This window comes from Periplaneta americana, chromosome 6 (genome assembly GCF_040183065.1).
Source record: "Periplaneta americana isolate PAMFEO1 chromosome 6, P.americana_PAMFEO1_priV1, whole genome shotgun sequence".
NCBI lineage: Eukaryota > Metazoa > Arthropoda > Insecta > Blattodea > Blattidae > Periplaneta > Periplaneta americana.
The window spans coordinates 112,084,816-112,228,994 of NC_091122.1; positions in this window are offsets into that span (position 1 = coordinate 112,084,816).

The following is a 144,179-nucleotide window of genomic DNA, read 5'->3' on the forward strand; positions in this document are numbered from 1 at the left end:
ATCTAAAACGTCTGGATTTAATGTTCCTAATTATGTCAGGTGAAGAATATAATGCTTGCAGTTCTGCGTTGTGTAACTTTCTCCATTCTTCTGTAACTTCATCCCTCTTAACCCCAAATGCTTTCCTAAGAATCTTATTCTCAAACACCCTCAATCTCTGTTCCTCTCTCAAAGTGAGAGTCCAAGTTTTACAACCATAAAGAACAACCGGTAATATAACTGTTTTATAAATTCTGACTTTCAGATTTTTTGACAGCAGACTGGATGACAAACGCTTCAGAACCAAATAATAACAGGCATGTCCCGTATTTATTCTATTATTTATATTTGTTACTGTTGCTCCAATATATTTGAATTTTTCCACCACTTCGAAGAATAAATCTCCAAATCTTTTGTTTCCATTTCGTACAATATTCTAGTCACGAGACATAATAATATGCTTAGTATTTTCGGGATTTACTTCCAAATCTATCGCCTTACTTGCTTCAAGTAAATTTCCCGTGTTTTCCCTAATCGTTTGTGGATTATTTCCTAACATATTCACGTCATCCGCATAAACAAGAAGCTGATGTAACCCGTAAAGTTCCAAACCATGTTTGTTATCCTGAACTTTCCTAATGGCATATTCTAGAGCAAAGTTAAAAAGTAAAGGAGATAGTGCATCTCCTTGCTTTAGCCCGCAGTAAATTGAAAAAGCATGAGATAGAGCAGGCCTATGCGAACACTGCTGTAAGTTTCACTGAGAATTATACGGTATTGTATATTTAAACATATTTAAGAAGGATTTCAGCTTTACAGTGACAGAAATTGTAACTATAAAATATATAAATAATTTAATTGTATGGTTCCTTATATGCATCAAGTTTAAAATATACTTAATTATAAAATATCCAGTGAGCATAATTGAAACAAGTTTGTAAGTGTACCATATTAAAAATACTTGTAAATTCCTCGGATGATATTGGAGTAACAAATAGACCTTTTACTCTATTTGCTTAAATCCTAAATATTATTTTTTTTTGTTTATCAACTGGTGTGATCATCTAGCGTCTGACTATGATAGGCTGATATTGTCAGGGAAATGAGTTCACGCTCAAGCGCCGAAAATTATCCAGTATTTTCCCTTAATGGTTGAAGGAAAACCCCGGAAAACCTCAACCAGGTAACTTGTCCCAACTGGGAAATATGAAATTATGTTTAGAGATTTATGATTGGTGTTGCTCTTCGTAACCAGTTGTCATAGAAACGTGTACCAACCACAGAGCTTCTACATTATACTAGGCAAAGTCCATAAAAGCAACCTTTTTTTCTTAATGTGGAATCCTCTATATTTTGCGAGTCACAGGAAAGTACAGTGACCTTTCATTGGGCTTTTATTCCGTAAGGACTCCTATTGGTGTTAGATTTGAGAGATTTTATAATGTAGCCAATATAAATTGAATAGAATTAATTCGAAATTTACTAAGCTTTACCCTTCAGTACCAGGAATTCAGAATAGTGCATACAGAAATTGTCTCACGTTGTACGAATGGTCTTCCATAGACTTGCAACTACCATAATTTATTTGGCTGAAACATGGCCGAGAGAGATAGAATTTAAATGACAAAATTCCTAGCATGGCTTTCTCCGGAGAGAAGAAAAGCTGCGAGATTTGAGTAATACATTTTCTGTGATTAAAAGAACGCTGATCCTGGCTTCAGTTAAAATTTCATGCTCAAGTTCAATTTAGACCTGCAGTTCATAGCGTTAAATAACATACTACTACCAATAACGAATTCAGGGAGCGATCCGGGGGAGAATATTTTTTCCCACCAGAATCCAGGATGTTCGTCCCGGAGAATTCGGATTTTTTAATTAAAAATAAAATTATATAACAATATATTCCAATTTGATGCAACTTTTCACTATCGGTAACTAAACTCAGATTTCCAAGTAGTTCATTCCTTGGAGGTTCGTGGTCTGAGGTCAGTCTTCTTGGTCCAGATTTGAGCCATCTGAGTTTTTAGTCTTCATTGGAGAAGTAATTCCATCGATGTTACCTTCATCTCCTGTTAGTGGTGAGTCAGTGAATGAAATGGTTGCACCCGAAATCAAATATAAAAAACGATGAGAAATTAAATATGATTTTTGTATTTAAATCGTACTGTGATTGTGACATTTTCTACAACTGCGTGAAATGCATTTAAAAATTACTCGAAGCTCTTAAAAAACCCTTTATAGAATTTAGAAACGTTACTGGACCAAGAATTCATGTAATCGGTGGTTAATTACTACTTGTAGGCCTAATAAATTATTTAGAAGGTTTACGTAAAAGGACACTTAACGCCGGCTTTATGGATCAATTTTATACAGAAGCATAGTTCATATTCACTATGTTCTACCCAACAATATTTTCACATAACAATTACACTAGTCAACAAGGGTTTTGTCACAAGGGTGAAAATTGTCATTTTAGATCAATTTTTGTGTGCTGATACTAGATCTAAACTTGAAAATTTTCCATCACGCACCATTTAAGAGGAAAATTGGAAATTGTGAAAAAATAAGAATGAGTTTACCAAAGAACTCGGGTATCGAACTATGGACTTTATTTAAACGGTTACATATTATATTCATACGTTTTATAACTTATTTTTGCTCAGGATATACTAAAAGTGTATTTTAAGGAATAGGTTCTTTCAAATCCATGAGTCTGCATTAATAAGGTGCGTAGTGGATGATATATACCGGTATTATTTTATTGCTTTATGACGCTAGACCGACAGAAAGCACTGAGAGGGTGGACTTTTCGAGTGAAATAGATTGCATTTTAGGATTAGTTGAATACTATTTGAGCTTGTGACAAGTTGTATCGCTGGTTTTAAGCGTTTATCTTCGCGTTCATTTACTCTTTCTCAGAATGAAAAAATCTCGTCGTGCGTTTGTAAATTCGCCGGACAGCTTTTGTTACGTATGTGGAGAATTTACGGCAAAATCGCAGCGTCGGCCGTTATCAGATAAGTTAAAACAAGCATATTATTGCTATTTTGAATGTAATGTGTATGATGAGGACAAATCATGGGCTCCCCATGTGTGCTGCACAACATGTTACTCAAAACTGATAAACTGGATGAACGGAGAGAAGACTCGAAGTATGTCGTTTGCAGTTCCAATGATCTGGCGTGAACCGAAAAGCCATGCAGAAGACTGTTATTTCTGTTTAACAAAGATTACGGGATTTTCAAAGAAAACAAGATCTAAAATTGAATATCCTAATGTTCCATCTGCAATAAGACCTGTACCACCTGGACCAAAACTCCCTGTTCCTAATCCTCCTTCGCAATTGGAGGAATTGGTTCTTCCAATAGAACAAACAGATGATTTAGCTCAACCATCAACATTCTCTGATCCGTCCTATAGCCCAGAACATCATAAAGAACCCCATTTAATTCAACGACTTAATAAGAGATCTTAATCTCACTAAACAACAAGCTGAGATTTTAGGGTCTAGACTGCAACAATGGAATCTGCTAGTACCAGATACTAAAATTTCTTTGTACAGGAAGAGACATGAACGGTTTTCAGAGTATTTTATAATGAAGAATTCTATGTGAATGTGTGTAAATATAGACGGCGTAATGGAAGAACTAGGATTTCAACACATCCCAGAGGAATGGAGATTATTAATAGATTCTTCCAAAATAAGTTCAAAAGCAGTGTTATTGCACAATGGAAACACTAAACCATCAGTTCCAGTGGCGTATTCAGTAGATATGAAGGAAACTTATATAAATTTGTCAATGTTACTAAATGCAGTCCAATATAAAATATACTGCTGGCAACTCTGCAGAGATTTGAAAATTGTCGCCTTATTGCTCGGACTTCAGGATGGATTCACAAAATACTGTTGCTTTCTCTGTTTGTGGGGTAGTAGAGAGACTGAAAAACACTACATAGTGAAGACTGGCTTCCCAGAGAAAGCTATGTCCCAGGAGAACATAATATCAAGTATGTCCCTTTAGTAAAACCGGAAAAATTACTGCTTCCTTCTTTACATATTGAGCTTAGTTTAATGAAGAGTTTTGTTAAAGCTATGGATAAAAATGGAGAAGGTTTTGCATATGTAAGGAATATGTTTCCGAAACTCAGTGAGACTAAAGTGAAAGAGGGAATTTTTGTTGGCCCTCAAATTAGGAAACTTTTGAAAGATGAGAGCTTTGAAAAAAAATTAAGTGTTGAGGAACAAGAAGCTTGGAATGCCTTTGTAAGTGTTGTTAGTGGGTTTTTAGGTAACAATAAAGCTGACAATTACCAACAGTTTGTACAAGAACTCCTGCATAGTTAGCAGAAGCTTGGTTGTCGAATGTCATTGAAAATACATTTCCTCCATTCCAATCTGGATTTTTTCCTAGAGAACTTAGGAGCTGTAAGCGATGAAAAAGGGGAAAGATTCCATCAATATATACACAGGATGGAACAACGATATCAAGGAAGGTGGGATTCTAGTATGATGGGGGACTACTGTTGATTTTTGTTCAGAGAAGGTGACTCAAACTACAAGAGGAAAAAATAACTCTAAGTAACTAAATACTTTTTTTTTATCTAGCTTGAAGTCTGTATATGGTTGTTTACTTCAATGTAGGGCTCCTAAATTATTTGATTTGAGATTTTAATCAATTTAATTTATAAACCTTAAAAAATTATAGTTACATTGATCCAGTTTTAAATTAATAAAGTAAAAGCCTATTTTGAAGGGAAAAAAGGAACATAATGCCATTTTTTTCTTATTGTAATTATTATTTATGCGGCGTTATTATTTTTCTGTGAAACGTCAGTGTATTTTGTGTATAAATTTTGCATCTTAGGAATTTATTTATTTTCACTGTTGTAATTACGTATTTTGAAATGCGCGAAAACGTTTTTTTTAATCAAAATATTTCCCCTTCCGTCACACAAAAATGTTACGTGTTACAGATTTTTCGCTGCCATTTTCGTAATCAGCAGGGTCGATTTAGTAAAAATCAGCTGATTTCAGGTCTGTGACAGACAAAAAGTTAAAATTTGTTGACTAGTGTTATTTTTAAGTTGGTACCTACATTAGAATAAATTATTATTAGTATTTAAAGCAAAATAATACAAACTAATGAAAGCTCTATTTCTTTAATTGACCTCATTTTCTATGTTCCCTTTCACATGGACTGTCTTTTTGTTATTTGGTAAGTTCTGAATTATTGTTTCTTTTCCTGTCGGTAATAAAGGTAATAGTACTCAATGTTGAATTTAAAATATATCAGGGGGAATTGGAACCGACAGGAAAAGAAACAATAATTCAGAACTTACCAAATAACAAAAAGACAGTCCATGTAAAAGGGAACATAAAACATTGATAACTTTGCTCTAGAGTATGCCATTAGGAAAGTTCAGGATAACAGAGAGGGTTTGGAATTGAATGGGTTACATCAGCTTCTTGTCTATGCGGATAACGTGAATATGTTGGGAGAAAATCCACAAACGATTAGGGAAAATACGGGAATTTTACTGGAAGCAAGTAAAGAGGTAGGTTTGGAAGTAAATCCCGAAAAGACAAAGTATATGATTATGTCTCGTGACCAAAATATTGTACGAAATGGAAATATAAGAATTGGAAATTTATCTTTTGAAAAGGTGGAGAAGTTAAAATATCTTGGAGCAACAGTAACAAATATAAATGATACTCGGGAGGAAATTAAACACAGAATAAATATGGGAAATGCCTGTTATTATTCGGTTGAAAAGCTTTTATCATCCAGTCTGCTGTCAAAAAAATCTGAAAGTTAGAATTTATAAAACAGTTATATTACCGGTTGTTCTTTATGGTTGTGAAACTTGGACTCTCACTGTGAGAGAGGAACATAGGTTAAGAGTGTTTGAGAATAAGGTGCTTAGGAAAATTATTGGGGCTAAGAGGGATGAAGTTACAGGAGAATGGAGAAAGTTACACAACACAGAACTGCACGCATTGTATTTTTCACCTGACATAATTAGGAACATTAAATCCAGACGTTTGAGATGGGCAGGGCATGTAGCACGTATGGGCTAATCCAGAAATGCATATAGAGTGTTAGTTGGGAGGCCGGAGGGAAAAAGACCTTTAGGGAAGCCGAGACGTAGATGGGAAGATAATATTAAAATGGATTTGAGGGAGGTGGGATATGATGATAGAGAATGGATTAATCTTGCTCAGGATAGGGACCAATGTCGGGCTTATGTGAGGGCGGCAATGAACCTCCGGGTTCCTTAAAAGCCAGTAAGTAATTATTATTATTATTATTATTATTATTATTATTATTATTATTATTATTATTATGATTATTATTATTATTTTATTGGATTATTTTACGATGCTTTATCAACTGGTTTAGTTATCTACCGTCTGAATGATATAAAGCTGATAATGCCGGCGAAAGGAGTCCAGGGTCCACCGCCGAAGGTTACCGAGCAGTTACGGGGATGATTTTACTTCTCTCGTGTGGATATCCGCCTACGCTGATATTCATTGTGATCCTCAGCCCCACAGTTGTCGACCACGCTAAGGTCTGTTGTGTATCCTGGATCTCATCCAAGTAAATCCATGTCCCGTAAATCTGCATCTTCTGACGAAGTGCTGATAAAGGGAGATAATGGTATGGAGAAATATTGCCCAATCAGGGAAACGGGAGAATCGTAACTCTGACCTTGTCTGTTACAAGTGTCACTTGATTTTTTAAAGAAAAATCCCAGGCCAGACCAGGACTCGAACCCGGACTTTGACTCAAATCCATAGAGCCTGCACTGCTCGACGGACTAGCTATAGACCTCGTAACCACTGCAGAGAAGTAAAGCAAACTTTAGTATTACATGACTATGATAACAAGAGCTATGGCGTGTGCGTAGATATTGTAGGATGCTGTATAGCCGGCTGATGACCTGCTACGAAAGAAACTTGATGCTTCACTCGTAATTGCGTTACTGTAAACATTAGTTTGAACAATGTCAAAGTACTCCCATTATTAAATGTCGAGCGGCCCCGTAACTTGGAAGTGAAGTGGGGGAGGAACAGCAGTCACCTACAATACAACCGCCCCACCCCACCCTTGTGCAATTCTGTTACAACTTTTCCGCTCAACTCCCGGAATCAAATTAACTTGCTTCTGATTCCCAGCCTCGCGAAAGTTTCAAATTTAAATATAATCTCATTTCGCGGAGAAGGAAATAAGGTGGGATATGTTGGCGGCACTGTTTCTATGGGGGATTTTCTAATTTCGTTGATAATTAGTCTTATATTACCACCTTTTGTACAGGGTGTGTACTGGATGTCGAGATAATATAGATGGATAACAGAGTCACAAAGATAATAGTAATAAGAGCGGTATCACACATTAACTGCTGTTATTATTTTTCCTAGTAGGCCTACTCGTGTTCATATCTTATAACAAAACGAAGTAGAGTTTCTATCATACTGCACTAGGTGATAAAGGCGTGTAGGTCTGCAGGTTCGGATTTTACACTATGTATGTACAGATGTACTTAATGATCTTGTTTTAATGTAGAAATTCAGGAGTATTCCACATATTTCTTCCTAATTCATTCTACGACAGCGGTGTCGTAAACGTACTGCAAAACTAGGCCAACACTTCGGCTTTATAATATAAAATGGTAGTGCTTTCAACTCTAATACCTTAAATAGGGGAGACTGTTGTACCTTTAAACACTTTTCACATTTTATTTATTTACTAGCCGTACCCGTGCGCTCCGCTGCACCCGTTAGAAATAAGTATAAAGTAATTACATAATTAAAATAGGACATTTGATCCAGGGAACATTCGTGTTTTATAAAAGGATAAATCGTTTAATATGTTAGGTACTTAATTTAAATTGCACCCAAATAATTAAAATGCGATCATTTTGGTCCAGAGACAATCATTTGGTGCAATGACAATTCCTTTAACATGTTTCTTAATTTTTATTACATGCAACCATAGTTTAATGAAGATTGACATCATTTAGATTTAATGTGTATATTTTATTTTATTTGTTATAGGTTTCCATTGAATTATGGTAATAACTTAATTTTAACCCTTGTTTTCTACGTATTCAGTAAATGGCGCTTGGCCCACTATGGTTCAAATAAATTATATTATATAATATTACATAGTGTATTATATTATATTATATTATATTATATTATATTATATTATATTATATTATATTATATTATATATTATATTATATTATATTATATTATATTATATTATATATTATATTATATTATATTATATTATATTATATTATATTATATTATATTATATTATATTATATTATATTATATTATATTATATTATATTATATTATAAGTTACTGTATTAACATTATAGCATTATATCCATCTAGAGAAACTACACTTTCCAATGGTGAAATAATAATTAATTATACAAATCGGTTAATTTAGCTTCCGATATTACTTCATACAAACACAGAAACATTCTCTGTAGGCTATCTTTCATAGCTTTCGATTGTTGCTGTCCAAGGCCCCTTATAGACTAAGTCATTTGTTTTTTTAATTCATTACACGTCCTTAGATGGCAGTTATTTTAATTTCAAAACTCATTTATCTCATTAAATATCAGTCCTATCAAAATTTTTGAAGGAATTCAACTTATCGCAAATTATGTTTGAAGAAACTTTTGTTATATAATATTTTTCACAAAAATCAATAATAAGCGAGATATTTCGATTTATTTAATTCATGCACCCTTATAACCCCCCTTTCAAATAATGTATTTTGAATGCCATATAGCCTAAAATCTAAGTTACATCGAACTTAATTTATATTCCAATTTTCATCGAAATCCGTTCAGCCATTATCGCGTGAAAAGGTAACAAACATACAGACAGACAGACATACAAACAAAAATGTCAAAAAAGCGATTTTCGGTTTCAGGGTGGTTAATTATATATGTAAGGATCAATTATTTTTGGAAAATCGAAAATTACCAGAAAAATTTCGGCTACAGATTTATTATTAGTATAGATTTATTTATTTATTTATTTATTTATTTATTTATTTATTTATTTATTTATTTATTTATTTATTTATTTATTTGTTTATTTATTTGTTTGTTTGTTTGTTTGTTTGTTTATTTATTTATGGAAGTGAAATTATTGAATGAAAAAATGCTTCAAATAATTATTGAAGATTCCTTTACAACTTCTTGTATGTATTTTCCTGTTTTACATCTATTAGGGATGGAAAAAGTGTAATAAAGGGATATGTTATATGTTGAAAGGTACAACAGGTTCATGTACCTTGGAACATCTTGTAAGTTGGAACATATGAAATATAGGTGGGAATATGAGCTGTAAAAACTGACATCTTATTTAAAATATATTTGCAATCATAAATCAAAACAGGCCTCTTTGATTGAGACTTTATTTCCTGGAGGAGCAAAAACTGCTTCAACAGCTTTCTTCAAGGCATCCGGATCAATTGGGGGCCTCATAACTCCAGACTTGCTTTGTGACATGATCTTAAAATAAAAGAAAAACAAAAACCGATAGTATCGCGTACCTTGGAAAATGTTCCATGGTACAAGATGTTTTGTATTCAAAGGTACAAGAGGGTGCACGTTTCAACAAATATGGCTCCCAAAACTAGAGATTCGGATAAATCATGGAATTTAAAATATGTTATTACTCACCAGATGATAGGGAACACACCGTACTTGAAAGATATTAACAAATACAATCCGGTTTTGTGTTAGAAAACATATATCAATGAACGAAATGTTTACTGTTGATGCTAAAAAATTTCGTTTGCCCTGAGAACTCACAATTTGCAGTAAATCAAAGTGAAACTATGACCAAAGCTAATTAGCGGCTTTCTCTATAATCTACTTCTGTTTGAGTCCTCTAGGTAGCAGCAAAAATAATTTAAAAAAGAACAAAAATGTTCAAAGGTACACTATGCTAAAGGTACAACGGTCTCCCCTACTTATTAATAAATAAATAAATAAATAAATATAATACGTTATTAATTTTCCAGTGTAATGTAACCTATCGTGGGTGTTTATTTCATTAGCATTTTAAAGTAAAGTGTTTAATAATACATAATCTGGTTCTAACGTTTTTCATTAATAAACAAAAAATGCAGGGTTGCCTATTTTGAATTAAGAAATTACCCTTCACACAATCCTGAGTTGAAATCTCCTAGAGAAAGGTACCGAAATTTCGTGAGCATGATTTGTAAATATAGGGTTGCATAAAACTTTGTAATAGCGGCAAGTGAATCACTGTGTTTATCCTAAACCTTGTCTTCATCTAGTGTAGACCCATCGGAATCCAGAGAACCTGGAACTAAATGCTACTATCGAAAAGTTTTATATGACTAGTGACCTCTACCAAAAGAGGATCAGTTTTTTAAATACAAAACAGCGAGTTTGAATGATACAATATTTGTTCAGTAAGACAGTACATTTTTCTATTGCTGTCCTCTCCATGTCACAGCTCCACTTCTCTGAGGCATGGATAGAAGGGATAGAGTGTAGTTACAAGTAGGCTATTATTGATAGAGAAAGTATCCAAAAAAGAAGAAAGGTTATCAGAGTAAGTTTTATTCATTTCCCCATTCCATTAACATGTCCATCAACATTTCATTTGTCCATTAGCTTATAATATACATTGCCACAGAACTTAACAGTAGGCCTATAGCGAAGCGAAATTTGGAAAATTTAAAAACAATGGATCTACAGTTTCCATTTTTTTTTTTGCACACACATTATTTGGCATATAAATAGTATACATACAGATTCTCAGCTCTATGGTAAATATTTTGTACATTTTTAAAAGTATTTAAAAAATTTAATTTTAATTTTTTTCGTGTCATATAAAACTATTTTGTAAGTTGAAATTTTACTGTTATATTCAAAATTCTGCCTTTATTAATAATTGACATGGAAATTTTAAGTGTGATGATTAATTTTGTTTTAAAAATATGGTTTACATTACTGTAGCTCAAATATGAAAAAAAAGTTTTCACGACTGTACACGTTATTTTTTTAATCCCTTTGAAGTCCTACTGAGATACCCATGCGAACTTTCATGCAGTTTAGATTTAGCCAAGCATGAGAAAAATGGAGTTAAATAGCGAAGACTGCAGGGGAATTAGAGCGTGCATAGTTTTTAAAATGACTGCCAAAATAAGTGTTTTAAAGGACGCAAGTGTTTGAAACTTTGCGAGGAGACTCTGTAAGCATCGAGATATTTTTTAAGAATAAAATAAAAAATTGATATGCTTCGTGAAAAATGTCATTATTTCACTTCAGTGTACTCTGGATAACTTCATTTCCCTTGCCTGGATTCGTTTATAATCTTTTTTATTGGCGTCCAGATTTCACGTCTACGATCACCACTTCAATGAAACTTTAATAGGACGTAATTTCGTGTTTTGCTTTAAAGTGTTCTAATAACTTTGCTATATATGAAGGGTTCAGAGCCATATTGGGCCAAGCGCCATTTATTAAAAATGGAGAAAATAAGGGTTAAAATTAAGCGATTACCATAATTTAACGAAACAAATAGCAAGTACTATGAAGTATGCACATTGGAACTAAATGATAAGTCAATCTTCATTAAACTATGGTATTTACTAAACTTTAACCCTTGCTTTCTCTGGTTTTAATAAATGGCGCTTGGCCCACTATGGCTCTGAACCCTTAATATATTTTGGAACATGGAAATTTTATTTTCTAAATTGTGGTTGAAATTGTAGGCCTAAGTTAAACTGCAGTAATAATATTTTTAAATATTAATTTTCTATAATATTTTGTTATTTAAAACTATAATCCTTACTGGTTGTTTTTCTCAACAAATATATAGGCCTATTAGTTTTTTTTTTTCCACTGTAGATAGATTAAATTATAGCCGTTAACCATTTTGACAAGATTAAATAATCCTTTTTATGACATGTCTTCCGGTCATGACAATATTTTTGTACCTAGACATTGGTCTAGATCATGGATGTCCAAACGCCTATAGAACTACGAGATATTGCACGTCAAGCATGTTCTGCTAAAGTCAATAACTGTCCACATAAAATAGGAAAGACGACCTTAAAGAATATGCGCTACGGGTTGCTTACGTCAGGGGTTACCTCGTACGAGTTACAATTGGACATCTATGGTGTAGAGTTCTCTCGAGACTGCTGTATTCCTGATTAACCAGGAAGGATAAAATGATTCATTTCCATTACAATTCATATATAGGACTACTAACTACTTTCTATATGTTCTATCTTAATTCTTGTGAGTAAATAACTTCTTGCAAGTTATTTTTCAGTAAACTAATATGTATTCTGTTTGTTGCTTAATTTGTAATACCCACTGAAACTGAATGGTTCCCGTAATCGGTGAGCTGAAGCGCGCTGGACGAGACAAAAGCCGGCAGGCTCAGTCCACTCAACCGTTCATCCTGCACATTTAGGCTTCATTATATAAACGTAATATTACGGTACCAAAGACCTGAAGGATCCACCACTTTGTTGGGTACAATATGCCTGCATAGACGAAACAGCTGACCCCCTTATTATTAGTCTCCATGTGAAGGAAGCACATCCCAAATTGATTTGTTTGAACTAGCCTGGAATAGCGGGTCCAACAGATGAAAAATTCACTCTTTTTCTTCCACCATGTTACTAATGTAATAACTCGTGTTCATAGAAATGTTGTCCACTCGGGAACAACTACGAGAGCCATCGAGAAAGTAAGTTTCCCTGGAGCCATTTACATAAAGAAAACACAATTTCATGTAAAAAATTTATTGGAACAGATACAGCAATTTCTGAACTATTTTTTAACATATTCCCCATCGGAATTGAGACATTTGTCATACCATGAGATCAACTTTGTATCCCTGTGTTGTAGAAATCTTCAGCCTGGGATCGGAACCAGTGTGTGACGTCGTCTGCACCCCTCTTTTGATCTCACGGTATGACAAATGTCTCAATTCCGGTGCGGAATATGTTGAAAAATACCTCAGTAATTGCTGTATGTGTTTCAATAAATTTCTCCATGAAATAATGTTTCTTTTTTTCTGTATACGGCCCCAGGGAAACTTACTTTCTCGACGGAACTAGCGCTCGAGTAGCCAAAATTTGTATAATCACTTTTTTAACATTATTGACGTGGTGGGAAAAAATCTTTTTATCTGCCTCCTTGAGAATGTTTGTTTGTAAGTTATCCTTCTGATATTGGGCAATATTATCTCAATGATGAACTCGCAAGTAATTAGATAGTGGTTAGCACATAGTCTGAGCTTACGGTGGAAAATCCAGATTTATTCTTTATAAAAATTAGTATTGATGGATTTAGAGCATTTCATGCACAGGACAACATCATAGGAGCAGATAATCGCCACACATATTGAAACTCATGTTTGGAAGAATTTTAATACAACACATAAAAATTAAACTAACATAATAGAACTACCGAATATTAATTCTCTATCCCAATTATTATAATAATTATAAAGTGGGAAACGCATACTATTAGACATGATTCTCAGCACATGTATGTTGTCAATAGAGAGTTTCCTGTATTGTAGGCCTACTACTAGCTATTTGCAGGAAACTGTTAGCGCTACTTGTCCCCTGATGGCATTTTTAGTTACTGCTTTCTAGTTGAGCATGGTAGAAGAAATAATTTGCACGTTTACGACTGCAAACATTAAAAAGAAGAATCCGTAGAAAACTGTACACATCGAAGTAATATTTTTGGAATTTTTCGTAAGGATTTTATGGCTAAAATATAATTTTGTGAGTATAGGTATGTATTTTATCGATTTTAGTGTTAATTAGATAAAGTAATGCTGCCACGTGTTTTTCGCGTGCTTGTATAGATGATGTGAAAAGTTTGGTTATATGGAAAATGGCGTAGTTGCCTATGTTGTACCACCAATAGGTTGCCTAACTTGTACCAGTACAATATAGGAATCTGTCGCTAATAATATATTTATTTAATTCAGTATTATAGATGACTGAAAAGAAGACTTACGGAAAGTGGAGTCCAAATGACCTGGAGAGAGCTATGACATCTTTCAGAAATGGAGATTGCAGACTTAACAACTGCAGCAGCGACACCTCCTTTCAAAAAATACTTACGTAAACGAGAATGTTAAAGTGATGGGCATAGGTTAAGTTTTTACAAAATACATGGAAAATGATTTAGAAAACTATTTACTGTAGTTAGAAGAAATGTTCCTTGGCCTAACCATCAATGATGTTAAGCGTCTCGAATTTGATTTCGATGAGAAGAACCGGTTGAATCATAACTTCTATGTGACCAGTAAAATGACAAGGAAAAATAGTTTTGCAGCTTTATGAAACACCATTCAAAATTATCTGTATGACAACCGGAAGCTACATCACTAGGTCGAGCAAAAGGCTTCTGTAAGGGAAATTTATTCAAATTTTTCTATTTATACGAAAGAATTGTAGATGACAACCAACCAGAGGGGACAAGAATCTACAATATGGACGAGTCGGGCTTCACGGCAATACAAAAAGGCATGAAGAAAATTGTTGGACAGAAAGGTAAAAAGCAGATTGGTGGCTTAAAAAGTGCGGAAAGAGGAGTGAGCAGGTTGCTCCATTCATCACAGCCCAAGAAATTTATCCCATTACTGCTAAGAAAACCTCAACAGACAGTTGAATTGACTTCCTCGCCTTACAAAAATGAACTTGCAGCTAAAAAGTAAACAAGACACTGAAATACAAAGAGCCACTGTTTTCACCAGAACCCTCAACAAATACTTCATCACTTTTAACATAGTATAACAGGTACATTTGCATTGAACGTACTGGGGACCATGTTGAAAAGTGATGAAGTGTTTGTAGTCTTATTGTACATATTAAATTAATAAAACAATTATTAAGGTTACTTTTTAACTCTCCCTCGTAAATAACATTCATAATATCTGTGAAATGTCCCGCTCCGTGACGTCGTGGTCTAAGGCATCCTGCCTAGGACTCGCGTTACGGAATGCGCGCTGGTTCGAATCCGCATGGGGGAAGAAATTTTCTCATGAAATTTTGGCCAGTGTATGGGACCGGTGCCTACCCAGCATCGTGATGCACTTGGGGAGCTACGATAGGTAGCAAAATCCGGTTTCAAATGCCAGCTATAACGGCTGGGGGGATCATCGTGCTAACCACACGATACCTCTATTCTGGTTGGATGATCGTCCACCTCTGCTTCGGCATGTGGGCGTGAGGCCAGCAACCGGCTCGTCGGTCTAGGCCCTTCACGGGCTGTAGCGCCACGGATTATTATTATATCTGTGAAGTACGTACTAGTAATTATTACATCAATATCATATTAATGTTTGATTTCTAAAAGTCTATACAATATTCTAACTTCCTAACATAATTTTGTCTCTCACATAATGTGTACTAAATGCGAACTTAATAATATTGTTTCCGTTGTAAGTAATGCTGTATAAAGAGAAAGTTATGTAGTACTTAAAACTTATGTCTCATGTCTTAAAATATTTCTCAGTGATCAGTCAAAACGTCGTAAAAATTACATCGAATTATGGCCGCAACTTTTTATGTATTTGCAAGATAAATATTACCAAATTGATAACGATTTTTTAATGTGATGACATATAGGTATCTTTATTTCGTTCTTTTACTCATTTTATTCACTCTTTTCATGTTTTCTGTTCTTGGTTCACTTCCTTTTTGTTGGTCTCTTATTTGGTATTATTACTTTTTATTTCTTAATCTTCTTTCATATCTCAATTTTTTCGTTTCTATGTCCTTACGTTCATTTTCAGTTTTAATCTTTACTCTAATTTTGTATGTCTGCATTCTTTCTGCCTTCTTTCTACATTGTTATCCTTAATCCCCTTTTTTCCTACTATTATTCACAATTTTTATGTTTCTCTTTTCGTTTCTTTTTACTTTACTTTTCTCTTAGTCCTTTTTCCCCTATTTCCTGTTTTCTTTTTCTCATGTTTTCCATTCTATTTCTCTCTTTTCCCTTTGCTCCTCTGATCTCTGCATCACGCTGTATACACAGGCACGCGTATGTCTTGGTGTGTCAGTCCCGAGATTTCCTTGCTGTAACTTTGTTGATGGAATTACTGTCTTTACTGCTAAACAATACACAGAGAGCTGCTAATTTGAATTCTGTGGCGAAAGACAACTTTATCATCTTATGACTGGGATTTCGTAACATGGGACAAAGTAAGATCGGTATGACGCCTCACTTTCTTGCCGACACATAGAAACTTAGTTCAAACAAGCAATCTTTGTCAAAGTTCGTGCCTTCAAGTTCCCCTAGAAGCCTATGCACATGTCAATATGTATAGGTGACAAGGAGGTAGCCTACAGTTCAAGAAATTCCGGCACAGTAAGGTTACTTATTTAATAACATTATATATTACGAAGGTTATTCACTTTTACTAATAAGACTAGATGTGTGATGGAATAGTAGACTCAGTTTATGGGAAAACCTGCTCCACGTTTTACTTATTACAAAATACTTACGAAACCTAATAGGCTTAGAAACCAAGAAGAAGTTTGAAAAGTGAATTTATCAAGTAACACTTTTCTTAGCAGTGATGTAGTTCTTCTGGTTTCGGTAATAAAATATCGCGAATTAATTTACCGGCTAACCTTAAACCATTTTATGAAACTGTCGAATATCCTCTCTAAATGAAGATAAATATCATAAATCCTTCAATAACTGTCTATTTTTAATCTAATGCGTAGTACAATAAATTACATTAGGTTATACACATAAAACATATGACTAGCGCTTTCGCCAATAAGGTGGCATCTTAAGGTCTAGTTAGCATATTACGAAGCTTCAGACATAAAGACATAGATGAAATGCAACATAATAAATGTGATAAAATACATGACATGAGAAAAAATTACAATATTAAAATAACTGCGCAAACAGAAGGCAAAGTGAAATAATGACTTGAAAACAGGTGAGATGGTTGTAGTAATTCAACCTCTATAAAGTATAGATATTAAATTACAGAATCTATGCCTTGAATAAAAGTCTGCAAGACATGTGTGCAGCTTATGAAATATAAACGAGACGATTAAAAGAGTAAAAATTTGCAACAGTCATCACGACGCATATAATGGCAGCGTGTAGTGAATCTGTAAGAATCAATAAGAGATGTTTTAATAAAGGAACCTATGCGGATCAAAAGAAATTATGTAGCGATAAAAAATCCTCTCTAAAGTATATTTCACCTTTTTTGTAATATTGCTGGACACACGCTGAATTTTCCCTCTAAAGAAAGAATTGAACCCTAGAAGAATGATTCGCTTCATTTAATTTATGAACTGTTTCTGTCTTGAACTAGGTATAAGGCTTCAGTTTCAACAGCTTTGTCGCTTTCCAAGCTGTTTTCTTCGATACATTTGCCTGTTTGAAACAATTCTAGTAATGGTTTCGTGAGAGAGTATTCTAGCCTCCTCCTTTTACTTACAATGTGGTCTGTTTCTTTCACTTTTTCACTATATTCTGGCTTATTGAATCGTCGGTTGTTGAACAGTAGAATATTTCCATAGAAAAGGGCACGACACCTTCTGTACGATTTTTTCGTAATATATCCTCCGTTAAGATACTTTAATTTTCTTTTTTCATGAAAATGTCATTTTTCTTATTTTGAGAATGTAGACTTTATGTTTTACCAAAATTTCCGTCATACTTTTCCGCTGTTTAGTTATCAGTCAATATTACGCAACACGAAACCTACCCATTCTCGATCAAGGGGATATGTATACACTATTTTCTCGGATGTCGTGTTCGATCCGTAAGAGTAGAATGTCGAAGCCATTTACTGCAGCGAAACCTGTTTTCAGGCGAACGCTCTGTGTATATTATGTTATTCTGTGAGGATTATCGTGGACCAGTGGCTGTGAGATAGTTTATTCAAGTTTCTCAGCTTCTCGTTCCAATGCCATAAAGACACTCACATTATTTATTGACTTATTATTTATCTTCTGTACATAAATCTTTGTATTTTTTAGAATTATTAAATCAGGAATTAAAAATTTAGTAGTACTAATAATAATGATAATTATAATGCTAATAATTAATAGTAATAATAACAATATTATTATTATTATTATTATTATTATTATTATTATTATTATTATTACTACTACTACTACTACTACTACTACAATTTCTTTCGGGATTTGCATATTATATTTACGCTTACTCCTTTGGAAGAATTTTCTGCCATTTCTTCTGTGTCCTCTAAAAAGAGTTTTAAATTGACAATTTAATACAAAATATTGAAAGACTGTGCTTGAGGGATGCATTTCACTAGTTATGCATCAATTTAATTAGCAGGGCATGTTCACTTAGGTCCACATCTGTGGAGTAACGGTCAGCGCGCCTGGCAGCGAAACCAGGTGGTCCGGATTCGAATCCCGGTCGGGGCAAGTTACCTGGTTGAGGTTTTTTTCCGGGGTTTTCCCTCAACCCAATACGAGCAAATGCTGGGTAACTTTCGGTGCTGGACCCCGAACTCATTTCACCGGCATTATCACCATTTCATTCAGACGCTAAATAACCTAGATGTTGATACAGCGTCGTAAAATAACCCAATAAAATAAAAAAAAAATATTCACTTAGTAAAAATTCATAATAGCAAGTGCTATGTATGTATGTATTTATGTATGTATGTATATATGTATGTATAGTCGTCAGCCCGAAGACTGGTTAGAATCTCCCGACACCAATAAGGTGTCACTCCACAAAGGAGGCAATTAAGCCAGGAGATAATGAAGTGCGTAGCCAGTTTCTTTATTTCTTAAGTGCGTTATAAAATGATACAGAATGAGTAATTTTAAGTACTCTAAATCTGTCTAAACATGGACAGTTCGAATGAGAGAATCTTGAACAGAAATTAAAGACTTGTACCTACGTAGGATCTGTGAAGAAAGATTGCTGAAGAAAGGGAACAACATAACGTCTGTATAATTTCCTGAACTTAGTAATATTTATGATTATGAAATTGATGATGATAATACAAATAATTGTTGACAATAATAATAATAATAATAATAATAATAATAATAATAATAATAATCACTTGTAATGTTAATTATTGTTCCTGGTGTATGTTTTCTTCCAAACATTTTTCTTCATCCATTTGCTTCACTAACAGGGTATAATCATTTAAGTCTGTTTCAACGTAATTGGAAGCGACTATACAGAGTGGATGGTAACCTCTGCACCAAAATGAAACTGGTAATATATCATGAGAGGAGATTTGAAAAATCGAAATAAGTTTTTTCTCTAACAGTCACTGTTTTAGAGGAAATCATTATGTTTCTACAAAGCATTTGGCAACATCACGGCTGCTGCAATGACTCTAGCCTTCGCGGCCTGCACTGTTTACCTTTCCCTCCAGCTCGGCTGTACTCAGTAATTCGCGACGTGCGCTGCATTGCAAGATTTATTTAAACGATTTTCGCTATTATTCAATTTAAATTCATAGCTAAACGGTTTAATTAAAAAAAAAAAACAGATTCAAGACATTAAGTGTTCAGATAATTTTTATCTATCTGCTTGTATAGCAATCAGTCATTTCTCTCGGGCCATTACCGCAATAGAGCGCTGCAAACATTGGGCAAAGATTATTTTTTTCCTGCTTAACGGTGCTTCATCGAAGGAAAAGTGGTAATAAATGTTTTGTTATATTTAACATGTAGAATCACTTCTTAAATTTTTGTGCGGAGTTTATCACTCTGTATGTAAAGAACTGTCAGTTGCAAATTATTCAAATTCCTACTAATTAGAACAAGATCCAGCATAAGCAATCATATAAATAGATTGAAATTAATATTGTCATCGGCTGTTTAAACCTTATTATAACTTTGAAGTTTAATTTTGTAATGTTAGTCGCTGTAGATATTTTTATATCCTGAGTCGAATATTGAAGTGCTCTTGACTAGAGGTATACGCACTGTTGTATTTAGAAGGAATGAAATTCTGTATTGAATTAAAAGGTTTGTAAAGTCATACCACTTCGTTTGCTGAGCAGAATTAAATTACCTACAGGAGAAGATTCCATTCCCTGTTTGAAACAATCGCTTAATATTGTGGTAACACTGAAGCAGTGTTTCAATTCACCGCTGGGCCCTTGTCACATTCCTGTGGGATTATAGTTTTTATTGCAGGTAGCAACTTTGCTTTGTTAAAATTTGTAGCGATATAGCGATTAGTATTTTCATTACCTGGAAATTCAGATTTAAATTAAATTGTTTCCTAGCTCAAATTGGTTTTTAATTGCTCATTTAGAAATAGTTATTGAGATCCATGGAAATATCTCCCTTTTTCGTCGAAAACTTACCTACTTCACTTCAAGTATATTACTTCATTATTTTGTGTTTAGTTTCAAAATTAGCCACTGTTGATTTTTTATTATTATACTTAATGTTATTTTAAACTAATGGGATGGATGGATGGATGGATGGAAGGATGGACAGACGGACGAAAAGATGGATGGATGGACGGAAGGATGGATAGATGGATGGATGGATAGATGGATGGACGGATGAATGGATGAATGGATGGACGGACGGGCGGTCTGACTGATGAACGGATGAATGGACGGAAAGATGGATGGATGAATGGACGGACGGATGAAAAGATGGATGGATGGATGGATGGACGGACGGACTGATGAACGGATGAATGCACAGAAAGATGGATGGATGGATGAATGGACGGACGGATGGATGGACGGAAGGATGGTTGGATGGATGGATGGACGGACGAACTGATGAACGGATAGATGGATGGAGGGACGGATGGATGGAGGGACGGATGGATGGACGGACGGATGGATGGATGGACAGAAGGATGGATAGATGGACGGAAGGATGGATGGATGGATGGATGGATGGAGGGACGGATGGGTGGATGGATGGATGCATTAATGGCTGGATGGACAGATGAACGGACGAATGGATGGATGAACGGAATGATGGATGGATGGATGGATGGATGGACGGAAGGATGGATGGATGGATGAACGGAAGGATGGATGGACGGACGGACGGACTGATGAACGGATGAATGGACGAAAAGATGGATGGACGGACGGATGGATGGATGGGTGGATGGATGGACGGAGGATTGGATGAATGGATGGAAATGGAAGGAAAAGATACGAAATAAAGAAGGATGTAATACGATGGACGAAATAAATAAAACAATAAAGAAAGGAACAAAACATAGGAACAAATGGTGAGGTGGAAATGAGGATCACGGTACACAAGACCTTTATCTACAAGTAAGACAAGAATAGGGTTCACTGGCGTAGTTCAGATGGTAGACGCTTTTGCCTGCTGATCCGGGACTGCGCCTGGGCGTGGTTTCGATTCCCGCTTGGACTGATTACTTAGTTAGTAGTGTGGAAATTTTACGGATGCTGGTTTCAAGAGTTCACTCAAGGAGAAGGAGGAGAGGAGAAAAGACGGTAGAGTTGAGATTAAGAAAATGGTGCTTGGAGCATATAAATTAGTACTATGATAAAAATGAGTCCGCAGTTGTTGCACTCCGGTTAGCGTGTTCGTTTCTCAACGGGGTCCATAGGACTGGTGTTTGTTCCTTGTCATGTGTTGTTCTGTGTTGTCTCGGCGATGGCCTGCGCCATACTAACCACACGGCCAGGGATGCCTGCAATGTGTGTCTTTTAATTGTTCGTCCATTGCTCTGTAAGCTATAGCCTACCCTCCCTTGTACCGCATTCCTTTGTAAGCCTGTAGGAATGGAGGTGGGTATAGAAGGAAGAAAGAAAGAAGGAAAGAAAGAAAGAAAGAAAGAAAGAAAGAAAGGTACATAGGTAGATAGGTAAATGGATAGGTAGGTAGATGGAAACTGAAAATAAGGAATCTTTAGAAATAAAATATGCTAACATTGTCAGTAGGCTATTCTAAAATTCATGAAGTTGGATTAAGATTCTTGTATTTATTTATAATGGTAATAAAGTGTTTGATTATAAATAAAATCGATTAAATAAAGTTCTTTTAACAGCTAAAATTTCTTTGCAATTCTTATTTTAACTTGCTAAATAATTTAGTTGGAATACCTCAAAGCTTTGACCTTCGCGACAATTTCTCACTACAGTTGGCTCGTTATAATAATTATTTAATTACAACCTTGACTTTAATCTGCTTGTTTGATCAGAGTATTACCTGTTGCCGCCTTATCTATTGGTAACAGAATAACATATACCTGCTGTGAGTAATTTTTATCAGTAGCAGTATTTTAAAAATATTATCAGAATATTTTATTACCTTCGTAATGTTCTACAACAAAAAAAAAAAAACTACTTCGAATATCATAAAAATAAATAATTTTCTTGGTGCGGTTCATATTTCAGAGGGATTTTTTTTTTCGGAAAGTCGAATAACATATTTGTTTCTTTTCCTTATTTCAACACTGTAAATAAATATACACAACGCGTTGCACGTTTTATATACACAAGGGTCATTTCATAAGTTATAGCAAATATTATATCACCCAATAAAGCTGCACGAATAGAAATTCACTATATACAACTGAAGTTCACTGGAATGTGCTTCGCAATGCTGGTATCAAATTGATTTCGGGTACAGGAGGCAATGGGCAAGGAAATTGAGAGCTTCGTAAATAAAAATCATTATGCACAAAAGGGAAAACAGTACATTACTCACAGCTAACACCCTTCAAAATAATCCCCCAAGGCTTTCACATAATTTTGCCAACGATAATGCAGGCGTTGAATACTATCGGCTGTGTGCGATTAGTCTATGTTTACCACCTCTCGTCGAAATCCTCTTAAGATATCCTCCCTGTTCACAAACCGCTTCCCATGAAGCGGCTCCTTCAATTACGGAATGAGATCAAAGTAGCATGAACTGAGATCAGGCGAGTAGGGAGGATGTTCCAACGCACTATTCTAATGCTTCTCGTAGCTCATAATAACACTGACGAGCATTTCTGCAACGAAAAACAAATTCTCACGTATGACCGCTGTTCAACTTTACTTATATTCATCTTGGAGCACAGCCTCTAGCATACTAACTTTTGCGTCTGCTGTCAACTAGTCACCAATACACACAGGCGCAATCTGGCGGTGGCATCCCGTACAGTGTACAACTGAACTAACCACATTTTCGGTTATTCGAAAAATATGACATATTTACCATGACTTATGAAATTACTTTCATAAGTGAACAGATACATGGTTGTAATATTTATGACAATTTGACTACAAGAAACCAGACAGAATAAGAAAGAATCTCCACCAGCCGCCACTGTAGTGAGTGATTTGCAAAGGCATTGAAGCACTTAGCAGGGGCAGAGTGCCACTGCATTACGGAGTTTCCCTCCCCTCCCCTTACCCCACCCAAACACTTTGCCGCAGGCGAAATTGCTCATTTAATTAACAATTACGGATTCCGTTAAGTGTTGCAGTGTTTTTCAGTTTCACCCCGGATGTTTTTAAACAAAACGTCCTACAAACTTCCCAGTGATGACAACGGAATACTGAGAGAACCTACCTTGCTACTAAGCATCTCTTCTCCGCTTTCAGAAATCACTGGGTGCTTGAGAGAGTGTTTCCCTTACAAATAATATTACCATATCTGCAAGAAAGACCTAATTCCATTTACGGCAAGTAAAATCGACACGATCTGCAAGCTTTTGCTTTAGTATTGCATATCAAATTATTTTGAAACATGACATTACTGTAGACGTAGAGGAAGTGTTACAAATATGAAATAGGAGTATAAATATGAAATAGTGTGATATACGACCTGTGACGTGTTGTATTCTAACTGAAGTCTTCCAAATTACCACGCACTGATACTCTCTTTCGCGGGAATGTGTTAGTTTGCAGTTAGAAGCTGAACTGTTGAAATCGTTATTGCGTTCTCGAGGAAAGTAAATATTTTTGCGGCAAGTTCTTTTCTTGAATTACATCGTTATTCCTCAGTGTTAGAAATATTAATTATATACAAAGTGATTCATGAGGATTTACCGTCCTTTACGAAGCTCATTTCTGAAGACATTTTGAGCAAAAAATTGTCATATAAACATAGTTCCTATTCTCAATATTTTTAGAGTTACACTAATTTAAAGTTGTTTGTAAAATAAGTTTCTTCTTTAGTTTGAAGGCAAAAGAATATTACAAATAGAGAATGAACCATTCAGAAGTATCATTAATTTCTTTAATTGGCAAGTATTATGAAGCAAAAAATGTGCTGTGAACTCCTTAGTTGCTTCGTACAGACATTTTCTATTTTTAACTAGAAAATTACATTATTCTTACGCACTTATCACAACAATTTTACAAATCACACCACTTCCACCGACTTAATTATTTGCAGTTCAGTTTTGCATCCTAATTTACAGTCTTGGAGAGTTTACAACATACTTTACAAGCCGTCCGCTTCAGTACACTTCGCCGCACGCTTGTGAACGGCACTCGTCGCGCTATGTAACTGCATACGGCTATCTTTGATTTCCGTAGCGCTCGCGCTGGCTGCTGACTGCACGCTGACCAAGATCACGCGTTCACAGCAATGCGTTCCAATAACAAAACGTAACTCTGTAAATATTGAGAATAGGATCCAGGTTTATATGACATTTTTTGCTCAGAAGTCTTCGGAAGTAAGCTCCGTAAAAGACGGTAAATCTTCGTGAATCACTCTGTATATTCATAAAGAGAAATAAACTACGTTTATAGCAATGGATGTAATTGACTTCGTTTTTAAATTATACCGGTAATATGTTTTGAGGTTATGACTTACAACATGAGTGTGTCACAAATATGAAATACTAGTGTTATTAGTATTCCATCTTTAAACCCCGGTTCTCTGTTTCGTTACTAGTGTTGACACCTGTAGAAGGAGGGATAACTTCTCCTTCCAACAAACTTAGAAAATAGTGGAATGGAAAGGTAATGCAGTAATCCATAAAAGAAGTTCGAGAAAAGACGAGAGACGATTCATCTGGATTCAGTATTACAGTTGGGAACACACCTTCTAATGAAGATGTTGAATGCTTGTTGTGTGCTTTCCTTAATAAAGGTCATTTTGACGTTGTAATTTTGTTAATCTTGGAACTCGTTAACAGTATTCCATATTTGTACCTCCATTTTTATGAAGGGAATATGTTAGATTTTGAGGAAAATATTTTTCCTTCAAACATTTTATGACGTGTTACGAACTTCAAAGTTCGGTGTACCATTCACAAGGACATTCGGCAATAAAAATTCACACATCACACGTGAACACATTCGAGAGATGGTTTGTATGCAACCATTTTAATTTGAGTTTAAATAATAAATAATAAAAATAAAAAAACAGTATCTTATCACAAAATGTTTTCATAATAAACACGACACGAATATATCTCTTCTGTTTAGGTACAATGGCTGCATACAAGTCGGGTAATGAAAGATAATCATCTCGTGAGTTGCAGGGTTGTACATCATCCCTCCTGTACGGGGATGAAGATGATTTTGCATAGAACATAAAGCCTACAAAGTGATACACACTTTCCATAATTTAGTCTATATTTATATACAATTACTGAACTGTATAGTATGTCTTTCAAATTTGGAAGTGATTGTTAAGAAAAAATGTGGATATTTTTTAACTACAGTTTAGGAGATTTTTAAAAGCTTGTGCAGCGAGAAATGGAATTCTGAATTGGCAACACTGTTCGTCTTCTCTGATTTAAGTTTTATTACTATAATTCAGCATCCTATTGGCAAAGTAATGTTTATTTATTTTAATGATATACTAAAAAAAAAGCTACTTAAGATTTGTATTCTACATTAGTTAATGGAGAATTTCTATTTTTTATTAATTGGAGTAACAATAAGATTTAATTTAACTCTTTAAAAACTTTTTTTCTTAATTTTTAACATCTTGAAACTTAAGGAGAGACTGGACGTGATTCAAACCGCCCTCACATTCCACGCAGAAGCTCGTTAAAACACATTGTTAAAATGTAGTTCAGACACTTTGGACTGCACTTTTCTCTTCGGACTTGCCTTCTGTAAACAGAACACAAGCATTACAAAGACATCAAAAAGGAATCTTTCTCTTCTTTATTTATTTATGTATTTAAAGTTATGTTGGAAGGGGGGATACTTCTATTATATATCATTAAGCACTTTTATATATTTCCCCCGTGTTATTTTTCCCTGCCCTCCCTCTTTTGGGCACAGCTTGAAGCCACTTTATCTCGTTATGCTCCTTCACTTTTCTTCTTTTATCTGTTTCTTTCTCTCCTCTTCTCTGTACATTTCTCGGTGCTTCTCTCTCTTTTATGAGTAAATAATTGAATTCTTCTAAATTCATTGACGTAGAAAATAAAGATAAAAGGAACATGAAAAGCGCAAAGGGAATGAACTTTAAGAAAAACAAAAACGGGGGTGGTGGTGGGATGTTAAATGTAGTTGGGAGGGGGGGTTTGAAAATGGTTTGAGGTGGTTGAGTGTAAAGAGGAGCAGAAAATCTGTCTAAAACAGACAACAGGAATAAGAAGGAAAAGATTTTTCCTCCCTCCCTCCCTGTGCTTCCTTTTTTCTCCTTTGATAACCCTTGAACGAACAAATATTCGCTATGAATACGAAATTGCACAGCGCTTCCTTCCAACCTCTCCCCGTTCCTCCGCCCTTGCTTTATATCGTGACTGCCATGTGTTTTAGATTTCAAATCGTTAGTAAGAAAATGGAAAGGAATTGATGGAACAATGGTAGAGTGTTTCCGCCAGGTCCCGATGTTTTTTTGTTATTTTTTTCCTTCACTGAATTTAAACGATTCCGAGTTCTGTTTTAAACGTAACTTAAAAAAATTAGATTTAGAGTGTTGTAAATAAAAGAAACCGCAAGGGTGTAGACAGGTGACAGCTCGTGTTTACCATTTACTGGCGTAAACTCCTGCCTAGTCCTGTGGGTTCCAGATCGTTCATACTCTGTGAAGGTGGTTAGAAAATATCTGCGGTAAATATGAGCTGGTGTTAATTTTATTGTAATTCTATATTTTACATCTTTCACTTTCTTACTTGTTACTCCCTTTCAGAACTCTCAAGTTAGTGATGCGAGAATAAAATTTGTCCTATTTTTTTTTTCCCGAAAATTTTCTGCTTTACATGTACTGCTCAATCATATTTCTCATTAGTAGACAGTGGGTGCGGGATGACTTAAGTAAAAGTGAAGTTGTTTTGTATCGGAGTATATGGCACGTGCCGCGCCGTCCGTCTTTTGTGTACCTGGCAAGTACAGCAGCACACAAGTATTTAGTATGCGTTGAATATGTCATGCAGATCCATTCATAATGGCAAAACGTTAAATTCGCTCAAAGATATGAAATGCAATTAAGAAGTATGAGAGTAACATTTTATGTATTAACGAAGACAATATCGTGTGTAATGTATGTAAAATTGAAATAAAAACCAGAACAACTCAGGCTATAGAGAAACATTGCAACATTGGGTTGCATTAAAAAAGTATTGATTATTCAATCTGTCTTAAATAAGAAGCAATTAATTGCACAACGCACAGGAAATGCGTTGAAATGAAATCTGAGAAACCATCTACATCATCATCATCATCATCATAATCTAGTTGTGAGGGTCTAACGACACGTGCAACATGATGATCAGTACAAATATTCCTCTAAAGAAATTGAGTGATCCCCATTTTAGAGGTTTTCTTCAGAAATTCTCTCGATACAAAACCTGTTTAAGCGATAGGCGAAGACGATTCAGCTTCGACAACTTACGAGAATATATCGTCGTTTTGCAACGCTGGTAATTGCATCAATGATGACGAGGACTGAACCTTGCAAGGTATGTACTACAGTACGTTATTTTTCTTTTCCTTCTGACTGTACGAAGATACAGTAGTATGTCGACGTCGTCTGTTAACGTTTAAAACCTGTTCAGCCAATGGTCTGAATGAAAAAATGTAACATTTTATAGTAAATGTGCACTTACATTTAACGATGTCATCCCGCATCCACTGTCTACTCATTAGTCACCAACTTACCAAACCTAAGTCGTATATCTTCTAAACTTTGATGGTTGAATAAATACTCTCTTCAAAATAAACATCATTATCACGTGTCTTAATTCTGATTAGGAAAGAATTGCTGACGAATTTTATTTTCTGAGAACTTTATTGATATAATCTGAATTGTACAATATTTTTTACTCTTCGTACATGAGGCTGATGTATGTCTGTAATTTTGAAAAGGACTAATTAGCTGTTGTTGGCTGAGAATAAAATTTATAGTGTGTGTGTTATCGGCCGGGTTATACGCTGCGGTCATTGGCATATTTAAATGTAGAAAACAAAGAACGGACGTGGCAAAATTTTCCTTTGTTAACCGCACAATAGTAGACTGGAACAGCTTATCTGCGGCAATCTTTCAGGGTGGTCCTCTCAAAATCAATACATTTAAGGAAAGATTGAGAAGATTAGACTGAAAATGTAATTGTAGGTGCGTGTAATTATCTAAGTTGTGTCATATAATTAATTAAGTTGATATGTAATTAGTTAAAATGATATGTAATTTAGTTGATTTTTAATTAATTTAGGTGATATGTAATTAAGATGATGTTTTCAGTACAACTCAAATGGAATGTTTTTCAATATAACTGTAATGTCCGGTGTTGTCTCAATTGAATGCTGACTGCATGTTGTGTGTATCCAACTGTTTGTGGATATTGTGTGTATAGAAAATAAAAATAGTGTGTGCAGGTATTCACTCGTAATATTATGCTACAGTAGTGGTATAACTGCTTTGTGCTTACCACGTTATGCTTCGTAGATACTAACATTAATCTCCCAATTACTGGACTTGTATTGTGGACTTAGATTTTAGTCACCTCGATGTGTCCGTTGAACAGCTGTGACGCGGAACTGTAGGCAGCTTCTGTTCTGTTCCCACATGAATCGTGACCCCAGTCCTATTCGAAGCTAGGGTGAAACGGGGGAGATACCTGCAAAATTAAATTATGTCAGATTGTATTCCCCACATTCTGGCAGCCAGTGCCACGAATTGTGGAATAGTTTGTAACTGTACAGGCGGACAGGGATTTTGTCTTGTGATAATATGTTGTTAAAAGCGCTGGATTTGTGAGCCCTTATGAATTTAATTGCATCCAAGTGAAATTATATATATATATATATATATATATATATATATATATATATATATATATATATATTATTATTATTATTTCAGATTGTGGGAGAGATATTTACAACTCACCAAAAAACTGGCGTTAGAATTACACACTGCAAATCGAATTTTTCTAAAATGCGTCGTTAAATCGCGATTTAATTTATCTTACTACATCTGCATAGAAATACTTTAGACCAGTGGTTCCCAAAGTGGTGTAAACACATGAGAGGGAGATGGCGATATAATTTAAAAAAACAAAATGCACTTTTTAACACAAGTTTATTTTTTATGTAGAGACATAAACAGTGTTCAACATAAATATAAAATAATACTTAAATATTTATAAAATATAAAATAATTAATGTGATAAATATTTATTTATTTATTTATTTATTTATTTATTTATTTATTTATTTATTTATTTATTTATTTATTCTGGTGTGATTAAGGCCATCAAGCCTTCTCTTCCACAACACCAGGAATACAAATACAATAATAGAAATAAACAGAAAAAAATACACTAGCCTATATACAAAATAAAGCTACACAAAAAATAAAGAGAGAGAGAGAGAGAAAAAAAACACTATAAACAAAGTAAAGCCACACAAAAATACACACAGGTTGCAGTCACACAAAATTTAAATGAGTGATTAAGTATCATAATTAATTGTTTCCTAACTAATTAACTAACATAAACAAGAAACTTGCAATTTTAATCTAGATTAAAAAAAAGAAAAAGAAACACAAATCAATACTTCTAGCAATACCTAAAAACATTAACTGAGACAAAATTTTCCAATTTAATTTTGAATTGTGATAAAGTCCGGCAGTCCCTGACGTCATTAGGTAACGAATTCCAGAGGCGAGGTATTTCTACAGTATAGGAAGATGAGTATAAAGACGTTCTATGATGAGGGATAGAAAGAAGTGCTTGAAGTCGGTTTCGAAGAGTTGTAAGAAATTGAAAGGGCGATAACAGATAATTCGGATATGTCCTTTTTCAGAAAGTAATTTTTGTAATCTGGACTCTGTATTCGATATACAAAGAATGATATCATTTTCAATTTCAATGTAATATCTCGCTTTTTCATGGCAAACATAGAGGAGAAACTAATTTTGCATAAATACGAGTTTGCAAATACTATCAAAAATTATGAACTTTTGTACAAACTCGAGATTATTCTTGAATTTTTTTCATTCATATCTGGTCTATGCTCTGCGAAGAAATTCTAGTGTAAACTTTCCGTCAGTGAGCATATACGCTGTGTCCCGCTTAGAGGAATCGAGAAATGAGTGCTAATTTAACCCTTTGCAGCACAAATTAATTTTTTATGTTTTTCGTATCATGGATTATAACAAACTTCGATCAATTTTTTTTTCAACATTTTAACTTTGCACACGATTTCAAAATACAAATGGCACTTCTGTATATACTCAGGAGGTGGTTCCTTGGTGGAATATCCGTGCCATAAAATTTAGTAAGAAAACGGTGGTTCTTCTAAATAACCACTATGCTGCAAAGGGTTAAAGTATAAATAATGGTTTCATAACATAGATTTTTGTATAACTTGATTTAAAAACTCTCCGAGTTTCAGAGAAAGATAGTTCAACTCGATGTGTGCGCTTCGAGCTACCCTGAAGACATCTAAAAGGTACTCAACCTTCTGCCAAGTGTTCCATAACATTTATGAAGTGATTAGCGCAGCTGGATTTATAATACGTTGTCTCAGTTTTTCCAAAGTGTCAACTGTATCACGTTGGTACACAACACTTGTCACAAAGCCCCAGAGGAAGGTCAATGGGCGTCAAGTCGGTTGACCTAGGTGGCCAGGCAAGGGTTCTCCTCTTCCGTTCAACCTATTGGGAAAGTTTGCATTCAAGAAGCCACCCACTGCTCCATAGTAATGGGGTGGAGCCCCATGTTGCTTAAAAACCGATCCTGGAAGGAGTTGATCAACAACAAAAGTTCTGCAACATGTCCAGATACACATTCCCTGTGACTTTTGCCTCGATGAAGAAGAATGGTCCAGTGACAGGATGTTCTACTGAATGGCGCCAGGCTTGTTTCCACGATAAACTTTAGTACGTGTGCGCATAAATATGCAATTGTATTTAAACCATTGGTGCATAAACTTGGATAGTTTCTGCATCTTGTGAGATGTAAATCACAACAATATTTTCATCTGATTTTAAATGGTGAGCATTTATTTCACGATCCCTCTAAGCGGTACACGGTGTATTTAATTGAGTTTTATCTTCATACTTGCTCTTTGTTTGAGACACTTAAAAGTGACTGTCTAAAAACGAATTTAATGTCCATGTGTGATTGTAGCACTTGTTTTGAGTTTCTTCTGAAAAATACTGAAAAATCTTTTTAATTTTGCACATTTACAGTAATTGCATGTTCTCACAAACTAACTCAGTATCTGTCGCATAATATATAGCTGAATTTTCCGTAACCTATTTAATACATGGAATGAATCATATATATTTTTCAAGTGATGTCGACCAGAAACCGATTTACAAGTCAGTTTGGTAACAAAAGGTTCCAACATCATTTTCGATTTGTATTGAACTATTACCACAGTCTAGTGTATACAGTCACGAAGCTCAATACTTAGTAAATATGCATCCATATACAGTTGCTAAGCACAAGGATCGCTAATATCGCCTCATTACAGACAATGCGAAATAGTACCAGCACAGTCTATTGTTTCTAGCACCCTCACAACTCAAGCTTCGTGACAGTATATACTAGACTGTGCTATTACCACAGCGCCACGATGAGAATATGAAGTAGGCCTACTGTTTACGTAATAATTCGTGTCATTGTTGCACCATAATGAGCTACTTATAATTTGGTCGTTCTTTGGGTGGTATTCACTGGTTTTGAATAAAATTATCATTGTTTTGATTATAAAGAAAATTCAAATTTTCGAATGAGGAAAAGTACCCTTACGGTAGTTGGGTCCGCAAACAGAAATTTCACTCAAAATTCGATCACACCTTAAATAAGATTGGGAATTACTGCTTTAGAGAGTCATCAGTACTCTGCTATTTCATGTGGTCTAAATTTGGAGGGCATGTTGTTTTGTATGTAAAATGAGAAATTACTTGTCATCTACACAATGTGGTCTCCATTTGATTTTACGAAGGCAGGATCGGAATGGATCCTTGCATTTTGTCCTTTTAAGCCCGTTGTACGCCATTTATGCGATGATTATCTTAGCCCGACGGATGGCCTGCATGGAATTCGTGAATCAGACAATGATAGGCGGACCATCCTTCCTGGGCCCTGTTGGTAAGGTCCCACCGGGTGCTAACGAGCCCGAACCCAGAGATCGGAGCCTCAAGCCTTTAGAACCTGGAACAGAATCGGAAATCCGTAGTACCCCCAGAGATTACCCCAGACAATCTTTAGTATTACAGATTATAGGTAAAATGAGGAGGAAGTGGAAGTTGTTGGCGGAATGGAGGAAAACAGGAGTACCCCGTGAAAAACCCTTTGCAATATCTATTTCGTTCAACACAAATATATCTACACACACACACAATTGACAATAATATTAAGAAAACACACGTACGATAGAAAATAAATTCTTGCTTTTTTTCTAATTGAATTTCACAATCTGTCTTTTGCATTCAGAAATTTATATTAAATTGAAATAAATAAAATGATTTGGCTTTCGTTTCTAATGCTGCACATTTTTTTTAATTAGTTATTCTACAACGCTTTTTCAACTGATATGGTTATATGGTGTCTGAGTGAGATGAAGGCGATAATTAGGGACCGGATTTTTATGTAATATCAAGGTGTGAAATGTGTACATGTTTATGTAAGAAAAATAAGCTGAATATGTACCAAAATATGTATAATCATGAAATTATTTAATATCAATTTCTGGCAGGCATAGGATAGGTAAGACTCTCCAGTTGTGATTTCATAGAGCACCCGACATTTTTTACCGCACACTTGACACATTACTATTTTTCCATCTGCAGTGAAAGCTTCGTCCATCGCAACCCATGATTATATTTTCGTAGTTAGTTAAAAGCAGTAGATAAACTCACTTGCACTTTATACTATAAGTACTAAAACTAGAGAACTGAGTGAAATGAATGACACAGTAGAACTGCAAGCACTGTTTCGCTTTACTGGATTAGGAGAAAATAAGAGGAGATGTGGGACACATGCATTTTAGCTGCTCCCTGTAACAAACAAAGTACTTACTAAAACCTCAAACTATAGGCATTTACAAATTGTTGTTTGAAAAGTGACATTCCTGTCTCATTCAAAAGGGTAGGATTATTCCAGCGGAGAACCATACTTTCTAATTGCTCGGAAAATCCCATTTCCGTATAGGTCTACTAATTTTAAAGTAAAGAATGTACGTAAAGATTATTATTTTGTTGGTCCTACAGAATAATTAATAAGAATTAATTAAAGTAAAGAGGTCAATCAATAACCTGAAAAGCTATTTATTTTAATCTTTCAACATCTTTCCAGTTTGTTCCTTTACTCCAGCTTCTTTTCAAAAGTCGGCTACTTTATTGCGGCTCATGTTAGACTTGACAAGGGTTTACCCTGGAAGGATTAGGAAGAGGGTGGGTAAGGTTGCAAATTGCATGGGAACGACTTGTTAAGACGTGTGCAGAACAATTATAGTTCGAGACAAATCATGTCGTTCTCGTCTCACTCCACCGCATGAAGGCAACGCTATTTTCTGAGTGATTTTTACAATACAAGGTAGTTGTATGAGAAATGTTGCCTTTTGTTCACTCATATTTACAATGGGCGGTATTTTTGCGAGTGCCTCTATTATTTTCTGGAACTAAGGACGTTTATGTTTCGTCCCGAAATATATCCTTTCTTAGGAAGGTAAAAAGGTTTTTTAAATCTACGTATTTCAAATTGTAAACTTCCTCAGTAGAAGTTTATTTTCCCCTTTTAGAGAAGTAAAAATGAATGAAACCCCTAAATATGTAGATTTATGTAATACCAAGCCATAATATGTAATGTGGGTTAAATATGTAAAAATATGTAGTATCAAATTTTAATATATTAATGGTAATTACAAGGTTCGCAAAGATTTGTTATTTACATACGTTTAGGTTGAAAGGAATATAATATATGTAATTACATAAAAATCCAGTCCCTAGTGATAATGCGAGCGAAATGAGTCCAGAGTCCAACGACGAAAGTTAGCCAGCATTTTCTCTTAATGGGTTGAAGAAAACCCTGCAGAAACCCTCAACCAGGATTTGAACCCGGGCCCGCTCGTGCACGATCAGACATGCTGACCGTTACTCCTGAGCGGTGGACTGCATATTGTTAGTTATAACATTTTAACGGGAACAAACTTCTTTTTACCTTATTGAATAAATAAATATATGGGGGGAATTTTCCTTTTAGCTTTGAGATGATTCTGCGTTCAGTCAGCTTTTATTAGGTAATTTTGAATTCTCTCTGTTCGTTGGGTTTTGTTGTAATGTTGTACATTCATACGTCCACGATTCTCTTTTAAGGTGATACGAGCAGGCATATTAAAAATAAACTCGTTTACCTTTAACCCCTGGTTTTAATTTCATACGCATGCCTATCATTTCGGCCAGTACTTACTCATATTTCCCGTGGCAATATCTACTTTCACATGTTTGTACAAGAAAGTATCGCTTTCGCAAAGAAGAGAAACAAAGTGTAGGCTTTTTGTTTTATTTAGATGCATAAGCTTAAAGCTCGTATTCACCTAAAGAGAAGGAAACGTTGCAGGGAATAAAACAGAAAGGGCATACAAAACCACATAATAATTATTATTGGAGTAATCAGGAGATAGACTGTGCAGGCTGAACAACATGTCTGTGGGTGTGCGTGAGCAATTACCTGTGAGCTCCCAGTAAATATTTCATACTCGTGTAGGCTATCTGTGTTCTGTTATCACTCCAACCTGGGGCAAGATCACGGAATTCACCTGGAAAACAAAAACGTTTTCTCTGAACGACGTTTCCTGCACTATACATTAACTTGCTTTTATTTATAATTTTATGATAGAATTTTTGGGGCAATGATAAGACGGAACGGAACGAACTCTACCTGCAGAATGACAGACTGTGAACTGGATGGATCTGAGTTCAAGCCCGGAAGGATGCAGGTTTATTTATTTTTTTTTATTTAATTTTTTTTTATAAAATAACATGGACAATAATACAATCTTAGTTCTTCCCCGAAGGAGTAAAAAACTCGTGCTCAGGGAGATATCTAAACACAAAGATAATTTTATTTGACACAAACTGGGTCAAGAAAAATAATGCAGGAATAAATTAAATTTAAAAATACAATTTCAATTTTAACAATTTAAGTCATACAAATACATATACATATTAAATCAATATATATTCTTTAAAAATTAAATTCCTAACGCTATTTTTGAAATTTCTGATACTAAAATTTTCCAAATTTGGGTATTTATCAATTATTTTATTATATAACCTTGGACCAAAGTAGGTACCATGGCTCAGAGTTGTGCTTGTGAAACACTTTGGTTCCTCTAGTCGTATAAAATCGGATCTTTTAGTTCCATATTTATGATGATACAATTTGAATTTATTACGATTTTTATGTATGAATATTAATAAGGCAATATAATAAATCTGTTTAATTTTCAAAACATTAAAATCGGTAAACAAAAGCTCAGATGAGTAATCAATTGGTTTATTAAGGCATATTTTAATAATTCTTTTCTGAATAAGTATTAGTGGAGTGAGATTAGAAATATATGGATGTCCCCACCCTAAAATTCCATACTGGAGAATGGATTGAAATGAAGTTAAATAAATGAGACGTAAAATATTAATTGGTAAATATGACCGAAGTATAACAAAGATATAAATTGTTTTACGTAATCAATTGCATAAATATGTAATATGTTTGTTCCATCGTAAGTGTTGGTCGATTGTAATGCCTAAAAGCTTAACTTCTGAGGATTCGGTTAATATGGGACAATCACAATTTTGAGAAGAACAATCTGAATGATGAATTTTGAGCCTAAAGGAAAATTGAAGACCACTGGACCTTAGTGAAAATGGAACAACAGTTCTTTTGGATGTGTTTAAGGAAAGATCGTTTGAATCAAACCACTCTTTAATTACCTGTAATCCGTTATTCGCATTAATATAAGTGCCTTTCCAAGGTGCCTTCGGTCATAATAACTGAAGTATTAACTGAAATCTTAGAACACTCATGTCAAAAGATGCCTATAGGCGCAAGCGCGCGCTTTAGAGCTCATTAGAGCCTGAGCGCTTTACAGCGAAAAGGAAAGAGACGACGAAAGAGGTAGTATATTTCGCTTGGTCGAGCTATATACAGGGATGGCCAGCACTCATTCAATAGATAGGCTAAAGGGAAGAGAACTAATTAAAACTGTATCCATGTTAATTTTTAGATTTGTCTGATAAGTATAAGTGCATTATGAGAATGTAAGTTTTAATTTTAATGCTCATTTTTCACAAGTTTGCTCTTTTATTCAAAAGGGATATTTTATCAGCCTTTTTACAGAAAAGTAAAATTTTCAGATATGTTTACTTATTAGTCTTACAGTACCGAAAAAATGTTTTCGTAAATTTAATATGTCGTAAATAGTAGGCCTATTACTGAAGATAGTGTATTGAACTTTTTTGGAAATATTCGCATGAAAAATGTTTGTAAGGAAATGAATTAACAAAGCAAGTACTGTTACATCATAAATAAAAGATATCAGGTCTATAGCTTCAGCAGATTTCGAGAAAATAATTTAATATTATGCTGATACGAAACTGCGCACCACAATCACCTTAAAAGCATAATGCGATGAGAGTTTTGTTATGTAATATTAGTTACAATTAAAACATGTACCTAAGTAACTTTGCTTTGTACTATAATATTTTTTTGATTAGTTTACTGATTATTTTTATAAGGCTAAAGATACCATCAATATCAATTCCAACTTATTATGTCATACTCAATCTCTTTCTTTGGGATATCACTTTCTTTATGAATGACGTGTTTCATTCACTTAGTATAGTATAATAATTGTACTACTATGGAATTTATGTGAATATTCCTTCTTAACTCTTTATTATGTTATTAACATGTAAAAAAATTCAATATTAAGAAATTGGTGAGAGTACTTTTGTTTTACAGACAATAAATAAAATATCAAACAGAAAGAAGCCATATAAAAATAACAACATAAAATGCCACGTTCCGTTTGAAGTTTACACACCACTGTTTTCTTAATCCATCAGGCTGCTTATTCATACACAGTACATAATCCTTCCTCATTCCATACCTAGCGCTTGATGCTCACGCACGACGTCAAGGTCAGAAAAATGAGCTTGCTTTGACATCACTGTCTTAGAACGTCGACTTTGAACGGCACGGCATAATTGGTATTTTCAGTCGATTATTTGTGTAGTTTTCCTCAAGACACTCTCATTTTCTTCATTAATATTTCGAAAATTCTCTAATTTACTTTCATCAAAGTATCTGTGGAGAAGTTTCTAGCACTTCCAGACAAATTGTGTAAATATTATTCGACATTTGGTAGGTGTTGATACCTAAACAGCCACTTTGACTTCATTGAAAGACATAAAATCCAGCCAATTTATAAATCAGTTGGATATCGACCTTTCCTTAATTACCTCCTTTCCTCTGGGTACGAAGACAAAACAAAAAACAAAAAAGAAAAACATAATAAATCAAAGAAACTATTGGTTTTCTAAACCAAAAGCAAGCAGTAATACTGAGTGCGAAGATGAATTATGTAATAAAAATACATAGCTATAATTGATAAAGTGTTTTCTAATACACACTTCCGGTATCGAAAAAGGACATTCTCAAGGTTTTATTTACAGACGCCATCTGCTTACAATGACCGGTATATAATTTCAACACGCACGAAATGATTGAATGCGTGTTGTGTCTAGCCGAGTTGAAGTCCATTACGTCTGTTATTCATATTTTTAGAATGCATGTGGACTGAAAAAGGTCAGATTAAGGGGTTAGATACAACTTAGAGCAGTAAAATTTTGGAAATATTCAACATATTTTTCCTCCATTACTCTATCTTATATCATAATGAAAATTAGTAGGTGTAAAACACTGTCCTTCTGCTATATGAAAAAAATACTTTTACGATTTAAGAAAAATATTTACATTTTTTTTTAATTCAATACACTATGCAAAAATGAAGCTTTTCCCACATAACTCAAAAACTATCCAATATTCTATGATTAAATTTTATGTGTGTATATATGCATGTCATATCTACAACATGATGGAAGATCACTTCTCTAGCTTTCATAGATTGTCTGATAAAAAATAAATTCTTTTAAAAATGATCAAATATCAGTATTTCCTTCTAACACAAAATAAAAAAATATATTATTTATTAAGGAATGTAGTTGAAAGAGAATGATATTGTAAACATGAGTTTCAGCAATAAAATAAAATAGAGAGAACATGAAAAGTTAATATTTATGAGTTATGAGGGAAACGCTTCATCTCTGCGTAGTAAACTGGCATCATTTTGAATTCTGAAAAAAAAAAAAAATATATATAAATAGTTTTTTTTAAATCCTGAAAAAATATATATTTTTTTTCATATAGCAGAAGGAAAGCGTTTTACACATACCAATTTTCCTTATTGCACAAGATACAGTCCATCTATTATTGTGGGTCCCTATCACCACGGCATGGCGGGTCCTCAGGTTGCGGATAGAGGAGACGGCCTCCAGATATGAAGGGTAGCTGCGAATATATTGAATAAGCAGTCGTGGACAGCCGATAAGGGGTGGTTCTCCAGCTTGGGGGTTGGGCGAAGGGCTAACAACCCATCACCGTAAAAAACAGCTTGTTACGAAACCTAACAATAAGCCTCGGAATGGGACTGATTCTCCGGCACGACCACAGCAAAGGAATAAGGTTATAAGATTTGGTACATGGAACGTAACTAGTCTTTATAGATCAGGAGGGGTAACATTAGTAGCAAAATAACTAGCTAGATATAGAATAGTCTTCGTGGGAGTACAATAGGTTAGGTTAGATGGGAATGGCATGTCACAAGTAGGCGATTACTTGTTGTATTATGGGGAAGGAAACATTAATCACCAATTAGGAACAGAAAGTTAGAATTTATAAAACAGTTATATTACCGGTTGTTCTGTATGGCTGTGAAACGTGGACTCTCACTTTGACAGAGGAACATAGATTAAGGGTGTTTGAGAATAAGGTTCTTAGGAAAATATTTAGGGCTATGAGGGATGAAGTTACAGGAGAATGGAGAAAGTTACACAAAGCAGAGCTGCACGCAATGTATTCTTCACCTGACATAATTAGGAACATTAAATCCAGACGTTTGAGATGGGCAGGGCATGTAGCTCGTAAATGCATATAGAGTGTTAGTTGGGAGGCCGGCGGGAAAAAGACTTTTGGGGAGGCCGAGACGTAGATGGGAAGATAATATTAAAATGGATTTAAGGGAGGTGGGATATGATGGTAGAGACTGGATTAATCTTGCTCGGGATAGGGACCAATGGCGGGCTTATGTGAGGGCGGCAATGAACCTCCGGGTTCCTTAAAGCCAGTAAGTAAGTAGGAAAGTAAGTAAGTACAAGATACAGCACTTGAGGAAAAAAGGTTGAATTTTTCCAAAACTCTTTACTGCTGTAAGCTACACCTAACCCCTTAAAGATGTACAAAAACATTTCGAGACCTGCAGTAATGTGTGGAAGTGGTGCATGGGACCCAACGAAAACAAGAGATAGGATAATTGTTAATGTATAGGTAAAAAAATTGTTGTGAAATATATTTAGACCGGCAAAAGAAGATGAAAGGAGAATAAGAGAACAAATTTAGTTTAAGATAGTTTAGATAGACTGAAATAGCTAGGACATATTAACGAATGGCCAATGAAAAGTACCAAAAAGGACACAAAATTGTCAATCAGGCGCAAGGAGGATGAAAGGACAACCACGTATGAGACGGCTACAAATAAAAAATTAATTGATGTAAGTTAACCCATTCTGGAATAATTAATGTTATTTTCTACAAAATATAAAATTTTTCAATAAGTTTCATAACAGACAAATTGTTATATGCTCCACGTTTGGAAGATAAACAGATTGAGTTTGCAGTAAGGACTTCACTTTTCACAGGCATTTGGTTCCTGGTGGATTTCACATAAGTAGATAGTAGATGGGTTTATTGAGTAATGTTATTATATAGATGTTATATTAACATAATTTTCTCTTAAATCCAATGCACGGGTCTTTTGACCGTACGTTCTTTGTACCTAAAACAAGTCCTACCTGGTAGGTTTCACTCCCCTCGCCCATAGTTAGATCCAACCACTCTCCAAAAGAACACACAGATTAAAATAAAAATGGCACAGACAAAATACATTATATAATATATCCTAACCTAAAACAGGCATAAAAGTGTATAATTGGGTAGATACCATTATCCCTTCGTCAGTTCGCATCACAAACTTCAACAAGCTGAAGTTGTAATCTGTCTCGCCTTCAAGAGGAACAATCCAGTCTTTTGTTCCCATTCGTATAAGGACAGGAGGGGTGTCCTTAAACTTTTGGTATGGGCTGTATATTTCGATCCGTTTGAAGGTTATAAAACCACGAGGTTATTTATTAATATTTGTTTGTCTGAAAACATTAAGTTCCTTCATTCCCCTAGTATCTTTTTCTCGGAGATTTTCTTCGTCAATAACTGAAAGGGTTCTACTCCTTTTCTCCCATAGTATATTTTTCTCAGAGATTTTCTTTGTCAATCACTGTCGTCTCATATATATCTCACTAAATATGACCTCATTTCTCATTCAGAGTCCTCAGATGTTAGAAATAAATTTGTTACAAGGCCACGAATGAAAAAAAGAAAGAAAGAAAGAAAAAAGAAAGAAAGAAAGAAAGAAATTAAGATCTCTACGAATGTGGTGTCCACTGGATGCGATTTTCTTTCGAAATATGTATCGCAACTCCATGGAAAGGAACAGGCGATTGGCCTGACTCTTCCTTTTACATGAATTAAGATTCACCGCCATTTGCAATGCAAAGCGAGCTTGTGCATCCTTTACTGCCTCATCCCGGAAGAATACATTATAAACATTGATATTTTCCTGGCTGTCGTGGTTTGCAAAGAAACAGAGAGCTAAAAGATTATCTTCCGCAATAGTAAGCTTTATTTATGGGACTTTTATACAGATTACATTTTTTGTTCACGTGATACTACGAGTTAGATATTAAAGTATGTTACACTGTACTGAAATTTTATTTATTCTCATATTGTTCCATACAGCGGTAAAGTTCGCTGATTTCTATGCATACCTGCTTTCTTTGCGTATCAGCTAATTCGTTAATTTGTTCATTCATTAATGAGTTTTAAATCTGTACATTTTACTTACCGGTACTTAGTTCTTTCTTTCTTTCTTTCTTTCTTTCTTTCTTTCTTTCTTTCTTTATTTATTTATTTATTTATTTATTTATTTATTTATTTATTTATTTATTTATTTATTTATTTTTTTGGCATTATATTTCGTTTTGTCCCTTTCTTTCTATTTTACCTCCCCTTTCCAACATTCGTTTCTTTCTCCCTTTTATATATTTCCATTATTGCTTATCTCTCTTTCAATTCTAAAGTAACTCTTTCTTCTCTTTTTCATTTCTTCCTTTAAATCTGTCTATCTGTCACTGTCTATTTCATCCATTTTGTCTGCCTGTCTTATCTCTGTTAGAAGCTACCTATCTGCTAGAGATGAACAACGATCGAGAAAGCGAGACTAACAGTACCCGAAAAGCCGAAAACCCGCACGACAATGTTGTATTACGTCGCGTCCTTGACGTAAAGATCGGTTGTGAGTGTTCCGAGACTCGAGAGTGATCACTCCCGAAGTCAAGCAGCCTTGAATCCTCACAGTTGTTTATGCCTGACTGAACTTTTACGTACTTTGGCAACAGTTATATATGTATAAACAACCAAGTAGCCTATTTGAAACATCATCTCTATCTTTTAGTGTATAATAATCCGTTCCCAAGTTTTTATTTAATTACTAAGCTCTTATTAAAAGGCTACGAATTTTCTTTTCATGTGTTTAAAATCAAGAGTGTAATCTCAAGTAAAAATATATTAATGTTATGTTTTATGTTTCTTAGAAATGCAAGTTCCTAAGGTTAATTATGTAGTCACACCATCGCTTTCATTATTACATCAGTCGATACATTAGAGTTTATAAATTTAATGTATAAGGAAATGATTACGTCTTATGCCGCTGAGATAAATGTTGGCCGTGCAAGTACAACCCATCACAAGTCCCATCGCACCTCCTCATACGCATCCTCTTTCACAATAGCCCTGCCAAGACTCTGGAATTCGTTATCTGCTAGAATCAGGGACTGTCGAAATAAAATTGAATTCAAACACAAACTTACTAGGCACTTGGTCAGTAATTGAGACTCGTTCAGACATGGTTTCTTGTAAATAGTTCTCTTAATCTACCACAAAATATTGCAATATCCGGTACTTTCATCACTATAGAATTTTGTTATTCTAGGTTCAATTTGTAATTCAGTAAATACAAAAATATTCTTTGTTCTTAACTTGTATGATAAAATGCCTAGCTTTCATTAATCAGGTAATCTTGTCGTAGTTTAATTTTTATTGTAATTGTAATTGTAAATTTAATATTAATTGTAATGTTATTCTTCATATTATAGTTGTAATCCCCTGGTAGGGGCAGAGAAGGCCTGACGGCCTTGTCTCTACCTGGTTAAATAAATAAATACTAATACTAATACAAAGTAGACACGAGTCCACATATGTAAAGAAAGTGGATATTCAAAATGTTTTTTTTTATCCAATGCCACCAGGTTGTCTTTTCGACATTTCTGGTTTCTCTGTAAACTTCTCTCCTTTGGTACTGAACAAAACTCCTTTGTCACAAAATATGGAGCACTGTAACTGCATCATAGATGGAAGAATGACTTAACTCCTTTAACACAAGAGAAAAGTAATTGTGGATAGTTCAAATCTGTACTTATTCCAGTTTACCCAAATCAACTTAACCCCCTTTACACGAGCACCCACGAATTGTAACCCACTTCTGAGGTTGGGGCGCCTGGAAGGCGGAGTTACATTACCCCGATGATGTGATAGGATGATTATGATAATGTGGTGCCAGGAGAGGTCTTAAATCTAAACTTAACCTAAATTCCAGACCATGGACGAACACAGGAATAATCCCCTTTAAGGAAAAATTCCTGTGCTCTAACCGGGAATCGAACCCGGGACCTCATGAACTATAGCCAGAAGCTCTGATCACTAATATAAAACCACAGTTCGATTTTTCATTTAGTATAAACTTTAAGTAATTATTACATTATCAGTACTTTTACGCTCTAACATATTCCCTCAGTAGCAAGCTTTTCTTGGAATATAATAAGAAAGGCGCAATTTTTTCTTTTAGAATATAAAAATAGAAATGTCATACAATATCTTACAACATAAGTCAGAATCGGGGAGCTTTGGGATACTTTTGTAAGTCTGCGTGAGCAATTTTTCAATTACCGGCGGGACATATTTACTACGATATTAAATACCGTAATTTCCCATAACTATGGCCCAGGCACCCAACTATGGTCCAAAACGCATTATGTACTATTTAGTCCCCCAAGAGTTCGGTGTTTGCCATTTAAGGCGCCACTGTGATGGAATTATGTTCCCCATAGATGCTTCTATCTACCATTACACGTGGCAATGATATGGATGCTTAACAAGGTCAGTGTGCATCGTTCTATTGAATGTGTGAAGACACGAAATCATTCAGTTTGTGTTTGTCTGTTTTATTAAGCTCTCCTCTGTAGAACTGGTAAATTATAGATATATGATTCTTTGTACAATTAAATCTGGCTATATAGTGTTTACTTTCATGTAATAATTAGAGTGGCAGAGGTTAAGGACTCTGCGTGAAAAATGTTTAACCTCAAGGCTAGAAGTCAGTCCTCAACTATGTAACACAATTTTTCGTGGACCATAGTTGTATTTCATTTTGAATTATTTGTTTTAATGAAAATGTGAACAATTTGATTTTTTACGTCTGCAAATACGGTATCTCAGTATATTCTAAAACACCATTTAACATTATAGTCATCATTATTTTTCAATTTCAGAATTACAAGAGAAGTGGAGATTCAAAGGATAGAAATAAGCCTACTGAATATAGTTCTCATTATGGTAAATAAACATTATCAGTGAATTAATTTGCATACCGGGAATATTTTGCTAAGAATGTGTTAGTTTATTCTGATACCGTACTTTTATTCTTTAATATAATATTCAAAATGTAAAAGATGGAATAATTCGCCATAATATAGCTATCTATATGTGAAGGTTGAAATTGATAACTTTTTAAGTTTCGGTATTGCTTTGTAATGGAAGCGAAAATCTTGTAAGCAGAGTGAATGTGTGCTTATCACAAATCAAAAACACTGGATAGTAATTAAAGTAAGAATTATTAATCGGCAAAACCAAAATTTTCCAAAATAGTGGAAGAGAACGTAGGCCTATAAAGCCTTAGTTTTTTCTGAACAGACGCATGCGACGTGCGCCTCGCACAAATCCGGACTACACGAGAGATAGTGAGTGGTTTCTATGACTGCGAGATGCGAGGTCTGCACACCTCACGTTAAGCCTTGGTTTTTCTGAACCGACGCATGCGACGTGCGAGGTGCGAGGCCCGCCTCGCACAAATCTGGACTACATGAGAGATAGTGAGTGGTTTCTATGGCTGCGAGGTGCGAAATCTGCGGAGGTTCGCAGAGAGGCCTCGCAGCGTCGTCTCGGACCGAATCGCGCGGCCGGATTTGTGCGAAGCGCGCACTGCGAGGCCTCAGCAAATAGCTTTGGTTCTAGAGGGAAGAAACAATGGTGGGTGGTAAAAAAAAGTTGTAAATTCACATTTTTTCACTCGTTAAATTTGAAGGAATTCACAACTTTTCGATGATTGGTTCTATCTTCCTATTCAGGTGAGAAAATAAGAGGTAAGAAGGGTAGCCTACTCATCGGAGTCGTTACAAATACTTGTTCTACTTGACTAACCAACGATAGATTGCAAAGAGGGGAATATAAAATACGTAAGAGATGAAAAACAAACATGAGGGTTCGCAAGAACGGATATATGAAGAAAATAATGACGTATCTATAAAAAAAATTGAAATTAGATAGCCTAGATAGAGTAGAAAAAGACAGTCTACTGATCGCAAATACTGTGCATGTAGCAGTAAAACCGTATTAATTCACTGACAGTGTTCGTCCCAACGACAGATCCTTCACTGCAAATCTAGCATTATTCAATCTTCCATATTTTATGCCTTCTTCTTAGTCACCACATACGTTTCAAATATCTTATATTGTGTAACATCTGATAATTATTTCTGCTCCGAACTTCTTTTCCCGTTCACAATTCCTTCCAGTGCATCTTTCAGTAGGTAGCTTCTTTTCAGCCAGTGAACCAACCAATCTGTTAACTGTCCACAGCAGGGATGTTAAATCGCCTGTATTGCGTGCTCATACTACAAGCAATACAAATCCAACAAGATTCACTTTTCAGCAAGATAAAGTGCAATCATCGCTCTTAAGGAAATGGTTTGCAGGTTCTTGAGAGCACCCAGTGCAGGCGCTTTGATAGTCCTGGTTTACAGCTTTTTAAAATGAGTCCAGTACTCATTATTATTTTCAGGTGTGGATTCTAATTTAGTGGCTTTCTCTTGAAAACTTGCTTCAAATTTTCTTCTTTCTCTTCGTTCTTCAGTTTATATATATATATATATATATATATATCTCAATTTCGTCACAAGAAAAATATTAGAATTAGATACATATAGCGTTGACAAATAGTCTAATGAAGATATCACTGTCTTCTCCACTAACAATGCAGGATAATTTTGGCTTATTCTTTCAAAAGTAGCAAGACGGTGAAATCCATTGGACATAACAAGCGCTCACCAACTGATTCACGCGAACTCGCAGGATGAGAAACCACAAGATTCTCAGCGTCATTGCGAAAATGGTACGCAGGATCGGGGTTGGTTTTTCTGAACCGACGCATGCGAGGAGCAAGGCCCGCATCGCACAAATCTGGACTACACTAGAGATAGTGAGTGGTTTCTACAGCTGCGAGATGCGCGTTCTGCGGAGCGTCGCAGAGAGGTCTCGCTGCGTCACCTCGGACAGATTCGTCCGGCCGAATTTGTATGAGGCGCGCACTGCGAAGCTTCAGAAAATAGCTTTGCATCTAGAGGGAAGAAACAATGGTGGGTTGTATAGGAGAGATGTAGATTGGATTATTTTTACATTGCTTAATTGTAAATGAATTCACAACATTTCGTAGAATGGTTTTATCTTCGTCATAGGCGAAAAAAGGGGAGTGAGAAGTTATGAGAGTTCACATAAAGAAAATAATGAAGTATATGGGAAAATAAAATTATTATAATTTAGATATGTTGAGTAGGGAAAAATCTCCTTCACGTCCACGTCGTGGTCTCCGGGGCAGTGTAATCTGTGGTTACACTGAACAAATTTGTATATTTTATCTTGCTCTGAAACAAAAATAGGTGAATATTACTAATAATTATGTGTACCCTAAATCTGAATTTAAAATCCAAATTGCCCCATCACGTACCATTTTCCGCGGAAAATGAATTTAATTTTTAATGAAAAACTTGTTTTTAATTTTTCACTGATTCTGGTAAAATGACAACACACTTGGGATTCAAAACGCCTCATAATATTTGAAAAATGTTTACTGGATACAAACATGATGTTATAGGCCTATAGTTTAAAACAGAACAACAATAAAAATATTTCATGCATATAATGAGAAAAATTTTGAAATTTGAACTTACATTAAACGAATTTTCTGGATCACTTCTGTTTATAACTAGACCCGATACTTTCTTTTACAACGAACCAACAATAGTTTCCAAGCATCCTGGATGATGATCTTCCTTTATATCGTCTTTCCATTTCAGATATTTCTTGATGAACTCTTTTCCCATGCTCCTCGCTTACCGCTCCAAGGTTGGGAGAAAAAAAATTCAGATGAGAATGTAAAAAGGGTATTTTGAGAGACATATTACACCCCATTTTCTCATATGCACGTGACATGGCTTCCACAACAAGTTCTATGTAGTTGTCTGCCATAGAATTTCCAAGGAAATTTCAGCATACATCTTTGAAAGCACGTCATGCCATTTTTCTGTAATGGAAAGTTTTTCCTCAAACAAAGAGTCAGCCATAACTTTGTGAATTTGTGAACCGATGAAAATGACTTCTATTAATTTACCTTCACTCAAACTGGTAAACTTTTCTTTTAAATACTGAAAACCACACCCTTGTTTATTCATTGCGTATACCTCACGTTGAACTGTTCTGAAATTTACTGAATAGAAGGGACCAATATCTGTTAATTTATTACGAGTACAAAATAAAATGCCAACAACCATAAGAAACGGAAATAAGTTATAAACTCATAAAATGCATTAGCTTTAGTTTTGGTTTACAACCTCCAACTCGCGCCAGACGTTTCCTGGGGGAGCGTTTATGGAAAAATGAAATCATAGTATTTCTTAAAACCCTTATGTGATACGAAGGAAAGAGATGCATTTTCAGATTCAGCGCACACAAAACCATAAGGAACACATTGTTTTAAGTCGGAGCAAAATTCTTATTGTTCAGTGTTATAGAAAACGGGAGAGAATGAGAGCGTGGGTCCGTTCCTTACAAACCGGAATCCTCTGGCTATGGGGTCATAACTAGATAGAAAAGCACACAGGTTTAGAGGTTTCAAGGTAACAGTCCCACCACGAAACTCACTCATTGAGGGACTAATGCCCTAGTCTGAGGATATTTTCAAATACTCGAAATTTTCAGGCAAAAAGTCGGAAGCGGTGGAGAGACCAGCTTTTAATCAGCGTTCAGTCTGAAGCGGAACAGACGAAAAGGCCTAATCCAAGATAATTAATGATGAGGATAGTGATGATAATGACGATGATGATAGAGTAGGGAGATAGTGTCTACTGGATGCAAATAACCGTGAATCTAGTAGTAGAATAGCATAGGGAAGCGTAAATCTGTATAAAATGTGTAAAATAACCGGCACTCATACCTCAGGAAGGTTTAAACTAGGTCGAAGTTTTCAGATGTCCCCATCAAGCAACCGAGTTTAAACCCCCCTGACGTGTGCTGAGCTATCATACAGCAATATTAAAGCTAAATAGAAAATATTACAACGCCCTTTCACGTGATTCGTTTCGCAGCCGGAAGATTTAGGTTAGTTTATTTTACGGCTCTTTATCAATATATTATGGTTATTTAGCGTCTGAATGAAGGTGATAATGCCGGTGAAATGAGTCCGTGGTCCAGCACCGACAGTTACCCACCATTTTCTCATATTTGGTTGAGGGAAAACCCCGGAAAAACCTTAACCAGGTAACTTTCTCCGACCGGGAATAGAATCTGGGCCACCTGGTTTCGCTGCCAGACGCGCTAACCTTTACTCCACAGGTGTGCACCACAGATCACAGAAAACTCTAGTAAGTACATGGGTTGATCGGAGCATGATAACTGGTTAGCAGGTAAATATGCCACTTCAATCCGTGGGAAAGAGTGGTCAGAAAGTTGGTTATGGATATTGTAAATGGTTGGATTATCTACAGAGAAATACATGGACGAGACTCCCTGGACCTACTTAGAATCCGATGATACTTGGCTGTTCAATATCTCTAGATGTTTTCGAACTGCAAGAAAATGGGGCGCCCTATTTCATCACCTCGAGGAGTGAAATTTGATATGAGGTTTGATAATAGAGGTCATTTCATGGCAAATCGACCCTCTCAGAAACACTGCCGGATGGAATGGTGTAAATGGAGACCAGTAACATTTCGCAAGAAGTGTGATGTAACACTCTGTCGAAGATGCTTTGAGCCTTACCACACTTGGTAAAGACAGATATTACTAAAATAAGTGTGTTTCATTATTGCTGCAGCATTGTATTGTTGCATTAATTACTAAAACCGTCATAAATAAATTCATTTATATTGATGTAAATATTTCTGGTTATAATACATTAAATATACAAAAAATATATTTACTTTATTGCAAATGAATAAACAGATATCATAAGTGCCCAGAGGTCTATTTATAGACAGGGTGATATTCAACTACATGGTGCACGGCAGAAGAAACAAAATATATTCTTGACATCTTATGGATTAAACTTTTGAAATAGATACATTGTTCTAGTTTTTTAAATAAAAGTAATTTGGGCTTTAATGGGTTAATTAAATACAAAATTCTATAGAAGAGATCCCTTGAGACTCCAAAATAACTTTTAAATTTTGTTTCACTATCAATCAGATGGCGGTTTACAAGAATATTGTAAGCACCCTCGCTTTTCCTATTCTTGAAGATATCACTGTCTTCACCAAAAAGAATACAGGATCATTTCCTCTTCATCATTATCTTCCTCTTTCATCATTAGCAAACAGGTGACGAGATCCACCATGCGCTCAGCGACTGATCCACGCGATCTCGCAGCCTGAGAAACCACAAGCCTCGCAGCATCATTGCGAAGATGGTTCGCAGCGGCGGCCTCGCATCTCGCACGTCGCATGCGTCGGTTCAGAGAAACCAAGGCTTTATAGAAACCACTTACTATCTCTCGTGTAGTCCGGATTTGTGCGAGGCGGACCCCGCACCTCGCACGTCGCATGCGTCGGTTCAGAAAAACCAAGGCTTAAGAGGGTGTAGAAAACGCTGGAAGCAACGACAATTTGACAGAATGTATGCATCTACATTGACTGTATATCTCCTAAATACAAAAATTATAAATGTATTCATTGTTAAAGACAGTGTTACAAAATAATATCTGCTATTTTACTACATATTTTATTAACAATAAGTTTGGTCACATTTATTTTGTGTAATGTATATGGCAGACCATGTTCCGAATTAAGCCTAAAAATTCTGAACATAATTAATTACATACCAAGAATACGACTTTCCAAGCAATCTATGGGATTTCATAAATTCCATCTCAATTTATTTATTTTATCTTTATTCCTTACACACATATAAGTTACAGTATATATATTTACTTCTTTATTTGATCATTCATTTATTTACGTATTTATTTATTCATTATTTCATTGTTTTAACCTATTTATTCCTTTATTCATTTATTTAGTGAACTATTGGTGCGGATGCTTAAGAGAATTTGGAGTCATTGTTAAGAAGGGAGATCATTTGAATACGGCTAGACTTTGACAGTATCACAAAGGTAGCTGCGTATGAACGTTATGAACAGAGAGATAATATTGCATATGTTGGAATATCCCAACAATTCAACAAAATTCCTCTTATTAACTACTTTAATAAGAGGTGTGTTAATTTCAATTTCGATGACTATAAGAATCAGTGGCGAAGCTCTTAAGAGATTTATTTTTTGAGGCTTAATCTGCCCCAAAAATTATTATACCCAGTAACAGCAGGCCTATAAGATGGTAATAACGATGTATCATAACACTTGTTTGCACTCCAATCCTTCCATAATATTAAGTCGACTGTTGGTAGTCATTCCAGGATTGAGAGTTCAGTGCGAGGCTTGTGGCAGAAGCTTGTAAAGGCAGGGCTACGACCTCGACTCACAAGCTTGAGGAGGGGACCGGGCAGGAGCATCTATTCTCTACAACTCCGTACGAATCAAGGCTAGCCTTCCGTCACAATAATACATGGCGCTATATTGGTGTTCTCTGAATGCGCTGCGTTGTTGGGTGTTAGCTTATTAAAAAGTGCATGCGTGTGTATGTTACATATTAATTTTGTATGGCTCATACTGAAAGAACATTGAGGTCATTATTTGTAGAATTTAAAGAGAAACTCTTTTCATGTTGGACGCATGAAACAAAATGTACTTACAAAGATAGATTACATCACATTTACATACTAAAATAAATTGTGAGATCCATATTAGAATGTAATTGCTGACTTGAAATAAATATACATACATACATACATACATACATACATACATACATACATACATACATACATACATACATACATACATACATACATACATACATGTCCTGCACAAGGGCAGGTCTTTCACTGCAAACCAGTATTCTCCAATCTTTCCTATTTTCTGCTATATTTATACGTATTAAAATAACGGATGGAGGAAGACAAAATAGAAATTTTCAGTTTTCATGTAATAAGAAATATCCTTGGCTAACAAGGTACTCTGAGATTAATAAGTTATGTTTTACCTGTATTCTGTTTGGGGGTGGAAATGAGTGGTCACCATCTCCTTGTGGAGTTTGTGTCACAAAATAATTTGATAGAAAAGCCGGTAAATATCTGCTGTATAAAGAGATAAGAGGTAAGTAAATTTTTTCACCTTACTCAGTACTTGCACCTTAGCTTCGTCATTGATAAGAATGATTATGATGATAATCTCAACATATCTTGCATGATAGGAAAAAGATAATTATTCTTCAAAAGCGATAGGCTTCTGGTTTGTCGAAATGTCTTGCTTATAATTCCTGCTGAGCGAGGCGCTATGGTTACGCAACGAGTTAAAAAATACATTACTTTTCGAAACAGAAATTATGATTGTGTTGAAATAATGTAATATGTATATCCGGTGTCATCAGAGCCGACCATCTGGCATCTATTTGAGGAAGTTTATATTACTCCACACCACGTGACGTGGCTTCGAGCCCGAGACTGTGTCAGTGTTCCCACCGGTCATTCAGTACCTGATTTCAGTGTGATCGTCATCTCTCGTGTGTCAATCTTCCGACAAAAAGGCCTCGGCGACAGATCTGAAGAAGAGGTAAGTATATTTGTACTGGCGTGTGATCAAGCGCATAGTATGTCCATCTGCCAACCTATCAATCAAATGGAACTGAAATTAAACTCAGATATTTACGGCGATAATAATCTCAAGGCATGGATATAACCTATATACCGATTTACAGCAAATACTATCAAGTTTAAACTAGTCCGCCGTTATGGAGTAACGGTTAGCACGTCTGGCCGTGAAACGAGTGGACCCTGGTTCAAATCGTGGTTGGAACAGTTATTTGGTTGGGTTTTTCTCCCGTACAACTGAAGAATAATTGCTGGGTAACTTTCAGCATTGAACCTCGGAGTCAATTGACCATAATTTATTCAAGTGCTATGGTTAATTTCGCGGTGCGGCGTGTTATATAGGATGTTAAAAAAAAAGTAGCCAATATTTTAGGAGGTAATAGTATGCATAAAAAAATCTAATAAACATGGGTCCTACGAAACATACTTTCTGAGATCTGAACATTTGTTCATAGGAGGTGCTCAATATGACGTCCATTTATGGCAATGCATTTTTCTGCCCTACAATACAGCAGGCTACCAGATAATCATACCGAAGTTGACACCCCTGGCATGGAATACTGATACGTCGCAAGAAATTTTGAAATCAAAAGTCTGGTTGCGGATATGAGCGGGGTTCAGCAGAGATGGTGTTGTGAATTTCCGTAATCAGCTTGTGTAGGCTGATGAAAATTCCCATGATCTTGAAGGAACAAGGTATCAGCACCGATTCTCAATCAACGTATGGACAGGCGTTCTTGGCGATAGATTAAAGGCCATACGTGCTACCACAGAGATTAACTGGGGCTCGTTATCAGGACTTTCTTGTTAACGTATTGCCTATCTTGCTGGAGTATGTACCACGTCAGCAAAGACTACAGATGTGGTTCATGCATGATGGCACAACAGCACGTTTTTTCCTGATATTTCAGGACCGCTGGATTGATTGGGGAGACTCCACACCTTGGCCTACCCGTTTCCCAAACCTAAATCTCCTAGACTTTAGGTTATCAAGAACAACCAGATCAATTTGAAAGAGTGCGTGATTCGTTACGCCGAAGGGCAGAGGAATGCGTTGTCATGAATGGACGTCACATTGAGCACCTCCTATGAACAGGTGTACAAATCTCAGAAAGTATGTGTTGTAGGAACCTTTATTATTACATATTATTTTCTTGTTTTGATGCAAACTAGCACCTCCTAAAATATTGTATACTTTTTAACACCCTGTATATGTATACAAGAGCGCGTCCTTTCGGCGACAAAATCAATTAGGCCTACAGAACTGGAGTGGTAAACATAATAAGACTCAAGCTACAGTGTAAACCTTCGGACTCCTCTTCAGTTAAAAAAATATAAAAGTTTAATGCCGATATATATTTCTACTAGTGGCTCTCTTTCTAGTTCTTTCAAAATTACGGCTTTTTTTTTTCAAAGATTGTTGCATTAATGTTTTTCTCTCTATCCTACATTATTTGTCCGTCAGTGAAGATGTTAGTTCTAAGATAAACTTCTCTGACAGGTGAAACCTCCGTGAAGCTACGAACAGCTTGCCGATCATTTTCCTTGGCTCAGGGATTCTTTATTTGATATAGTTTTACATCTCTTGCGAAAAAAAAAACAATGCAAAGAATTTCTGCTACTCCTTAAAAAGTCATTGGCCTCAGGTGGTTTCGCTTTTCTATAGCGCTAAGCCACACGCGAGACAGGAGCAGTTGAAACATAACAAGACGTGAGTGGTGGATGGGTCGAAGATCTGCCTTAGGAATGGTACTGGCGTTAGTTTTCCCCGACAGAGATTTATTTCCTTTTTCGAGGACTTCAGGAAACGTGGCGGAGTACAGAGGTCTTATTCAGCAATTCATTCGATTTTAAAATACCTATTCATACACTTTTATTTTATAACATTAATAAGAATACTACAACAAAATAAACTTACTGCACTTTATATATTATGCCATACCACGGCTTTCTTTATTATGGAGTCCACACCTGTGGAGTAACGGTTAGCACGTCTAGCCGCGAAACCAAGTGGCCCGGGTTCGTTTCCCGGTTGGGGCAAGTTACCTGGTTGAGGTTTTTTCCAGGGTTTTCCCTCAACGCAATATGAGCAAATGCTGGGTAACTTTCGGTGTTGGACCCCGGACTCATTTCACCGGCATTATCACCTTCATCTCATTCAGACGCTAAATAACCTAAGATGTTGATAAAGCGTCGTAAAATAACCTACTAAAATAAAAATTTATTATGGATGTTTTCATTTTTACAATATCAGTAATGTATAGTTATACATATGAGGCGTTCAGAGCTAAAATTAATCAAGCCACAAATTTTCAGATTGAGTTTAATTCTTTTTCTAATTATCTGAAGTTGGATCTTTTCCGAGCAGTAATGGATCAAGTCTTAATTCCAAGCATTCGCCGGTAGGTGACACCAGTCACTTTTGGCTCAGATTATTTGTTCACGATGTTCTGAGCCATAGTGGATCAAGTCACCAAAGCGTTGCATCAATTAATTGTTTATATTTTATAAATCTAGAATTTGAGAATGGAGCAATAAAATTATTGCTAGTGAAACTAGTTAATCCATTAGAGCAGCGGTTACCAAAGCGGGTGTCGTGATTACATCGTGTAATCACAGACATTCAAACGGGTAAGAGGAGTTTCCTGTACATTACTGTGCGTTTCATTCACGTACTGAAGGCAAACAGTGGCGGTAACATGTCGCTCTACAAATTCTGTCTCTGCAACCATTATGAGGTGGTTTGGTAAAGAATGAGGAGAACTTGTTTGTTGTTCTGTCTCACAAAATGCAATATGTTTACTTTGCTCAACGATTCAATTAGGAGTATATAGAAACATTAATTGGCACGCTGAATAATGTATTATTATTATTATTATTATTATTATTATTATTATTATTATTATTACTGACCACTAAGTATGTATTTCTATAATTCTTCTGTACGTGCATGAATATTGATATTTTTTAGATCTTCTCCCTAAAAGGATAAAATTATTAGGTTTTGTCTCAATTTTAATCTTCTTAATCTTTAGATGATGGTAACTATTTATTATTTATTAATTTAATAATAATATTGTAGAAAAAGTAATTCAATATTATGTGGCAACCAACTGTTAAACGCCAGGAATTGACATGTTTTAAATCATAGCCAGGAAGAGAAAGATGACAAAAATAAATGTAAGGAAATCAGCTACCTAATGGGGTTTGAAATATCTCGTGTTCTAAAGCCTTTTAATAGAACAGAATTTCTCAAAAGAGTAATGATTAAAATAGCTTAAATAACTTGTCCATAAGAAGTCTTTAATTTTGAAAAACTATGAATTTCTCGATCGAGTATCAAGAGAAGAATTTAGAAAATTCGTGATTATATTTAAGAGGAAGGTTAAAATAAGAAGCAAGAAAAATAGTATATTAGTCGCTGGCTCTTGACGACAGCAGTAACATTACTCATACAGTAAAGTTGAGATTTTTATCAGCAGGAACCACCACTTGTTGTAGTTTTCATGCCAAGTACCTTTCCTTCGTCTCCTTACTTCATAGGCAGTCTGTCGCATGTAAACACTGCAGTTCGAGTTTTGGTCACCGCTGCACTAGAGCAAGTTAATTTTAAGTCCTATTATCCAGTGGCGGCCTGTGAGACATTCTGATGGTGGTGCCAAAAATGAAAAACGTTGTACGCAAATTACCCTAGTGAAATTAATAATCGCAGTTTACGTTTGCATTATATTAAATAAAACACATTAATTAAACCAGCTATTTTACCAGGTGTACAGTTAATAATGTATGTAGTAACAGTTACAATAACATTTCCGAAACTAATAACGAAATTTACAGATACAGGCAATCAAAACTTTCACAGTATCGTTAGTCAAATACAAATAACTTTTATAACTAGTAAAATTACTGGCAAAAACACACGAGATAAACAATGGCATAGATAATAAACAAACACGTTTGCACTTTATTTAACAGGCCGATGAATCCAAGGCAGTGGCCTGAATAACACATGTTCATGTCCTGCACAGATCTCATATATCGTTAATAGAAGCATCAATACTATAGCAACATTGTAGCGATATTTAGTTGCCGCAAAATAAACAAATATTAAACAACATTAACAAACAGTTTTACATAATATGAAAAAATATTCATCTTTCTAAAAAGAACCATGACTATCTCTGCGTTCAATATAGCTAAATGGATAATAATTTACACATTCAAATCCAAGTTATGTGCATTAGTTTTCAACTGGCAACATTACATCAACATTTGGCGCGGAACTCTATCTCACAGACAAATAACGTCTCCAACAACCCTGCCATCTAGCGAAATTCTGCATTACTGTGCTCTAGCGGGCGGAATATTAACTACTGAGTCAAATTGAATTCGGCTCAAAGTCTGCCATAAGAAACGCATATGAACTAGAATCAATAGCCTTTTGTACAGTGTTATATGGACGCAGGTAGTGCCTCAGCGAAGTGGCTCCAACGTTCGGAAAAACGCTGCAAGAGTGCGTCCGGATATGTGCGCGCGCTCGTTCAAATGAAATACGAATAAAATGTATAAACTATTACAACTGATTTCTAGGATATTATTTTTGTTTCTTTCATTGGTGGTGCCATGGCACACTGGCACTACCCCCAAAAGCCGCCCCTGCTATTATCTCAAAACTACGTCCCATGGACTTGATCCACTTCAGTTCTGAACGCCTCAATAATGTGTGTAGCTTTGTAGCCCACTTAACTCTTTTACCTCCGATAGCGTGTGAAATATATAAAATATACACAAATTGACAACTACAACTTAAATTACATCGAAGGGGACATTTTACACACGTAATGCATTTTTTTTGTACATTGAAATATAATTTTCAAGATAGGCCTATGAGCCGTTGAGAGCAGAAGTGGTGGAAGTCAAATATGGGTAATGAGGGTTAAAGTAAACATTCTCTAAAATACAGCGCAAAGTAGCAATTAATATTAAATTTATTTAAACTATTACTAGTCAGTGGACAGCACGAAAGGCATATTAATTGCTGTTTTTCGCTGTATTTTACAGAATTTTTACTTTAAATCTCATCACCCAATTTTGACTTACATCACTGCTGCTCTGAATGGCTCATATTACAGTCAACATTCTTTTTTAAATGGGAACCAACTATGTTTTGTATTGCAAATGTTGCGTTAGGTCTGTCTAATAACAACTGACTACTTTACCGACTGTTTGAATGTCACCGGTAAGAGTAAACAAACATGTCTGACGCACCCTTCTTTATGTCTATTCATAAGGTGGCCATCTCTTCGAACTTCAATTGTTAACTTATATTTTATTGCACACTACTTTTATGTCTCACTTCACCACTTGAAACATTTCCATAGTATTAAAATGTATTGTCATTGTGATTTAATTGACGCACAACTGTATCCAGAATAAAATTGTCCTCCCTCTGTTCGATCCTTGGTCAGATATTTTTATGTTTACTCTTACCGATGACTTGCCGGGGTGGATGGCTCAAGCGGTAAGGGCACGACATGTCTCTATCGCTTGATCCTAAAGATTGTGGGTTCGAGTCCTGCCTCGGGCATGGGTGTTATGTACGTACTAGTTTAAGAAAGCGGAAAACAGAAAAAGAGAAACGAAAAGGAGGGGAAAAAATAAGTAAAAAAATATTACATTCAAACAATGAGTAAAGTAGACAGTTGTCATTAGACAGAGCTGAAGCAACATTTGCAATACAAAGCATAGTTTGTTCTCATTAACGGATACGCAGAAGGAATCGTAGACACTATTATTCCTGTGTAATCATAATAGTACATTATACAACGAGCCTATAATGATAGTAATTAAGACGCGAGTATGTTTGTTTATGAAACGAGCGCAAGCGAGTTTCATAATTTTCACACGAGCGTCTTAATTACCATTATAGGCAAGTTTCATACGACTTTTTATGCTCGACCATATTTCTAACTTGAAATTATTCAAAAGTATTCATTTTATTCGTATCTGACTGAAGATCGGAAGTGACCTTATGCATAGGTCGCAAATTGTGAGATGTGCGCAGACGCGAAAGTATTGATTTTTTCCGAGGAACAATAATGTCATTGACCTTGATGTAATGTAGAGAATAACATGAACTAATTTTGATATAACCTGGAAATTGATTTAGAATTGAAAAACGAGATGACAAATTGAATTTATTTGAATATTATTTACAATTAACGCTAATTATTACAGTAACAGAACATAACCTTCTGCGACAGTATTGGATTTCCAGCCTCCGTGACGTTTCCCTCGTCTTTCGATTGCATATCCGAGAATAATCGAAAACCTGAACTATAATGAATAGGTGTACTTTAATGACATGCATTAAAGGACTGCTACTTGTTGTATAATTACTACATTCCGGAATGGTCGAGCATAAAAGATAATAGCATTCAGCTTATTTCTCTAGGTCTTGAAAACAGTAAACTGTTTATTGAGTATAGCTCAAATTTGAGAAGATATCATATCTTAAATGTCTGAGGTGACGTGTGGACGCATCGTAGGGATGTGGGAAGCAGGCCTTACTTTGAATAAGATAATAAATGGCGTCCGGCGAGATTTAGGACTTTATGTATGTATGTATGTATGTATGTATGTATGTATGTATGTATGTATGTATGTATGTAATGAATGTATGTATGTATGTATGCATGTATGAGTGGCCCACTTAACTCTTTCACCTCCGATAGCGTGTGAAATATTTCAGATATACACAAACCGACAATTACAAGTTAAATTACATCGAACGGGACATCTGATATATGTAATGTATTTTTGTACATTAAATAATTTTCAAGATGAGTCAACTTTCTTCTTATAAAATTTATAGAGAAAAAACGTCAATTTCGTTCCGGACATGACGCAGTAGAGCAACCTTTAGATATCAACGACTGAAATTGCAGTCTATAAGATTTTCGAATCAAATTAGCACTCTAATGACAAGGAAAACTTTAAAGTTCCTTGTGCACTTGGTCCCTTTATTAAATCATAATTCCTCAGCATTATATAGCTAACCAATTGAACTTAATGCATTTTGTCAACTTTCGCAATATAAATTACTTCCACTAAAATTCTTCAAATTTACTTCAATATGCGTTTTCCTATTCAAAAATGGTTTTCATATCCAAAAACGAGAATGTTTGAGAATTTCATACATATATCACATGTTGCTGTTTGGATAGTTTTGCAAATGGACATGGAAGTTGATGTTTTCGGGGAACGACCCGTGTAAGATATTGTTGCCTGACTTCTGCCATACAAAATACACTTCCGTAAATTATTTCATAATAATGATGGTGGTGGTGGTGATGGTGGTGGTCGTAGTAGTAGTAGTAGTAGTAGTAGTAGTAGTAGTAGTGGTAGTGGTGGTGGTGGTGGTAGTAGTGGTAGTGGTGGTGGTGGTGGTAGTGATAGTGGTGGTAGTGGTAGTGGTAGTAGTAAAATACTGTTATATTTACGGGAAAATGTTTTATGAATTTTCTAAAACGCAGTTTATCCCATTATCATTACTCTATAATTTACAGAACATTTCTGATTTCCTTATTGTTATGAACAGTGTTATTGTCACTTTCCTTGTCACAAATCTTGACATTGTCACTGTTATTAACCTTGTAATTACTACTAATACAGCAATTAGGATTGTCAATGTCAGTAACATTGCTATTAACTTTTTCTTGTCACAATTAATAATACGTATTAACGTTGTCACTGTCGTTATTATTTTCATCAGTAGTGTTTTGACGCAATCATAACTTTTTGTCATAATTGCATACATACTCTCACTTATAATTATCCCTGTCATACGCCATCCTTGTCTTTGCCATTGTCTTTACTAGGAATCGTACATTGTCCCAAGAGGTTATAAGATTAAGTATTACTGGAGATTTTAAGTGGACGAGTAAGTGCATGCAAGCTACGTATTTGACTGACAGCTCACAAGACTCAAAATTAGTAATTTAAAATAATTTTCTTAATAGGGGGGGGGGAAATTTTTCAGGAAAATTCATAATTATATCAGCACAATTATACCTACAACTTCAGATGACGTTGCATATCTAAGTACAGCTTCACAGTGGTATGAAGGAACGAAAAGTCACGTGCAGTGCTAAAGAATGGAGATGTATGTATAGTGTGCAACTGCGAAAAGGCGTCTTAACAAATTGTTAAAAATGGAGAGCCATTATGAAAGGAATAATTGATAAACTGTGCCTTATTGGTGAACAGGAACATTCACTCCGAGCGCATGAAGAATGCAGCGAATCTTTAAGACAGAAAATTGGTTGGAATTTCCTTTAGATGTTCTTCAACATTACGATCTACTGACCAACAACTATGAAAATCTCAGCAGTAACTGTTGTTACAACTAGGTCTCGGGTTTTTGCGGTTTAAAAGTCTTGAAATATGTAAACATTTATGTCCTAAAAGAACACCAAAATATGACATAAAAACTAGAAAATATGACGTAAAAGATATTAAATAATATCCAAAAATTATTTAGAAAACTTACTCACCTTCCACAAAACATTTTGTGTATATTAACTCCTCCTATTAGCCATAGCGAACTGTTCTTCCTACAAAAAATAAAAGGGGGAAAAGAGAGCTCAAAACTGTCAAACGTCTGTCTTCTGTGTGACTAATTTTTTATACCTATGTTAACAGGGTCACTGACTGTTTATGGTAACAGGGGCGTTGAAACCTCTAGTATCACATATTTGTGATGAATGAAGTGTGTGGAAGCGAGAGCCACTAGGAACAATCCCTATGTATGTATGTATGTATGTATGTATGTATGTATGTATGTATGTATGTATGTATGTATGTATGTATGTATGTATGTATGTATGTATGTATGTATGTATGTATGTATGTGTATGTATGTATGTGTGTGTTTATTCACACTGCAAATGGGTAAAGACCGGTGGCAGTGATATCTAATTACACTCAGTAATGACAATTAATAATAAAGACAATTAATAACAAATTAATAACACTACTAATAATAATTAATACTAATTAATAATAATAATAATAATAATCATCATAACATTCTTTCGTCTTTTGTGTTTTCAGAACTTACTGCTGGCAAATCCAGTAAAGTTACCTTCAAACTTCATTCAACCACAAATAGTTCTAAGGGAAGAAATCCAGAATAATTAACCGAAAGCAAACAAAATCTATTTTGCCATTATTAACGCAGAACATGTGAATAAACTTGGATAACTGTTAAGACAATTGTAATAATGGCGAAAAGTATGTTCTTATGCCATTTGAGGTGAATTAATATGATTTAATGGCAAAATATGGTAATATTAATTTTATACGACCAAGAAAAGCCTGTCATCGTGTTCAGGAAAAGCTAGAAATGTGTTTGATTTAACGTAAGTTTGTGAAGAGACAAGGATCAAAATACGAGGATTGTAAATAAAATAGTGGCAACATAGTACGAACATATTACTGAACTTATGAAAAATGCATTTACAAGCCTTCAATATAATCACCAGCGTGTTCCTGTATCTTTTTACCGTTAGCGAGGTTGTTTCTGTTGATCCCTCTGATGGACTGCCCTACTGGAAACCTCTTGCCTCTAAGTGTTTCTTTCAACCGTGAAAACAAGTCGTAGTCACAAGGACTCATGTCAGGGGAATACAGAGAATATTGCAATATTTCCCAATCACATGTCTGTAGCAATTCAGTCACTGTTCCTGCGACATGACGAGCATTATCATGCAAGATGAAAGGTTGATTTTCTCTCAGGATATGTGAACATTTGCGCCGCAGAGCTGGACGTAAGCTGTGTTCGATAAAATGTTAGTAGTACACTGCATTGGATTTTGGCTAATAATAACACCTTCACTGTCGTATGTCACTAACAGCATGACTTTCACCCTAGAGGGTTCATATAGCACTTTTTTGGACGTGGTGATCCTTTGTGGTGCCATTCATTAGACTGACGCTTTAGTTCAAGTTCGTATGCCCGAGTCCATGTCTCGTCAATGGCTACAATACGTTGCAGGATACGTCCCCTTCGTTGTGGTATCTCTGTAGGTGGAGTTGAGCTATTGCGTATCGGTGCCACTTCTGTGCTTCTGTCAGGTTCTGAGCAACCCAGTGTGCTGCAATTTTTCTCATGTTGGGGTTTTTCTTCAGGATGTGCCATACAGTTTGATGACTGAGTCCAACCTTGATGGATAATTCTCGTACAATGATGGTCAACAACATGGAGACCTCGCGCTAACGCCACTTATTCGTCACAAATGGATGGGCGACCTGTGCGAGCCACATGTGCCGTCTCATTCCGACGCGTACGAAATGCAGAGTCCCATCTTGCAGCCGTCCGATACAGTAATGCATCATTGCCACAAGTTTCAAGTAACCCTTGGCGCGCATTTCTACCACGGGCTACCTCAATTTTTATCCACAATCACTGCTCAAGTTCAGTAAACATGCTTCAGAGCAGTTAAAAACAGTGTTCTACAATTAACGACGCACAATAACATCTGTTGTCATAGCAACCGGTTTTATCATTCAGTACATCGACAATATCCCCAACAATGATCACTAGTTGTCTCGTATCGCATCCGAATGCGCATGTTCCATTCCCGTCAGTGCTGCCACTACTTTATTTACAACCCGTGTACAGAAGCTCAAGCAAGGGAGCTGCCTGGAGAGGGGAGGTAGTACAGCTAAAGAAAGGGGCTCACCTATGCTCCGATACCCATGTATAGTCATATTATCTGAAAAGTTTACTTCTTGGCAATGTATTCAAGTTGCATCCTCCCTATAATATATTGAGCAGTGTTGCAATACATAATAATTCGTTTAATGTTATTTGTGTTAATGATTTATTTTCTAATTGCAAAGGTATTTTAGTATAATATGACTGAACTAAATGTTCCATCATTATTCTAGTTATGTGTGCCCAAATTATAGATTATAGCGTTTGACTATGGAAAACTTTGCCCGATAATGTACTGCTTATAATAACAGAAGAAATGTTTCTATCACAAACGACAGCCACATATAGAAACATTCTTACACAGAATACAGTCTTCTCAACTATTATTAGAACTGAACTCTACCGTTCTAATCCACAGTGCACAAGTAGGCGGACAGTGGTATAGCTCGCGCAAGAAACGATTACCAAAAACCGATGGTGGCGTTGCTGTCTGTTTTGACGTGTGTATGTAGGCACGCCGAGGAAGAGAGAGGTGCGAGCCGATGGAAGTACTGCCTCTTCCAAGAAGATGAACAAATAAAGACATCGCTGTGGAAATAAGGAATGTATCAAGAGAAAACTTCGAAGCTAATTAAACGCGCAACATATGTTTACGAATGAAATAATAATACCGTGCGATACAAGACACGTATTCACATGCAATGGAACGAACTAAAGTCGTAATGTGACTATCACAACGCAAGACTGATTCTATCGATGTCATTTCTCTTCCGACTGTACTCTTGAATATCATTTAAGTTATCTCGTGATCTTTCCTCTCGCCCGCTCTTCCTTATCGCAGTGTTTGATTCGCATTCCTTCCTTCGGTAATCCGTGATTGCGAGACCTATAGGAGAGATGTGCTCTATGCGCCTGCGTGAACGAGACAGCTTGCTAGTTTGAGTCATCCGTATATGTCGTAGAAAACGAAGTTCTATTTATTATAGGCTATTAAGGCTATCTCTGAAGTAACTGTTGATAAAATGTATTATGTAATAGATGAAGTGATGTTTGCAGTTATTCTCTTGAACAAAGTTCGAGAAGTTAGATACCTCGAATATGTTTCTAGTGATATTATTTATGAACGGTTTGTTAGATTTACGACCCAATATAAACAACCTCAGCAGGACAACTTACTCATAAATGATTAGTAATCGCGGGCTCTGAATGACAAGGTTTTATCTGACATTTTTAGCAAATTTAGATTTTTGTTGCATTGAATTCTGCTACTTCCCAGCTGTCTACCATATAAATTATATGTTGATATCTCATTTATTGTTCGTGATAAAGTTAGTTTGAAAAGGTTCTTATCTGCATTGATTTTATTAACAACCAAACTTTTAAAATGCTCTCCTGTAAAATTTATTAAACACTAGATAGAACCTTGTCGTTCTGAACCCTCGAGTTTGGTAAAGAGTTCAATCTTGTATTTGTGACCTGCAGTTTGAAATTTGATCAGAGTAAACTTATGTCGCTAGGGGGTGGTTATTTCATAAAGCTAGGATAGGATTAGGCACTGTGGTAGGTCGTAGCCCTTCTGTGAAGTCAGGTAGCGGGGAAGAAAGCAAATAAATCGTAAGACGCTATCTGTCCGGACCGGCGGTCTGGCTTATGAATGGCCGCCCACGCAGAGATAGCGGCCAGGCAAATTAGTGGCGCCTCAACACCACAAATAATACACCCGCCAGTGTCGAAAGCAAGCACCGCCTGAAAGTACACAAACATGCTGCACAGGTCTGAGGACGGAAATAAAGGAACTGAGCGTGCGTGTCCATGGAAACACAAGGCCTGCTCTTTGAAGTCTTTGTGGTGAAGCAAAATAATTGACTCTCGTTACGAATACGTCGTAATTATCAATTTAAGATGTTTGTTTATTTTTAGAGAAAACGTTAATACCTGCAGTATGCAATTTTTATTGAATTATTAAAACTAATGATAATTTTTTTCTCGTATTTTTTTCCTCACTGGCAACAATTTATCTTCAAAAAGAAAACAGTAGATTTGTCTTTGTTTGTCGAATGCGCATTGCGCACCATCACATAATAGGGAAAGACACTTTTCATTGCCGAACATTTTGTTTTGTGTGCACAAGTTCAGAATTTTGGGGGAAGAGGGGGAGGAAGATAACCGTGTTCTGAAGTTTATCTTTTTTTATTGTATTGTATGTTATTTTATCTTTTTGTTTATTTTATCTTTTTCTTTTCATATTTCCCGATAATGGTATATCTGTAATATGATAACTTGAGCTATATATAATCATAATTTTCCTTATTGTGTGTACCTAAAAATATGGTATTATTGTATGCTTTGTATTTCACTATTTTATTACTATTCTTATTATTATTATTATTATTATTATTATTATTATTATTATTATTATTATTATATCATTATCAATAATTGTCTTATATTTTTATACTTTATATGTCTCATTTATTTTGACCTGCTGTTCACATTTTATTATGCCTTTTCCTTTCTTTCTTTATGTTATATAATATTATGTCAGATTTCTATTTACTTGTTGTTTACATTATATTATTATAATCTTATTCACTTTAGTGTGTAAAATTGTAGTGTACTTTGAAAATTTGTACTGTTTTTTGTAACGCAGTTTTACTCCTGGTTGAGTGTTAGAGAAGGCCGTATGGCCTTAACTCTGCCAGGTTAAATAAACCATTATTATTATTATTATTATTATTATTATTATTATTATTATTATTATTATTATTGATACAAGATATTTGTATATTAACATTTTGTACCTAATAATACCAAAATATAAATCGTCCATTCTTTGACTGCCTGTGATCGCACTGGCACTATGCTGTGTTTGCGTCGACTGTACTGGATATTGCGGGGAGTAGAAACTTGGGTAAGGACTAACATAGCAAGTACAGTCAGCGACGAATCAAAATTGTTATGGGCCTCCGGCGAAAGTGGTAATTTGACACTTGAGTAAAAAGTAAAAATTAATAATAATAATAATAATAATAATAATAATAATAATAATAATAATAATAGAAGCAGTCCATCGCTTTGGAGTAACGGTTAGCACGTCTGACAGTGGAAGTAACGGGCTCGGGTTCAAATCCTGGTTGGGACAAATTACCTGTATAAGGTTTTTTCAGAGGTTTTCCCTCAACCAATTAAGAGTAAATGCAGGGTAATTTTCGGCGATGGACCCTGGACTCATCTCACTAGCATTATCACCTGCATCTCATTTAGACGCTAGATAAACATAGCAGTTGATTAAGAGTCGTAAAATAATCAACTAAAATAAAATAGAAGCAACAATAATAACAGCAATGATAACAACAGTAACAACTAACCTATTTCATGTTTAACTCAGGAACGAACTTCACTCACAGTCTATAGGCCTATATTCTATATATGTACACCGAATTTTGAAAAAAAAAAATGAAATTTTGGTTTTTATCGCTTTTCAGTAGTTCAATATGTGTAAAATGCGAAATCCGGTTACGAAAGCCAGCTATAACGGCTGGGGACATAATCGTGCTAACCACATGATACCTCCAATCTGATTGGATGATCGTTCACTTCTGCTTCGGCATGTGGACGTGAGGCTGCAGCCGGCTGGTCGGTCTTGGTCCTTTATGGGCTGTCGTGCCTCGGATTATTATTAGCCTATTATGAAGAAAATAAGTGTAATTTATAGATAGCAGTATATTAGACAAGACGAAATGGGAACGAGGAAGAAGGCAATTATGTCTATAATTCAGAAAATACAGTGAATATACGAAATGAACAACACTTCGTTCTACGGTTTGCTACAATCGGGCACATGAACACGGAAATTCACAACCTCATGCTTTCCTTCTTCACTTACAAACTGATACATAAGATACATCCACCTTTTACTTACGTATCTATCGACCTAGATCATAATATACCCAGATTTCTCGGCGTTATAGGTTTTGACGGTAAAAACTTTTGTCAGGTTTACTATGATGCCATCTAGGTATTACATAAGGAGTCACGTCATAACTCCCATTTGTATTGCATTAGCGACTGTACTGCCATCTCGTGCTCGTATAAGGCGGACGGATGGCGATCCTGGCGGTTGTTCTCTTCAAAGTGCAAGCGATTTTAACATGAGAATGTGCAATCTACATATGAACTGGGCTATCAATTACAAAATTGCATCGTAGCGGTAAAGCGAAGTTTTGTTCAAACTGTATTACCCTTCATTGTACCGGAATGGTCCTCAAACGTTCTTGTTGTTCTTTTTCGGAATTTAGCCTGATGTCACTGTTTGAAAATTGTGCCATAGCATTTTGTAGCTTGAAGTGGATAAGGTCATGAATTTTCCTAGAAGTTTAGGGATTGCTCTTCAAATAACGTCACCTCCTCTAATGGAAACTTCTCCCACACCTCTCTGATCGTCGATGTACATATCTAATGCACAGGCATTAAGCATTATAGACGGAATGCTAGTGAAAGGGAAGACATTAGAAGAGAAGACGTCGCCAGTCATTTAATGGCAGGAGAGAGGGGGTTAAAATGTAGAATTTCCTTTTATAAAGTCTTGGGAGGAAGACAAAAAAGTCCATTACAGTTGTCACTTGGGAAGTTGTGAAAACAGAACCTTTCAATATGACGGAGAATAAAAATTGTTCCTTTTTGCCACTTCCATCTTCTATTTTCTGTCAAAATACTGCGCGACCTGTGGACTGCGAGGGGTGATCAAACGTGCTTTTCACTGTTGAGTTTTTCACTTTTATATCATTTGGTGCTTCCTCGTGACGGTGGTCTGAATTTTTTCGAAGGAGAACATTAAGAAATTTGTAGAAACAGCGGCTGTTCTATCAAATTATTTCGATTTTTTTTAGGCTTCGTAACTACGATATTTCCACTGCAAGATTATGTAGCATCGATGGAATCGGTGATAGGAAGGTAGTATTTGGCTTTAGATTCGCTACGGAATTACTTAACATTCCTCTAACAGTTGCGAAGAACCTCGGAAAAAATCCAACCAAGCAATCAATTCAAACTAGAATCGAATCCACTATCGAGCGCAGCTCCAGAACAGAAGACGAATGCGCTACCGTCTGAGCTACGCCGGTAGCCTACTTCGAATTGCCTAAGTACAGTTCTGCAGTGCTCGGGAAAAGTGACATAAGTCAGTTTCCACAAACCTTCTTTGATAATTTATTGATAACTTACGGAACATCTGCTCACTTGGAAAAAAATACATAAGTATTTCTCCTATTGCAATAACTCATACAGAAAAAAATCAAATAGACATAAACCAGTGTAAGTTGACAATAAATTATCAAAAAATGTTTGTGGAAGCTAACTTATGTCACTTTTCTCAAGCACTGCAGAGTTATACCTGAGTTAATTGTCTAATTCTCAACAACAAGGACTCTCCCTCATACCCGAATAGATTATGTGATTACTGATTAGTGATTTTAAGAAGGTTTTATGGTTCGTACTTTTTCTCATATTTTCTCGTTTTAAGATCTCATCTTCATTCCGGTATCACTCGATTAGTATCATGTCTTTACATATGAATAGCTGTAATAGTTTCTAAGGATAATTAGCTGACGTTTTTCTATGTAATCCATAATTTTGTTCATTGATACAGTGAAAAATCAGCAAAAGAGGCCGAAATGATTATGTCATAAATGTAAAGTCTTGAGGGATAATGAAAACGACCGGATGCCATACGCTAATTCTCCTTCGGAATACTTCGGTTAATTCCGTGAGACCTTAGGTTTACACTTGAAGGAATTTTTATGCATGACTCCGCTCTGTTTTTCCTTTGTTTTGTTTGTTTGTTCTTTTCCTGTTTGTTTAAAAGCCAAGTGTTATGAATAATCTATAACGAATATATCGTCGTTGTTCCTGCAATAACTCCTATGTACAAAATATAAAATCTTTCAGGAGGAAGGAAAAGCACATTTATTCGTGCTATTGCAGCCGTACATAAGAGACTGTGAATTCTTACATTTTCGAAACAAAGATATATAATTACATATAGGAGATTTTATTATTTGCTGTATCATTATTTAAGTTACTTAATAGAGCAAAAGTCTGAAAATTTATAAATATGTCACATAGGAGTTATTGCAGGAACAACGACGATATATTCAAGGAGTAAATTAGGTGCAAAATAGACATCTTTTCTCTAACTGTGTGAACCAGGTGATCCCCAAAGTGGACTTAAAAAAATTCACGCTACAGGAGAGCGGTCATTTTATTTTTATGTTTAAGGCTGTACTTGTTCCTTTCTGCATATATTATTTTCTCTTTTGCAATGAAGAATCAGGAAATAAATCGTAAAGTATATCTCCTCTATGTTCTGTGAAAGCCCTATGCTTTTCTTTGTTTCGCATAATTAAGAAATAGGAAAATAAAAATAACACTAAATAAGTGTCAAAGATTCCATATATACTTAGCATTGTTCGATATTCCTTTTTTTCTGCAATATTTGGCTCTTCGTTGTACCATTACTTTATCTTTTTATTATTTTTTTTTTTACTTCCTACCTATTTCATTATCTCATTTATTCATTTCGATGGTATTTTTTTACTTTTTTATTTATATATATATTTTTTTTGTATTTTAATTATTTTTCAAATTTAAAGGTACTTTATCATCGCATGATTCTTTCTACGAGTATATGCTCTTTTCATACTGTTTTGTTTTTTATGTTTTATTCATTATAATAAAACTAGCTGAAATCTCCCGCCGTTGCCCGGGTTTTTTCTTTCTGCTTTTATTTTTAATTAAACTGGTTGTTAGGCTTTTCGGAAATCTCGGAAACCCAACTATAGACAACCAAAACGAATTGTCTTTACTAAGCTTTTCTCAACCATAAAGATGAATTTTTACATAGCGTCACACACCAATTAATGAACTTCTTAGCTAAATGCCTACCAGAGTTAACTCAATGTAAATAGCTGTAGATTAAGCACCGAAAGGAAAATACTTCATCACGTGCCTTACATTCAACTGTTTTTTTAATTTATATATACATTTTTTATTTATTTATTCTAGTGTAAGTAAGGTCATTAGTTCTTCTCTGCCACACCGCCAGGAATACAAAAAAATAAAATAAAATAAAAGTCAAACTATAAACAAAGTAAAACCAAACGAAAATATATACACAGTCACACAAACTTTAAATGAGTTAGGCTGATTACACTATCAAAGTTCTTTGGCAAAGATCTTTTATAAAATATACAGGGTGTTTCAAGAATAAGGGGCATAATTTCAGGTATGTAATTCCCACATTTAGACAATCAAAATAGTTCATTACAAAATGTGTCCGGAAAAGCTTCATTTCCGAGTTATGGCCTTCACAACATTGAAATTCACCGGAACGTTTTTGCTTTCCGCAGGTCGTTGCCGTCAAAGGAGACATTAAGAGGGCACTCTGACAGTTCATTCCGAGGCGAAGGTTACATTCAGTGTTGTGTAGGCGTTAGACTGTGCGACATGTATTCAAATCAAGAGCTGGCAGAGATACACTTCATGTACGGTAAGGCGGACGGCAATGCTGCGCTGGCTCGTCGTTTGTACCAGGAGAGGTACCCATAGCGACAATGTCCAGATCGGAAGACATTTGTACGTCTCCATTACCGTCTGTGCGAGTATGGAAAATTTAACTCTCTTGGTTTGGGAAGGGGACGACCAAGATCTACAACTCCAGAAGTAGGCTACAGGAGGAGATTCTGGAGGCTGTGAACATGACTCCTTCTATCAGCACACGAAGGGTAGCGTTGCAAGTCAATGTTCCTCATACGACTGTCTGGAGACTGTTGAAAGAGTATCAATTGTATCCTTATCATTTGCAACGTGTACAGGCCCTGTCACCAGCAGATTACCCTGCACGAGTTAGGTTCTGTCAGTGGTTCTTGCAGCAGTGTGGTGTAAATCCGAACTTAGTATTATTTACAGATGAAGCACAGTTCACACGAGATGGCATAACAAATTTCCACAATCAGCATGTATGGGCGTATGAAAACCCACGTGCAACTGTTCCATCTCATCACCAGGTGCGGTTCTCCCTCAACATGTGGGCCGGTATCATTGGTGATCGATTAGTTGGACCCCATGTACTTGTAAACAGACTTACGGGGCAGGCGTACACAAACTTCCTGGAAAACACCATACCTCATGTTTTAGAAGACACTCCACTGATCAATCGTCAACACATTCACTTCTTGCATGATGGCGCTCCTGCACACTTCAGTCGTACGGCTCGCCGGTACTTGGATCGAAGGTTTCCTGATCGATGGATAGGTAGAGGTGGCCCAATTTCTTGGCCTCCACGCTCACCTGATCTGAACCCTCTCGATTTCTACTTGTGGGGTCATTTAAAATCATTGGTTTATTCGTCTCCGGTGCCTGATTTGGAATCCCTTCGGAATCGAATTGTGGCATGTTCTGAGGACATACGCAATACTCCTGGAGTTTGGGATCGTGTTCGCAGGTCAATGAGACATCGATGTGAGGTCTGTATTCAAGCAGGAGGTGGACATTTTGAACATCTTTTGTAATGACAACGACCTGCGGAAAGAAAAACGTTCCGGTGAATGTCAATGTTGTGAAGGCCATAACTCGGAAAAGAAGCATTTCCGGACATATGTTTGTAATGAACTATTTTGACTGTCTACATGTGGGAAATACATACCTGAAATTATGCCCCGTATTTTTTAAACAACCTGTATACGAGTATTATAAAATATATGACATTGTAATGGGCTTTCTTTTATAAAAGTTTCTTTGATAAACTACCTTTTATAAAATGTAAGTGCAGCTAGTTATCTTTGATAAAAGATTTCTATATGCCTTGAAACAAATCGGTTGGAACGCAAATTTAACTGGATTGTTGCTACCACAAAAATTCAGTAAGTTCTGATGGATACCTCTCTTATCACGTCTTGCATCCATGGTTTAACCCACAGGCGCTTCTTTGTCTGTTTATTTAATAAGTAACATGCATATTGTAATAATTGAACTAATTGCAGCTAAACAAACAAAATACTGTTCGTCATTCATGGTGTTATAAACTTAATACGTAAATGAGGAGACTAAGAGGAAGGCAGGAAATAGGAAAGATGGAGGTAACTCGGTTTGCAGTGAAAGACCTGCCCTTGGACAGAACACTGAATGAATGACAAATGCCTGTAATAAAAAAGTCACAAATTCGACCCTTTGTTACAAAAAAAATTCCCGCCATCCCGCCCTGTACCTAAAATTCCCGTTTTGCGGCATTTTTCCGCCTTCCGACAACACTGCGGTATCTAGCATTTCCATTTTTCAGAATTTCGAAGTATTATCACCTTTCATAAGTTAGAAACTTTTCTGTTTCAAGTTCTGACTTAAGTGGTTTTTAATGCTCGTATTGGAGTTGTTTTGTTTCCACCAGTTAAGCACAGAAATTGATTTTCTGTGTGTTATAAAGTAGCTCATTATTTGATTTTGATTGTGTTATTAATACGTCGTAACAATTGACTGTCAGCTTTATTCATTTGGTGGCTTTAACATTTCTTTGTATTGAAACATGCAACTCAATATGTTTGTTGCACTAAAAGCCAGATTTCATACACAGAACTATCACTTCCATCTATCATTCTAGCATCTACTGCGATAGACGTGCAACCTATCCGTCGAAGTATCTGTGAGTATAACAGTGAACACGTTAATGTGGGAAGAGCAGGAAAGAAAACATAAAGGGGGAAGATGAATGAAATCACGTAATTTTGTTTCTAATATCTCTGTAAAAGAAATTTTGCTTTAATTGCTTTCGTTTCGCTATGGGATTATTTTTTTTATTTCTAGTTTGTATTTCTAATAATAGAATTTATATTCAAAGCACTTTCGGAGCTAGATAAAATAATCGAAAAGAAATATATCATGTGCGTGATATCCTTTCTAGTTGGAAAATGGTTACCTATACGTAACGAAGCACCCCTGGTTCTCATCATAAGCTCTGTAGAGAGAAAACTGTCAAAAACAAAATTGGATTAAAGAAACTGTAGTCAAATGGAACCCAAGTACTTTTTAGCATAATAGACTTTTGTAACAGAAATGAAAGTTCAACAATAAGCGACGACGAAATTGCTACCCCTCCCATCCCAATCCACCCCGCGTATGCACCAGTCACACGTTCTGAGCTAATGTTTATTTTTAATTTCATGGCAGATGTGGAGCATGGACTCGTAACCTCTCATTGGAACAGTATTCCTTCTTTTGACAGCTAGAGGGTTAATTATCTTTCTATAAAGTTTCCAACCCCTTATTCTCTTTTCGCTATACGTATTCAATTCATACAATCCACGCCTTTGTTCCAATCATCCGCTTCAACTTGCATTCAGTCGTCCTATTTTTTATTAATGTGTATTTCTTAATCTGCAATTTAAGCGCACTCTATGAAGTGCGCGGCTATATACAGTCAGTAGAATTTGCATTGACGAGATGTGTCCTCATGCTGTTATTAGATCAGCGGTGACCAAAACTCGAACTGCAATGATTACATACGACAGACAACCTATGAAATAAGGAGACGGAGGAAAGGTACCTGGCACGAAAACTACAATCAGTGGTGGTTCCTCTACTAACATCTTGAATAATCCCGCGGATAAAAATCTCAAGCTTTGCTGTATCAGTAATGTCACTGCTGTCGTCAAGAGCCAGTGAATAATATACGATTTTTCTTGCTTCTTCTATTAATCTTCCTCTTGAATATAATCAGGAATTTTCTAAATTCTTCTCTCGATACTTGGTCGAGAAATTCGTAGTTTTTCAAAATTAAAAACTTCTTATGGACAAGCTATTTAAGCTATTTTAATTATTACTCTTTTGAGAAATTCTGTTCTATTAAAAGGCTTTAGAGCACGAGATATTTCAAACCCCATTACAGTAGGTAGCTGACTTCCTTACATTTATTTATCTCGTCTTTCTCTTCCTGGCTATGATCCCAGATCAAATATATAACAGATTACTCATCCGTATGTTAAAATCGGTAGCACTTTCAAGAGAACAGTCCACACCTGTGGAGTAACGGTTAGCGCGTATGGCCGCGAAACCAGGTGGCCCGGGTTCGAATCCCGGCCGGGACAAGTTACTTGGTTGAGGTTTTTTCCGGGGTTATCCCTCAACCCAATACAAGGAAATGCTGGGCAACTTTTGGTGCTGGACCCCGGACTCATTTCACCGGCATTATCACCTTTATTTCATTCGGACTCTAAATAACCCAGATGTTGATACAGCATCGTAAAATAACCGAAAAAAAAGTCAAGAGAACAACCGCCAGGATCGCCACCCGTCCGCCGTAAACGAACACGAGATGGCAGTACAGTCGCTAATGCAATTCAAATGGGAGTTATGACGTGACTCCTTATGTAACAACTAGATGACAGCATAATAAACCTGACGAAAGTTGTTACCATCAAAGCCTATAATGACAAGCAATCTGGGTAAAGATGATCTAGGCTATGATTTAAGACATGTCAATTTCTGGCGTTAAACAGTTCGTTGGCACATAATATTAAATCAGTTTTTCTTCAATATTATTATTAAATGAATAACTAATAAATAGTTACCCTCATCTAAAGATTAAGAAGATTAAATTTGAGATAAAACGTAATAATTTTATCCTCCTATGGAGAAGATCTAAAAAATATCAATATTCATGCACTTAGGGCCTACAGATGAATTATAGGAACACATACTTAGTGGTCAATAATAATAATAATAATAATAATAATAATAATAATAATAATAATAATAATAATACATTATTCAGCCTGGCACTTAATGTTTCTAAATACTCCTAATTGAACCGTTGAGCAAAGTAAATATATTACATTTTGTGTGACAGAACATCAAAAAAGTTCTCATCATTCTTTACGAAACCACCTCTTACTGCTTGTAGAGACAGAGTCTGCAGATCGACATGATACCGCCACTGCTTGCACTTCAGTACGTAAATGAAACATACAGCAATGTACAGGAAGCTCCTCATACCCGTTTGAATGTCTGTGATTACACGGTGTAATCACGACACCCGCTTTGGTCACCGCTGCATTAGATATTGATGTGATAGTTGATAAAAACCGTGAGAAAAAAAAACAACAAAGTAACCAGCAGAAGTGAGATGTAAAGCCATGCACGAATCCCAGCAGCTAACTCGTAACTACCGAATATGTAAGAATTCGAAATCAACTTATAGTTAAAAATCATCGTCCACGTTTACAACCTAGTTTTTTAACACTGGGGTTGAACTTAGGCTATACGAGTAAATAAAATAAAAATTGTTGTGTCCACCGTAGTGTACGTTGCGATTAAGTCGCAGATACAATACTGCATGCAAGTCGTGACTTCTGTTTCTAACTCTGCCTTCGACATGATTGAAGTCTGTTGTCAATATGATGTCCTGTGATGTGCTACTGTCCGACCGAGTGGTTATGTCGCAGGGTGGGCGAAACGGGGGAAGTCACGTGACAGTTACTTTACGGGGCCCTTTTCTTTAAATTATTTCCGACATGAATCCCATATTCCAACATGAGCTATTAAAGAAATCGTCGTCAGAAGTTCCATTCTTGACCTTGTGTATTAGTAATTATATTAAGGTATATTAGGTAAAATCGATGTAGAATTGAACAGGGAATATATTCTTAAAATGTTGCACATAATTTACGAACAATTTGTACATCTAGAATATAGAAACTATGAATTAAGTCAAATTCCAAAATTATGACGAACTCGTTTTGTTCGTAATCTAGAAACTGAAAGCTTATCTTATTTTAGTGAATATTAGTTTCTTCCCAGATTGTATGTGCTTTTATTCTAGCAAACAGTTAGAAACAATATCATTCTCACCATGTTGCGATAATTGAGTTGTTGCGAATGTCGTAAAACGTAGCTGTAATTAGAAACTTTTAAGCTGATAGCCTTATTGACGATGGCAATGATAGTAATACTATGTATGGATAATTGAAGGATTCTGAACCAAAGTGGGCTAAGCGCCATTTACTAAAACCGTAGAAAACAAAAGTTACTATAATTCAATGGAAACATATAGCAAGTAATATAAAAGTATACGCATTCAAACTAAATGGTATATCAATCTTCATTAACTATGGTATTCACTTAACTTTAACCCTTGCTTTCTCCGTTTTTAATAAATGGCGCTTGGCCCACTACGGCTCTGAACCCTTCAATTGTACATAAGAAATATCGCCAATGTTACGTATGAGTATATCATATGAAATGTACTAGCCTATAGACCACTTTTACAGAAAACAGTTCAGCTTGCTGTAACATATCGCTGTTCGTCTCCACGTCTTTGCAAAACATTCTTAAGCCAAAATGAAAATTCATTCAGGAAACAAACAACAAGAAAAGTAACAGTAGAAGAAAATGAAAACAGTGCAAGAAAAATAAAAGTTCTCAGGAAAAGAGAAAATAAGATGGAATGTTTGAAATGAAATGGAAATATTAAGGCGAATATAGACGAGACAATGAAGGATGGGAATATTGGCAGCACACACAAAAGTTGCCTACAGCGCTCTCCATGTAAACAAGCGAAAACAGAAATGAAATTGGTTTTCATTTTTTGCCTCTCTTTTTTTTTCCGTGTGCTAATTTCTACCTTCCACTTTTTGTATATCATTTTTAAATATGTTCCTTTACATAAGACTATTTCAGTCTTTTGTGGTATTCTTTCATGAGGGATCTTATGTCACTTTCTAGCGTGAACTTCATTTCTAATAAAAATATTTCTTATATTTCATGTGTAGAAATTAGACAAAATTGATTGTGATTAGGCTGTATTATTCCTAAGATACCACAGTACATCATTCATGCTTATTAAGTGATCTTAATTTACTCCTTGGGTGTCTGCATTAAAAGGAAGTAGATTGTTCTAGTTCCCTGGTAAGTGTTTCAATCTTAAAGTTCATAAAACGCCATTAATTGTTTTTGAAACGAATACATTAATTTAGACTATAGACTAATTGCAAACAATTTAGTAGATTCTTGAATTAAATCCTGTACCATACATATTTAAAATGCTGTTTTTTCATTTCTATTTTGATGAGTAAATTCGTCATAGATATGCTACTATTTTATATTTACCTTAATTTCGGATAAATTATAAAATAGTTATATATCAATCTTCTCATATCCAGATTTCACTGGGAAGAGAGAATGAATTATGCAGGAAGCACAAAACTGCAAACGAAATATTTTGCACATAATATCAGAATGCCGTATAATGATCCTAATTAATGTTAAATGAAGATATGGTGTCAAAATGTTACACCAAAAATCATCTTTATACTTTTCATGTTAAATGGCATTGTACCATAATATCAAATGTTATAATCACACACGATTTTCATGTCGTCTAAAGGAAATGAAAACTTTGCACGACATTATATTAAAAATAATAAAACCATATTTACTTAGCAATACGATCAGACCATAGACATATTAAGGTATCACGCCATGTTCATACACTTGCCAACGTTGCTACACCAGCATATGGTGGTCCGGTTGCAGGAAAAAGGGCAGAAGACATATTTACTAAATATGTGTAACATTTCGTTTTTAATACTTTGTAGTAACTAAAAAAGCATATTGTGAATTTTATTAGTAACAACAATGTAATTTATTCGCCACAACAATAATTCCTCTCTACAATTCGCCTTAAACGCTCATCAACAATTGGATTTTCGCTTAACACAGTATTCGTTATAGCACTCCACCGACGACAATGACAATTTACTTGGACTAGTACGAACAACAATGAACTGTTAATCTTAACTAATATTTACAAAGCACTATTTACAAATCAGAACTATCAGTTCTCAGTTCACAGTTCTTCTAGATCAGTCACTCGAGTTCACAGTATCTCGAACCACAGACCTCCAGAGACAGTTCACTGTACTCGAACTCAGGTCCCTCCAACTGCGGTCCACTTGGCACTCGAACTCAGGCCTTCGGATGCTGACGCAGATGCGGACGCACACTCGAGTCGAACTCCGGTACACAAGACTGGCTTGCTTGCTCTGGCTTTCTCACTGACTGGCTGACTAATCAACTGAAAACCTCTCGAGTTCGCTGGCGCTTCTTCTTTTATAGCAAAATCATAGTTGCGAGAAATTTCTACAGGTGTGTAGAGAATTATCTGGATATCTCCACTTCGACGCACTTCTGGAAGGGTCGGGAAGGTCCATTCCCCCTTACTCCGCATGCAGCAGTTGCGCGTGCACTCTCCCCTCGTCGCGTGGGCCTTTCCCCTCTCCGCCGCGCGCCGTCCCTCATACTTCATGAAGCCCGCGCGATATGCTCTCTCTCGCGGGACGCTGGTCGTGAGTTCGAATCTCACGTCGCTGTCACAATATGAATGATTTCAACATTATAGCGATTAATCATCTATGTACATGTAATTTCACAGTTAGAAAATATAAACACAAATCTTATACTTTATATTATATTATATTATATTATATTATATTATATTATATTATATTATATTATATTATATTATATTATATTATATTATATTATATTATATTGTGACAGCGACGTGAGATTCGAACTCACGACCAGCGTCCCGCAAGAAAGCAGATCGCGCGGAGCACGGAGGAATGGCGCGCGGCGGAGAGGGGAAAGGGCCCACGCGACGAGGGGAGAGTGCACGCGCAACTGCTGCATGCGGAGCAAGGGGGAATGGACCTTCCCGACCCTTCCAGAAGTGCGTCGAAGTGGAGATATCCAGATAATTCTCTACACACCTGTAGAAATTTCTCGCAACTATGATTTTGCTATAAAAGAAGAAGCGCCAGCGAACTCGAGCAGTTTTTCAGTTATTCAGTCAGTGAGTAAGCCAGAGCAAGCAAGCCAGTCAAGCAAACCGGAGTTGGACTCGAGTGTGCGTCCGCATCTGCGTCAGCATCCGAAGGCCTGAGTTCGAGTGCAGTGGACCGCAGTTGGAGGGACCTGAGTTCGAATGCAGTGGACCGCAGTTGGAGGGACCCGAGTTCGAGTACAGTGAACTGTCTCTGAAGGTCTGTGGTTCGAGATACTGTGAACTCCAGTGACTGAGATAGAAGAACTGTGAACTGAGAACTGATAGTTCTGATTTGTAAATAGTGCTTTGTAAATATTAGTTAAGATTAACAGTTCATTGTTTTTCGTACTAGTCCAAGTAAATTGTCATTGTCGTCGGTGGAGTTTTATAACGAATACTGTGTTGAGTGAAAATCCAATTGTTGACGAGACCGTATAAGGTGAATTGTAGAAAGGAATTATTGTTGGAAGAATAAAATTTCATTGTTGTGAGTTAAATAAATTTACTATTTTATATTATATTATATTATATTACATTATATTATACTATTTTTTCCTTATTGTGCTAAAACAGCATGTTCCATTGCGTACAAGAAAGATTTTCCCAGTTGGAATCATACACTAACAAACTTATGTTTTTCTCTATGTGACCATAAAAATTTTGACAGATGTGTGCAGACACATGAATTTAATATTTTTTAAAGAAATTAGAAGAATCCGATAATATATGTAATTTTTATTATATTATATTATATATTTTATTATATTACTCCGCTGCACCCGTTAGAAATAAATATAAAGTAATTACATAATTAAAATAGGACATTTGATCCAGGGAAAATTCGTGTTTGATAGAAGAATAAATCGTTTAATATGTTACTTAATTTAAATTGTATTTAAAAAATTAAATGCGATAATTTTGATCCAGAGACCACTCATTTGGTGCAATGATAATTCCTTTAACATGTTTCTTTTATTGTTATTACATGCAACCATAGTTTAATGAAGATTGACATCATTTAATTTTAATGTGTATAATTTATATTACTTGCTATATGTTTCCATTGAATTATGGACTAATAACTTAATTTTAACCCTTGTTTTCTACGTCTTCATTAAATGGCGGTTGGCCCACTATGGTTCTGAACCCTTCAAATAACTTAAATAGTGATACGTGATATGTAATTATATATCTTTCTTTCGAAAATGTAAGAATTCACGATCTCCTATGTAACATTGCCATGGAATGAATAAATGTGTTTTTTTCTTTCTACTCAAAAATGTTATAATTTGCACATAGGAGTTACTGCAGGAACAACAACGCTATAATCTGAGGCGGCGGTGAAAATGTATTGTCTTGTTATTTCAAAAGTCTTGTATATCCTTAAATATCAGTCCTATCAAAATTTTGCATAGAATAAAAATGTACAGAATAGCCTATCAAATTTTCTTTGCATAAGAAGCTATTTTAATCTTGCCAGTCCTCGATTCACTCAGAAGTTACTGTAATAACATTATAGCATTATGTCCATCTAGAGAAACTACACTTTCTAATGGTAAAATAATAATTAATTATACAAATGGGTTAATTTAGCTTCCGATATTACTTCATACAAACACAGAAACATTCTCTGTAGGCTATGCTTCATAGCTTTCGATTGTTGTTGTCCAAGGCCCCTTATAGACTGTCATTTGTTTTTTTATTTGATTACACTGCCTTAGATGGCAGTTATTTTACTTTCAAAACTCATTTATCTCATTAAATATCAATCCTATCAAAATTTTTCAGAGAATAAAACTTATCGGAAATGATTTTTAAAGAAACTTTTGTTATGTAACATTTTGTCACAAAAATTAATAATAAGCGAGATATTTCGATTTATTTAATTCAGGCCCCCTTAAAACCCCCCTTTTAAATAACGTATTTTGAATGCCATATAGCCTAAATCTAAGTTACAACGAACTTAATTTATATTCCAATTTTCATCGAAAACCGTTCAGCCATTATCGCGTGAAGAGGTAACAAACATCCTGACAGAGAGACAGATAGACAGATAGACAGACATACAAACAAAAATTTCAAAAAATCGATTTTCAGTTTCAGGATGGTTAATTATACATGCTAACACCAGTTATTTTTGGAAAATCGAAAATGACCAGAAAAATTTTGGCTACAGATTTATTATTAATATAGATACCGGTATTATATTATATTATATTATATTATATTATATTATATTATATTATATTATATTATATTATAATGTATCATATATCGTCATATATCATATCATATATCATATCATATCATATCATATCATATCATATCATATCATATCATATCATATCATATCATATCATATCATATCATTCCATACCATACCATATCGTATCGTATCGTATCGTATCGTATCATATCATATCATATCATATCATATCATATCATATCATATTGTAGACTATTGTATTATATGCAGTTGCTTTTTAGGTTATTATCTTGTAATGAAGCTATAGATTTAATAATTAGATCTTGAATTATTTAATAAGTGTATTTCTACAGTACATTGCACAATAAAATGAAAACATTGAACAAAAGCCGTGGTTCATCTTCTTCTCTTCCGTTTTTCACAAAAAAATATGACCAAACTAATGTATTAAAAAACAATGACGTTTTAAAAATCAGTAGGCGTGTACCTCAAGTCAACCATTGGGCTTATGAAATTATCGAGAACTGTATTATTCTATTGATAATAACGGTGAGTTTTCAAACAAAATATTATTAAACAATAATTTGAAATTTACACCACATCAGCTTAAACTAAGTGATTGAATTGATTGATAAAAATTTTAAAAAGTAACAATTAATAACCTAATGTAATGCTTTCGATTGTTCTACTGTCATTTATACAGGTAGTGTAGTTGTTCAAAACACATACAAATTTTGCGAATTGTTCCATTAAATTGCTGCCAATATGCACACTGTTTTTCCACCAACACACTATTACATTTCAAAGTAAACTCTGTCAATTGAATAAGAAGTACATCCTGCAGATCATTGAAGGAATTACATTGGTTTTTTTTAATACCAGCCTACACTTCACTTTAAAGTTGGGTTGTTATAAATCGCAATACTACAGAACATTACAGTTAGTATGCCAATATTCAACTTACAGTTTCGCAGACATCAAAATTTAATTTTTGTACAACGCAGCCACACACAATCATCATTTCGTTTAAAATCCATTTTCACAGATTTAAATTTGCAGGGAATTCTTCCGCAAAAGCCATTAAAATCACTTATTGCATCTATTTTCAATACCTTTTCTTTTTTTATCATTTAGTTGTTCTATTACTTCTCTTCCAAAATTTGGTGTATGTCTTTCATTGGGTTTCACTGTGCTTAGTGAGTGAGGTACATTTTGAAATTTTCGAGGCACTGCATTGCTCGAAAGTGTACGATACCTATGAAGTAATTTCGAAAGTGTGCAATTAGGTTGTCTGTAGTTGTGATGAAGAATCATATTTTCATCAAAGTTAAAAAAATATATATATTTTATTTAACGACGTTCGCAACTGCCGAGGTTATATCAGCGTCGCCGGTGTGCCGGAATTTTGTCCCACAGAAGTTCTTTTACATGCCAGTAAATCTACTAAAATGAGCCTGTCGCATTTAAGCACACTTAAATCCCATCGACTTGGCCCGGGATCGAACCGGTAAGCTCGGGCATAGAAGGCCAGCTCTATACAAACTGCGCCAACCAGGCCGACTTTTCGTCAAAGTGGTTGATGCACAGCTGATGAAGAGATAGGAGCGCAATCTCTCCGAAGTATTGAACAAATCCATGCTTGTCTTCTATTTTCATCTTTGGGGAATGAAAACGTTGTTACATGCTTGCTTGGGTTTAATGTGCTATCGTAGTTAGACTTGCATTCGGGAACACAGCATTGCCTAAGCATCTAAAATGTAAGTAATGAACTTTAACGACACAAATATGCACGTCTAAAATGAAATATTTAGGTTAGGTAAGTTAAATAAATACAGTCAACTCTGGATATAGTGAACTCGGTTATAGTGAACATTCGGCTATAGTGAACCTAAATCGTTGGTCCCGACCCGCATACATTAAAAAGTACATTACTATTTCCGTTTATAGTGAACTCTTACTTCGGTTATAGTGAACTTTAAAAATTCAAGTTACAAGAGTTGTATCCTGAGAAATTCTTATTTGAAGTCAGACATTCTTGTATAAAATTGAAAGAATGTGTTGAGAACAACATTCTAAGTTTCTTACTACTTTAGTCAAAGAACAAAGGTAGGATTAGTGTTTCCTAGACAATGAGCTGTATCGTAAATCCAAACAACACGTGACGACCTTGTCTCACTCCACCGTCTGTTCTCAGGCACACTACTCTACTGTTATTTCTAATCCTCCACCGTCAAAGGGTTGCCTTTTGTTCCCAGAAACATTTCCATTGTGACGGATGGCATCGAAACAACGGAAAATGAAATTGGCTTCTTTTATTAAAAGAGGATGGACATTATGTCCAGAGTATAAATGAAGGTAAGATTTTGATGGCTTTCACACTCCATCAATCTTCTCCTTGTTTCCATTTAGTGACTTGGGAAATACCAAGGCTGAGTACGCAGTCGTACCATAACAGTGTTTGTAATTTCTACCTGAGCAGTCTGTTTTTAGTGTTCGAACAGTGAATGTACTGTATAAAAATGTCGAAGCGTAAAGTGTTTTCTCTGGAAGATAAGGCGAATATTATTAGTGACATTGAACGTGATCTTTCGCAAGCGGACGTGGATCGACAGCATAGTTTAAGTAAATCAACTGTGAGCAACAGTGTACAATATACAGTGTAATCCATTCCACAAAAATGAAATATTTTAATTACTGTATAGTAGTTTATTTTCTTGTTCACAATTTCATTCATTCCGTCATTTAAGGGTAGGGGAGAGACACTTCGGATTTAGTGAACCTCGGATATAGTGAACGAAATATGCAAGTCCGCAGAGGATCACTGTGTCCGGAGTTGACTGTAGGTATAAAAACGATTATAGTAATCGTTATTGTGTACCTCTTCTCACTTGATTGCTCAATATTTCAATTACTATTAATATTACTATTGCACTTCCTATCAATTATTTTATCATGATTTGCCTTCAACGTTTATAAAGACTTAAAAAATTCTATTCCTGTATCATGTGGTGAAAGTTACAGGATTCTTATCCTTGGTCATGTCCATGAAGATACTCTGACATTATGTATAAATGCAATTATTCCAGTTTGTGACAGTTTGGAAACAAGTTTGTAAGTCTCCGTCTGTACGAATAGACAATTCTATTCTCGTTATCTTCTGTATACAAAGTGACAGAGTTGGATAATGCGAGTGTACGACTGCAATTCTTTCTCTGCTACATAACGATTCAGAACGATCTAAATTCTTCATTCCTTACAAGACACAGAATGGAAGAAGGTCTCTTGAGACAAACAAAAGAAAGTAGAAACGAGAGAAACAAAAAATAAGAAGAAAGCAACCTGGCGAAAGACGTAGAAGAATGCATGCCCAAGTTTTTGCACAAGTGTTATGCTAGAATTCCTGCTCCCAGGGAATGTGGGAGGGGCGAGGGGTTCCCATCCCACTCACTTACTGGGGACGTGTTTGCGGAGTGGGTCACTACAGCTGATGGGCGTTTGTTTTAGTTGCACGACGTAAATACCTCGATACAATGGGACGATATTTCACCGACGAGTCTCGCCCGATGTTCCCTGAACCGGAACCTGTTCTATAGGGTAACTATAAAGTTTTGCTCATTTGCAGTTATATACTATTTAACGAATTCTTTGCCTGGAGAAGAGATTCAACTTCGAAATTCAACATTGGTGGGAAATTGATTAAACATTTCTCCTGTAGAGTATTCCACCTTAAGAAAAAAGCATTGGTCTTACAGGTCTTGGCTAGTACACTGTTGCCGCAAGATGCCACCGTTACTAGAACGAGTGAGGTATAGTATCTCTCAGCGTATTCCGAATCTCACCGGACCGGTGGACAACGATGACGTCACGCTGCAGCGAAATAGGAACAAAACTGCTGGAAGGATCGATGGCTGTCATGGCGACTGTATAAGTTGTTGTCTGTGCTACGCTAGCAAAATTTTGCGAAATTTCCGTACTGGCATCTCGTTCAAAGAAAAGAGAGCATAAACAATTTATTTCTTGAACCGGTAATAATAACAGGTCCGTTGACATGTTCGCTCATAAGCCATTAACATATTGTTTTTACGTTGTGCTCATTACAAACAATACAGAAGAACTAAAGCAGAACACACCGCCATGATACAACAGTGCACGATGTCATTCGTCTGCTAATTCCCGCCCTATACAAGAACCAATCAGATTCACTGATGGCGGCTGATGGAGACTGCCACCACCTCTGCAAGCTGATGGCACCGGTGCGACACCGGTGGAGCAACAGTGACGCCATCGTAGAAATTCGGAACACCGTGATGCCATCAGATTGCTCAGCGCTGAGATTCGGGAATACGCTAGCTCACTCTCTTACAAATAGGTACAGCGTTCCAGCAAGTTTATCCCACATGCTAGGTACGTTGAGTGCGTTGAAATAATTAAAAAAACCTATTAATGCCATAATGATGCCTATAAAAACATAATTTATATTTTATATACGTTATAACTAGACTTCGGATATTTAGGCCAGTAACTAACATTTAGACAACTGAACTAGGCTCCATAATGATCTAAAGTAGGTATTAATATACAATTTTAGAGACCTAAAACGTTACTGCAATTACTACTACTACTACTACTACTACTACTACTACTACTACTACTACTACTACTACTACTACTACTAATGATAATAATAATAATAATAATAATAATAATAATAATAATAATAATAATAATTCAATTATAGTGTTCTGCTCAAGGGCAAGTATTTCACTGTAAACCCAGCGTTCTCCAGTCTTTCCTATTTTCTGCCTTCCTCTTTGTCTCTGTATATGATCCGTATATCTTAATGTCGTCTATCATCTGATATCTTCTTCTGCCCCGAACTCTTCTCCCGTTCATCATTCCTTCTAGTGCACCCTTCAGAAGGCAGTTTCTTCTCAACCAGTGACCCAGCCAATTCCTTTTCCTCTTTCTGATCAGTTTCAGCATTGAACGCTATCCGTCCTGGAGGACCAAAATATTTCAGTTGGATAGGTTGGTAAATAAAATTAGAGCAAGGTTACTTTTAATGGTGTTTATTGTGCAGCCGTCCTGGCGTCTCTTGGTGATACATAGAAGTCCACAGCTGCCCTAGGCACTTGATAATTATATTAATTATGATACATTGAACATGGTAGAAGATGGCGGTTAGACGTGATAGAGAGAACGTCTGTTCCTTAAAATGGCGATGCTTCCACTAGAACACATGAGTGGAGACATCTATAGTGAAATAAATAAATATAAACAATAAGCAAAAGAAAACATGTAAAGCGCAAGCAAGCATCATTCTTTCTTCATCCACTTTTTCCAACACAGCTTCGTTTCTTACTCTGTCCATTTCACACGCTCCATCCTTCTCCATATCCACATTTCAAATGCTTCTATTCGCTTCTCTTCACTTCGTCATGATGTCCATGTTTCTGTCCCATACAATTCTACACTCCACACAAAGCACTTCACTAGTTTCTTCCTTAGTTTTTTCTCCAGAGGTCATTTTTCTACGAGTATTGAAAGCTTCCTTTGCCACTGCTATTCCCCTTTTCACTTCTTGACAGCAGTTCATGTTACTGTTTATAGTACACTCCAAGTATCTGAATAATAATAATAATAATAATAATAATAATAATAATAATAATAATAATAAAACTGTTATTTTATTGGGTTAAGAAGTGCTTATAATACAGACTTAAGATTATGTGCAGCACACGTTTACCGTTATTATATGTTAAGAAGCACTTATAATACAAATTTAAGATTATTTGCAGCACAGGCTTACTGTATTAAATGTTACGGAGCGCTTATAATACAAAATTAAGATTATGTGCAGCATACATTTTCCGTTATTAGAGATGTTAAGAAGTTCTTATAATACAAATTTAGGATTATGTACAGCACATTTTTTCCGTTATTAACTTCACACTATAATCAAACAAGAACCTAAGATACATACCTAATGCCTTTGTTGTTTTGCTGGCAGTTAAATTTTGTGTACTTCTTCAAATAAGCGCAGAAAATGTACGTGTTTTAACAGTGTAATGTTTTAGCCTCAACTGTACACCCCTACTTGTCTATTAAGTTTTCCAGCGCAGATGTCCGGCAAGAAAGCGGAAGATTATTCCATTAATTTAGCTGTTACCCCGTTATTCGTAAATTAAATATATGGTAATTTTAGAGATGTAACACAAGTTTAGCACACGAAATTGATCTAACTCTCAATGAAATTATGTTCTATAAATTAAATGAAACTAATTAATTCTCAGTTCTCAAGAAAAATACTTAAAAATAATTGATGGAACAATCTCCATATGTTGAATGCTATTTTCTTAAAGTGGAATCCTCTATAGAGACAGGATTCTGTTGTGTTTCTTGAATCTATGACAGGGAACTCAGAACCTTTTTTTTTGTGTAATGGAAGAAGCTATGGAAAACGTTTTACAGCCATTTAAAATCCATTACCTAAGATAAGAGTTTTTGTTACTAGGATAAATAGGTAGTTTACTTAAAAATAAAATGTTTTATATGATGTAATTGGCATAGCTTTTAAGTAGTTTACGACAATATACATAAAACGCAGAAATTATTTTGCTATTATTTTAGTAAAGAGTAAAAGTAAAAGCAATGATTATTCTTCGTATGCATAACCCTTGAGCTTTTACTAAAAGAACATTCTTGGAGACTTGAAGCAATTACTACGCAGCATGCAATGGCACGGTCAGGTCCCGGCCTTAAACATGTGCTCGAACCAGCTGGTTTTTTACTCCAGGGCCGGACATGAGAGCGGCTCCATTTAGCCGGTCAGAGCTGCTCTCGCTTCGCAAGGCAAGACAGAGCATAACGCTCACGCAGTGGCGGACTCACATTACAGCTACCTTCCCTGCATTAATATAACAAGAGCCACGGTTGTTCTAGTCATTCAGTCTGTCAGTACGTAATAGTTTATAAGGATATTACATCACTCCAGTCCACACCTGTGGAGTAACGGTTAGCGCGTCTGGCCGCGAAACCAGGTCGCCCGGGTTCGAATCCCGGTCGGGGCAAGTTACCTGGTTGAGGTTTTTTCCGGGGTTTTCCCTCAACCCAATACGAGCAAATGCTGGGTAACTTTTGGTGCTGGACCCCGGACTCATTTCACCGGCATTATCGCCTTCATATCATTCAGACGCTAAATAACCTAGATGTTGATACAGGTCGTAAAATAACCAAATAAAAAAAAAATACATCACTCCATTGTACAGTACAGACTTCATAACACTCTTATTAATTTAATGGGATAAACTTCTCTCTATGCACACACATAAATCATTAGGCATATTCACATAACCCATACGCACAGTGCTTTAACAATTACATAATGGTAGGCTATTAATAATATAAACATAAAGGATTACATTCAGACATAATGGTAGGGTGTTAATAATATAAACATATGCAATAAAGGATTGCAACAATATAATATAATATAATATAATATAATATAATATAATATAATATAATATAATATAATATAATATAATATAATATAATATATAATATAATTTTAATATAATGTAATGTAATATAATATAAGATAATATAACATAATATGTAACTTTATATGATATATCATAATCTGTAATATACTATACTATGGTATAACTTAACACTTGTTTAATTTAAAATTATATATTACTAAATGTATAATAACTTATAATTCAATATAAATATCAAATAGATACTCTTCTTAATCAGTTGGAGTGTTTTATGCCAAATTAAACATTTCACTGATCCACTGCTCTCTACGAAAAAGAACTCCTCCTCCCATGATATATTAAAAGCAGTGGGAGTAGCGGACCGCTTTAGTGTATGAGCGGAAGCTCCGTCTCAAAATTCGCCATTATACTGCAGAGTCACCACTGCACCGACACTGAATGACGTATAGTATGCATACGTCACAGCGCTCGGAACAACCGCTCTTTAAAGCACCCAGCGCTCATTTCTCAGAATCACGTAATGTGCCCAGCCCTGTTTTACTCTCTTTGCCAATTTCATCAACGAACGTTAAACAGTATCTTAACGTATTGATAAGTACGAGTTGTTAGTAATTTAACATATTACGTAAATCTGGCTTTCAGGTAAAGCTCCCTGTGAAGCAGACTTGAATAATAACAAGGGAAATATTGTTAAAAGGAGCGGGTTTATTCCACATCTGTTCAAGGTGTTGTTAAGTAACGGATTGTTAAACATATTAAGTAATGAGAATCGATGATGCCTTGACATTCTGCTTTCAGAATGCTGCTTTCTGCTTTGATTGTAATGGAATGTAATGGAATTTACGGGAGGGTGACACTGTGGCCCACCACTGCAACCTATTGCGCTCTATTGAGTTAACACTGAACAATTTCAGACATCTACATCATTTCGTCACAATTTTTACATTTATCCTAATTCTATAGCATTCACCCAACACCGGCTGGCGACGCACGGAGAGGGTTGCCCTAGCGGTGGCTTGCTCGAAACCGTGTAGTCGGCCGTTTTGGGTTTAGGAATTCGCCTAGCTAGAGGGTAGGACAACAGATCATATGTTGCAGTGCTGAGCCATAGTGCCCCATACTGAAAATTCTATTCTATTCCATACTATATATATATAGAGTGGAGGGGAAATAATCCTGCAGATTAACCCTTAAATTCACAAAGTATCCTATAGGCTACAACAGGTTAATATATGCTATAATTTTAATAGAACAATAGAAAAAATTGTAGGAAAATTAAATAACCAAAATTACACAATATTATAATATATATTATATTATATTATATTATATTATATTATATTATATTATATTATATTATATTATATTATATTATATATATAATAATCTTTGTGGATAGATACTGGGAGGCCAGAGAAAGAATGCAGCAGTGCTGACATCCTCTTCTTCGTAGTTTCACGTGCACATTGTTCACTATATTTTGTTTTCTGTCATTTTAGTTTCTATCGCCATTGTACGGCCAATGACTCTAGTCAAGTGCCACTGCATTGAATAAAAAAAAATAATATTTTACATACTTTACTTTCGTGGGCTTCGCCACTCTTCAGCGGTTACCCTGAATTCCCTTCCGCCATCCTTCTCGATCCCGCCAGTCCTCCTCCTGCATATGTCGGTCCTTCATCATTTGCATGACACCAGCTTTCCATATAAAATATGGACATTGCGATAGCTGTTTTCTTTACAGTCCGACACGGTTTAATAAAGTGGTGTGAGAAATGAAGTTTTGCCAATTCAAGGGTTAAAAGGTAGTTTTAATTTACCATTTCGTAATTTAGTTACATCTAGAAATAACTTATTACTAAAAAGACTTTAGGAAATTAGTACTTGCACATGAACATTATTATTAGTATTGTTGTTATTGTTGAAACACAAAATAATTTTATTATACAAATATTATGTTATGTGATGCTTAAGATAATTTGTAGAAACAAAAGCCGGCCTAAATAAGGGTTCGATAGATCGGCCTACTAATCAATATTCATAAAGAATAATAAGTAAACAAAACAGTTTTGTGACACTTGGAAAGAAAAAGAAAAAACATTAAGATAAGTAAACGTAGGAAATCATTTACAAGAAAAATGTTGTTGGGTACAAATGATTACTAATTATAGCTAAGGATGATTTTAACACGTGAGATCCTATGGCATCAATCGTTGCATCAGAAATTTTATTTTTATTGTTCAATTACGAATAATAATGATACAGAACTCAATATTACTATTTTTTGTCTCGCAAGTCACTTGTGATAAGGCATGCTGTTGTGACATATGAACAATGAACATGTCATACCTCAGTCCTACAAGAATTTCTGTGATTTTATTTGTTGAAATTAATTGGCAGGTGGAGCTAGATTTTTTCCACAATCTCAAGAAGTAACAATTTAGATCTTCAAAATATAATGCATAAACCCGTTCTGAATTTCTTACAACGGGTTTTTACTAATAACAATCAGTATTTCTAGATCTAACTTAATTATATTAGTTAAAACTAAAATTTTCCAAACAGCCATGGTTATTTCTAGATGTAACAATTACGTAAGTGAAAATTATGTTTTCTAAAGAGTTTTGTTAGAACTATAATTTCCTAAACACTTCGGTTTTCACGGATTTCGCTTTCTGGCTGTAACATATACAAAATGAGCTATTCGCTTTGAAAATCTGCAAGGATATTTCTATTGCACTCTGTATACTAAGAGTAAAACTCGGCAGTTGTATGAAAATTTATCGACACACAATTGTCCATGACAAATACATTCTGATATACAGAGTGTTAAAAATATCCAATATTTTAGGAAGTGCTAGTATGCATCAAAACAAGAAAACAATGTCTAATAAACGTGGATCCTACAACACGTCGTACTTTTTGAGATCTGTATACTTTTTCATAGGAGGTGTTCAATGTGACATCCATTCATGGCAGTGCATTCCTCTGTCCTTCGGCATAAGGAATCACGCACTCTAGGGGATTTAGGTTTGGGGAAAGAGAAGACCAAGGTGTGGTGCCTCCTCAATAAATCCAGCAGTCCTGAAATGTTAGCGTCAGATATTCACGCTCATTGCGGAAAAAATGTGCTGGTGTGCCATCATGCATGAACTACATCTGTAGTCCTTGGTGACATGGCACATACTCCAGCAAGGTAGGCAATACATTAATAAGAAAGTCCTAATAACGAGCCCCAGTTAATCTCTGTGGAAGAACGTATGGTACTTAATCTATCGTCAAGAACGCCTGACCATAAGTTGAGAATCAGTGTTGATGCCTTGTTTCTTCATCTGCATGGAGATTTTCATCAGCCTACTACACATGCTGATTACGAAAATTTACAACGCCATCTCTGCTGAACCCCGCTCATATCCGCAATGAAACTTTTGTTTTCAATATTCCTTTCGACGTATCATTATTCCATGCCAGGAGTGTCAAATACGGTATGATTATCTGATAGTCTGCTGTATTGTAGGGCAGAGAAATGCATTGCCATGAATGGACGTCACATTGAGTACCTCCTATGAACAAGTGTTCAGATCTCAGAAAGTATGTGTTGTAGGACTCATGTTTATTAGACTTTTTTTTTTGTTTTGATGCATACTATCACCTTTAAAATATTGGATCCTTTTTTTAACACCCTGTATACAAGACTTTTGTGTGACTGATTACAGTAGGATTACATTTTCAGAAACTTCCTACAATTATTATGTGTATTTTTTAAAATGTTTAACCTGTATTAATTAACTGTCTAGGTTTTCTCCGAGGTTTTCCCAACTTTAAGACCAGTGTCAGGCAGTTCATGGCGAGTCCTTGACATCATCTCGCTATCACCAATTTCATCCACGCTAAATAATCTCGTTGGTACATCATCATTAAATAATTAACTAAAAATTGTTAGCAAAGAAATTCGAGCCATTCTTCTATCTGTCAAAATTGAAGTAATGTTTAATATTGAAACATTAAAGCATGAAGAAACATAATAATGAACGTCACATGCAGTGGAGAGCTTCATTTCAATTGACTTTTAGCATCCCTTAACACATAAATTACTCCCCTTGGATGTCGAGCTCATCTGTGATGTCTCTAAAGGGCTGAATCCACTGAAATTAATGGGGCTGCTTATACCTCTAATTACCTCTACCGATCTGACGTCATTAAGCTAACAAACCTGTATCAGTTCCTGTACTAGGCCTATGTGAATACTTTGTAGGGAAAATAGTGTTTGGACGTGAAATAATAATAATAATAATAATAATAATAATAATAATAATAATAATAATAATAATCCTCTTCTTCTTCTTCTTCTGCCTGACAAGTGTTAGGCCACAAGGCCTGTTACGGACTCACATAAAATTTTCACGCCATCTCTTAGCAGGACGACCCACAGATCTTTGGCCATGTGGTACATAATCATAAATTACCTTTGGGAGTCTACTATTACTTATTCTTTCCAAATGATGTTTACAATATTAGAGTGATAGTGAACAATGTAATCTAAAACTGGTTGAGTTTTTAGTTCCTTTGAAATTTCACAATTTCTTTTCATATCCCATTTAGTATAGCCCGCTGTTCTTCGCATGAATCTCATTTCACAAGCCGATATTCTGCTTTTATCTGCTTTCCTCAGTGTCCATGCTTCGCTACTATAGCTGAGCATCGGTCGTGCCAATGTTTTGTAGAAACGTATGCGGGTGTGTTTCTGAACCAAGGATGGTTTCATCACACTATTTATAATACCCATAGCTCTTGTGTATTTATTAATTTTCTGTGATATGTCCAATTCTTCAAAAATGCAAAGATTGTAACCTAAATATGGGAAATTATTATATCTTTCTAATATTTTATTATCGAGACAAATTTTGCTTTGTATTGGGTATTTCCCACAGAATGCCATAATTTTTGTTTTATCTGTCTAAATGTCCATATTGTATGTGGCTGCTACTTGCTGCAAATTATATATTGGCCTTTGGAAGTCGTCTTCTGAAGTGCTAATAATACCAAATCATATGCAAAGAGAATTGATTCCAATTTAAGGTGTCTGTTAATTTGTATATATCCATGACGAGTTTGCTTCCACTCTTAATAATAATAATAATAATAATAATAATAATAATAATAATAATAATAATATAATGTATAATGTTTGTGGGGCTGTCACCTTAGCTACTCAGAATTTTCAAGAACTACGTCCCAAGAGGAAAGCGAGTATAAAGGAAGAACTAGGAAAAGACTTTTGGGTAGTGAGACCGAAACAGGCCAACAAATGACCTAATTCCATGACAGCTAGATGATGATGATGATGATGATGATGTTTGTAATAATATTTTTACTGTTAACTTAGGGGTTCAGTTGGAGATTTAATTTAATTATTAATGGAGGTTAATTGAGTATTTCTTCTCTACATTTTAGGTGTCGCCAGGAGGTCACATATGTTATGATAACATAAAATGAAATCGATATATTTGATAGAATCCATCTTTTACAGATCGTAGTTCTGCTTTTGAAGGAAACGAAATACAGCGTTAGTAGAAAGATACAATAGTTTTTAGCATGTTACTAATAAAGTGTAGTGTCGTGGTACGATGAATATTACAAATATCACCAATCACAATGTTAAATATCCATGCATCGTACGATCTTAACGTTGTTAAAAATCTGTTCAAAGGTGAGAAGGGTTATTTCGATTAATAGGAAATTTCAACCTTTCATTATTTTACCACAACACTGTTTCTTTGGACAAACGAAGTCTTTCCTCGAATTTCTGTGGTAAAATTTTGTTCAAGAATGGTGCACTCGCCAGTAGAGATGATGCATTCTTCAGAAATCTCAGTCAAAATCTATAGAGATCAACCAACTGTGTGTAGTGGCGCTATCCTATTGGAACCCTGCGTACTAGATTTCATCGTCAAGTTGGCCAATGCAAATAACTGTACAGAATGCCAGAACAATAACGTTCACCATTGGTTGTTTCATTAAAGAAACTAAAACCAATAATGCATCGTCGGGAAATGTTAACCCAAACTCCAAGTTTCTGGTCATGTTGTGATGTATAATGTAAATTTTAAGAATTATCCGACGACCATAATCATATGTCCTTTGAATTGATGTAGCGGGAAAGATGAAACCAAACCTTGTTCGAGTGAAAAATAACATCAAGCACATTAACAATTCCCTGTCGAATGAAATTTTCAAATCATTCGCAGTAGCGTAATGGCGTTTCATTGTCAGCGGTTTTAAGTTCTTGTGTTGTCATTAATTTATGTGAGAAGAATTTTAGTTATTTTACAACGGCTTTATAGGTTATTTAAAGACCGATATCTGTCTCTTGCGTTCACTTCCGTAATGATTTTGACGGCTGTGTATTAGAGATCAGAAATATCCAGTAGTTTGTTTTTCTTCGCCCTCCATTGAGTTACTTTCGCTTAATTTATCAATAACTGCACGAATTGCATTATGATGTAATATTTATTAGTTATTTAAATATACAAAATATAGAATATACTTACAACAATAGAAATAGAAATAAAATAATACAATCAATATAAAAAGAGGGTACAATAATATTAACAATGAAGCAGACGCGAAGTTCCGCTTATGCACTGGGCATGACTGCCTAGCTCAACACCTCCATCGTTTTGGCTTACTACCAGACCAAAAATACACCTGGTGTGATCTACAAGAAGATACGAACAGGCACCACCTACTTCGCTGTCCAACCTTGACCAAAGTGAAAGAGTGTCACCGATACTGGGAGGCGAGGAACTTAATGAGACAATGAAGGACATTTTCTTCTCCTTTTGCATTCTATGTCTTATTTTTTTATATTAAAGTTGTGTTTAGGTCAAAGATGTAAATTTCAGTTCCTGTCATTGGAAAATAAATAAATAAATAAATAAATAAATAAATAAATAAATAAATAAATAAATAAATAAATAAATAAATAAATAAATAAATAAATAAATAAATAAATAAATAAGTAAGTAAATAAATAAATAATATTAACCGAATGACCAGCGCTCGTGTTCGGTCGCAGTTCAGATAATTACATTATTAATAAAAGAGGAATATAGAAAATGGAGTAAAATATAAACTAAAATTAAAATTACAGCTACAGTGAAATTATATAATATAATATAATATAATATAATATAATATAAGAAGAATATGGAAAATAAAATAGGAACTAAAATTAAAATTACAGCTACAATGAAATTATATGATATAATATTAACAAAGAGAATAATAATATTGCACTTGAATGAAGTAGGACAATTTATAAAAAAAAATATATATTCCGAAATTGTAAAATACAAATATAATATAGGCTGATTAATTCATACACTTAGGTTACAAAGTTATTTAATCAAATTCAAAACATTAACACGTTTCTAATTTTCTTGTTATGTGTTAGTGGGTTACATGTTAGAAGTTCTGGGTGTAATTTAGCTAAAGAAGTATACAACCAAGGGCCAAAATTAATGCTATGCTTTAGACCAGAACATGTGAAAAATCTAGGTTTTACTAATATTGAATTATTATTTCGTCTTGTGCCATGATTATGTGCCTGCAATATAAACGTATTACGATTTTAATGATAAAATTTTGAAAGAGTATATTTATAAATTTGTTCAATATAAAAGACATTAAATTCAGAATAAATTGGAACTGCGGTTTCTGGAAATTTTTAAGAAAATTTATGCTTCACTAATTTCGTATAGCTATCACCTTCCCGAAGCACATATTCTATAATAAAATATATTTCGGGGAGGGAAAAACATTGCCGTCTATTCTATAAAATACAGAAACTGCCTCAGGTTTAAAATTAGGGTCGGAAAGCTTGAAGTTGAAAATAATATATAATTTCATTCAGGGATCAACTTGGTAGTAACTTTGGAATTGTAACAAAAATATTTGTACTGTGTCAGACATAGGCTTACACCGGTACGTAAAATACGTCACCAAGTTTCGAAAACGAAACTACGGTTGTGTTAGTTTGAATGATTTATAATTGTACCAATTTACAATGGAGATTATGGATCTATGATAAGAGAAGTAATGAATGAAGGACATGCAAAAATGTAATCGTGATCACTAGCAATAGGGACGTCACAGGGGCAGCTCAGTAAACGTCTTTGCGTCTACACCTCCCTTCCATCTAACTCCCCTACAACTCCAGTACACAAGCATCTATCAGTGGCGGATTACCTGGCTTAGATTTAGATTGCTTCTTTATCAAAACCTACAACGTCTGTTTGGAAACGTGAGTTTAAAGAAAAATGGGAGGAACAGTATTTGTTGTGCACATGGTGGCAATGTAGACGCCTTGTGTGTTCTAAACTTATTAATCAAACATCGGACGACATTATGACGCATGTCATAATGATTATCATGAAATCATAGATAAGAAAGCGTGAACATATCCAATGTAATTGTAAACAGAAATGTAGCTTATATAGCAGTAAATAACGATAAAAAATATTTTCTTTTCGTAGGGCTGAACGGGACGAAGCAATTACAACACTTAAAAAATAAATTCAAATATTAGTTCCGGTACTAAAATATGATGAGATAAAATATGATTGAAAGAAAACTCCATGCCGGTTATGTTATAGCTTTGGAAATCGCAAAATAATTGAAGTGAAATATTGAAGGAGAGTTCATTTAAAAAAGTTTGAATGAAGTTTCTAATATTATTTGCCTGAAATATTCTTATGTTTTTAGTAGTATGAAATCCACATGGACAATACAAAGGATGGTAATGGCCATTGAAACATTAGCTGAACGAGAAATAAAATCAAAGATGTATCTCACGTTAGGTGAAAACATAGATAGGCCTATTGGTACAATAGAAATGGCAATTTTCGTGTAATGGTGGAATTACGAAGGACATCTTCATATAAGAATATTTGCTCGATATCATTCCACTTAAAGGAAATACAACAAGAGAGGAGGTTATTGGAAGCAGTAATAAAATGTACAAAGGAAATAATATGAATGTAAAGCAAATTGTATCTCTTATTTAACGTATTATTTAAGAGAGCTCGAAATAAGTGAGGATATGAATTCATATTTCCAGTACATAAACACATCAGCTGGCTTAGATTTATTTAAAATATTCTCTATAGAAAAATATCTATAGGCCTACCTTTGGACGCTTACTGCTACCCAACAAAGGAACATAGAATCATACATGCTCTTTAATTTCTATACAAAATTTTACATAACCCTTCTCCAAATTGCTTGTCTTCACTCTTTCAGTTCCTAAACTTCTATACAAAATTTTACATAACCCTTCTCCAAATTACTTGTTTTCACTCTCTCAGTTCCTAACTACTTCACGAAATTAGCATCACTCTCTCCTTTCTATTCCTCGTCACAGAACTTGCCTATACTCATCCTCCTATACTGTATCATTGCCTCGCCTCTGGAATTCGTTACCTAGTGACGTCAGGGATTGCCGGACACTGTCATAGTTTAAAAGTAAACTAGAAAAGTATGATTTATCTCATGAAATCCGTTACTCAGAAGTTGCTAGATTTATGCCGAAGATTTTATCTTTAGTACTTTGGCAATAATTTGCTTTTGTTAAATTAATCCTTTCTCTTGTCTTTGTGCCAGGATTGTAGAACAGCTTACTATCCCTTAGTTAATAACAATAACGCTGAGTGACACTGTTAGTTTGTGTCTGTATTTGTTGTAAATATTTTTTAATTTTGTTTGTTCTTTTTTGCATCATTTAACATGTTAAACTAATTTTTATTATCTTCATTTTCTATTTCTATGTTCAGTTGTTTTTTTATGTCATATTCATTTTGTCACTCGTTATTATTGTAGATTAATTGCATTGATGCATAATTTTGCTTGTAGTTGTATTGTATTTCTGGTGGTGTGGAAGAGAAGACCTGATGGTCTTAACTCCACCACAGTAAATAAATAAATAAATAAATAAATAAATAAATAAATAAATAGCTGCTATGTTTGACTCTACATTCAGTATATTTCCGAATAATAATTATTTTATGAATGGAAACAAAGATCATGATTAACAGACGGAGATTTAAGATTTGTATTAGGAGTGACATATTGAGACGCATTTTTCTACCCTGTTGTGGCACAATAATAATTACTGTATGGTGAAATGGAATGTAATTTGTCCATCTATAAATCATTAAAGTGTAGTCTACGTCAGATGCTTATGTTGAGTACACCACTGGGATCCGAACGGATTGGTTTATATTCCTCGATTGATATTATGTCATATGTATTGCGGCTTGCGTCCAGTGATGTTATCGTGGGTACAAATTTGCCGATGCCTGGTCTTTAGTATACATGCAATTAAGTCACAGTTTGTAGTTTAAATAAAAATGTTTTTTTTATTCTGTATATTATATTATAATTATTTATTTATTTATTTGTTTATTTATTTATTCATTTATACATTTATTCATTCATTCATTCATTCGTTTATTCATTTATTTATTTATTTTTTATTTTTTATTTATTTAATCTGACAGGATTAGGACCATAAGGCCTTTTTCTTTTGTAGTTACAAATAATGCATTTTTGTGTAGTGCAGAAAACGAAATTTATCAGTTTACTTGGGTACACAGTAAAGTATGATTGTATTTGGAATAATAGCTGAATGATAAGGTTAAATCGAAATATTATTGGTAATGTGATTAAATAAAAAAAAATAGTTCTGAAATGCATTATACGTACAGAAAAGTATGTGACATTCGTGGCTTTATTATATTTTTCGCACCGTTTATTTTCTCCATATTTTCACACTTTTGAAGTAGACATCATAATATATTTTATTTCAGAAAGGTAGAAGACTTCCTTGAGCTATGCCGACCGCACTCGTGTTTGATATGAGGGAACTGTCACGTTGTTAAGATCAGATAAGATGTTTAGGCAGAGAAGTCCTTGGTCTCGTAGGAACGGCTGCACAGCCTGTACGTCCGCCACCCGCATTACAGATTCATTTCTATACCTAAAAAAAGAGAAAGGAAGCAAGAAAAAGAAAAGGAAATATCAAGAAAGCCTACATTATGGAATCCACTCTTCATCCCCCATGTGCCCCATACTGGAATGTGTCCCCTGACACACATTTTTTACCATTTCTTTCCACCCTTCCCCACCCCCTCCCCTACCAAAGTCTTTTTCATCCATTCTCTTTCCTATCTGAAAGCATGCATTGTTCCTTATTCATTCCCATGTCTGCTTTTCTGCGGTTTTCTTTTATTCTGAAGGGGATTTTAAATAACATTTCACATGCATTGTTTTCATACTATGATAATAATTGTAACCAAGATTATGCATTATTCTTTGTTCGCCCTTTTTTGTCTCCCTATATTCTTTTCACGTCCCTGTATATTATTTTTATGGCGTTGTTTCGGTTTTCTATTGCCTCCGTGTTACGATGTATTTATTTTCGTTCTTGAAACCCTTTAAAAAGGGCTGTCCAAAGCCTTTACTTACCGTTTTGTTTCCTTGAGTTGGAAATAAAATGAGTTCTAGAATCGTGTTATCTGTGTTATGCTTATTATTAATTGATTTTATTTGTTATAATATAAATATCTGTCAAACGTAATACTATATTTTATGAAAAAAAAAAACGAAAGAAATGTCTTATTTTCATCATATTTTTTATCATATGGTTCAAGAGTACGTTTTATTTGGGTCAGATATGTTTTTTCTTAACTCAAATACAATTTCATTTCAATTGTAGGAAAGAGATGTAGATTAGACTTTTCCGATTGCTGGGTATGACGAAAGAAGTCATAATATTTTGAAGGTAACTCTATTTTCATCTTCAGGTGATACGCTTTCCCTTTCTTAAACTTTGTATCTTTGAGAAACAAATCTCTTATTTGAAAACTTTGGTACCAAGCAAGAATGATATCATCCCTTAAAGAATCCTACTGAAAAGGAAGGGTCACCACGTGATAATTGGTTTTCGCAATGATTGTTCCCCCATAAGTTCCATTTGAAATAAGAAACCTTCCTCTAAATTTCTACAGCCGGAGAAAGCCTAGTTTTCGAAATATGATTTTTTCAAACTCTTCAATCCAGAGCTATAACAGGTAATGCAAACAGTGCTTTAAATGTTATGTTTTATTTAACGACCCGCAGAGGTTATATCAGCGTCGCCGGATGTGCCGGAATTTTGTCCTTCAGGATTTCATTTACATGCCAGTAAATCTACTGACATGAGCCTTTCGCATTTAAGCACACTTAAATGCCATCGATCTGGCCCGGGATCGAACCCGCAACCTTGGGCATAGAAGGCCAGAGCTATACCAACTCGCCAACCAGGTCGACTGCAAACAGTGTTGTATGCTAGATATATCAGGCAACAAATCTCATCTAGCTGCATACCGAACTGTCAAAATCTCCTTAAATAATGTAAGTTATGGAAATGACATACGTACCACTCACACAATATTCATGAAATTGGCTATAGAATAGTCTATAAAAATGATAAGGAAATATAAGCATAGAGTCTACCGGTACCTGAAATTACTCGCTGTACTGATCACAGTAATGGAAATCATTGTAAAAATGCTCAAAACACAGTGGAACTTTGCAAACGAACCTTCTCAGAAAAATAAGTTTCTCACAGTTAGCTTTAGAGGAGTTCCGTACAACAACTTGAAAACAGAATCCTACAGAAGTGACGAATTTATCAGGTCTGTTGTTAAGATACCCGGCTTTATACCAGCCATATTTAATCATATATATATATATATATATATATATATATATATATATATATATATATATATAAGATGAAAGCTGATTATGTGTTATGGACTGCAGTTTTATCACATTCTTTCTCTGTCGCAATATAGGCTAATATTCATGCCAAGTAACAGACCACTATCAGAGAACTTCCGAAAGAAATTTTTACAAGGCCTAAAGTCGTAAACGTCAAGAGGCTGAACAATCAGAGTTGTGTGCTTTGGAATTGTTAACATTTCTACCTTTTTACCTTCTGGAGTTATTCTTCCTATAACCTATCTATCTTGGTAACTGGTCCACGACTCTTTAAAAAAATGCTATGATTTCTGACAGATAGAAAATATACTTCTTGAAACAACTTAAAGAGGTAGAGTTTTCATAAGCTTCCTGATTTTGAGAGTAATGCATAAACATTTGGGGCCTTAAAAATTTTCTTCTTTTTTTAGTGGGTTATTTTACGACGCTGTATCAACATTTCAGGTTATTTAGCATCTGAATGAAATGAAGGTGATGATGCTGGTGAAATGAGTCCTGGGTCCAGTACCGATAGTTAGCCAGCTTTCGCTCATATTAGGTTGAGGGAAAACCCCGGAAAGAACCTCAACCAGATAACTTGCCCCGATCAGGATTCGAACCCGAGATACCTGGTTTCGAGGTCAGACGCGCTAGCCGTTACTCCACAGGTGTGGACGTTTCTTCTTCACGATGGAAATGGAGATATGAGACTTATACGAATGTCAAGCGATTATTTTGAAAAATCATATCTCGAAGGCTAAGCCTTCTACGGATATAGAAATTTATAGGAAGATTTCTTATTTCAAATCGAACGTATGGGGGAAAAGTCTTTGTGAAAATTCCATTATCACTTGGTGAAGTTTCCTTAAGTCTTCCCAATGATCCAGTTTTTGATTTTATTATTTAATAATATAGAATTATAATAAAGTAATTAGGCAACTTGTAACTCTGCCTGAAACAAAATAACTTTAATTATCTGTGATTATTTTACGCATCATTAACAAATTGGTTATTTGTTTAACGACGCTGTACCAACTACTAGGTTTTATAGCTTTGATGGAATTTGTGAAAGTAGTATAGCATTTGGTGAGATGAGCCAAGGATTCTCATTTGGATTACCTAATATTTTCTTTCCAGTTGGAAAAATCTCTGGAAGAAACCCAACCAGGTAATCGACTCAAGCGGGAATCGACTCACTACAGACTGCAGCTCCGGTTCTGTAAACAAACGAACCTACCGCCTAAGCTACGCCCTTCTTCGCTTAACACCCTATACTAATGTACCAGTAGCTTTCAGACACCCATTAATGAATCGTTAGTAGTTTTCAATTAGTTATTTAACGACTCTGTATCAATTACCTATACTAGGTTATTTAGCGTCGATGTAATTGGTGATTTCGAGATGATATTCGACTAGTTGAGGCCGAGGATTCGCCATACATTGCGTGACATTCGCTTGAGGGTTGAGGACAACCACGGAAAAAACCCAAACCTGGCAATCAAGCGAGGCGGGAATCACACCCACTCCCGAGCGTGACCCCGGATCAGCAGATAAACGCACGTGCCTTGTGAGCTATGCGCGGTGGCTGCCATTAGTAAGTAGTGCTGTTTGTTGTACTTCAGTTTTGTAGAGTTTCCATATCCTAATTTTCTCTCATTTCGACTGCATAAACAATCTGTACTGACAGAAAATTTTGCGTATACGCCTCAACGCTATCAGCAGGCCTGCTATCCAGGCGGCATGGGTTTGATTCCCGGCTAGGTCGTGATGTATTTGTGACGTACAAACCAAAAGTTAGAGAAGTATATTTAGTTCTCTCTTTAATTCCATTAACACTCTTTTACCTATGCCACTTTTCATCTACCGTAACACTAGTCAACAGCCATTTTGTAACTTAAACAGAAACATGTGGTCTTAGACGATTTTTATACGCTAAATTCGAACATTTCACAAAAGGTCTCTATCGGGCTTTGTTTTTGAGATACAAGAACTTTACTAATAGACAGTAGTATATTATACACACTATTTAAAGAGTTTAATTGATTTTTATTATTGAAATGTTGTATCAGTGAAGAAGTGTGTTGTATCAGTGAAGAAGTGTGTTGTGTCAGTGAAGGGTGTTGTGTAAATGAAGTCTGTTCCTGTCAGTGAAGCTTCGTAATTTATAGTGGCAGTGCAAAGTATTTGAACAGTGAAATGTTTTTGAAATGTTAGTGAAATCAGAATAGAATCAGTGAAATGTGTCGTAGTTCCTGTGCAGTGAGTGAGTTGTCAGCGAAATGAGTGTAGCGCTGAAAGGTACTTGTGCAAATGTGAACGTATCATACTCGTGGGTTTTAGTTCGAACTTAGGGTTAAGATACAAGTTATATTTACTTTAAATGTTATTTGAAGTGCTCGTGCTTCATTTAATTTAGGATGCTCCCTGTTATTATTAACTTATTATTATTAGTATTATTATTATTATTATTATTATTATTATTATTAATTATTGTTGTTATTATTACTAATGTATTATTAATTGTATTTTTGTTTAATTTTGTTTATTATTAATTGTCATTATTGAATGTAATTTGTTAACACTGCCACCGGGTATATACCCATTTGAGTGTGAATACATGCATACATACATACACACATACATACATACATACATACATACATACATACATACATACATACATACATACATACATACATACATACATACATACATACATACACACATACATCAGCAGCCATTCATACCGACAGCAGAATCACACTCGATTCGTTACGAAATTTCAATAACCATCACCACTTGATAGAACAAATTAGAAAACTGATAAGAAAGCTGGAAACATTAAACTGGACTATTCACTTCGCATGGGTCAAGGCGCACGTTGGACTTCCGGGGAACGAGCTGGCCGACCACTTGGCAAAGCAGGCAGCAAGTAACAACGAGTTACCAGTGAGCTTCGACAGGATACCAGTCAGCGACATCATGCGGGAACTTCAAGAAGAAAGTGTGGTTAAGTGGGAAAGTGAGTGGCAAAACACGATAAATGGTGCAGTGACAAAATCGTTTTTCCCCAGTATAAAGAGAGGTTACGCGTTAATATTGCACTTAATGGAAAGGTCACAACTTTTCTAACTGGACATGGAAAACCCGGTGCTTACTTATATAGATTAAAGCTGAGGGACAACCCGTCGTGTGCGTGTGGAGCAGAGGAACAGACCGTCGACCACCTCCTTTTCGAGTGCCCGAAATTGGACAAAGAAAGACTAGCGTTCCAGCGGGAAATGTTAAGAAAAACTGGCAAGTGGACTTTCACAAAGCTTAAAATAATGCAAGAACATGTGCATACATTCATAAATTATGTCAATGTTATAAATTTAGACGAGTAAACTTAGGATAATTTAATCTAGGATAGATAAGAGTAGGCAATAGATATAATGAAAGTCTCAAATTTTCACAACAGAATAACAGATCTACCCATACATACGCCTAGAGAGTGACAGAAACGAGACATAATGTGTTATATTGTAAACATACAGGTAGCAAGGCATGTAGTATTACCTTTATTGTAATGAAACATGCCGTTCAACTAATATAAAAAACACATACATACATACATACATACATACATACATACATACATACATACATACATACATACATACATACATACATACATACATACATACATTCATTTTAGTCCATATTACTTAGTCTTAAAAACCGCCACTAATCACAAAAATGTTTTTTTTTTTTTTTCAGTCTGCAAGAAGTTGTAGCTATATTGTGCTATGAATAAGTGCCAAGGTCAGAAACCCCTGATGAATATAGGCTGGGTTTACTAGGGAGAGAGAGTAATGGTACATGGAAGGTGCTTCATACCGTAGCTCAGTATGCTATCTTTTCAGTCAAGCAGTTGTAGAGAAAGTGTGATTGGGTTAACAAGTGTGAGTTTTGTGTGGTAAAATGTTTTATTGTGGTGATACTTCTTTGAATTAATTTTTAAATTATTTAAACACGGATGAAAACAAGTGATAATGGTAGAGGTTCACAGTATATAAGTAACCATCCGACATAATGTCAAGTCTGAAGTTCTCAGGTTTATAAACTATCCGAATAATTTATGTTACATTGCTTTTTTGGAAAATTCAGTCCTAAAGCACAAAAGGAAAACATTACATCCACTATTACAAAAGCTTACAGGATTGGCTTTGGAACCGTCATCATATTATATTATCCTAGTTTTTGTTCTTGCCTTTTTCTTTTATCCGGATGTGCAGAAATAAAAGAAGAGAACTATGTATTTTGCAGTTCCCATGAATTGACGAGAACCTAAAGATCATGTTATCAATTGCTACTTTTGCTTGACAAAAATTTCAGAATCTACTTCAAAAATCAAACATTTAATTGTTTATCCCAAAGTGCCATAGTGTCGATTTAAGCCAAATGTATTCATGTATTCACCCATATTTTTCTTTACTTTCATCACAAGAAACTGTCATTAGGCCAGCATCAACCGACTACATTACTGAAAATACCAGCTACACTAGCAGCAATAAGTAGATTCACCAGCACCAACCAGTAGGCTACTATTACCATCACCACCACCGCCACCACCACCACCACCACCACCACCACCACCACCACCACCACCACCACCACCACCACCACCACCACCGCCACTCTCTCACTCTTAGAAATTGGCTATAGATTGCAAAAACAAAAGTTCTTCAGGGAGAAGCATCAAAAGAAGCTACTGTTTTCATTATTAATGTTATTTTGTTATTATTGTTTTAATTATATTTTCTTATGTTTCGTTCTTCGTTTTTCTTCTTCTCTTAGTCAGTTATAGAGTAATAATTGTTTCTTAATGCATCTCCTCTTTCTATTTTAGCTTCCTCTTGAAGTCTTTAGTTCAATACTAAATATTTTTGTTTACTCTTTCTTCTTCATATTTTCTTCTTTAATAGGGACTACTTTTTCTGCTTATTCCTCGTTATTTTATGCATCCTATTCCACTGTTTTGTCATCTTTCTAATATATATATTTTCTTTCATTTCGGTTTTCTCTACAACTCTTTTCCATAATATTCATCACTCAACTTTGTTCTACCAACGTCTCTTGCTTCTTTATTTACGCTGTTTCTCACACTTCGTTCTCTCTTCATTTCCAATTTTTTTCTTCTTCAACTGCTGTAATTTCTTCCATATTGTTGTTGTGAGTGGTTATTTTCCTACGTACAGTGTGCGGAAAAATACGTACAAAATTTGGGAGTAAGAATGTGCTTATGCAAATTTTGGCCACTCGAGCGCAATTACGAGGGCCGTAAAAATATGTTTCTCTGAGGGCTGTTTACAGAAAGAAAAGTCAATTTCATGGAAAAATTTGTTGGAAAATATACAGCAATTGTTAAGCTATTTTTCAATATATTCCCCACCGGAATTGAGATATTTCTTATAACGTGGAATCAACTTTCATAGTCCTGTGTCATAGAAGTCTGCCACCTGGGATCGGAACCAGTGTGTCACACTATCTGCTTCTCTTGGTTGTTCCCATGGTATGACAAATGTCTCAATTCCACTGTTGAAAAATAGCTCGAGTTGTTGTATCTGTTCCAATAAATCTTTCCATGAAATTGTGTTTTCTTTCTGTAAACTACCCCAGAGAAATTTATTTTTAAGACTCTCGTAATTGCGCTCGAGTGGCCAAAATTTGTATAAATACTTGTTTTGGCATTATTGTTATGGTAGGAAGAAAAAAATCAAGTTATCTGCTCCCTTCAGAATGTTTGCTTGTCAGACATTTCTCTATGACGCTATGGTTGCCAGATTCAAAGCCGCAATTTTGTAATTTTTTGTGTATGCTCAGGTGGAGAGTAAACTCACTCATATTAGGAAGTCATGACACTTTCGTGGTTAGTCAGGGTTCAAATTCTCCTACTTCATTTAACAAAAATGCATTTAATACAGCAACATAACATGTTTTGGTTGGTACCGGTACAATCATTATAATTAATTTATCTTAAACCATTTATTTTATCAAATGCAGTAGGTTTAAAGCACAACACGCCCGAACATGTCCAAAATTAGCCCCATTAACACTTCGGCAAGAAACATAACGGCGCATCAAGGATTGGTGTACTCTAAAATATTCCAGGAGTGATCTGAGTCACTTCTGCTGCGGCCATAATGCGCTTATTAAGGTTTGTTCATCTTTCACAGGTGTGCTGCAAACCATGTCCTTTATAGTACCCCAAATGAAAAGTCCCACGGTGTCAAGTCAGGTGAACGTGAAGGCTATTGGCCCATCACGTGCGATCAAGCTTTCACAAAATGTTACAATTAGAAGATTACTGGCTGCAAAATATGGAGGTGCGGCGTCATGTTGAAACCAAAGGTTTTGTCTAAGTGCAAGTGCTACATCCTGCAATCACTCGAGAAAAACGTTCCGTAAAAATACTAATTAAATGTACAGATCCAATTTTCAGGTAGTATGTAGGGACCGACAAGGAAATCGTCCACAACCCTAACCCACACATTTACAACGAACAGCTCTTGAACAGAAACCTGTATGTGGATGACTTCCTTGAGTTTGGTGTGCAGCTTTCTTATGTCTTATTGACATCTGACAAGTTATAGAGACATTCCACAATAATTACAGCTTAGTTTCAACGTTGGCACAAATCAGAAATATGCAGCTCTATACTGAAGCTTCTAATACCGCTTGTTCCTATTGTAAAATATTAAGTTTTGAATCCCCTTACTGCTCTCAATTTTTTTAGTATTTTTTTTCGCACTCTGTAGAATATATTATATCCAAGACTCTCATGATTGAGACAGACTACATATGTGTTGCAATGTCTTTGCTGCGTTTATAAAATATACATTACGATTTGTAATCGCAACTGTAGCTTATTATATATATTTGTAGTAATACCACAGTCTAGTATATACAGTCACGAAGCTTGAGTTCGTGAGGGTGCTAGAAACAATAGACTGTTCAGATACTATTTCGCATTGTCTGCAATGAGGCGATAGTAGCGATCCTAGTGGTTAGCAACTTTCTATGGATGCATATTTACTACGTATTGAGTTTCGTGACTGTATATACTAGACTGTGGTGTAATGTCCCCGTTGTTCTGATGTGTTTCTTGCAACAAGATGGGAATCTGTGATTCCTCCTCACAAGCTCTCCATACACAGTATGGGCAACGCTCTCACTACTGAGAAGTAGTAGTGACTGCACTTGCGGCCATCTTAACAGATTTCCGTGGTTTAGTGAAGTTCGAGAACCACAACACCATGGTACTTTGGTCTCTAAGCAACGCACAGCTTATGAAACTCCACACGCACCTTCTACTTTTGAGTTGATAGCCTTGATGAGCAGAAAATCTTTACGTCGCATCGTTGGGAATAGTATGCATGGTGAAATTCTTAATCAGTACTTCAAGAACTTCTATATACTGTAATTAAATAATGTTATCTGTGTAGCGTCGTTATGTGTTGGTGTATGAAATGTGGACCCAATATTGCGCCTGACTACATACCGACAGTTTAACTCCTTTCAAATAAAGAACAGTCAGTCAGACAGCGAATTATGTCTGACGTGAAATAAGATTTGATCCTGGGATATTTATTTGAGGATTTTGGTAAATAAATGGGATAAATTTCAACCGACATTCTCCGGTAAATTCTGAATGCTTATGTTATAGGGTAAAGTTGCCCAATTCCGTGATACTCCTAATTTCGTGATACGTTTTTTCACTGAATGTCACGGGGTTGGGTATCTTGCTAGGAAGTTCACCGATATCTCAAAAGTAGGCGAAAGATGCACTCTTTCGAGAAAGATGTATGGCGCTGTGGTCGATCGGCAAAGCTTTGTCTGAAATTCAATTTTTAAAAAGTGTCACGGGATTAGGGGTATCACGGAAATAGGCAACTTTACTCTACTACAGTGCTTTATGTGACGATGCGTTCAGCCACATACTTTATTTAACATCGAAATTCAACTCGCACGAGAAAAGGAGGACGAATATTCCTTGGAGCACAGATTCCTGTGCATGCAGTAACTTTACGACACAGGACCCAAAGCTTTGCTTCTCTTACGGAGCAAGCCTTGCTAAGGATTTCATTGAGATGAACGAAGGAAATAATTAATGAATGAACAAACGAACGAAATATTAGAAAGCTGCTGAAAACGCGTCCTTGTGAAGAAAATTGGGACTGAAGGGAAATATCTGTGTGAGCTCCAAGCCTGTTGACCACTTGTCTCATCTCGTGAGATGGAGGTAACATGAACATTTGTGTTACGTAATGCAGGACTGAATAGTTCTAACTCATTTTCTGGTATTGTTGATAATAATTATTATCTTTAACATATATGTATTTGTCTATTTTTGCATTTATTCATGTTTCTATGGCAACTACATAATGTTATTTGCTAGATAAAGTATGCGGTATGTACAGATAAAGGATATCAAAGGATTTGTTGATGCGTGTTTACGGTTTACGTCCGCACTGCGTTCTAAAATGACGCTGAACAGCATTAACGAACTTTAACTCAGCTAGTCACAACACGTTGCAATCTTCTCCTGCTGTATATACTTTGTTTACTGATTACGAATCAGATCGCCAGGTGCGAAGGCACTTGTGCGGAGAATGGCTAACATTTGAAATATTTCGTTTACGATTATGTATACCAGTAGGCCTATGTACTATATACATGTATATGTCATCATACTGTATGCATAGTAAATAGTTTCTGAGATAGGATATACAGGGTGTTTAAAAAATACGGGGCATAATTTCAGGTATGTATTTCCCACATGTAGACAATCAAAATAGTTCATTACAACATGTGTCCGTAAATGCTTCATTTCCGAGTTATGGCCTTCATAACATTGAAATTCACCGGAACGTTGTTCTTTCCGCAGGTTGTTGTCATTACAGAAGATGTTCAAAATGTCCACCTCCTGCTTGAATACAGACCTCACATCGATGTCTCATTGACCTGCGAATACGATCCCAAACTCCTGGAGTATTGCATATGTCCTCAGAACATGCCACAATTCGATTCCGAAGGGATTCCAAATCAGGCACTGGAGACGAATAAACCAATGATTTTAAATGGCCCCACAAGTAGAAATCGAGAGGGTTCAGATCAGGTGAGCGTGGAGGCCAAGCAATTGGGCCACCTCTACCTATCCATCGATCAGGAAACCTTCGATCCAAGTACCGGCGAGCCGTACGACTGAAGTGTGCAGGAGCGCCATCATGCAAGAAGTGAATGTGTTGACGATTGATCAGTGGAGTGTCTTCTAAAACATGAGGTATAGTTCCGGTGAATTTCAATGTTTGAAGGCCATAACTCGGAAATAAAGCATTTCCGGACACATGTTGTAATGAACTATTTTGATTGTCTACATGTGGGAAATGCATACCTGAAATTATGCCCCGTATTTTTTAAACAACCCCTGTATATATATATATATATATATATATATATATATATATATATATATATATTTAGGACACTTTTCTTCTCGACTTTTCTTCTCGACACACATATTCTGTACTTGAGTTAACTACTTAGTGAAGCATTCTATTTCATATGCGTAATTCACAGATAAACTAATTGCCGAATATTAAAGAAATCTATCCAGAAGTTTAAATAAAAACTTTAGAGAAAAGAACTACGAAACATTAGGTCAGCCTAAGAGTTTGTAAACGTAAACTATGTACGTTTGCCTTAAGGGATGTTCTGGCAAAATTGGTGAAGGAAATTTTTACCAATTTGTTTTGTGTATTGAACAAATGGTTTACGTAGTACATAGCTTCCATCCGGAAGCACTGTGGATTACAGTTTGAGAGATAGAAAGGTTAGGTTTGCATAAAAAAACATCATTTTTCAGGTGAATTTGATCTCTTTATAAACATCAGGAGTTTTGACCATAAGTAGGACAAAAGTGAAATATCTCTTTTAAAGGGGTGTCGTTGAACTTTTGGTAGAAGCTGTGTACTATGTAAACCATTGGTTCAATAGACAAAACAAATTAGTAAAAAGTTTCCTTTGCCAATTTTGCCGGAAGGTTCCGAATGGATTGACATACTGCACTTTACCTACCGCTATTTGACGTAAAGTAATTTACACATATACTATTTTACATACAAATATTTGGCTTAATTATTTTTCATATAACTTAATTTGACACAATATTTTAGGTAGTCTATACTTTTTCTGGCATACAACCACTTTGTTTCATTTGTACATTCACATAGCATATTTCGACATGCTCTACTGTAATAATTTTATATTGTGCACATTCTAATAGTTCCTGTTAGCCTGTAGTTTCTAAGGTTACTTGTCTTTGCTTAAAATTTATAGAGATTTCGGATGTATAAAAATTATGGAGGATGAATTTGTAGAAAAAACAAGAAGGAAGTAACATTTATCTTTTAGGGCAGGGGTTCTCAAACTATACGTCGTTATGCCCTGGTGCATCGTCGGTCTATCTTTTGCGCATCGCAGCTATAAGGTAAAACCACAGTCTAGTATATTCAGTCACGAAGCTTGAGTTGTGAGGGTGCTAGGAATAATAGACTGTGCCGGTACTATTTCGCATTATCTGTAATGAGGTGATATTAGTTATCCTAGTGGTTAGCAACTATCTATGGATGCATATTTACTACGTATTGAGCTTCATGACTATATATACTAGACTGTGGTAAAACTTAAATAAATTATAATGCATCCTATAATGAAACATGACACGCAAGTTTTCACTAGGTGTAGATATTTATTTTATTCCAATTTTGTATTTTTACAAGCTGGTAAGGAAGGTTAAATGAATATTTTCTTTTAAAAAATGCCACCAAATCTAATTTGAGCATTTTTTTTTATTATCGGTACAAGAACGTCGCACGGAAAATCTGATATGTGAAGGACCGGGCAGTCTCAAAAAGATGGAGAACTCCTGTTTTAGGGGAATCTTATATCAGAAGACTACAACATATATCCCAAAGATATCAACAACATAAGGATGAGGGACGCATTTTGGATTACTTTCTGTTACGAGAACTTATTGAAAAATTACAGTTTTCTAGAAAAAAATAATTTACTCCAGAATGAATGTACTCATATCAATGAATTTTGGAAAAGAGTTAGACATTATCTCGAGTCATTCTTTCATATTACAATAATGTGTCACTGCATGTCCATACTTGCTGAATTTCGACCCATTTTCACTTTTTTCAAAGGAACAATTCTAACCATTCCACACTTGTAACAAACTCCAGAACAGTTTACTAAAAATGGAGGGAATAAGCTGATGGATGACTTTATACCAACTCCCAGTGTTACGATGTAAATGGGAGTGGCGGTCCCTGATCAATTCGCTCCGAATTTCTAAGTCAAGAAAATTTTGAAAACTGGCAATTTTTCCTGAATAAAACTAAAGAAAAAGTTTGGATTACAATGCGTAAACGAGCTGTCACAAATTTTTAAAATAAAAAGTGATAATTGCAGAAGAAACATTTCAGACATGTCTAACTCTATCCCAAAATTCAATCATCTAGATACACTAATTCTGGAGTAATTTTTTTCCTAAAAAGTATTATTCAACAAGTTTCGATAACAGAAAAATTGTTATATAATCCACAGTTTGAAAGTTGTATAAAGATCAGATGGTTTCACAAGTATAAAGTAAGGAGTGAAACATCACTTTTGAAGGAGTGTCCTTAAACTTTTGGTTGCAACTGTAAGTTTGTAATAATAAATGCATAGAGATTTAAGACGAATACATTATTTGCTGAGTTTGCTTAAGAGTAGACTTACATACTAATACAATCTTTTAGAAGTGGACAATTGAAGGGTTCAGAACCATAGTGGGCCAAGCGCCGTTTACTAAAACCGTAGAAAACAAGGGGTGAAATGAAGTTATCACCATAATTCAATGGAAACATATAGCAAGTAATATAAAGAATACACATTCAAACTAAATTATATGTCAATCTTAATTAAACTATGGTATTCACTTAAATTTAACCCTTGCTTTCTCCGTTTTTAATAAATGGCGCTTGGCCCAGTATGGTTGTAGTGACGGTGGTAGTTATGGTTTTTGAGGTTGTTCGGTATCCACACACTACTTCGATTATTGCTTTGTTGAAGCTCTGGTCGACGTACGTGGTCTTTGTGCAGCGTCAGATCTGCCGGCTAGATGCAAAGGCGTTCACGGACTGTTCAGTCTCTATGAAAACCACTGGGGTCTGCTACCAATCTGTTGTACAATATCCGGATTCACTGTTTCATCAGATATAGACGGCTGCGGTGACACATCTCGCCGTTCTACAGTCACAGAGCTCAAGGAGATCGTGTGCATCTCCACTGTCTTGCGCTCTTTCTGGCGTCTCTTGTACTCTGCAGCGGTGACTGTTGGCTTAGTTCGTCTTGGGATATTCCTGTAGTGCAGCACTGTCTACTATATACAATCACGAAGCTCAGTACGTAATAAATATGCATCCATAGACAGTTGCTAACCACTAGGATCGGTACTATCGCCTCATTACAGACAATGCGAAATCGTACCTAAACTCAAGCTTCGTGACTGTATATACTAGACTGTGGTGCTAGTCTCCACTTTTGCATTATTTCAAGTTTGAATTTCGAGTCGTTTTGATTGTTCACAAATGTTCATGAGTACTTCTTGAAAGTTGAGAGGCAAATGTGCCTCAGATTATTTTTTACATTTATTTAGTCGATCTCGCAGCACTCGATGGATCGAAACCTCACACTTCCGGATCGGTTGAGATCTCACGGAGTTGTGTTCATAAAATGGACGCCGAAACGCAGTATCGAGGCATAGGTTGCCGCAATAATATTTCGGCCTTGAGAACCCGACCGGCGATTTCGAGACTCCATTGTCTACACGCTGGTATACCAATTTTTCGCTATGTTTATTTGTACAAAAATTATAAGCGACTCTAATAAAATTATTTTTATGTACATCGTTACAGAACGGTTGGCGACGGATTTAATAAAGGAATTTGTACTGTATTAAAAGGGTAAATACCTGTGGGTAGTCATAAGAATGAAATATCAATAGTACGAGATAAACTTCTGTGGAAAAATGCCCAGAAGAATGAGATAAAGAAGAATACTTCTGAAATAATAAATGAGATTATAACTCATTGTGCCGAGTACAAATACATAGTTCTACGTCAAAATTAATCTGCTATACTAAATACATAGATAGATAGAGAGAGACGTTCCATAACTACCTTTTCTCTGTTAGGAAGGCTGAAATCTTTGTTAATGTATTGAAATACATTTTTATATATTTAAAGTTATGATGAATTATAAATAATTTAATAAATCCTGTCGGAGTGGCTTGAAGTTGAGTTTCGAAGTATAAATGCTTTGTTTTGTTTCCTTTTTCGTCGTTTATTTTCTGAGAGGTTTTATCCTCTTTGTTCGGATGTTATTCTCGTTTATACAGGTCATTCTATTTAGAACTAGCTTGGTGTTGGAAGCTGATATCATTGTTTGTATGTTATAATCTGACTCAAAACACAAAGATTAAATTCATTACAAAAGTGTTGTCATAATCTTTATTCATGGAGGAAGATAACTAACATGTAACTTTCTCTTTTTTTCAGGTAGGGCTGAACTTATTCCCTTTGCTGATGCAGATGCCCGTAAGTAGATATTGCAAGTCGTAGGATTAATAATTTTATGATGAAAGTTTTCAAACGTATTCGCGACTCATTTTACAAGACTTAGGTGTAAAGCTTGCTAAAATGAAGTAACTTGAAAATATTTTAGCCTATGTCTGTTTTGAGAAGACGAAATTAAATTCTACGTCGTAATATATCGCGCTACTTCAATCAGATGCTTGCAAGCTACAACATATAATCGGCCTATTATGTCTCTTGTGCTTAGCGTAAAATAAATTTAATAATTTTATATGCATAAAATAAGCATTTTTTAAAGAATCTAATGTAATTTTCAATAAATTTAGCTCAAAATTATTTTAAATACTGTAAACATAAGTTCTCTATGGGAGAATAATATTAAAATGGATTTGAGGAATGTGGGATATGATGATAGAGACTGGATTAATCTTGCACAGAATAGGGGCCGATGTAAGGGCGGCAATGAATCTGCGAGTTCCTTAAAAGCCATTTGTAAGTAAGTAAATATGTAAACATAAATAAATAAATAAATAAATAAATAAATAAATAAGTTTTCTATGCATTTACTAACTAGACAAATTGATAACTTGCCTTTATTTTAGGAATTATGCATCGATATAACCCTGTCTCTTTGAAACACAAAAATAAATAGCTAATAAATAAGCAGTATTTCCAATAGTAACTTGACATTTTCTTTAATTGATTAACACAATTAAGTTCAAATTTAATAATAATTGCTCGTGTATATGGTGAAAGATTGCATCACGCGAATAATTAGACTAGTATAGTATTCAGTTTCTCTCAGATTAAACCTACAGCTCTATTGTTAAAGTACACTGTTACGTTCGATGTCAGTCCTCGTACTTACCCGCCATTGCCTCGCGACACAAGTACTAGATGAACAGTATAGAGCAGAACAGGTTTCACGGTTGGCCGGCCGGCTTTGCGCGCGGAGGAGGGGGACTCAAGGCCGCGCGAGGCTTCTGTTCTGCTCTGTACTATTCTGTACTGTACTACACAGCCCTTGCCCTCTTCCAAACGACAGCATCAGGGCTTCCAAACTACTAAACTACTACTAATATTCCAAATACTATATAACTGTTTTACTCTTATAGGTTGACTGTTGATTTCGATTTTTTTTTTTTGCAGAAAATTTGTTATAAATGCGACCTTTCAGTGTACAACATTTGAAGGTCCTATCCAATCCTCCAGTGGTGATCGTTCCCTTGTTAGTATTTTACTGTATATTATGTTAAAAAGAATCTAAAATTTGCATGCAATGTACACATCTAAAAACAATATAAATTAGAACTCTGGTATAATGTGTAGACTTTCACAATTGAAATATCTCAAAAGTAGTTTGTTAGTGATAGTGATGTAAACGTTTCAAATACTTTTATTGATTTTAAAAATATTAGTTATTTTCGGAAATTAAATGAAGTGTTCTTTAGTATTATTAATCACATAAAATCCTATTATAATAGTCTGTAAATATTATCGTATTCATAACCATCAGTAAAAAATTGTGCGCTCTATCAAAGATACATCGGCACGTAGAACACGCCTCCCATTATCAGGAATGTAACTACAGTTTTGTTGGTTTTAATATTTTTTTTTTCTGTTCATAAATGTTGAGCATGAGTCTATCATAATGGCATAATGGAAGTATTTAATGAAGGGCATACAATAATTTTCTTCTTAAACGAAGCGAAATTCCAAAATTTTATTAGTTCTAGCTCACAACAGTTTCAAATTATTTTACTATGGTTCGCTCAAAGTATATCGTACATGTCTATTTTCACTTTAATATTTCAGAACTCGCACTTACTAGTCAAACCAGTGTTAGCACAGGTCTGTAACTGCTCTTGATGCCCAGATATTACTGGAAGAGGCTCCGCAGCACGGCTAATTTTATAGCAATTTCATGTCCATAGCGGGGGGGGGGTGGCGTCATTGGGCGTGTTGGCACAAGTTATATTTGTTCACGGCCTAACTAGTAATCACATTAGCATTCGACTCTGGCTCGTAATATTGTTATAGTAAGCATTTGAAATTCTACCCTCTTCTGTTTCCATAACGGTGGCCCATACTCGGTGCGGGGAAAGACGCATTCTATATTCAAAATGAAACTTACTGTAGAATTTTTTTATTGATATACACAGAAATAATAGCTTATAATTTCACAACCGTATATTATAATTCCTTAAGAAATCAATAGAAAAACTCTCCAAGATTTCGTTTCCTACCTTTCCCATGGCCATTGTTGCGTGCAATGTTTTGTTTCAAGCTTATTGTTGCATGGCCATTGTTGTGTGAAGTGTTTCGCTTCAAGCATATTGTTGCATGAATGAAAATTTGCATTTATCAGTCTAGTTCTTGTCAATAGAGATGTGGACGGTACAGCAAAAAGTTCGATGCGTGCTCTGGTTTGCAGAATTGAATTCAGTTACGCGTATTAAGTGGTGCATACGGAGGGATTGAAATGTGGATCCTCCTACAAGCAAATCTATTTACGAGTGGGATAGAACTCTACGAGATAATGGAAACTTTTTTTCAAAGACAGGGAAACATTCTAAAAAGCATGTGACCAAAATGACTGTATATCAGGTGTGTGAATCATTTGCTGGAAGCTCAAGTAAATCATATATCTTGATATGCTGGAGAACTTTGCTATTCCGCAATTTCTGCCAGGTTTAACATTTCAGTAGGATGGTGCTCCACCACACTTCCGTTGAAATGTTAAAATGTTTTTTTTATGTAACCTCACCAAGAAATTGGATTGGTAGGGGTGGGCAAACTTTCTGCCCGTCTAGAGCCCTGGATTTAACTCTCCTGGATTTTTTGTGCGTGGGGATTTATTAAAAATTTTGTGTACAGCAGAAAAGTTCGTAATTTGATTGATTTGGGACAGCGTATCATTCAAGCAGTTGACCTTGTAACACCTGATATGTTGGTGAACATCTGGCGAGAGGTTGAGTATCGTTTTGGTACCTGTCAGCTATAAATGGTGTTAATGTTGAAGTGTGCTTGTTGAAATAAAAACTGATTCAGTTACTGTATACAACGCAGAAGAAATTTATTTAATAAACCTTATCCGAATTAAGATATAAGCTGTTATTTCTGTACATTTTAAATGTAGACACAGTGTATTTTGTATACTCGTTCTTAGACATGAAAACTTAAACAAAGAAATATGATTTTTTCACATAGTATGTAATAAATAGTGAGTAAAGAAAAAACTGTGGACCGCTTTTTTTCCCCCCACATCTTAAAATATCTCCAAAAGATCCATTGTAACGCTATGAATATTATATCCATTTATTGTTTAAACTTTTTGTACATCTACAGTTTAAATATCAACATATTTGTAATTATTTTTTCATACCTTCATCTACAAGTCCTATTAATAATGAAATCGAACATTAAGAGTCAGTATAATTATGTCACGTTAGGTCAATCTAATTAAAGAGTACTCGAAGTTAATTTTATGTGCATTATTAAAGTAATTATGATTAAGTTTTCTGTATCACGTTAATACTATGTTAAGTAGGCTGTATATGCTTGTCAGGAAAACATGTAATTTGTATAATGAAAATGATGTAAGCAGTTCGCATTCGTTACATCGTATGTACCTTACTAATTACAAACGAACGTCAGACTTAGTTCTTTTAATGTTTCATTATTTCAGTGTATGCATATTTCTTTTGTGATGGAAAAAAATGTCACCAGTACAAAAAATAATTAGTAGAAAAAATCTTTAGATACATTTTATGTATTATTATAAGGGATTAATGGACTAAAATTGAGGTCATGTGCATTTAAACTGAACATTCATTTTCTTACGAAGCTAATATGTTTTGAAACCGTTACACAAAGTTGCTGTGAACGGCATTTTAATGTCTAAATGAAGATATCATCTAGGCCTACTTAGTTGTGTATTATTCTGACAGATTTTCAACTATTGATCGAGTATCCCCATTGTGACAAACTTCTGCCCTAGAAGTGATTATTATTAAATGTTTGGAAAAGTATCGGACTCTTGTTGGGGAATGTAGGTCCGTGGCCCATTTATTTTAGGACTCATCCAAACATTTGTCTTAGTGCCTTAGGAAACCACGAGAAAACCTTAGGCAGGATGAGTTGCCTCAATTTCAGAGACTAGCCAATTGCCTCTTAAGTGAGGTGATTCTATGATTCGATGTGTGTAGACTAGCCAATTGGTTCTCTTTAAAGAGAGGGGATATGAGAGGAGAATACTTATGCTCCCCTACCACTTGAATTATATAGCATTGATCCTGGTTACGAAATTAAATCCAGAAGTACTGAAGAAATATCCGCACTCTCGACATAGCAGAACGCTGATTTCATGCCTATGACTTGATTTCAGCAGCACAGAATAAGTCATAGTGAATTAAATGCTCTTTTCGGAGACAAGGAAATTTCTAAGTGTAAAGAAGCGTTCCTTGCATCCCTATTTCAACAATGGAAAATAATTATTAACATTTTGAAAGTTTCGGTTATAGAGGTCGTCAGAAACATTTGGGATTATTTTTAATTCAGTAATGACAGTGTTCTGTAATTATGTGCAAGAGCTTATAGAATCCATGAACATCCAACGTACACTGGATCAGTGGAGCTTATCTTAGTTGCCTCAATAACTGGGGGAGATGTGACTATATAAATTCTTGCAACAAAGACAGTAAAGCAGGTTTAGCGTGGCTAAGATTGGGGGCATGGAACGATAACAAAATTGTCAACGAAGAAAGAGAGTGCCTTTATCCACTGTGCGGGGAAAACGACTCTTGGAAACATATTTTATTGCAGTGTGTAAAATTGCAACATATCCGTAGAAAATATCTGCCACCCTCGAAGCTAAGTCAGAATAGGAGTTCGCTTGCATGTGTTGACATCACGGGGAATAGAGAATGCGAACAAAAGACTGGATTGTTCCTCTTGAAGGCGAGACAGATTAGAACTTCAGGTATGACGTTTATGATGAGAAATGACGAAAGGATAATGGTAACTACTCAATTATATACTTTTATGCCTGTTTTAGGGTAGAATATATTATATAATGTGTTTTGTTTGTGCCATTTTCATTTTAATCTGTGTGTTCTTTTGGAGAGTGTTTGGATCTAATGATAGATGAGGGTGGTGAAACCTACAAAGTAGGACTTGTTTTATATAGCACGTACGGTCAGAACACCCGTGCATTGGATTTAAGAGAAAATTCTGATAATATAGTACACCTGTATGTATAATATTGCTCAATAAATCTATTTAGTTGCCTCAAAGTTATACTACACAACGGTACCAATTGGCTAAGCAGTGTATATGAAAGGCACTTATTATGAAATAACTTTTAAATTGTATAAATAATTACGGTACACATAAGTTGTAGATACCCTATGTGGTGATTCGCAAATAGTTGCAACCCCACTTGGTCTCCAGCGAGTACAAACCATTAATTGCTGTTTCTCTAGGACTGACACAAAGCTTTGTAAAGACATTGGATCTTGATAGACCTACGTTTATTTACTTTTCAAATTTCCAAGGTTATATACTGCTAAAATTAAGAAGAATATTTTCGTTCAATCCCGGATCAGATAATTATTTTTTTCAGAGTAACATTCCGGTGAATTTTGGCAACTACAGAAAAAATTGCTTGAGAATCTTTCCGTGTGAAAACCATAAATCACCTAGGGAACAATCGTGCTCTAAACTATATGGCAGTTGTGGACAATATTTTGTTAATGGCTTATCAAGAGATAGGATGTAACGAGTCGTTAAAAATTCACTTCCTGCGCTATCATATGAACTTTTCCCGGAAATTTGTCGTGCGATTAGTGATAAACATGGAGACCGTTTTCACCATTACATTCGAGAGTAGATACCAAGGCAAACGGAATAGTTCTATGTGAACTAATGACTATTCTGGTTATTAGTGAAGAAAGTCAATGAGGTCAACGATTATAAATGACAAGTTAAGAAACGACGTCTTTAATAGAGGTATGTCCAGGAAATTAAGAACAGGTTTGAGAATATTCGTAATAAATTATATAGATCATTATTTTGAATTTTAAATATTGGAAAATAATTTATCTTTTTCTTTCAGCATCAAACTATACATTTAATTTCAGTAATTTTATTTAGATAATAGATGACGTCATTGTTGCATCTCCATTGAAAGCTAGGTATGCCTCGGCTGGGCATGCCTGGGCTAAATAATGTACTATATTGTATTTTTAAATTTTACACATTTCAAATCTACAATGCTGATATAAGATTTTTGGAATACAACAAATTTAATGTAATAATGAAACATTTGGCTTTTACGTTGATGTACTGCATATCGAAATCAATGTAACTAAATTTTTAAGTCACAAGTTCTTGCAGTTTTGCACTTTATGGTACCAAGTGTAACAATTTGACCATTTTTCACCAATTAATACAGTTTAGCTAGATTTTTTAGGAGCGTACGAGAATTAAATTCTATAAATTTAATATTTAAATACGTAATTAATTAATAAATTACTTAATTTTTTTTAATTAATGAATGAAGAATGAAACAAGTACGAAGATGTATTATAAATCATTAGTTGTAAATCATGTTTAATTCCTTTTTGTGTTTAATGTTGGACAAAAGAGAAATGTGAGCTGAAACTAATGTGACGGATAAATATATTTGAGTAATTTACAATTTAACTGGTGGTATTTATTTCTGTGTCGGTTTTCTGCGATTTAGCTACACACGGTAAAACACATTTTACATTATTATTTTGCTCATTGTTCATAAATCGATTCAAGTCTTTATAATAGTATTACACATTTGTTTTTCAGATTATTACTGACTAGTTTCCATGTTTATATTAGAAATATAATTGAAGAAAGGTTTGAATTTGAAATTGTCTTCACCCATTCCCAACGAAACATAGAATTTTCATTTTTTCTAAAGTTGAATGTGTAATAGGAGGGGATAAATGTTAGTATTTTCCTAATTTTTATCAACAGTAATCTCACTAGACGTTTTGATTTATCTAGAGAAAATCAAAACTCGAGTGGGATTTAATTGACTATTACACGATTAGAAGAAAGTATATAAAGATTAGAAGTAACGAAGTACTCCAATACAATAATATATTAATTGACTTACGAAAATACAACGGTCTTCAAATGTATTATTGTACCATCTCAACATTACAAATATTACGCTAGATGCATGCTAGATGGCAGTAGTGTCTTTATACAGACACTGTAATGATTACTATTCAATAAATCTTAATATTAAACAATCTCTGATACGTGACTATCCATAATATCATATAGCAGAAGTTCTTTTTATCCTCTCAGGGCAGAAGCTATAACATAACCTAACTAATATACACAAGTGTTAGAAAAGTTTTAATTAACAACGATGACATAAAAAATAAACATGAATAATTTAAAAAGGAATAATTATTGAATGTACAATTTTCAAATTTGAATGTAGTTGGTGGTTCAATTGATGTTATATTGGACGTGTGCATAATAGAAGTGGAACTCGTTGATTTAGGCCTACATGGTGTATTCAACTTATTCAGGATTTCCGAATGGTGCTCTTCATTTATTTGTAAATCGGATTTCAGAAGATGCATAGGTATGATCAGTGATCTTTATTAATTCTTGTTCGTGAATGCCAATGTGAGTCATATTTTAAACTGCTGTGCATCGACTGGAGTGGTTTGTAATTTTATATATATTTTTGACGTCCAGACCAGCGCAGTTTCAAATGTTGGCAAACAAAGAAACAAATGCTAGGGACGCGATAAAATTAAACAAATCCTAGGGACGCGATAAAATTAAACAAATGCTAGGGACGCGATAAAATTAAACAAATGCTAGGGACGCGATAAAATTGTGCGATAAGCAGCCATGATTGGTTGAATTACGTCCTTTCGTACCGTTTCATTGGTCAAAAGTAGTATGACGTAGTAAGAGTGTAATAGTCATAATAAATGATTTTGGATATTGTTAGTCACATGTTTATTTTATTTACGTTTTATGAATTCATTTAGGTTATATAGGTCTATATTAATTTCTATATCTACTATCATTAATACCGATTGCTTTGATTGGTAATCTTAACCTCCAGCCATCCTCTGGTTGACTTTACGTACATTTCTTAAGCTATCAGAAAGATTGTTGATAATATTTGTAGCAAACATAATAGGCTGTATGTATTTCAGTCTACATAATTTCTTTAATAATTCTTCATTTTTGTACTTAGAGAAATAAACATCATATTATGAAACCACTTAAAATTCTGCAGTAATGATTTGAATATCCACACAGATTTAAATGAATCCTGATTACATACACATCAATACTGTGCGAGTGTTATCCAAACCCGAGTATTCATAGAGGATTCCGCAAACACAGAACCCACAAGTAGATCTGGAATACAAATTATTTTATTTGCAATATAATATATTGCGACAAAAATGAATATGTGAATTCACAACTATAAAACGACAAAGTATTTTCACTTTTATGATAATTAGATGCTTTCAGTATATATAGGGAGGAAATTCAAAGCTTTTACTTGACACAATGAGTCTAAATATAATACTGAAATTCACCATCTAACCAATTTAACGTATTTATTTAAATTTATTTGTATATATGTGCTTAGTTAACAGGTTTGTGTAGAAAGTAATTGGTCGCTTATAGTCAATCACTGGTATTTTTCAAGTAACTTATTTTTACTACATTTATATGAACGAATATAAATTTTACTTTTATTAATACACTAGGAAGCTACTTAGATTATTTATCATAAGCTAAATTTTTTTCTGCAAATAATAATTACTACGTTAATGAGCCTTCATATTAGTATTCATTTATACAGAGTGGAAGGAGACCGATGCACCAACATTTAAGAGGTGATTCTGCATGTTAAATATAATAAAAAGTTTATTACATTTTTCCTTCGATGATGCACCGTTAAGCAGGAAAAAAATAGTCTTTGTCCAATGTTTGCAGCACTCGATTGCGGTAACGGCCCGAGAGAAATGGCTGATTGCTATACACGCAGAAACATAAAAAAAATCCGTATAGTTAATGTCTCGAATATTTTTTTTGCCAATTAAACCGTTTAGCCTAGAATTTAAATTAAGTAATTGCGAAAATCATTAAAATAAATCTTGCAACGCAGGACACTGTCGGCCCGTCACCGACTCACTAGGGAACCGTCCCAGATTATGTAGGTTGAAATTAATGAAAATGCATATTTAAGCTAATTTTCGTTCGTTAAGAAAAGTGGTAATAGTCGTTCGTTTAGTTTTTTCCTCGTTTACAAAATATATTGACTTGAAAATCGATGATACTTATACCGCTTCTTGCGCACTCGGACCCTCACAGTTCCGCGACATCGTTTCACTGTTATCGCACTAATGCTAGTCAGTTTTTTTTCTTCTTAACTTACATTAATACAGTAATAGTGCAATCCATGGCATCTGTCACTCATTTGTACACAGTCCCAATCCTTAGGTATGCAGCTGTACATACTGTGCTTTAAAGAACCGAAAGGGGAATTTTGACCTAAAGTAATACAACGTGTGGACAAAGATAAGCCATTTAATGTCGTGGTCTATGCAAGGAGTTTTGGTAAACTGACAAAAAAATCACGTGAGAAGATGGTTAAGAAATATGTTTCTCCGGATGTTACGAAAGACACACTACTACTTCTGGATTCCTTGTGGTTAGATAGATGACGCTATATTTACTTTGAAGTAGCAAACGATACTTAAAATGTACGACAATTAAAACACAAATTATCCCTCCAAAAACTATAAGATTTGTGCAACCTTTGAATGAGTATTTTTAGGCAATATAGAATTGCAATTAGAAGACTAGACAAGTACTTCATACGTAAAATTATCTGTAAAAACGTTCCTACATTGCACGGTAGGGGCTTCATAATGACATTGCATTCTGTTGTGTATCACCAGTTTCATTCACCTATCCTCAAAACATGCCCATATACGCGTGGCAGAGGTGTGGATATGTGACGGAGAAAGATGTGAGAAAGTTTGATAATGTTCTTGCAACAATGTTGCGTGTTGGGAATCAGTGTGTGTGTTACAGAAGAGTGTGAAAAACCAGCCTGTACTTATAAAGTGTTTGTACTGTTCAATGGCTCTTTGTTCCGACCACTATCACATTTTAGGTGAGTCACAAAGTTAATACACTTTTTAAAATAAAATTCAGTTTGTATTCCAACAAGAACACTCGATTAATGTGAGTTAAGAGGAAAATAAAATAGACTATAGCATTAATGCGAGAGCTGTGATACTGTGTCGCGGTGCTATGAGGATCCGAGTGCGTGTAAGAAGCGGTATAAGTAGCAACGATTTCAAGTCAATATATTTCGTAAACGAGGAAGTAGCGAAGCGAACGACTACATCACGTTTCTTAAAGAACAAACATTAGCTTAAACATACATTTTCATTAAATTCAAGCTACACGACCTGGGACGGTTCCCTTGTGAGTTCAGCAGAGGGGAAGGGGAAGGTAAGGAGTGCATGCCGCGCTTACTAGAGTAACCGTGATATTGTCAAATGCTTAATAGAAACATAACCATTTTCTGTAAAACGGTGAATGTTAGAGAAAAAAAACCTATTTAACACTTTCAGATCTCTAATTATAATCTATTACCAGTTTTATTTTGGTACAGAGGTTACCATCCACCTGTACAAACAAAAAATAAATTAATTTCTTCACATTCTCCGTTAAAATCCTATTAACAACCTCATCCTAGACATTGGTGATATGCTGAATATTGTGGTATAAAAGATTTTATGCTCGACCATGCCGAAATGTAGTAATTATACACCTGGTAGCAGTCCTTAATGCATGTCATTAAAGTACACATACACATTAAAGTACAGGTCTTCAGCCAATCACAAGTCAGCTTTGTACCGTTATATCGATTATTCTCGGATATGCAGTCGACAGACAATTAGCGAAAAATCACTGAGGCTGGAAATCCAATACTGGTGCAGAAGGTTATGTTCTGTTACTATAATAATTAGCGCTAATTGTAAATAATATTAAAATAAATTCAGTTTGTCATCTCGTTTTTCAAATCTAAATTAATTTCCAGGTTATATCAGACTAATGTTCATTCTTATTCTGTGCCAAGGTCAATGACATTCGGCCTCGGAAAAAATCAATACTTTCGCGTCTGCGCACATCTCACAATTCAGGTCAGTTCGCACATAACCATAAAAAGACCTAATTTTCAATCGTTTCAAGTTAGAAATATGGTCGAGCATAAAAAGTCGTATGGAAATTGCCTATAATGGTAATTAAAACGCTCGTATGAAAATTATGAAACTCGCTTGCGCTCGTTTCATAAACAATCATACTTGCGTCTTAATTATTACCATTATAGGCTCGTTGCATAATGTACTATTGTAGTTTTACTTCAGTGCGCATATTCCTGTTACAGAAATAGCTTCAGAAGATGGGTAACATTGCCTTTTAAATTTCTTAGTTTATGGTATGTGGGTAAACATCAGAATTTGTACCTTCTTCTTGTGATTGCATAAATTTCTACTGGTGAATAATAATCCCCATGCCTAGTAGAAAAAGAACCTCTCTTTAGAAGATGGCGTAGGCTAGAAAAAGGCAGAGATTGTCTACGCTTCTTAATTCATGTAGCTGTTCTGTGGAGATGCCTCTCACAGCTCTTTTATAAGATACGCTGCATCTCTCTTTCCTGCAACACGCAAAGTTGTCTCCGCAGAGAACGAATTTTTCTCCAGATTAATATAGTAGTTTCCAGTAAATTTTGAACTTTCATTTTCTTACTTTACTACTACTTTCACATTTTTTTTTTGTACGAGCATGGCTTGAAGCATGTACTTCACCTGCAGGTACAGAAAGAAATTGTTAATTTATTTTGGAAACTGAAATTCATGAGTTGGCCAGTCTGTACTATATTTAGATAATTTTTAAAATTCCTTTCGTGTTTTGTCCGTCTCGTTATGATATTACAAAGTAAATTTGTATTCTTCACCTGATATAATTAGGAACATTAAATCCAGACGTTTGAGATGAGAAGGACATGCAGCAAGTATGGGCGAATCCAGAAATGCATAGAGTGTTATTTGGAAGGCCGGAGGGAAAAAGACCTTGTGGAGACAGAGACGTAAATGACAGGATAATATAAAAATGGATTTAAGGGAGGTGGGATATGATTATAGAGACTGGTTTAATCTTGCACAGGATAGGGACCGATGGCGGGCTTATGTGAGGGCGGCAATGAACCTTCGGGTTACTTAAAAGCCATTTGTAAGTAAGTAGGACTAAGCTTAAGTAAATTTCTTAGAAAGACTTTAAATTTAGAACACTTGACAATATGATTGAAAATTTATAGCTTCAGGACACCTCTTTGTTCCGCAACCGAATTAAAGACCTGCTCGCGGAAAATTGAGAACTATGTCTCTGAAAATAATTAATATGTTTACATTCGAAAACTTCTGCAACAAAATGTTAATCATATCCGGATATAATAAAAAAAAGTCTTTTCCTCAATGACCAGCAGATATCATTTTATAAGATTACATTTAAAATTTGTCACTTTTTTTAAATATACCAAATATCCTTCTTGTTATTATATTAATTGCATATTACGAATTTTATATACTTATATAAAGTGAACAAAAGTATTGAAGTACATTTCTTGTTCTACAATTTCCACGCTTTAAGCAAGAAACATCAAAAACAGTTAGCCACTGATTTCACTTGGAAGAATGCACTCTCCGTTACTAGTGACAGTGAGCAGTGATATTTCAACATGTGACACTGTTTAGGCTGCCATAAAACCAAGGAACTTTCGAGAAAATTATCTCTCACTACCTTTTCGCGATTCTTCGTACAGTGTGACAATATTATAGACCCTACTAATATATAAATAGAATTCAAATAGGTGACCAGAATATTGTACGAAATGGGAATATAAAAATTGAAGATTTATCCTTGGAAGAGATGGAAAAATTCAAGTATTTTGGAGCAACAGTAACAAATATAAATGACACTCTGGAGGAAATTAAACGCAGAATAAATATGGGAAAGTCTGTTATAATTCGGTTGAGAAGCTTTTGTCATCTAGTCTGCTGTCAAAAAGTCTCAAAGTTGGGATTTATAAAACAGTTACATTACCGGTACTTCTGTATGGTTGTGAAACTTGAACTCTCACTTTGAGAGAGGAAGAGAGATTAAGGGTGTTTGAGAATAAGGTTCTTAGGAAAATATTTGGAGCTAAGAGGGATGAAGTTACAAGAGAATGGAGAAAATTACACAACGCAGAACTGCACGCATTGTATTCTTCACCCGACATAATTAGGAACATTAAATCCAGACGTTTGAGATGGACAGAGCATGTAGCACGTATGGGCGAATCCAGAAATGTATATAGAGTATTAGTTGGGAGACCGGAGGAAAAAGACCTTTGGGGAGGTCGAGACGTAGATGAGAGGAATATATTACATTGGATTTGAGGGAGGTGGGATATGATGGTGGGGACTGGAATAATCTTGCACAGGATAGGGATCGATGGCGAGCTTATGTGAGGGCGTCAGTGAACCGCCAGGTTCCTTAAAAGCCATAACTAATGAAGTAAGTAAGTCGAAAAATAAATTTTGTCCACCTAGATCGGTCATTGTGCACACAGTGCGGTGTATGGACCGGTGTTCATCCAGTATCTTGGTGAGTTTGGAAAGCTACAATAGCTAACGAAATCCGGTCACCAAAACCAGCTATAACGGCAGGGAGGATCATTGTGTTAACCACACGATACCTCCGTTCCGTTCATCTGATTGGTTGGCCCTGGCTCTTCATGGGCTGTCGTGCTACAGATTAATAATAATAATAATAATAATATTATTATTATTATTATTATTATTATTATTATTGTCCTTTGCCATCGGCATGGCTCAGTTGGCTGAGGCGCTTGACTGCCGATCCCGATTGGGTTCGATTCCCGCTTGGGCCGATTACCTGGTTGGGTATTTTCGAGGTTTTCCTCAACCGTAAGGCGAATATGAGGTAATCTACAGCGAATCCTCGGACTCATCTCGACAAATACCATCTCACTATCACCAATTTCATCGCCACTAAATAACATAGTAGTTGATACAGCGTCGCTAAATAACCAGTTAAAAAATATTGTCCTTTTGAAAGGCCCTCTAATATTACTATCCGCAGTATCTTTTTTTTGCTTCGAAACTCTTCGACCTCACCTATCTGTGAATTTAAAACCACGCAAATGGCCTTTGTGGCTGTGCGGCTCAGACGTTAGTTGGAATGCTTGTCCGACTGAACTGAACGCTGTTCCTCCTCCACTGCGCTGAGTTATCGCGTGACAGCCGCGAACATGGGTTCGAAGCCGCGCTGTCCGCAGTTTGTGCGCGCCAAGCAGTAAAACAAGCGCAAAGTATCATAAATAAAATTAGCATAAATTGAACGCTCCCGGGCATTCCTGACGCTGTGGCTAGACCAGGCGACTAGCAGACATCATTCATCACAGCTTCGCAGCTTGCCGGCGCCGAGATCGAATCCCGACGTTCACGCAGGATATCCACTGCTCTCTGAAAGAAAGCTGTAGAGTGACTTTTAGCTTTGCTGGCTTCTCGCGAGAACACATGAAGAGTCATGTCTCAGTCAGTCACTCACTTCTTACCGTTCCCTTGACTCTATTGTTGTCAGACTGAATCACAGCGTGAGTATACCAGCCTTGTTCACGGAATATATTATAGTCCGGGACAGCTTAATACGAGTACCCTAAGGGTGAAACCTAACCATTTTTCCCCCCATTACCACATAAGCTAGTGGATTATGGTGACTTTCTAGTTTGCAGGTTGAATTTTATTTTGCCAACTTCGTTTCTAATTTTGGTACGGTACTGAGAAATACTACAACTAGTAGTGAATTTATAACTGTTATGTTGGCAGCAGTGACACAAGTTGTCGATAGTTGAAATTCTGAAAATTCAAATAGTTCTAGATTTCTGAGCCCACTACTGGAAGCTAGTGAAATTTGAACATACTAATAATTAATTAATATCAGTATTAATATTAATACATAATAGTTATTGTATGTGTTGCTTTGTGTTGTGGTTACAGTTTCAAGATTATAGTCAGGCAGGCTAAGTGTAAATAAATATAACATATTTCGTGTAATACATGTCCTGGGGTAATCGATAGAAATACCATTTCACATTTTAAATATCCTAAAGCATAGATTTCAAAGTGGCATTCGTTTTCGGAATTCATACCAATCATTTCTAGTGAATCGTAAACAGTTTAATCAAAGCAATGAATTTCATGTCAGACAAAATACATTTTAATATTATTAGATCATACACTAATCTACTAACTACTAACATAATGTGCGAGAGGTCCAGAAGAAAAATATACTCTTCCACTAATTATTGAACCTTTTACAAAACACCTCCCCAACATAAAGATTAGATGTAGTAAATAAGCAAGACATCGTTATTGTGAATACTATATTATTATTATTATTACTACTACTATTATTATAGTACATGGCATTGTGTGATGTTATTCTCTTTTGGTGATATCTAATATTAGTTTGCAACACTGGCCAAATTGGTCTTTTATGAATTAGGCCTACTCTTACGCGATCCTCAGTACGCTATATAGTTAGAATTATGTCACCATTGTAACAAAACTTGTTTTTGTACCAATCTGATAAGTTGTTGATTGAAATTGTAATATAATAATTTTTCTTATCATATATCTTTGGACAGTTGACTAAATAACAAGAAGTTGGCAGTAAACCAGCATTGGAAACTACTGATCAATCAGAAAGTATGGACATCAGACAGTTAAAAGATCAGAGAGACAGTCCAGAGCATTAATTTGAAGTCAATTGATTGACTCTTTGGCTGTCTGTGTGATTGATTCACTGACTCCATAACTGATTGATTCCAGACTATTTCATTGATTGATTTCTTGATTAAATGATTTTCGAACTCGTATATTAATTCTCTAACCGATTGTCTTTCTGTCTAACTTTTTGACTGACTGAATTGCTTATTTCCTAATTGAGTATCTACTGTAATCCTGGCGGGTTGATTGCATGAATTAATAGATGACTCACTCACTCTCTCACTCACTCACTCACTCACTCACTCACTCACTCACTCACTCACTCACTCACTCACTCACTCACTCACTCACTCACTCACCCGTGCTTCATTTACCATATATATATAAAGCTCCATATTACGATCTTAGATATTGTTTATGCAAAATTATTTAATTTGTTAAATACGATGAAGTTCCTACGACAGGAAGTGGTGGTTCCCATGTGATGTTGAATTGTACTACGTTTGATGTAAATCTGTCAAGTGTAAAATGTAATAGACTGGTCATAATTCGAACCCAGTACATCTAACTGAGGGTCACCTGTGTAAGACCCGAGTCTATTGTGTAGAACAAAACTACCCTTCGTAGTGTTCATTACATATTCCACAAGCACAAGAGAGGATGAAAGCGAAATGCGGTCATTGTTTTATTGTTAGCGTCTCCCTCATTACACTTGCCATATTTCCCCGCCTACAACAAAAACTTCCCTACCCCCCTATTCAACGGACGTCAGGGGGTTCCCCAGTGGATTATATCACTTGGGTTACCAGAACAAAAGACGACAGTTGATGCGAAGGAAAGACCGTCCCATTATAAAACCCTAACGAAGGCATCCAACCCTACGAAATTTCAAACCAGCCACTCGTATTTTTTGTCTTCTGCTGTAAGCTGATAATATCTGAACGAAAAGAGCATGTGACGTCAAGTAAAACTTGAATATGATTTGGTGATGTTAATTGCAATCAAAAGTGTACGTCTAACCACCAGTTTACCTATCGGTAAAGCACAATTTATTCAGTGATTTAATTTGTTCTCGATAATACTACCACTACTAGGAATAGTAATAATAATAATAATAATAATAATAATAATAATAATAATAATAATAATACAACTGTTCCTTAACTCAGTGAATCATACGTACTTCGATTCCTTCTCTGCAGTCTACACGCATCCATACAGTATATCGCAACATTTTCAAGGAAGTTACAACAGTGACAAGGTTTTTCATATCTTTCATATAAATTACTACAAGTCATGTGTAAATGTATGTATGTATATATTAACACTACAATTGGGTATACACCCTGTGGCAGTGATATATAATATACAATAAATGATTATTGAAACTACACAGGACAAACATAAGTGCCGTGATCGAGATATTGAAGTTAAGGCAGCTATGATGATGATTAGTGGCAAAACATATAGATCTAATTTAATACTGTAAGTAATATTATAATCCGTATATACAGGGTGTTAAAAAATTCGGGTCATAATTTCAGGTATGTATTTCCCACATGTAGACAATCAAAATAGTTCATTACAACATGTGTCCGGAAATGCTTTATTTCCGAGTTATGGCCTTCACAACATTGAAATTCACCGGAACGTTTTTCTTTCCGCAGGTCGTTGCCGTCAAAGGTGATATTAAGAGGGCACTCTGACAGTTCATTCCGAGGTGAAGGTTACATTCAGTGTTGTGTAGGCGTTAGACTGTGCGACATGTATTCAAATCAAGAGCTGGCAGAGAACACTTCATGTACGGTAAGGCGGACGGCAATGCTGCGCTGGCTCGTCGTTTCTACCAGGATAGGTACCCATAGCAACAATGTCCAGATCGGAAGACATTTGTACGTCTCCATTACCGTCTGTGCGAGTATGGAAAATTTAACTCTCCTGGTTTGGGAAGGGGACGACCAAGATCTACAACTCCAGAAGTACAGGAGGAGATTCTGGAGGCTGTGAACATGACTCCTTCTGTCAGCACACGAAGGGTAGCGTTGCAAGTCAATGTTCCTCATACGACTGTCTGGAGACTATTGAAAGAGTATCAATTGTATCCTTATCATTTGCAACGTGTACAGGCCCTGTCACCAGCAGATTACCCTGCACGAGTTAGGTTCTGTCAGTGGTTCTTGAAGCAGTGTGGTGTAAATCCGAACTTTCCTGCCTTAGTATTATTTACAGATGAAGCACAGTTCACACGAGATGGCATAACAAATTTCCACAATCAGCATGTAGCCTATGGGCGTATGAAAACCCACGTGCAACTGTTCCATCTCATCACCAGGTGCGGTTCTCCCTCAACATGTGGGCCGGTATCATTGGTGATCGATTAGTTGGATGGACCCCATGTACTTGTAAACAGACTTACGGGGCAGGCGTACACAAACTTCCTGGAAAACACCATACCTCATGTTTTAGAAGACACTCCACTGATAATTGTCAACACATTCACTTCTTGCATGATGGTGCTCCTGCACACTTCAGTCGTACGGCTCGCCGGTACTTGGATCGAAGGTTTCCTGATCGATGGATATGTAGAGGTGGCCCAATTGCTTGGCCTCCACGCTCACCTGATCTGAACCCTCTCGATTTCTACTTGTGGGGCCATTTAAAATCATTGGTTTAGTCGTCTCCGGTGCCTGATTTGGAATCCCTTCGGAATCGAATTGTGGCATGTTCTGAGGACATACGCAATACTCCTGGAGTTTGGGATCGTGTTCGCAGGTCAATGAGACATCGATGTGAGGTCTGTATTCAAGCAGGAGGTGGACATTTTGAACATCTTCTGTAATGACAACGACCTGCGGAAAGAAAAGCGTTCCGGTGAATTTCAATGTTGTGAAGGCCATAACTCGGAAATGAAGCATTTCCGGACACATGTTGTAATGAACTATTTTGATTGTCTACATGTGGGAAATACATACCTGAAATTATGCCCCGTATTTTTTAAACACGCTGTATATACATCTCAGAACTATTATCAATAATAATAATAATAATAATAATAATAATAATAATAATAATAATAATGATAATGATAATACATTATTATATTATTATAATTAAGGAATAATAATAATAAGGATGATATATTATTACATTATTATTATTATTATTATTATTATTATTATTATTATTATTATTATTATTATTATTATTATTATTATAGGCAGAATGTTGTATCTTGTACCAATATAGTTTCATTCAAATTCATAATAATCTCCATATATTAAATTTTCATACCAGTGTTTCCTAGGGTTACCATCCGTCCGGCAAAAGGACATGTCCTCTTTTTTAATCAATTTATCCTGTTTGGCAGACATTAAAAAAAATTAAAATGTCCGGCATATCGCATTTCAACTAGAATTAATATGAATATTGAATAATGTGCGATATTATGCATAGAATATCTAAACAAATGGTGAAAACTTATGGAAGAATTTAACTGCTTTCATGGAAGAATTTAACTGCTTTCAATGGTTGAAGCTGGAGCACATAAAAAACATAAAATATGATGACCTATTGACATGCATTGAATTCTTACACGCTAAAAACGTCACTATTCATGATTCTAAGCTATTTTATTAATTTTATTTTGCAATGTACAAAGATATGCTAATCAAGTTAATTTGGACAAAAATGTGAGTTTAGATAAACAATGGTGCAAATTACTCAATTCAAAGCACTGAAACTTTCTCAGAAATCTTTTAAATATGTCAGTTCTATTTGTTTTTATCAAGTCACAATGGAAGTGCTGAGAGAGTATTTTCCCTAATATCTGCTCAATGGACAAAAGAACGCAATCGCATGCTAACGGAGACAGTCAGAGATATCATCATGGTGAAATATAATTTCAAGGACATGTCCTGTGAACAGTTCCATAGTTATTTGTTACAAGATATAAGTTTGTATCTTCACGCTTTTGTGCACAAAGTGGGCTCCACCGATAAGTAGGGTACAGATGCAATACGGATCTAACAACTAGTGAGGGAACTGACTAAGGTGAGCCATTGTTTTTATCTTTAATTTTGGCACACAAGTGCGATGGGTTTAGAATATAGGTAGAATTTATGTTTAAGGAGGTTTTTGGTTTATTTATTATTTTTATGCTCGACCATGCCGAAATATAGTAATTATACTCCTGGTAGCAGTCCTTTAATGGACCTTATTAAAGTACACCTATTCATTAAAGTTCAGGTGTTCCACCAATCAGAAAATACCATTGTAGCAATATGAAAGCGCAAATATCGATTATTCTCGGATATGCAATCGAATGACAACTAGCGAAACGTCACGGAGGCTGGAAATCCAATACTGTCGCAGAAGGTTATGTTCTGTGACTATAATAATTAGCGTTAATTGTAAATAATATTCAGATAAATTCAATTTGTCATCTCATTTTTCAATTCTAAATCAATTTCCAGGTTATATCAAGATTAATGTCTATTTTACTCTCTAGATTATATCAAGGTCAATGACATTTGTTTCTGGGAAAAAATCAATACTTTCGCGTCTGCGCACATCTCACAATTTACGAAATATTGCACAAGGTCAGTTTCGCTCCCCAGTCAGATAAGAATAACAGGAATACTTATGAATAATTTCAAGTTATAAATATGGTCGAGCATAAACGTGCCTATAATGGTAATTAAGACGCTCGTATGAAAATTATGAACCTCGCTTGCGCTCGTTTCATAAACATACTCGCGTCTTAATTACTACCATTATAGGCTCGTTGCATAATGTACTATTATTTTATTAGTTATTTTTGTTATAGTTGGAGTTGATTTTTTGACCAAGAACAAGAATAAATACCAGAATAATATATCCCATGTTGACTATAAGAATAAAGATATAAAGTATAAGCAGCACTAAAAAAAAGATAAAAAAAAAGTTAAAGTGTACATAATCAATCATTATCAACCAACCAAACTATTTAATACTCTAATATCAAGATTAGCAACAAATGAAATATTTTCTGTATCAACCAAAATAATAATAATAATCATAATTGTTATTATTTTAACATTATTACTAATTACTAATATATAGACATAACAATTAATAATATAGAAATTATAATCCACGAAAACATTTTAATAGACAAAATGAAATCACAAATTCATTAACAAAATTATATAATCAACCAACAAATTTAATTACAATTATACTCGCTTCTTATTTATTTCTAACATTAATTGTAGTAGTAAAAATGACAAATATTTCAAAAGACCACTACCACAAATATTAATTGTTATTAATTAATAAAGGTTTAATGGGATTTAAACCTAGAATAACTATATGATGATTTTTATTTAAAAAATATGTATTTAGATTTCGGTCAGTTAATAATATGGTAATTGCTCCAGCAAGTACTTAGGTTTTTATTTTATTATTGATGATATAATTTATTTTATTGAATGGGATATTATTAGCTCATACCAATTTTTAAAAAGTCCTCCTTTTTTCAGCAATGTTCTCTTATTTTAGATTCCATGTGCTCCTATAGGATTTCTTCTCATGGCAACTCTAGTGTTTCCTTACGTACTTCTTTGGTGATTTGTATTCATCGAATTTCTAGAACTCATTATTTTATCGCTTAGGAGGTAACCTTCCCCACGAGAGAATACATTTTTCTTTTATCAAGTTTCCTACATCTCTCCACATCTTTTACAAATTTCATTTCTCTCTCAATAGGTATATCTTTTGATTAACGAAGTGCTCTAAATTTCTTTCTGATATTTTAAATAATACGTCATTTGCATTATAGAAATGCAATCTAGATAAAGTGGTAGATAGACAGACAGACAGACGCAACAGACGTGGATGTGAATACTTCGCTTCGTGTTATTTTGAAAGTGACTGTATCGTCGTCTTGGTCACGAAAATTCTATGGTTGTCCTTGGCAATAGTTGTTAGCGAAGATTTAATGATCAAACACTAAAACAAAAACATAAGCATTGCAGGACATCTCCCCCCCCCTCCTTTCTGCTGAATGGCAATGCCCCTCAGGTCGAGACAGACTCGAGTGGGAGGCGAATGATACATCATCACTTGTTGTCTGCTGATCCTGTTTGCGCTCTCTTTTCTTTTACTCTTCGGTCAGCCTTAGCTTCGTTATACTGGATGGCGTATTAAGAAATTATTCACGTTTGAAACCCGTCAAATATTGTAAGGATTGTGAGATATGAGATCCGGATTTGGTTCCCAGCTGTACCCAGAAATTTTGTCAAGGATATTAGGGTTAGGAACGAGGTACACCCAGCCTCGTGATTGAAAAAAAAAAATGGACAGCCACGATAGGTGGCAAAATCCGGTTAAGGAAAAGCCGGTTGACACATGTGGATTCATAGCACTCGTCTTGCAGCACCCATAACTCGTCTGGTAGTTAATCAATTGACTGTTAGGTGGCACGTGCTGGACCCTGGCGTCTAGTGGTAACAGCGTCATGAAAAGGAATGACATTTATAATGTAAAAAAGTTGTAATATACAATTATTTTGTACTGTAACAATTTTCATTCTACCATTGCTTCATTATGATCTCATAATCTCTGAAAGATCACCTGCAGAGTATAGGAATATGCAAGAGAGACTGTGCTTTCGGAAGTGAGTAAGAATTCGGTTTGAGTTACTTGCCTGGTTGTGATTTTTATGAGGTTTCCCACTTTGTGAGTCGAATATTAATTACTTCTGTGATCAATATTGAGAGGCCAAATACGTATGTCAGAAAAGAGCCACCCGATTAACTTGCCAAAGATGCGTCAGCTTCCACTCCAAACAGCCATTGCTGAAAACTCATTTCTTATGTAAAATAGCTGAGAACAATCTAGATAGGATATGGATGTATATCACTAATGATTAAGTCACAAGAAAGATAATTTATTTAAGTGTGATTCTGATAAATTATTCACAATATGATTAAATGACTAGAAGTATAGCTGTCATAATGACACAAACATTATTTACTGCATATACAGGTATTTTGTAACGTGGTACAGTACTAAGGAGGCTTTGGAAAAGGTGGTTTTATACAATTCTGGTAATTAACTTTTCCTGCTTTACTGTTTTGGTTAACCTGTGACAGTTTCAATGCATTGTTGTGATTATTTGAAGCTTACCTATAACAAATTTCTTGATCTTCGTGATAGCATTATCGCAAGAGAGAAGAATTAATATCATTCTTCATTCTGGTGGGTTAAGCCACAGAAATATTGCAGCAGACTGGACGCACAGTTCCCTGGACATTGAATCAGTCGGCGAGGACCAGTAGAATGACCGGCCAGGTTTCCAGATGTAACACCCCTTGATTTCTTCTTTTGGGGTTACATAAAGAGCTTTGTATATGAAGAGACAATTGAGAATGTTTTGAATGCTACAAAATGTTCTCTCGAAATTCTACTGGAAGATATTTATATAGTTCCAGACTTTTGATTCACCCTATATAAGAAATTATTACATTCAATGAAATTAGTTAATGGTACATGCGACAGATAATAGTAATAATATAACATAGTTTACAATTTGAAAACATAGACTACTCGTAATGTAGAATATACAGTAATACAGAAAAATTACATAGAGAATTAACGAAACAATATTACAGATAAGAATAAATCTTAAGCTAAATCTTTAAGAGACGAAAGAAGATACTAAATGAATATTGAAAACTAGCTTAAACACAGGCATAAATAATAAATCTGTCTAGCTTCTATGTAATAACAACTTTCTAAGGTTAATCTGAAGCAACTTTAGGGTCCGACAGTCTCTGATCTCGCGAGGGAGAGAATTCCAAAGTCGGGAGAGTGCAACACTAAAATATGATGAAGAATATGCAGAAGTTCTATGTTGAGGGATTAGAAGTAGACCAGAATTACTTCCTCTTGGAATTAACAATCTTTGGAAATGTGAAGCAAGGTACTGAGGAGTAGAATAACTTAGTATTTTGAATAATAGTGATAGACCGTGTTTAGCTGACGGCGCTCCTTTAGGTTCAAGCACGATAACAGTTGGAAGCATGGCGTGACATGGTCTAGCCGGCGAGTAAAACGCACACAAGCATTACGGACACGTTGCATACGCTGTGTGAGAGAGTTGTTTAGGTCCGTCAAGAGAACGTCGCAGTAGTCGAAGTGAGGCATCACAAGCAATATCACTCTGATGACTTTATTTAATGAATCGACTTGATCTCAAATACTTCAACAGAATGATTTGATTTAATTAACCGGCAAAGGAAAAACATCCTAGACGTGCATATGTAATTCGTTCACTTGTAAACCTAGATAAGTCCTCACGGAATCAACCGAAGTCTTCCGAAGGAGACTTGACGTAAGACAGCCGGTAATGTTATTTTATTTCATTTTTGTTTAAGATGATAAATTTTCAAAGTAAGAAATTATTTTGAGATTGCCATAGTCGGTTCCAAACCCGGTTGAGAAAAGAGGAAGGGAAGGAGTTAAAAAAACACTGTGAAACCGGAGTTCCCGGAGAAAACCTCCAGGTTACCTGAACCACGGGCTTGCCCAACATAACTTATAAATCGGAGGCACACCGGGGATTGAACCCGGTCCACAGGATTATAAGTCCTGCGCTCACCGTGGTGCCTGATTGATATTTATTGTAACCTATGTTTGTTGTGTAGGGTAAAGGTTGGTAAATTGTGATACGAGTAATATTGTGATAGTTCTTTTTGAGCATTTATTAAAACTTTACTGAGCGAGAGAAGGATCGGTTTTGTGCAGCAACTTGTCCACGAACATTCCCTTAATACGTTGATGCAAAAAAACTGATCTTCCTCTCGCTCAGTAAAATTGTAATAGATTCTCAAAAAGAACTATCACAATCTTACCAACCTTTATCCTACATATTGTAAGAAAGCTTTAATCTGTGTAATGATGAATGAGTCTAGTGAAGAAGGGAAAGCTACTGATGGATAGTAATCAAAGAGGGGATAATAGGGGAAAGAAGAAGATAAGAAAGGGAGAGGAGTCCATGGCTGGGAATAATAGGAGAATCATTTAAGGTGTATATGGGGAGTGTAAGGGAAGAAGTCCTTGCGGGTGCAAGTCCGAGTGTAAGTCTAGATCATATTATGTACCCAGGTTGCTCGGCCTGTTGAGCTTTGACGGTAACAACTTTTGTCAGGTTTACTATGCTGCCATCTAGTTTTTACATAAGGAGTCACGTCATAATTCCCATTTGAATTGCATTAGCGACTGTACTGCCATCTCGTGTTCGTTTACGGCGGACGGGTGGCGATCCTGGCGGTTGTTCTCTTCAAAGTGCTGCCGATTTTAACATGGGGATGGGCAATCTATTACAAGGTGTAAGTTACGAAAGGGAGTACGACAAAGAGAGAGGAAAGACATCGAGAATATAACAGAGAAGGAGAGCGCAGATGATCCAAGTCCAGTGACGGTGAGAGATATTGATAGGGTACTAAAGATGTGCGAAAAACTAGAGGAAACTTGTAGGCCTGTAAAATGTTCAGCGAAATATGATAGTTAAAGAGTCATGGAAGTACAAACAAAGGTGTGTGATGTGTAATAAATGAACTACAGGAGAAATCTGACTTAGTCTGAGGTATTACATGCGATCACAAAAGTGAGGATTGGATCAGTTAGTAGAACTGAAGTGAAATTGAGAATAAGATAGAGGAATAAGTAGTGAAATGTTAATGAGAAGATGAATAGAACAAGTAAGAAGGAAAGTAATAAAGGTAGTGAGCTAATACGAGTTAGATATAGTAAATGAATAATATTTAGAGTTCCATGTAATTTAGAGAGGAAGAATATGGAAAGTGGAGGAGGTATGAAGTGAGCGCAAGTAGTGTGAGCGAACCCTAAAAGTTATCCAATAAAGTGATAAAGTGATAAGTGAATTGAACAAGTAGATCTAATAGCAAGGAAGTATTACAAACATTAGAACAGTGAAACAATAAATGAAACAAATAATACAATACGGTAATGTAGATGAAAAAGTGGAAAAAATAGTGAATAATAGTCAGAGATAAAAAGGTTTTAAGATAAACATAAAATTAAGGATAATAGTAATGTAATGTATGTTATTATCCGGTTGAGAAGTTTTTGTCATCTAGTCTGCTGTAAAAAATCTGGAAGTTAACATTTATAAAACAGTTATATTACCGGTGTTCTGTAGCCTATAGTTGTGAAACTTGGACTCTCATTTTGCGAGAGGAATAGAGATTAAGAGTGTTTGAGGATAAGGTTCTTAGGAAAATATTTTGGTCTAAGGGAGATGAAGTTACAGGAGAATGCAGAAAGTTACACAATGCAGAACTGCACGCATTGTATTCTTCACTTGACATAATTAGGAACATTAAATCCAGACGTTTAATATGGACAGGGATACAGCAAGTATGGGCGAATCCAGAAAAGCTTATGGAGTGTTAGTTGGAAGGTCGGAGGGAAAAAGACCTTTGGGGAGGCCGAGACATAAATGGGAGAATAATATTAAATGAATTTGAGGTGGGATATGATGATAGAGCTGGGTTAATCTTGCACAGGATCGGGACCAATGGCGGGCTTATGTGAGGCGGTAATGAACCTGCTGATTCCTTAAGTAAGTAATGAAAGATGACGATGATTGTAGTGGAGATGGATGAGTAGATTGTAGCCGAGAATGTTTGTAAACAAGAGTAAGGTAGACAGTATTGCATAGTATTCGGGAATGGGGTTGAGGGAAGATAAAGAAGGTGAAGAGTTGAAAATCTGTATATCAGAAAGAATAAAGTAAGAAAATATACTGAAATAGTGATTAACTTTATGTAATTGGAAGATATGAGCAGCTATAGATGATAGAAATATTTTAGGATATATGAATGAATGTAATCTAATATAGTGGTGGACAGTATGCAGAAATGTAAAGGAAACCACTATCTGAAAGCCGTATGATTATAAATTAATAGTAATAATAGTAATAATAATAATAATAATAATAATAATAATAATAATAATAGTAATAATAATAATAATAATAATAATAATAATATATATATATATATATATATATATATATATATATATATATTGTGACTTGTTCGACATCTCAAAGCTACAATGATAATGTAGGATCTGTGGAACACAATAAATGAAATAAAAGAAATTAAATAAGTCATACGTCATAGGTTCTCATTTATTCATTATATGAAGACGAATAGTTGAATTAACTCACATCGAGTCATTAACAATAAAATTACGTAAATGACTAATTTCGAGTCATATTTTAACCGTTAAAGTGAAAGCAATATTAGAATCGTATAGGTTCACCAAATTAGGTAGCGATTCATGAAATAAAGTTACTTGACTGTCCCAACTTATGAATTTGTGCCTCGGATTGAATATCAGTTCAGTGAGTGCTATTACATTAAAGTGAGAGCAGGGTCAGATGAAATAAAAAAATAAAATTCTCTTTTGTTCCAAATAATTATTTCAACTTATCTGCGTAATTAGGTATATAATTAGGCCTAATTGAAAAATTGTAATTGTGCTTTTAATTACATACTACATCTCATGTGTCAAACTACCTTTTTCTCAACTCGCACCATTGTATGAAAATATAAATATCTCCGAAATTGTTTGGTGTAAAAGTTTCTGGTTTTGATTCTTTTGTAGCTGAATGTTTGTTTAATAACTTAGATTTTGAAAATGTAAATTTTTCTAACGTTTATTAAGTCGCTCATTTTCTCGAACTTAAAATTCACAGTATAATGTAACTTTTCCTCAGAAATTAAGATAGCTAGAAGATCGAAATATTTAGATCGTATGTACAATATTACATTGATTGCTGAACTCTAGTTTCAAGTCATTGCGATAAAAGAAATTTTGTGCATTAATATTAATGTAATTTTGTTTTTCTTAAGAAGTACTCGGTTATTATAAAAATCAAACTTCTCAGTTTTAAAAGTGCAGTTCTAATTAAGAGTTCGACGTGTTTAAGATAATAAAGAAAAAGCAGTAAAGTTTTCTTAGAGATATCTTTAATAACTTCTGACACAAAGGTATAGTGCGAATCACGTAAGTGTAGTTCCTAAAAGTCTAATTTGGCCGTTTCTTCAGTGTTGCCAACTAATACCAGATATCACCAAAGAGGGTAAAATCACAATGCTACGTACTGAAATAATAATAATAATAATAATAATAATAATAATAATAATAATAATAATGATAATAATAATAGGCCGAGACGTAGATGGGAAGATCATATTAAAATGGATTTGAGGCAGGTGAGATATGATGATAGAGACTGGATTAATCTTGCTCAGGATAGGAAGCAATGACGGGCTTATGTCAGGGCGGCAATGAACCTCCGGGTTCCTTAAAAGCCAGTAAGTAAGTATAATAATAATAATAATAATAATAATAGGCCTAACAATGTCTTGCTTATATTTACCACATCTCATCTTTATATTGCGAGGTGGTTCCTTAATGATTCAATAATTCATTAAATAATACGTTTTACTCCTGGACTTAACGCATATTATGTTAGTCATTAGGACTAGTATGACCTAATATTAAAATGTATTTTGTCTGACATGAAATTTATTGCTTTGACTAAAGAGTTTACGATTCATGAGACCTAACCTAAAAATGTATTCCTTACTTGCATTTTCATCAGTTTTCTATACTGCAAACCGAAATTATTGCTGCCAACATAACAGTTATAAAAAAACTAACAGTTGTAGTATTTGTCAGTACCCGAAATTCGAAACGACGTTGGTAAAAGGAAATTTAACCTGAGAGCTAGAAAAGCACTATAATTCACTAGCATATCGTCGTTATTCCTGCAATAACTCCTACGTACAAAATACACTATTTTTAAGTAGGAAGAAAAAAGGCATTTATTCATCCTATGGCAGCCATACATGGGGATTGTGAATTCTTACATTTTCGAAAGGAAGAAATATAATTACATATCGGAGATTTTATAATTTGCTGTATCACTATTTAAGTTATTTAGTAGAGCAAAAATCTGAAAATCGATAAAGATGTCACAGGAGTTATTGCAGGAACAACGACGATATCTAATAATAGGGGAAAAATGATTAGGTTTCACCCTTAGGGTATTAAGTAAGCTGATCCTGACTATACCTAAAGGTTAACTTAACATTGGTAATATATGGCCCATGATCTCATCATAGGACTCTTGAGTCAAATCGACTCTGTTGAAACTATCAGCCACTCACTAGCCAACTCAGGGCTTACGTCCGGCTCGGCTGTACGGACAACTGC